The sequence below is a fragment of the Tauraco erythrolophus genome, chromosome 21 (genome assembly GCF_009769465.1).
Source record: "Tauraco erythrolophus isolate bTauEry1 chromosome 21, bTauEry1.pri, whole genome shotgun sequence".
Taxonomy (NCBI): domain Eukaryota; kingdom Metazoa; phylum Chordata; class Aves; order Musophagiformes; family Musophagidae; genus Tauraco; species Tauraco erythrolophus.
In genome coordinates, this window is record NC_141485.1 from 11,396,358 (window position 1) to 11,517,822 (window position 121,465).

The 121,465-nt window shown below is 55.3% G+C and overlaps 9 protein-coding genes across 13 annotated transcripts in view; 6 read left to right on the forward strand and 3 right to left on the reverse strand.

Annotated features, from left to right (window-relative positions):
• SSC4D (scavenger receptor cysteine rich family member with 4 domains) overlaps positions 1-4,303 on the reverse strand; it is an 11,488-nt gene extending 7,185 nt beyond the window's left edge. Inside the window, exons 1-3 of the mRNA XM_086624792.1 lie at positions 4,189-4,303; positions 1,021-1,056; positions 1-242 (exon numbers count right to left, since the gene is read on the reverse strand). The exon at positions 1-242 is cut by the window's left edge and continues 64 nt beyond it. Of these exons, the coding sequence (XP_086480918.1) occupies positions 1-242; positions 1,021-1,056; positions 4,189-4,303 (393 nt within the window). The remainder of the gene's footprint in view (positions 243-1,020; positions 1,057-4,188) is intronic.
• Positions 4,304-18,064: 13,761 nt separating this feature from the next.
• On the forward strand, positions 18,065-60,583 carry DTX2 (deltex E3 ubiquitin ligase 2). Of its 2 annotated transcripts, XM_086624385.1 has the most exons (10): positions 18,065-18,099; positions 23,751-24,144; positions 29,175-29,760; positions 41,244-41,302; positions 48,651-48,782; positions 57,186-57,256; positions 57,911-58,069; positions 58,156-58,317; positions 59,025-59,114; positions 59,966-60,583. In XM_086624385.1, exons 2-10 carry the CDS (start codon positions 23,838-23,840, stop codon positions 60,188-60,190), a joined length of 1,791 nt encoding a protein of 596 aa, XP_086480511.1. In that variant the 5' UTR covers positions 18,065-18,099; positions 23,751-23,837; the 3' UTR covers positions 60,191-60,583. The 2 variants fall into 2 exon arrangements, with proteins under 2 accessions (XP_086480511.1, XP_086480512.1); XM_086624386.1 differs by lacking the exon at positions 48,651-48,782.
• A 3,146-nt stretch (positions 60,584-63,729) lies between these two features.
• Positions 63,730-65,268, forward strand: LOC147527295 (uroplakin-3b-like). Its single transcript, XM_086624896.1, has 5 exons — positions 63,730-64,048; positions 64,145-64,364; positions 64,464-64,540; positions 64,727-64,847; positions 65,085-65,268. The coding sequence occupies exons 1-5, from the start codon at positions 63,730-63,732 to the stop codon at positions 65,266-65,268; spliced, it is 921 nt and encodes a 306-aa protein (XP_086481022.1).
• A 524-nt stretch (positions 65,269-65,792) lies between these two features.
• LOC104380456 (uroplakin-3b-like protein 1) lies at positions 65,793-67,608 on the forward strand. Its single transcript, XM_086624829.1, has 6 exons — positions 65,793-65,838; positions 66,267-66,413; positions 66,523-66,760; positions 66,841-66,917; positions 67,239-67,368; positions 67,503-67,608. Exons 1-6 carry the CDS (start codon positions 65,793-65,795, stop codon positions 67,606-67,608), a joined length of 744 nt encoding a protein of 247 aa, XP_086480955.1.
• Positions 67,609-70,008: 2,400 nt separating this feature from the next.
• Positions 70,009-79,509, forward strand: LOC104372141 (ras GTPase-activating protein 4). Its single transcript, XM_086624514.1, has 20 exons — positions 70,009-70,073; positions 73,941-73,997; positions 74,465-74,578; positions 74,915-74,976; positions 75,095-75,227; positions 75,540-75,621; positions 75,775-75,906; positions 75,987-76,078; positions 76,314-76,437; positions 76,540-76,693; positions 77,029-77,093; positions 77,324-77,436; positions 77,507-77,693; positions 77,922-78,059; positions 78,167-78,478; positions 78,556-78,693; positions 78,771-78,906; positions 78,989-79,109; positions 79,192-79,247; positions 79,388-79,509. Exons 1-20 carry the CDS (start codon positions 70,009-70,011, stop codon positions 79,507-79,509), a joined length of 2,403 nt encoding a protein of 800 aa, XP_086480640.1.
• Positions 79,510-81,957: 2,448 nt separating this feature from the next.
• POLR2J (RNA polymerase II subunit J) lies at positions 81,958-83,938 on the forward strand. 2 transcript variants are annotated; one of them, XM_086624561.1, is made up of 4 exons: positions 81,958-82,040; positions 82,222-82,311; positions 82,583-82,757; positions 83,455-83,938. In XM_086624561.1, exons 1-4 carry the CDS (start codon positions 81,988-81,990, stop codon positions 83,488-83,490), a joined length of 354 nt encoding a protein of 117 aa, XP_086480687.1. In that variant the 5' UTR covers positions 81,958-81,987; the 3' UTR covers positions 83,491-83,938. The 2 variants fall into 2 exon arrangements, with proteins under 2 accessions (XP_086480687.1, XP_086480688.1); XM_086624562.1 differs by lacking the exon at positions 82,222-82,311.
• LRWD1 (leucine rich repeats and WD repeat domain containing 1) lies at positions 83,844-98,747 on the reverse strand. Of its 2 annotated transcripts, XM_009989257.2 has the most exons (15): positions 98,046-98,747; positions 95,639-95,873; positions 94,507-94,626; positions 92,887-93,039; positions 92,039-92,179; positions 91,066-91,407; positions 90,321-90,447; positions 89,965-90,074; positions 89,291-89,498; positions 87,702-87,774; positions 87,466-87,606; positions 86,721-86,818; positions 85,942-86,103; positions 85,119-85,243; positions 83,844-84,214 (listed from the first exon to the last, which is right to left on the reverse strand). In XM_009989257.2, the coding sequence occupies exons 1-15, from the start codon at positions 98,123-98,125 to the stop codon at positions 84,074-84,076; spliced, it is 2,256 nt and encodes a 751-aa protein (XP_009987559.1). In that variant the 5' UTR covers positions 98,126-98,747; the 3' UTR covers positions 83,844-84,073. The 2 variants fall into 2 exon arrangements, with proteins under 2 accessions (XP_009987559.1, XP_086480686.1); XM_086624560.1 differs by having other exon boundaries at positions 84,178-85,243.
• A 1,467-nt stretch (positions 98,748-100,214) lies between these two features.
• ALKBH4 (alkB homolog 4, lysine demethylase) lies at positions 100,215-102,925 on the forward strand. Its single transcript, XM_086624697.1, has 3 exons — positions 100,215-100,316; positions 101,034-101,231; positions 101,846-102,925. The coding sequence occupies exons 1-3, from the start codon at positions 100,215-100,217 to the stop codon at positions 102,485-102,487; spliced, it is 942 nt and encodes a 313-aa protein (XP_086480823.1). The 3' UTR covers positions 102,488-102,925.
• Positions 102,926-107,562: 4,637 nt separating this feature from the next.
• On the reverse strand, positions 107,563-119,955 carry ORAI2 (ORAI calcium release-activated calcium modulator 2). 2 transcript variants are annotated; one of them, XM_086624608.1, is made up of 4 exons: positions 119,923-119,955; positions 118,074-118,119; positions 115,582-115,822; positions 107,563-110,178 (listed from the first exon to the last, which is right to left on the reverse strand). In XM_086624608.1, the coding sequence occupies exons 3-4, from the start codon at positions 115,807-115,809 to the stop codon at positions 109,633-109,635; spliced, it is 774 nt and encodes a 257-aa protein (XP_086480734.1). In that variant the 5' UTR covers positions 115,810-115,822; positions 118,074-118,119; positions 119,923-119,955; the 3' UTR covers positions 107,563-109,632. The 2 variants fall into 2 exon arrangements, with proteins under 2 accessions (XP_086480734.1, XP_009976678.1); XM_009978376.2 differs by lacking the exons at positions 118,074-118,119; positions 119,923-119,955 and adding an exon at positions 116,182-116,212.
• Positions 119,956-121,465: the final 1,510 nt, after the last annotated feature.

Below are 121,465 nucleotides of genomic sequence, written 5' to 3' on the forward strand. Positions count from 1 at the left end.
GCACTCGCTCAAGGCTGCCTCCCGGCCCTTGCAGTCCACGTTGTCCAGGAAGATGGGTCCGCTCCCTTGGCCAAAGGTCATGGCGGCCGGGAGCGTGATGGCGTGTCCGCAGCCCAGCTGGCGACACACCACGTTGGCATCCACGATGTCCCAGTCGTCATCGCAGACCGTCCCCCAGGAGCCGTTGTAGTGGATCTCCACTCGCCCCTGGCACCGGCTGGGCCCATTGGCAAGCCGGATTTCTGGAAGGACGAGCAGAGAGAGGTTTCTCAGCAGGCAACGAGCCTGCCCCAGGGCCATGGAGGTGACAAACTCTCAGTGGGTGTCATGGGGAGGGCATGAGGCCTCTCTGTACCACATCTCTGCTCCTTAAAGAAGATGGTGACCCTTCGTGTAGCACAAGGCAGCTGTTGCCTTGCTGCTGCCCACCGATGGTGGGACGTGGGCTTCTCTTCATCTCCTGCACGCAGCGGACGTGCAGACTCAACGTGTCTCAATACACAAATGAGATGTGCCATCACCCCGTCATCTTGCCTACCAATGGTCTGGGCAATAACCCAACGGGAGATGAGGAACGTGGACACATGGCATCACGTGATGACACAGGATGGGCAACAAGTGCCAAGACGCAATTAGCAAATTCTCGTTAGCCTCAACGAACACGTCTGGAGCTGGTCCCACATGGGGGCTGGTGGGATGGAGATGATCTCGTGATGGGGAGCAGGAGTGGGAGCACCCTGGGCTGCCATGTCAAGGGAGTGACTCGATTGGCATCATGAATGGCACCGGGGCTCAGCGGAAGGTGGCAAAATTCCCCTCTCGGGATAATAAGCGGAATAGGGATAATAAAGCATCTCTATTTCCTTTCTCTAAAAGAAGTTTAGTTTTTTGTTGCCATTTTTTGTTCCAAACGAATGTGCTTCTTTTTTGAAATTCCTCAAACCCCCTTTTTACCAAAAAAATGCATTTTTCAACTGCAAAACTTTCTAGAGAAAAGCGACTTTAAGAGAAGAATCTCACCTGGGAATGACACCAGCACGGGCTCCGAGGTGGTGCCTGCGAGGGAGGAGACAAAGGATCAGCTCTCCCTGGCACCCTGGCAGCGAGCAGAGGAGAGCTGCAGCTCAGGGGCTGAGGGCAGCGGGGATGCAGGTGGGCATGGCGGGGACCAGCAGGACCCAGCAGCCCCCCAGACCCTTCCCTTTTTTTTAAAGACCTCAGATTTGTATGGGAAAAAAATAAACGCTTTAACCCAGGGCATCGTTTCGCCTGCTTCACAAGTGGGGAAACTGAGGCAGCAGTGTGTGGTGTGAGTGACTGTGGCTCCGGGGTGGGACCGCGCTTGGGGACCTTCGTGTCTGTCCCTGGCTCCATCGCTGATGTGCTCTGGGGTCCGGGCAGCTCCTGCCCCCTCCTGCCCTGTGCCCGTTTGCCCACCGAAAACTCAGGGGGGGAGACAGGAAGGAGGGAAACCCATCCTGCCTGGCACGGGAGACCTGCTGGAGATCTCCTGATGGACAATGCAGTGCGGCGCATCCCTCTGTGCAGTCCAATTGATTTTTAATTTTTTTTCCAACAAAATTTGCTTTTTGCACACTCTGTGTTTATACGCACATACCGACAGAGCCGTTGTCAGGGTGCAGCACCCGCCAGGATGGAAAGCGGCAGAACCAAGGTGGGCACTGCCACATGCCACCGGGCAGGAGAACCCTCCAGATGCGGGCAGAGCCACGGGGCCACACCTGCTCTGCAGCCCCCAGCCCATAAAACACCAGTGGATCCAGCAGCACCCGACTGGTGTGGAGGGACGCAGGTGTGGGTGGCACCATCAACTGCTCCAGGAGAAGAGGTGCATCAAAAACCTCTTAAATTTCTGGGAGGGAGCGGAGCAGAGCCCGGAGCAGAGCTGTGGCCACGGCTCCTCAGCCAGGAACCAGAGCCTGGGAGATGCTGCCAAGGGCTTGACACAGGGTTTGCAGCAGCCATGTCCTCCTGCGGGCAGGAGCTCGGTGGAGCAGAGCGAGTGCTGGGAGAGGAGGGACGACTCCGTCGGCGTCTTCTGCATTAAACAAACCCGGGTAGCAGTGGGGGTAAGTCCAGGGAAGAGCTGCTGGTCTCCTGCTGCCCCAGGGCTGGTGTAAGCCAGGGGTGTCAGAAAATTGGGATGGAGTCCCTCGCTGCCAGCCAGCCCTGGAGGGGCAGCAGCAGGTTCTGCCTTATGCAGATGGTCCCCCGGGGGTTCCTGCCTCGGGGCTCAGCTGCCCGGCCACCTTAATTCCCATTTAATCCTCAACCTTCTCCGACCGCTTGAACAAGCGGCATTTGGAGGGAGCTGAACACTTCCAGGAGGGAACTGAGTGCTCCCTTCTCCAGCTGCTGAGCCTGCTCCCGCCGGTGACACCTTCCAAGCAAACAAAATCCCGTCATGCTAATTATGGCAGCCGAGGGCTGATCAATGCCTGTGGTGGCTCGTGGCCTCTTTTTCTACCCCTGGCTCGCACCAATCTCATCCTGCTTCATGCTCAGCCTATGAGCAACGACACGAAGGTCAATTCCTGCCGCTCGGAGGCAGATGTCACCGCCATGAGAAGCAGTGTGATGCTGGAGGGGATGGTCGGGCAGATGAACTCACCTTCCTTTTGCCTCACTGGGACATGGCCTGGGAGACCATTAAGTCAGCTACAGCTTTACCTTGACTTGGGTCAAGGAAAGACCTAGAAGCCCCAAGAAAAAGAGCAAAGCAACTGTCTGGCTCCTAATGATGACTGAGCACCCAGGAGCTGGGACTGGGGGTGAGATGTCACCCATAACTGGGGTGAAAAACAGTGGCTGGGGAGCTCCAGCCATGGCCTGGTACTTCTGCCCATCCCAGCTAGAGCCTGGTGGGCTGGAAAGTGATGCTGTCACTCTGGCAAAACCCAGGGATTCAACAGGCGAGACCATGGGGAGACAGAGGGCAGGTCGCTGATGGAGAGGACGGGGAGGACGTGGCAGCCCCGTGGGCTGGATAACGGGAGAAATATAATTCAGATCACCTCCGCACCGAAAATGCGGAGACACGAGGCTTTTTGGGAAGAGCACTCCATCCTGGTTTGTATTGATTTTTAACACCTAGTCCACTCTGGTGCCAGAGAAGCGGTGGATGAAAGGGCTATCGTTAAATATTCAATATTCATCTCCCTTTAAGTCAAAATCAAAGCTCTGAGATACTCATTTGAGAGTGTCCTCCAGCAAAGTCAAGAGAGACCCGAAAAAAATTACGCCTGGCGTGTCTCCATTAATGAGGAACGAGTGTTTTTTGAGATGTGATGGAGCCCTCTGGGTTTCTCTGATCCAGCTCCACAAAGCCCAAAGAAAAGAGGGGAGTAGCCCAGAGCGAACACCCTGCCTGGCACCGCACAAACCACCCCACGGGAGGACGAGTCACCCTTCGTTAGCGATGCAGCTGTGCCCGGCAACGAAGAGGACCTGGAGAGCCTGGCGGTGCAGGGGACGGCGGCAGAGCCACCGGGGTTCCCCCAGGGTCCCCACACCCGGCCGTGGGTGCTGGTACCAGCAGCTGGAGGGGGCTGGAAGCTCCAGCTGAGGGGGTGGGAATGGTAAAACCTGATTTAATCCGATTACGGTGCTGACTACACCTTAATTGTACACAGGCTGAAAGAGTTGGGGCTGTTCAGCCTGGAGAAGAGGAGGCTCCGGGGTGACCTTATAGCGGTCTTCCAGTACCTCAAGGGGGCCTACAAGAAAGATGGGGAGAGGCTGTTCAGGAGGGCCTGTTGTGATAGGACAAGGGGTAATGGTTTTAAAATAGAGGGAGGTAGATTCAGGTTGGATATTAGGAAAAAATTTTTTACCATGAGAGTTGTAGAACACTGGAACAGGTTGCCCAGAGAGGTGGTGGATGCTCCATCCCTGGAGACGTTCAAGGCCCGGTTGGATGAGGCCCTGAGCAACCTGATCTAGTTGGAGATATCCCTGTTCCTTGCAGGGAGGTTGGACTAGATGACCTTTGAAGGTCCCTTCCAGCCCTAACGATTCTATGATTCTATGATTCTATTAATTACCCGCGTCCTGGCTGGCTTTGTTGAGGGTCTCCATGAAGAGCATCTCCTGCCCACAAGTCGGAGGTCAGGAGGGAGATCGTGTGCCTAAAATTACCACCTCCCGCCACACCATACGCGAGCTTACCGGTGGGGCCGAGGAGGAGGAGGAGGAACGTGGCTGGCACCAGGGAGAGAGGCAGCGCCCCGATGTCTGGCCTTCCCGTGCCGTGCCGGCTGGCCGGATGGGGACCGAGTGTCATGGCTGCGCCGCAGTCCTTCTGCAGACGGGTGGTCTGGAGGAGGTTGTCCCTGAAACCTGCAGAGAGCGGCGTTAGTGTGGTGGCCAGAGAGCCTTTGCCCCACCGAGGGCCATGCAGGACCTGCAGAAACAAGTCCCTCCTTGGTACTTGCTGGAGCGGTGACCAGGAGTGACACGAAAAACAATTCAGGTTGGGTCTATGTGGCTCCAGGGCCACATTCCACCCGTGGGACAAAACTGGAAGCAGTGAGAACCTCATGGCTGGGCTGCTCTACAGGCAGAAGATGGACCTCAGACCCACCAGGACACCTCAGTGCTGAGCCTCAGGGCTCTCACCCAGAGTCTTCAGCCCCCAAAATGTTTAGGGAACCGTCCTGTTGGCATCCAGCTGGAGCTCGTCCTTCTGTTTCTTTGACATGAGGTTACAAGCAAACCCCACGGCACATACATACCTCATACCGCACATGGGTAAACTGAGTCACAGATTAAATCCAGGCAGAACTGGCAAGGAGCTCCCCATCCACAGAAGCCTGAAAGGCACCTCCTAAACCGCAGAACGAACCCAGTGCTCCATTGAGTCATGTCACACAACCCCCTTCGGAAAGGGATGGTGCTTCCCTTTGCCCCCAACCAGGCTGCCCGCTCTGTGTTCCCCCCGCCGCAAGGCTGCTCCGGCCCTGCCAGTGACAAACACTCCTCTAAAGCCCAGCCTGGACACAGCCATGGCCAACCCTCTGCTTTGCCTTGGCTTCTCCCTCCAGTGCTCTCCTCCAGTGGGCTCCTAGAGAACATGCCCACCTCCTCCTGCGTGCAGAGGGGATCTGCTCTGCAGGGGACACAGCCTCCCCGCTTCCAGGGACCCTTCCTGGCACCCAGCCCGTGCTGGGGGCCCCATGGGGTCCCACCAGGCAGCACGTGGTCATACGTGGCACTTGAGCTACCTAAACACCCCATCCAGTGCCTTGCACCCATCATTCTTCACCACCCAGTGGTGAATTGATGAACCCAGGAGCTCTCCTGGGTATGGCTATCACCCAGCTGGCTGGAATTGGTAATTATCTAATTAAGGTTTAGGCCCTGCCTACAAAAGGCGGGCCATTTCCTCCCAGCTGTGGGAGATGCAATGATATCCTTGGAGCTGCAGCCCAGACTGGTGAGCAACATCCTGGGCAGCTCTAATCCCTGGCCACCCATGTCCCCCAAGACCTCCATGCTAACCACCCAGCGTGAGGCCTCCCTGCCTCAGCTGGCACCTTCCCGGGGGCTTTACTCCAAGGTGCCCATTGTCTCCGCTCTTCGTCATGCCGGGGGAAAAAGCAGGGAAAAGCATTTCTGTGGGAAGACAGAAATTTCTGGGGTCTGACAGGACAACCTCATTCACCTGGGGGATGGAGACGCAAACTCCACGGGGCCGAGATGGAAACAAAGAGAGCGTCAGGCAGAGAATGAGGATGAGATGAAATATGGCCAGCAGCCATTTCCCCTTCATTTACTGCTCCCTTCAGAAACTCCTGCCCAAGTGCTGGATTTCCAGTGCTGTTTCGCTCCGTGCCCTGTCGGGGAGTGGGATGGGGCTGATCCTGCTCTCCGTGACGCCTCTGGGAACCCCGAGCAGCACCCGGGCAGCACCAGCAGCCGGCCCGGCAGCAGCGCCGGTGGAGGACTGCCATCGTGAGGATGTTTTCACACACTGGCTCTAAAGCCGGGCTGTCAATCTCGGCTAAGCGGAGCCCTAAAATTAGTCCTGCCAGCCTACACGAGGCACTGTGTCTCCTGAGGGGATGGACACTTGCTGCTGCTGCTTGAGGCATCTCCTGATGGTCAAGAACTTGAAAAAGGAGGTTGAAATCTGCCGTATCAGTGACCAAACCCCCCTCCTCTGTGGAAACCCCTCATCCAGCCTTTTGCTGCTCCTGGTTTTCCGATGTGGAGGCATGGGGTTGGGAAGAGCTCTCAGTTGGGACCATGTGCCATGGCCATCCAGCCAAGGTCCCTCAAGACCATAGGCTGGGTGCACTCCCAAGCCTCCGGACCGAACCTTTGGTTTTGTTGCCTGCACCGGCGAGAGATGATGGCAGCTGGAAGCTTTCTGTGTGTACCGCCAAGGAATGATGGCAGTGCAGTGCTGGGGTGCAGGATGGAGCCACCACGGATGGGGTACGGCCCCGTCACACCTCCCCACCCTCACCGCTCGGCTCCTGCGGACTGAGCCTCGGGATCAGCCCCGCCAGCAGACGGACGGCTCAGTGCCGGGGGATGAAAATCGATCTGCTCCGTAAGGTGGTGGTTTTCAATACTCCATTCATCCCTCCTGCCGCACCGAATAATGTCGCCTTTTGTCCTGCCGGCCCTCCCCGCTCTCCGGTGGGGCAGGGCTGACAGACAGCCCCTCTGCCGCCCGGCCCCGGCCGAGCCCCCGCCTCACCGCCTGCTCTCAGGGACCTTGTCATCTCCGGCCACTTTTGTGCCAGAGCCAGCAGTTCCTGGTCCCTGGCAGGGTGGCAGCCGGTGTTAACCACTGCAATGCTGCACCATGGCCGGCCCCAAAACAGTAAATCACGATTTTCTTTCTCTATCTGTGCTTTTCCACCTGCATCTCTGTCCTCATCCCAACGCTCGGGGTTCGGCTGCAAACTGACCCCCCTTTCCTTGCACCCAGGAGTGGTGGGTTAAGAATACCTATGGATTAACAACTGCTTCTAAACTGTAATAAGCCGTTCTGGCACGCTGGCGAAGCCGAGCATCCCTCTCAGAGGGTCACTGAACATGTGTTTCTGGAAGTGCCTTCAAACTAAGGTTGTCCAAGCTGTCAGGTGTCTTGTAAGACAAAGCCCAAGCACGCTCCCAGTGGAAGGCACAGCGTTCCCCGTACCAGCCCCCATCCCGTATGAGCGCTGGCCACTGCCTCTGATGCAAAACCTACAGGGTAGAAGCAGGGCTGTGGCAGGGGGCATACAAAGCCCCTGCTTTCACCCCAAAATATCACCCACCACAGCAGATAGATACACTGTGCCCTTGGTGAAAACTCCCTCCTCCCACCTGGACACAAGACCTCACATGTCTTTTGGTCCCTCTTGATCCCTTGAGGTCCCTTTTGGTCTCCCTTGGTGCCCTTTGGTCCCCTCTGGTCCTCCTTGGTCCCTTTTGGTCCCCCTTTGTCCTCCTTGATCCCTTTGGGTCCCCTCTTTGTCCCCCTTGGTCCCCTTTGGTCCTCCTTGGTCCCTCTTGGTCCCTTTTGGTCTTCCTTGGCCACGGCTGGACTGACCCCCCTGCTCTCTACCTGTCACTTCTTCTACTTTTCAACTATTCAAGCAACTACACGAGAAATTACAGTCTTTCAGCTGCCACTGCCCTGTCAGATCGTTATTTGTAATTACAAATTACCGACCTAAAAAAAAAAAAAAGCATCATAAATCCACATACCTGTTTGGTATTTTCTTTCCAGTATAAAGATGGGTATATTGAATTCCAGAAATAAATATTCTTTTTTGAAGTGAAGGAAAGAGCTGGCTAATTAGTTTTTTTTTTAAAAAAAAAAAATAATTGTTGAAATGAATATTCCCTCTTATCCCAAGGGAGAGGGGATGGGGATAAGGCAGGGATTTTTTCTTTAGGTGAGATTTTGCTTAGTAAATTTAAAAAAAAAAAATGGAAGAAGGAAGAGAAAAAGGATCTTATCCATCAACCGGACAGCCCCAGCCCATCATCTCTGCACCTCTGGGGCCGGGAGACGGCTGCTGTCAGCCGGGTCTCACCTCTAGACAGCCCCACACCCTGTCCTGGGGCAGATCATCCTGAAAGTAAAGGAGAAAGAGAGGCAGGAGGAGGAGGGAGAAGAAGAAGAAGAAGAGGAAGAAGAAGGAGAGAGGGAGGAAGAGAGGGAAGACTTCTAAGGAGACATGACGGGGAGGGAATGGCTCGGGTTTCAGGAAGGCAGGCAGGGACACATCCTTAAATTGGGTGCTGGCAGAGCTACGCCTCGGGGGAAGGGAGAAGCTATTTCCGAGGATTTGGGCTTTTCAGCTCCATCCCAGAATGCCCACCCGGGGAGGTCGCCAGCAATAACCATCCGGCTGGAAATATCACTGCGACGCCTGAGCCAGCAGCGGGATGCAGCGGGAGGGAACGGTCCCAAGCCCGGTCCAGGGGGCTTGGGGACCGCTTGCCGGGAGGGCACTGCTCCTCCTGCAAACCGTGGTCCTCCCTGTCTCTTCCTGGGCATGAAGTTGCCTTCAGAGGTCCGATTTTGCAGGATTTGTCCTGCCCGGCCATCCAAGGCAGCTCTGCTGAGGACGTCAGAGACCAGCCACGTCCTCGCAATCTCAGCGGGCAGTGAGGGATGCCCGTGCCCCAGTGCTGGAAACCTCCCCATCACCTCATGTGCTACACATTGATGTTGTCTCCTTCAGCTCCTGACTGGGACATCTCCAGTTTAAAAGGAAATGTGTGTTTAACCATTTTTAACCAATTTTAACCATTTCAACCGTCTTCGCAAGTAAGAGCCTGACAACGTGACTCTTGGCTCTCAGCAGCCTTGAAGGCAATGGAAAACGGAGCCCCAGCCGTACTGGGTTCCCCAGTCTTGTGAATTCTTAAGCTCTCTGGCAATTTTAGGATTTTGGCATGCTTTTGGCTTTGAGCAAGTGGATCTTATGACCACAGGATTCCTGCCAGTGCTTTCACCAGAGGCAGAACTTTCCTCCTTGCTCTTGCTGCTGGATTGCTCCTTTGCTCCTACACAAAGTCCAGACCCTTAAACGCCCTCAAACGCCGCGACTTTGTATTTTGGACTCAGCACAAAGCAGGATCTGGCCACGACTGCGGCTACCTGCACAGTTACCCACCGGTGTTACTTTCTTGTAGGGATTCAGTTAAGCAGCAATTAGACATTTCCTTTTTATTTCCCAGCAGCAGCAAAGTTCTCATTAGCCGGCTCGCGAGTGCACGTTTCAAAGGTGCCTTTTAAGTCTGTTTTAGCCTCTTGACAAACTCTCCACTGCCCTGGCCAGCTGCCAGGGCCCGCGGCAGCTGGAAATCCTCACCTCCAGCATCAATCCGTGTCCAGACTTTGAGGACATGCAAGTGCGCAGGGGGAAGGTCCACAGCCCAAAGATGCTCTCCGCCCTGCCCAGGTTTTCTTGGGCCATTTCAGCAGCATCTCAGACGTTTTCCACCTCTACGTTGTTACTGCATGTGCTTTGAGTGGCTCAGCAGTATCAGGCTACGAGCTCACGCTGCTCCGAGCAGGAGAAAACACAGCCAGCCTTATTCGAGGAGCAGCCTCAATGTAAGAAAGGCTAATTATAAAATTCCACAGGGCACCAAGTCTGTTCCCTTGTTCACCAGGGGAAAAAAGCGCTCTTTTTGTCCTTCGTGATGATCCTGCTGCCTCATCACTCAGGTGATGCTCATGGGAGGGTGGCTTCTGGGGGGTCAGGGCTGAGCAGGACCAAGCCCGCGGCCACTCGGCATCTGCCACGGGCCACAGGCAGCATCTGCCACGGCTTCTGCCGCCAGCGGGGTGGATGGCACCTATGGCAGCTGCCAACGGATCTCTTCTACGGCAGGAGCTCAGTCATGGGTGGGAGCTGGGGAAAACTAACAGCTCAAAAATCTGCAGAAAAAAAAAAAAAGAATAAAACAGGCTTCTCTTTTCAATTAGCTGGGAAAATACAGAGAGGAGAGAGAAACTCATTTGTACCTACTGCACCATCGCCAGGAAATAGGTTGGTGCTTTAGAAGAAGGGCCTGGTGCGATATAAAAAAGCCACAGGCTGAAACAAAAAGCATCTTTTCGCTGGTGGACGGAAAGGACGGGGCTGAGCCGTTCCTCAGGACACCAGTTGCTGCTGTGAGCCATTAGCCGGCTCCCAACGAACGGCGGGTTTCCCCTGCTGATTGCTGAGCTAAATCACCGCCTATTTACCCGTTTCTTTCCCCGTGCTTTGGGGAGCACCAGCAGGAAGGATGCAGCGGGATGCAGCCTCCTCTCCTTCCATCCCTTCCTCCACCCCTGCTGCTCCCGGGCACAGGCAGCAGACGAGACCCGGCGACGGGGTCCGGGAGACGAGCTCTGACACCTCACCCAGCCGGTGCCCAGCGCCCTTGGGAGAAGGGAAAGCCGTAAGCGCGGTACGAGAGCATTTCGGTTGCCCTGTCCCAGTGTCAAGCCCTGCCTCGGTGCGGCCAGAGCTGCAGTCCTAACACCCCCTGTGCTATTTGGTAACCCAAGTGCTAATTTTAACCTATTTTCTGGCAGCCGGTAAGCGCCGAAGGAAGGGCAGGAGGAAAGGGCAGCTGGAGCCTCCAGAGATGCTCAGCATTGGCTCCAGCAAGCTGGAGCTCAGGGAGAGGAACCCATCCCCTCCCCAGACAAAATCCCCTTTGTTCCTCCCAGTAATCTGCTTCCTGAGCACCGTGGTGCAGAAACCACCCCAGCCAGGTGAGAAAGAGCAGCCCAAGGACACGGCGCTGACAGGCGGCTCTGCGGGCGGCAGCCGGCCCGTGCCACGGCTCGGGCCGGCATCCAGAGCTGTGGTGGAGCAGCCGTGGTCCGTATGGTGAAAGAGGGGATGGGGAGCGGGACGCTGGGTCCCCTCGGATGGTCACAGCAAAGGTCCTCACTGTGGACTGCTGGCTTTGGAGCACGCCTGTAGCTCCCTCTCTTTTCTGCATCCCCTCTCATGACATTACATCTCTGGGGTAAAACCTCACCCTACGCTGGGTCCCAGCAGCAGGATCCTATGGGACAACAGATGCTTGTATACGACGTGTCCGTGGGGACTAGCACCCGGTGGCTTCTCTGCCCGTGTCTGCCAGCTCCGGGGAACTGCCAAAGCGTTATCGGCGTTAGACGGGACTGCTGCAGCGGTGGCTGAACTGCTCTTAAATACAGGCCAGCTGGCTCGATCCGCGCCGAAGCACGCGGCTGGGAAGCGGTGACCTGCGTGGGGATGGACAGACTGAGGAGACAGGCGGGATGGACGTCGCTTCCCGCTGGCGCAGGAGTCTGCATGGGATGGAGATGCCGTGTCAGAGCTAGATGCTTCTTCCAGGCTGATCTAGAAAAATTCCAGCTTTGAGGTGTGCGGGGGGGTCTGAAGGACCTCCGGAGGAGTGCCTGACATTTCGGGCTGCCACATGGCTGAGCGTGCACTAGGTGGCACAAATTTTCAGGAGGAAAGAAACGCTCCAGGCAGGAGGAGGAGGGTTGAGGTTGGGGTTGGGGTTGAGGTTGGGGTTGGATTGGGGTTGGGGTTGGGATTGGGGTTGGGTTGGGGTTGGGGTTGGGATTGGGGTTGGGTTGGAGTTGGGTCGAGGTTGGGGTTGGAGTTGGGGTTGGGGTTGGGTTGGGATTGGGATTGGGATTGGGATTGGGATTGGGATTGGGATTGGGATTGGGCAGGGAGCGAAGCTCCAGCAGTGCCTGCGACGGGGATCTGCCTGCTGCCAATGGGGCAAAGCACCGGGCAAAGCAGGTGCAAGGCAAAGCAGGGAAAGTTGTGCCCGTAATTAGCACTGATGGTGAGGTGAGGACAGGCTGAGCAGGTGAGTGATGCGGAGGACATGGATTCGGTGGTTTCTTGGCTGGATTTTGTAAAGGCAGGAGGAGGAGAGGGATTTTTTTTTTTCTAACCAGGGTCTGTAGCGACAGGACAAGGGGCAGGGTTTTAAATAGAAAGAGGGTAAATTTGGGTTGGACACAAGGCAGAAATGTTTCACGATGAGGGTGGTGAGACATGGGAACAGGTTGGCCAGAGAAGCTGTGGATGTCCCGTCGCTGGAAGTGTTCAAGGTCAGGTTGGATGGCGCTTGGAGCAGGCTGACCTGGTGGGAGATGTCCCTGCTCAATACCAGGGATTGGTCTAGATGGTCCCTTCCTACCCAAACCACTCATGATTCCATGATTTCCCTGGAGAAGGTGGGCAGTGGGGCACAGGGAGGTCAGCAGAGCTCACAGAGCACCAGCAGGGAGCAGGGACACATCCCCTTCTGCACCCAAATCCTGGGTGTTGGAGAGCGAGGTCACCCGGCAAGAGCGGGATGAGCTGTACCAGATCCCATCTCTGCTCTGTCTAATCGGTCCCTGGCAGGGACCAGCAGCAGCTGCTGCAGAGGAAAATGAAATGAAATTTCCCCCATTATCCTCTGCCTGCAGAGGAATTTCTCCCTAATTCCTGTCACTTCGGGTTAGTCTGCTCAGGGAAATTAATCCGAAACCAAGCGGGCTGTGAATTCAGAATGCCACAGCAATCCCAGCATAGCCTGGACAGACAGTCTTCTAAGTGTTCAGGCTATTCCCAGAGCACGAGGCAATTCCCTGGCAATTTAACACAGCCCGAAGCATCAGGTTTTATGTGCATTAGTGCAGGACCTTGAGCCAAAAACACATGAGATGGAGCAGGCATAGGGAGATTAATTCGACAGCCTTCCAGCCTTGCCGCAAGGCAAAAAAAAAAACAGGGAGAAGACAAATATTTGGCTAGTTACCCTGGTGTGTGGATGGCTCAGGCGGGAGATGATCCCGTGTTGGAGGACTCGCTGCTCTGCATGCTGGTTTGGGGAGGAGGTTGGTTCAGTGTGTGAGCATGGGAAATGAAGGATCCAGCTGAAAATCCCTGCCCCGTCCCTGGCAGTGTTCAAGGCCAGGTTGGATGGGGCTTTGAGCAACCTGGTGTAGTGGAGGGTGTCCCTGCCCATGGCAGGGGGGTTGGAACTAGATGATCTTTGAGGTCCCTTCCAAACCAAAACCGTTCTGTGCTTCTATGATTCTATGAAAAAAAGCTTAAGGGACTGTGTTAGACCCTGTGGGTCGTTAGGGTAAGAATCGTATCAAATATCATATGGAATGTTTTTGCAGGCAGTGAGGACTATGAGGTCTGCAGCCCTGTAAGTAGTAAATGGAGTCCATAGGGAGAGCTGGACCCTGAGGTTCATCTTTCAAGCATCCAGCATCTTCGCAGCCACGCTCACACAAAATAGTTGAAGGTATTTGTGCAGCGGGTCTGATGGTCTCGGCTGTTTGTCAAGCCCAGGATTCATGTTGTACGTGGTGCCTCGGCTCTGCTAACCCCTTCCGGGGTGTTGGACCATCCTGGCATACAGCTGCGGCTCGAGCAAGTGAGGGGGAGGTAGGAGAGAGGATGACTGAGTCCAGGGAAGCGCTTGTGTTGCTGAGATGAGACACCTTAGCCAGCTACCATGCCTTGCAGAGCCTTCCACGGACCCTGGTGCAAGATGTCCTACCAGATCAGCTCATGAATCCTGGCTCGAAAATAAATATTAAAGAATAAAATAATAATATACTACTACTAATACTGATACTACTACTACTACTACTAAATAATCCAATAGCTCAGCCAAGGCACTTCTAGATTCTTCCCACAGCTTAGCCATCTGGTTGAGGGTGGTTGAGGTTGAGGCTGGTTTAGTCCCGTCACACGGCCCTTCCCTTCTCCCAGTAGCACCCAGTTCACCTCTGCTCTTCCGTAGATCTGTGACACCCTTTGGACCCTGCGGCATCGCCCAAAGCCCTTGACCAGCTTCCCTCAGCAGCCAGGACTCCTCACTCCTCACCCACAGCATCTCTTCCTCTCCCAGCCGTGCAGTGTAGCTCTGCCAGCCTCAAAATAATCTATTCTTCCTCATCCTCCTTTCTCCTTGGAAACCTTTCCTATGTAGGATCAGAGCATATCGAATGCCTGACCACCTGCGCAGCCACACGGACCGGAATCTGCTCCCAGCATGGCTTTACAAAACTTACCTACCTATTTTTCAGGCTTGTGTGGATCGAGGTAGAAAGGAAAAAAATCTCCGCATTGCTCTTCGGTTCCTTATTCCAGGCGCAGGAGACAGGGATTCTAAGCACCTGAGTTGTAAATGTGAAACTTATTGCTTAAACAGACACATTACGAGCAGGCTATTGATCACGTTTGGCAATTATTAGTGCTTTGCGAGTGTTTTGAACTCAAGTGTGTGACAGTCTCATCCATCCTGGAACAGGGAAATCCCTGGGTGTTTGCAGAGGAGGCTGAGCCGCAGGGACATACAGCTCCGGAGGATTTTTCCGCAGCTGAACTGGTTCTGTGCTCAGGGCTATACATTTTCTGTAAGCAGAGAACTGACCCTATAGAAGCTCTGTAGAGGTGAGTCCCCTGTGTTTGACCCAGCAAGCAGAGTTTTACAGTATCCCTCCACGCCTACGCTGCAAGGCAGTTCCATGCGGTATTTTTGCTGTAATTATTGAGTCCAAGCACACTGTACTTTATTTTTATGAGCCCTTTGGAGCACCTCTGGAGTGGGTGTATCACGGGCACACGAATTAGTGCTGCTGGGTGTAAAGTCTGGGGGACAAAGTCGTTTGATAAGGAGGAGTGGAGGTTTGCAATGTCTCGGTGGTGATTTCGACTTCTGCTGCTGAAGCAGCCGTCAAGGGAAAAACCCAGGTGGGGTCTGGCCTGCCCCTATCGCAGCGTCCAGCAGCGATACCCGGCTCTGCGAGGTGTTCCCGAGCGAACGGAACCTCCACATGAACACAGATGCCTTGCGAGGGGTCTGACAGGGATGAAGAAGGTGGCTGGAGGGAAGCAGTGCTCCACCGTTAGAGGTATCTGCTGCGTTACGCCCCGCGAGCCTCATCCCGTGCTCAAACAACGAACCAACAGCAAAGGGGTATCAGCAGTGATCTCCAGGGGGCTGTTTCTGATTGACATGGGCGTAAATGAAACAGAAAATATCTTTCCTCAAGGCCGTAGCTGAGCAGCTGATCAACCCCTGGCTGACTCTGGCTCCGGGTGGTCATGGTGTCCCTGGGACTCACACACCGCCTTCAATGGGATGAGTCAGTGTCTAGAAAGTGGCTCCTGCAGACGACATCCAGAAGCATTAAGCTTTGTTAGAGGCTGCACCTCCAAAGAGATGTAGATGTCATGGGCTCTGCTGAACCACTGGCACAGAGGTAACAACACCAGGAGCGTAAGTACGTCTAGAGTTTCTCCAAAAGGAGCAAATGTCATATCCTGGAGCCAAAATATTGCAGAAGGAAGATCTTCTTTGGTGGCAGGAGGAAGGAAACCTACAGGAAAAAAGAGGAAACCCACAGCTGGTGCTCTGCTCTGGAGGGGGATGCACGGGGCTCCTCGCTCTGCTCTGCCCTGCTCCGTACAAAAGCCTGGCAGAGGAGGGGTGCGAGGGACGCAGGAGGAAGCCAAGGCAGGAGCAGAGCGAGCAGAAGAAGGAGCAGAGCAAGGAGCGGAGCCACCCAGGGCATGGGGCAGAGCAGCGGCTGGGTATTGATCCCTGAGCATTGGCATCAACACCTCTCTCGTGAGGTATGACTGAAAAAAAACGGATGTTTTAACAAAAGGCATCAAAATAAAAAGATGTCCGAAGCTGCAAAGCAAGGAAGGGCAAGGCCACGTTAGTGCCCGCTCTCTCCTCCTCACCCTGCGTCTGCCCTGCACGCAGAGAGACAGCCGCCTCCCTGCACTGCTGCCCGGTGCCAGACCTCGGAAAGGCACAAACCTTCCCTCCCTTTGCTGCTCGCCTTTCCAGAAAAAAATGTTCTAAAAGTCCTCTAACCCAGCGGGTGATCGCCTCTTTCTCCACCTGCCAGCCCTGCCCCCCTGGCACGCAGGGTCCCGGCGGCTGCCCTGGGTTGAAGGGGGACACAGGAGCAACGGGCCCCCGTGCGTGTGCCCGCGGGCGCTGGGCGATGGACCCCACGGCAGCTGGACAGCACAGCCCGCGGGGAGTGGGGGGCTCGGGCCCCTCATCTGGGCACGGGGTGACACTGTGCCCGCGGTGCCAGCAGCAGAGCGGCTGTGCCACCCCGGCACCCCCCGGGCACGCGTGGCGTGTGAGGGGCACGGCTGGCACGGCTCTGCCCCAGCTCCTGAGGGCGGCGGGGGGGCTCACCGTCTCACACGTACGTCTGCTCTCACACACGCTTGCACGCTTGTCAACACGCACGATCGGTGACACACATACAGGGTCTCACACTCAGAAAAGTGTCACGCACACAGCATCACACGCGTACTCACACATGGCATCGCTTGCATGTGCAGCATGGCACACAGTGTGGCACACACATGGTGTCACACACACACGGTGTGGCACTCACATGGTGTCACACACACATGGTGTGGCACTCACATGGTGTCACACACGGTGTGGCACTCACACGGTGTCACACACACGGTGTGGCACACACACGTGTCACACACGGTGTGGCACTCACACGGTGTCACACACACGGTGTTACACACACGGTGTGGCACTCACACGGTGTCACACACACGGTGTGGCACACACACGGTGTCACACACGGTGTGGCACTCACACGGTGTCACACACACGGTGTCACACACACGGTGTGGCACTCACACGGTGTCACACACACGGTGTGGCACTCACATGATGTCGCACACACAGTATGGCACTCACACGGTGTCACACACACACGGTGTGGCACTCACACGGTGTCACACACAATCACACTCGCACAGAGTATCTCACACGTACAGTGACACACACAGGACGGCACACGTGCTCACACTCGCACACAGAGTATCGCACACACAGTATCTCGCACACGCAGTATCACTCGCACACTCAGTATGACACACGCTCACACTCACAGTATCACACTCAGACCCAGTATCACAGACACACACACCCAGTACCACACTCACTCGTACAGTTTCACACACAGCTCATGTCACACACCCCCAGTATCACACCCCCTCGTATCACACACACCCGGTATTACACCCCAGTGTCACACACACTCCCAGTGTCACCTACACCCCCCGTATCACACACTCCCAGTATCACACCCCAGTGTCACACCCCCCCCCAGTGTCAGACCCCAGTGTCACACCCCCCCCCGTATCACACCCACCCATATCACACACCCCCTGTATCACACACCCCCAGTGTCACGCTCCCCGTATCACACACTCCCAGTGTCACCTACACCCCCCGTATCACACACTCCCAGTATCACACCCCAGTGCCACACATATCCCTAGTATCACACACCCCCCGTATCACACCCCCTCTGTGTCACACCCCAGTGTCACACACACTCCCAGTATCACACCCCAGTGTCGCACACCCCCCCAGTGTCACACCCCCGCCCATATCACACACCCTCTGTATCACACACCCCCAGTGTCACACTCCCTGTATCACACACTCCCAGTATCACACCCCAGTGTCACACACACCCCCAGTATCACACCCCAGTGTCACACTCCCCCGTATCACAGACTCCCAGTACCACACCCAGTGTCACACACACACCCGTGTCACACACACAGTCACACACACTCCCAGTATCACACCCCAATGTCACACACCCCCCCAGTGTCACACCCCAGTGTCACACTCCCTGTATCACACACTCCCAGTATCACACCCCAGTGTCACACACACCCCCAGTATCACACCCCAGTGTCACACTCCCCCGTATCACAGACTCCCAGTACCACACCCAGTGTCACACACACCCCCGTGTCACACACACAGTGTCACACACACCCCCAGTATCACACCCCAGTGTCACACCCCCCCCAGTGTCACACCCCAGTGTCACACTCGCCCCCACTGTCACTCACACGCACCCCCCCCCGTACCGCCCCCGCCCCGCCCCTCCCAGCCCCGCCCCCCCGGCGCGCGCCGGCCCCGCCCCCCGCACTACAACCCCCAGGCGGCCGCGCGGGCGCATGCGCGGTACGTTTCGCCGCCGCCGGCCGGGAAGCGGCAGCCCCGCAGCCGCCGCCGCCGGGACTCGGGGTGAGGGGCGCGGCGGGGCCGGGCGGGCTGGGCAGCGCGGGGGCGGGCAGCCCCTTCTCTGTGGCGGGGAGGGTCTGGGCCGTCCGTGAGGGGCCTCGCCGGGGCCGCCCCGGGCCCAGCCTTCCCCTGCCCGGGCCGCTCCAGCCCGCTCGGAGCGGCGGAGCAGGCGGGGGGCGGCCGGCCGGGAGCCGGGCCTTTCTCTGCGGGCCCAGGGGGCCGTTCCCCCCGCCTCGGCCTGGGGAACAAGGGCGCGGTTCCCCTCGCACCGGGCCCCGGCCCTTCCTTCGCCCCCGGGGGGGTCGGTGCCTCCCGGGTAACTCCCCCCCCCGCCCTGCGCCGTGCACCTGTGGAGCCCGGGGGACCCGTGAGAGGGTCTTACCCCGGGTAAGCGGGTGCTGAAGGCAGGAGGCGGCTGCGGTGTGTCCGTGGGTGCTGCCGGGATCCCCCAGGGTCGGCTGGAGCTGCCGGGGGTGCGGAGCGGCCGGGCGGGCCCGGAGTCACCGGCTGCCCTGGGCAGGACTTGGCTCGGCCCTTCCCGGCAGTCCGGCTAAGAGCAGGGGAAGAGCCCCCCTGGCGCTACTGGAAGCTGTCGGAGCCCTCCGGATCTCGGAAAGCGTCTCCCCACAAATCAATAACCCGCCTCGGTGCCCGGCAGGACCCCGGGGCGAGCGAGCGCAGGGTGGGCGCGCTGCGGTCCGTGTTGGGGTGTACTTGCCCTCGCTGCCTCCGCTTCCCTGGTCCTTCATGCCTGAAACGAGCCCCGTGCCCAGCTGGTGGGCAAACACCTGCTTCTGCGTCGTTTTCCCCTCCGAAGGGGACTCCCCGTGAGCTTGTTTTGAACGGATGAGTCCAGGTTTGGAGCGGTTGGGTTTTTATTTCTTGTGTTCTTTTGGCTGTCAACCCAGCCACCTTGCACCCTGGCGGTGGGCAAAGGCTGGAAGAAGGCAGCACTGTGTCGGGGCAGATCGGTCTGTGCAGTTGGAGTTGTTAATCCGACCTCCTCTCTGCCTCCTTGCTCTGTTCCTGCCCCGGGGTGGCTGCTAGCTGGGTGCTGGTCGGTGCTGGGTGCTGTGCACAGAGAGGTGTGTTTAGGTGTGAGTTACCTGGTATGGTTGGAGTTACCTAGCAAGAGCTTCAAACCCTGTTGCACTGCTGGGTTTCATAGCTCGGGTTGCGCTGGGCCCGGACTGGATGATGGGCAGGGGGCTGTGGGGGCCCTGGCTGGGTGGTTTGGGGTCAGGGTGGCACAGGGCACCTGTGATGCTGCTCTGGTCGCACACCCTGCGCAGGGTCATGGGCTTATTACAGCCCTGCTGCCGCCCTGTGCTTTGTGTGCTCTCCTAATCCGCCTGTAATCTTTTCCCATGGGCTCTTTGTAGCCTTTCCAGTCCCATCTCTCCTGTGGTATTAGTGGTGCTACAGATCCCTCCTGGGCACCCTCTTTTCTCAGCAACCTGCTGAAAAGTCTCTGTTTCACCAGTCTGGTGACTTTTTTTTTTTTTTTTTTTGATGCAGCCCAGTTCAAGAATTCCTGAAACCTTTTCTTTTCCAGGTACAAGCTAACATGTCATTTAAACTTTTCTCAGCACTGGCAATTTCAGTTCAGAAACTTAAAAAGGGACTTGGCGTTTTTAAAAATCATCTTGGATCCATGAATTTTAAGATCCTGCATTTAAAGCAAAAGAAAATTCTGCTTTCTGGAAGCAGAACAGGTTTGAGAATTAAACATGGCTTTCAAATGCTTTAATTCCCACCTGCCCCTCCCCAGCTTTCTCACCAGGATTTGCTGGAGCTTGAGGAGCCGGGAGTGAATCTGCTGGGAAGCACAACCGAAATGCACCCAGTTGTTTTCCTGTCCAAATCCCAGATTAAAGCCATGTGGGCAAATGTTGCTGAAGGTTATGCTGGGGCGTAAAGTTCCAACCAAACAAATCCAAACTCAGGATCTGAGCCCAAGTTACAAATTACCTCCTGAGTGGAGGGTAGTTGGATGGAATATTTAAGTTTTGCACTTCAAGTAGTCAGGGTTTTGTTTTTATTTGGAGCAAGGTGGCCCATAGGATTTCTAATTGGAGACAGGACTGAACAGTTTGCTGAATAAACATAGCTTTTAGGTTTTCCAGGCACTTGTAAAGCTCAAGATGAAGTGCTATAGTCCATGGGATTTTAGCCAAGACTTGTATCCGCTCTCTTGGAGCTGCCGATCTCCCCAGGACAGAGCCAGAGTGGAGGAGCTGGTCCAGCTGAGCAGCTGCTCGTGTCCGTAACGCGATGCTGGTGAAGGAGGACGTGGAACACATCCCAGGGCACAGGCAGCCAGCTCCATCCAGCTCTGCTGGCTGCCCCTCTCTGCCCTGGTGTAACACATGCAGCAGCCCTGGGTGGAGGCTGAAAACTGTACAAGCAGCTGAACTTCTCAGCTTTTAATATTTGTGTGCTGCTGAATTCACGGAGAGGGAAAGGAACTGCAACTTCAGGCCTTTTCTTTCTCTCGTTTGCCTTAACTCAGCCGCTTGTGTAATTCTGGTTTACTAGAGTTCTCCCGCATTCCTCGCTTCCCGATCCGTGTGAGCAGCTGCTGGCTGGAGCAGCGTTCAGCGGTGAGAACTGGCAGGAGGCTGAAATAAGCCCCCGGCTCCTCCTTTGGACCAGCGGTCCCGGTGCAGGAAATATTTTTCCATTCTGGTGGGGAAGTGAATGTCGGAGCACGCGGCACTCGCGTGCCGCCGGTCCGGGTACCTTTGCTTGCGTGTGGGCCGGGATTCAACCGTCACTGCCGAGCGATAGGCTTTTGTCACCCAGCTGGTCTTGGGCGGTGCCACAGCAAGTGCGAGGTGGTACGTGAAGGAGGCGGCTTTGCTGCTGCCAGAGCCTCTTTTTTCCATTTCCTGCTGTATTTCAGAAAGGAAGGAAAAGGAATCGCCAGCTCCCTCCAAACAGCCTCTCTCTGCTCTCCTGCTGGCTGTAGGATGTGCAGATGAGTATTTAGTAACAACAGCTTTTGAGGGAAAAAAGGTGTTGGTTCTCTGTTTGGGCTTCAGAGCATCTGATGCAGGTGGGCAGGACAGAAGACGCTGCAGCTCTGCCTTGGCTCACGCTGGTGCAGGCGGAGCATGGACGTGCTGGCGGTCCCTGAGGAGGAGGAGGTGTGTTGGTGTGAAACCTGCCGTAAAAAGAGCTGGCAGAGGCAGGCATCAGGTTTGGTACCTCAAGTTTGAATTTGCTGGTTTGAGCAGCAAAATAACCTCACTTGGTGCATTAGAGGAGAGCGAATCACGCCGAAAAGATCGGTTGCAGAGACCGGGGTCTCCTGCTGGTGATCTGGAGCGGTTTGTCACCAGCACCAGTTGAGCTGGGGGTGTTCTGCAAAAATCTCAGAGCAGCTCATAAACAAATTCACACTGAATTCCTGGACAAAGTGTCGCTTTCCTCTTATAAATGCCGACGCGTAGGTGTGTCTGTTCTTCGCTTGCTTTTTTGCTATTTCTTTTTTTAAGCTTTGCAAGCCACACAAGCGTGATGGATGGGACGCTCCACGGAGCGTGGGATCTTCCCCCATCCGGCAGGGATGTCATTCTCTGTGCAGATGGCATCCTCCAGTGGAAGCCACCCACTTGCTGCTCTGCCTCTTGGAAGAGATGAACTTTTCCACTTGACGGGAAGGAAGCTCATAGCTCCCTGCTGGGAGTTAAGCGAGCAATCGACGGGAGACCTTCGGAGGGAGAAGGCGACTTTATTTTAAAACAAAATTAATTTTGCTCATTCACAGTCGCACCCACCTGCTCACGAGCACCAACACGGGGATCTCCAAGTGGTTGTCCAGCGTTTGGGCACCAAGACATGTGTGTCCAGGTGGTGTGGACAGGATTCCTTGCAATGACACAGAAGATGGGGGAATGCTGAGTATCAGACCTCAAGTGTCTCTTGGACAGCTTGAGGACCATGTGATGGCTTTGGGTCTGCTTTTTTACATCCCTTGGGGGCTGAGTGGTGACCTTTTGTCTCTGCATCCTGTCTGGGGGAGTGTTAGGATTTACTCACTGGCCTTTGTGTCTTTATTTGGACGTCCTGAGGCTCCTACCCCGTTCTCTGTTCTTCCCTAAATCCTCTCTTAATGGCTTGAGTCTTTGTTGGTGCAGATTGTTCCTTGTGTCAAGGTGTTCCTTGTTTTCCAACCTGAGAAGCTGCAGCTAGGTGTGCTGCGATCTCGAGGACCTAAATTGCTGCCTTAGAACAGGCTGTTCATTACATCCTGTGTTCCTCCTGGTGCTTCTGTGCTCCTTCCCAGCCCTTTGCTCAGACCACGTGCAATGTGTGTGTTACTGTGACTTGCAGACTGTGCATGAAGGATTGTCGTCTGGCTTTGTGTGTGTGTACAGCGCTGCACAGGAGGAGGCACGGGACTGATCCTGGATCAAAGCTGAGTGGTCAGAAGCCTGGATGGAGCTGACAGTGTAGCCCTGGCACTCAGATCAGTGAGCAGAGTTTGGGAACCACTGGTGTAACCAAGTCATTCATGTGCACAAGTGCTTGGGGAGCTCTGGCTCATGTCGGGGTGGTCAGCGCGTAGCCCTGCCAGGAGCGGTGCTGAGCACAGGGGAGGAGGGGTGCAGGGTGGCCGCTTGCCTTGGCTCGCTGCTGGCTAGTGAGCATCTGAACTCCGGTCAGGGCTTACGGATCTGCGTAATGCAGGTCAGCAGTGGCCCTGGGCTGGTTTAGTGCAGATCTGCAGTGACTCGGGTGATGTTTGGTGCCGCAAACCGTAGGAAGCAGAGTCTCCTCAAAGAGTTTTTGCTCTAAATTGGCAAGAAAGTTGCTAGCGTTGGCAGGGAGTTGGGTGGTGGTGTTACTGGTGAAACTGTTAGCACCCGAGAAGAAAATTCATCTGCACAAAGCAGATAAACAGGCACTCCTTTATTGCAGCATGGGGCACACGGGGGGATAGCTCTGTCCAAGCGTGTCCACCCCAGCATCAAAGTCCATAGGTTTTTGTACAATTGTTTTGTTGAGTCATTGTTACATCAGTTCTTTTACATAAAATTGCATATTATTCTTTAATTCACTTTAAAGCGATTGGTTCTACTAGCCGTATTACCTTATCAGTATTCTTATTCTATAACAATCATTGGTTAATTCTACTTAATTTTACTAATTAGAACTCTTGATATTCAAATCAAGATGGGAAGGGGCAAGGGGTTTCCAAGCAGCATAACTAGTGTCCATGTTCTCCTCAACTTCTTAAAAAAAACACAGAAAAAAGCACTAGCTGGGTGAGGAGGTGTCCATGGTTCCTTGGTTTAAAATAATCCAGAGAAAGATCCAGTAATTTCCTAGTGAGGTCTCTATAGTCACTCTTAACAATCCTAACTTACACATTTTACTTTTCAGTTTTCTATCTAACTTTTTTCTACTTGATTAAATCTTGATTATTTTGTCAAAGTTTTTTAACAGAGGCACCTCATGTACCCTTGGCCAGAGGGTTTTCAGGCCAGTCCACTGCTCTGTAGTCTCCTAAACGTGTAGCAAGCACCTTCTGGGAAAGGCTGAGTGTGTTTCCCTCTCTTGAATGACTTGTGGGGTATGGATGGAGGGTTGGGGGGGATTTGGGCGTCATTCTCAGATTCGTGTGCTCTCTTTGTTTCTTCCTGCAGGTCCCCCAGAAGAAAATGGTGTAAGGGCAGCCAGTGCAGCTGCCACTTCCAATTGCAGCGTGCCCAGTCCTCAGGAAGAACAGGAACATGGCAACAGCTCAGGGAGCAGGAAGCAGTTCAGCCGGGCCATCCGGACTCCCCGGTTCTGCCCCGGGGCACAGCAGCAACTCCCCGGCAGTGGCAGTGTGGGAATGGCAGGATGAATTCGGCAGGTGGAGGCCGTATGGAGGGAATGTCTGCAGCTACATTGAGCAGGTTTTTCAGGCCTCTCAGCAGAAGGGCCGGCGGTCAGGGTCTGGGCTTGTCAGCAGCATCCCTTTGGGACATGCGGATCCTGTCTTGGCCCCCTATGTCATCGACATCCCGAGCTTGACGCAGTTCCGGCAGGATACAGGTAAGGGAGCTTCCCTGCCCGTGCTGGGGTTTTGATGAGGCTTCTTGCGTGCTTGGAGATATGTGGGACCTCGTTCTGCACAGGACAGCCCTACAAAGCTCTGCTGGGCAGATCTTTGATGGATGGCGTGTCCACTTCTCTCCTGATGCCCAGCATATTAGCTAGTGAGCAAACCAGTGGTGGTTGGTGTGACTCCACGGGGCCAGGCGCAGGCAGGCGTTGCTGATCTCTTAAGGAGCCTCATCACGGGACCTCTGGAGCTTGTGAGCCAGAGCCCTCGGAGCTGCAAACTTTCTGCCTGCCCCCGCTCACATCCATTCAAGACCACTCGCATAAGAAGGCCTTTTTATGATTGAGACCCTCCCGCTTGAATCCCTTGTTTCCTCTGACCTGAGTGCCAGCTGCTTTACCTTGGCACGCGCCCTGCGCAGGCTGCTTTGGCCCTGCAGAACACTGTAGTGCTGCAGCGGAACGTTCCCCGCACCCGTGCTATGTGAGGCTGGTTTGCTTCCTCCCAGGGAGCACGGGCGGGCTGGTCTAAATAGCAGGATTGCGACCTGATTTTCATTCTCATCTCGATTCTCTTGGGGTCACTGAGGTTGGCGGCTCAGGAGTTGCTGAGATGACTCCTACCCTCTTTTGCTCCAGATGTGCCAAGCAGCTGTAGCTTAGAAAGAGGGCAGGGGTGGAATGCATGCTCTTCATCTCTGGAAAATCCAGGGAGATCCCAAATTATACACCCTGAATGAATGGCTGCTTTGGAAAATTCTCCGTGCATGAGGTTCTCCTTTGCCAACGTTTTTCTCATCACCCCAGGACACAGCCACGCATCACCTCAAGCTTTAGAGATGTGCAGTGCTCTGGTTTCTTGCCAACTGAAGCAATAAGAGAGCAATATCTTGAATCAACTGCGTGATCGGGCAATTCCTACAGGAAAGGGAAGTGGTTAGAGCAAATGCGAGCGGTCATCACAGCTGCATCCGTGTTTTTATTCTGACTTGGTGACCTTAGGATTAGTTTTAGTGTCCTGGGTGAGGAGGTTTCTTAGCTGGATGCCTTGGCAGGTCTGGCTCAGCGTGGCCTATCTGATCACCTGGAAGCCCTGCTGAGGCTGTGGCTTCAAGCAACACATCGTGGGCCACCAGAGCTGGCACCAGCAGCTGTTTCTTTCTTGTTTTCTTCGCGTTGAACTTGTGAAGGAACCTTCCAGCTCCTGTCCTTTCAGCCAGTGCTCCAACACATGGGCAGCAGTCCTGGGCTGTCCCTTGTCAGGCAACGTCCCAGTTTGGTGAGGGTGAGCAGAGTGCTTGTGGGAGACTGAAAGATGCGTCCCAGTGTCCTTTCTCCACAAGCAGAGCTGTCTCTCCACAAAGGTCTTGTATCCCTTTAGACGGTTGTGAAGGATCTCAGAACACCTAGCAAGTATTGTCCATCGCTGGGTGGTTTGGAGTTGGTCGTTTCTGGGGACCAGCCCAATACCATTTTGGAAATGACGTCAGCTGACATGATCTCGTCTTTCCTTGGCCGAGATCTGTGGTTGAGCCGTTAATAACGAACAGGCTGATTCCACTTCCCAGCTGTCCCGCTGCCTTTCTCACCGAGTCGGAGGGATGCCAATCAGGCTGTGAGCTTCCCTTGGCGAGTGCCTGTGTGCTCTGCAACGTGCCTATTGGAAACGTTCTCATATCCCCTTTCCATGGCCCAGTTTTAGGCACAGCTTTTTCCTCTGCTGGGCTCTGCCTTAAACGTGAACCCTCCTGCATGAGCAGCCAGCCGACCTTTGTCACGTGCTGGAGAAAAGGGATCTCTGCAGGAAACATCCCCATGAAAAATCTTTAACCAGAGCAAAAATAGGCTGTTGTACTCTGCTCATTAGCTATTAGACAGACAAATAGGCTCTTCAAAGGAAGCCAGGGAGAATAACAGGAAGGCAGTGTTACTGGGACCAGCATCCCCACCGATGGGCAGTGACAGCTGTGCGGGGGCATCCTGCAGGCAGGATTAGCTGTGGGCTTCAGCTGCTGGTCAAGGCACATTAGCTGGGAGTGAACGCAAGGGAGCAGCAGGAGTTGTCCCACCCGCCCCAGCTGTTTGCCCACCCTGGGGAGGAATGCCAGTTTCCCTGCCAGCCTGGGGGAAGGGGGACGTTTTCCAAGTGCCTGGCTTTGGTCTTGCTGTTGACTCCTAAAAGCTCTTCTCCCTGCTGCTGTTTGAGGGTGTTAAAACCACGGGTTGCTTGCAAGCTCCTCAAGTCCTCTCTGCTGCTTTTAGCTTCTGACCTGCCGATGGGGCAGGGGCAGGCTTGCCAGTCTCCTCTGAGATGCATCCCACTGGGCTTTCTGATGCCTCCCTTTACCCATGGTAGTCACCTTTCTGCTGGGAGCAGGTTCCCTGCACTCAACTCTAAATGTAGTTCCTTTCTCACCATCCTACTTCCAGCCCAGTCTCCCTCTGCTCAAGGGGTCAGCCCTGATGTTGCCCACCTGTTGAGGCCGTGGGTTTGTGCTTCTCAAACTTGGCAGGACTTGCTGGATAGGAGCAGTCATTGCTAGAGTTTGCTTTTGGCTGTTTCATCTGCTTTCCCATGTAAGATGTCAATTCCTGATTGAGGAAGGTTAGCTTGGTTCTGCTGACACCTTCTGCTCTGACTTCTGCCAGAGGAAGGTCTTGTCCCACAGGAATCCCTGGGCTTCATGGTTGAGCTATTGGGGTTTAACTGCAGTTCTTATGGGGAGGTCGCTGTGTTTCACTGGCTGCTCGGAGCTTTTTAGGTGTGCCGCTGAGACGTCGTCTGTTGGATGATGTCTCGCTCTACAATAAGCAGAACGCTTGGTCCTGCTCTGGCTGCTGAAGCACCAGACTGGGAGTAAGTGCTGGACCTTTCCTGGCTGGTCATCCCCTGCGTGGGTTGAGGTGAGCCATTCCAGTCCCTGGTGCCTTCAGCTCCCCAGCAGAAATGTGAGTCCTGCTTTGTTCTGCCTTGGAGAGAGCCTCAGCCTTTCTGTCAGCTCTGGAGCTCAGGTCTGTCTTTCCTGATTTGGCTTCTGCAATGACATGTGGGACACACCTGCACTGCAGCACAGGGTCTCGTTATGGTCTGACCACCAAAGCGCTGAGCAGAAACCACCAGCACCATTTCCAAGGAAGCCCGGGAGCACAATGAGAGCAGAGATGTGACTTTCATGCGGTCGAGCAGAATTTCTAGCAGTGAGGAGCCAATTAATGCCTTTATGGTTTGAGTAAAGTCCTAGTAGTTTCTGCAATATCCCAGTATGGTGGGGTAGAAAGGACAGCAGCGTGAGGTGGAGCTACTCGAGGCAGCATTCCACCAGCCAGAGCCTGGACACGGGTAGCAGTTGGGTTTCGGTGGTGTGGAGTCCCCCATGGGCTGTCCTCCCTCTTCCTTGGCATGTGCTTGTTGGGCATAAAGCTTGGATTGCCCATCCCCCACGGAGCCACCAGCAATATCCTGGGGCAGTTCTCCACAGGCTTTAGGTGCAGATACTGTTTTTACCCGTGGTCCTGGAGCTTAGCATCATAACTCTCATGACCTCTTATGAGGCTTTATTTTTATTTTTTTTTCCTCTTGGTGCTGTTCTTCTCTGAACTCCTCCTGTGCCGTCACGACTCGCTGCATCCCTGTTCTCCCCCACATGCCTGCATCCCCAGGCTTGCTTGCCCCACGGCATTTCCCGCTCCTCTTTCGCAGTGCGGAGTGCTGCTGAGGATTTTCCCAGCAGCAGCAGTTCTGACCCTGCTGCAGGAACCTGTTTTTGCAGAGGTTGCAGAGCTTCTCTCCTGTTGGGTGGCTTACCTCCCTCTCATTAGGCTTTTTCTCCTTTTTAAAGAAAGGAATAAAGTAACACAGAGTGAAGTCATCCCAGCAAGCCAGACTTCCAGGGGTTTGGAGCTCCTGCTGTCGAGTGGCCGTACGAGAGCGCCGTGCCTGCTCCCATTTCTCCTCCTCTGCCCGAACAGCTGCTCTCTCCAGTTTCCACATCACTTCGTCGGCCTCTTCTCTCTAGCCTTGCGCTATCGCCCAGCAGTCAGGAGCTTGGAGAGGCTGGCCCTGTCCATCCTCTCCAAAGTTCTTGTCTTTGTGGGACTTCCCCCGCTCCCCCAGGAGCAGGATTGCCCACACCCTTGTGTAGCGCGGCGGGTGTTTGGCCCTTCACGCGCTCCTGCAGAGCGCTTCCCGATGGCGTCGTGTCTCTATAGCTACTCTGTTGTCAAGGCCGTGGGAGTTGGGTTTTTTTAACCAGATCTGTGCCTCAGCCTGGTTTTGAATTTTCTTACCTTTTTTTTTTTTTTAAATTTCTTTAACGACAGGGGGGCCTATGTGATGGCTCTGCCTTTGTGCTTGGGTGTGTCTGTCTCTGCATCCTCTCTCCCTCCCTCCTTTCCCACCCTCCTCCCAGCAGCTTTTGAACCTGCTGCCAGCCCGCAGTCAGACTTGGCAAAGGGACAGGGATCTCGGGGGTATTGCGTTTCTCTCGGCTTCGTGAGCAAACCCAGCCCTGTCGGCAAGAGAGGGTCTGTTGGCGTTGGTGGAGGTGAGGAAGGCCACTGTAGCGTAGCGAGCACACGGACTCTGCAGGATGCTAGGGATAGAATCCAAGTTTATTTTTCCTTTACCAAATTTATAGCATACAGAGCCCCTTTCCAGGCTCCAATTGATGGTAGAATCATGTATTCCTGTATTTTTAAGTCTTGCACAGCAGTCCAAGCATGTACACGGCCCCCTTTTTATGCCAGGTGTTCTTCTCACGGGATGTGCACGGCCTTGATGCCGACCTTGCTGCTCGTTTCTTCATCTCTGGAACGTCTCGATATTATTGCAGGGCTCAGAGATGAACAACAGCCATGAGAACTCTGTCTTTTCACAGAGCTCAGAATCCTCTTCTCTGTCCACAGGCCTCCTCCATCTAGACACTGTGGATCTGTACAGAAACGAGTCCTTGAGACCAGATCCCCCTTACTTCTCTGCTCACAAAATGATTTTATTGTTCTTTTTCCCTCTCCCCACGCAGGGACGATGCGGGCCGTCCGCAGGCACCTCTTCCCTGGGGACTCTGCTGCCGGACAGGGCATCGTCTGGGAGTGGCAGAACGACGAAGGCGGGTGGTCCCCCTATGAGATGAACGTCTGCGTGTTCCTGGAGCAAGCCCGTGCCACGAACCACCAGCGAGTGGATCTCGGACCCTTGGGTTACAACTATGAAGTTGACTTCGTGGCTCAAGTCCAGACCAACAAGACCACAAAGTTCCGCCGCGGCGTTCAGAGGCGCTTGGACGCCCCATACCCGGTGACAGCCTCTGCGCCGCCCCTTCACATGGGGGTGGCTTGTTCTTGCCAGCAGTGTGGGCTAAACAGTGGGACTGGTCCCATCACCACACGCTACCGCCACTCCATGATAAACTTTCCCAGCTCTTCCACTGCTCATCAGATTTCCGGCAGGACAGCGTCAGTAAGTTCTTCCGGTGTCGGCTTTGTGCCCTATAACAAACCAGCTTTGTCTGGAGCAAGGTCAGCACCGAGACTCAATGCACAGAGCACCTGGGCTTTGCCTCAAGCTGGGGACCCCAGCACAGGACTGGCTGCATCTAACGGAGTCAGGTACAGACCTCGTTCCCCTTTCAATACCACACAGGTGTCCGAGAGACCTGCTGCGCTCAGCTCTTCGTTGTCTAGGAGCCAGTCTGTCCCAGAGGACTTCACAAGGGTCTTCTCCCTGGACAGGGAGGTGTTTGTGTCCCAACACCCCATGAGGACCAGTGCTGGTGAACGTGAGGCTGCTGCTCTCTGTAGAGGGCTTCATGCACTCGGTCCTCCTGGTCTGCCGGGTGGTCACCATGGCTGGGCTTCTTCTGAGAGGGTGATGGCCGCCAACTGAACTCCCTCTCGAGCAGCAGCCCGACTGGCTGGCCGTGCCCTTCTCCGGAGCACCCTTCTCTGGGGCGCCCTTCTCCCACTCCCGCCACTTCCCGCTCTCCCGGCCGGTTTATCGGGGCGGGCAGGGCTGCGGCCGTGTGTCCCGGAGAGCTGCCGCTCCGGGGGCAGGGGGGGATGTCCCTGCACTCCCGTGACGCTTCTCGGCTCCTGCAGGAACAGCCCGTGCACTGGGATGTGCTGCTCCAGGTGGGGTGAGCCAGCTCTGGCACGGCTCCCCTGGCCAAACATGCCAGGAACGCGGAGCAGGGCGCCGTGCTCCATCCTGGGCTCTCCCTTTCGGGGGGGAGTGTGGGGCTCACCGTGCGGCAGAGGCCTGGAGAGTTCCCTGGTAAAATCGGGAAGTCTGTGTCGGACGGCCAGGCGAACAAGCAGAAAAAAACAACCCTAAGACATAGATTTGATCACGGATTTTTTTTTTAAACCCGTTGTGAAGTTAGAAAACCAAATCAGTAATTTGCTTTCCCCTTCCTTGGGTACCTCGAACCGTATGGATCCCTCCCTGTGGGAATCCACAGGCTGCCACTGACAGTCCAGGTGGTGTCCAGCTATTCCTTGGGCTAAATGCTGATGCAGAGCGAAGATGCCTCTGGATATGGCGGCAGAGGTTCGTTTTGGACGCGCTGTGGGGCTTCACTCTTGCAATGCTGGAGGACTGGAAGTGCACGCGGGACTGCACGTGACAGCATCCAGCTAACCATCACCTCGTGAGGGTTGTTTGCCATGTCCTTTCCCTTCATCTGGCTTCAGGGACCCTCTCCTGGTGGGGTGCTGGGGTGGGCTCTGGCTCTCTGGAGGGAGCTGGTTGCTTTGCAGGAAGGGCAGGCTGTTGTTGCGGTGCTCGTTGAGGTCCAGCATTCTTCCGTTCTTTGAGCTGGCACCCCTCAAACCCTCCAGCTGGTACGGACGGGTCACCCGTGCTGGCTGCTCGCCCCGTTTCTCTGTAGCTCCTTGTTGACTGGAACCGGTGTGTGCCTTGCAGCACGGGGTTGCCCTTCCTGTCGGTGAGCGGCTGGAGCCGAAGGAGGGCTGTGTTGGCACTGTGCCGGCGTGGGAGGGAAGGGAAGGGCTACGCTTCTCTTCAGGCCTTTGGGCCGCTGCCAGCTAAACGAGCCGCAGAGTCTCGTGGGTGACAGCTCCGTCCCTCCCCACGCCGTGGGCTGCTGGGCCGAGCAGTGGCTGGTCATCCCCCACGGGCTGGAGCAGGGCTGCGGCACTGGGCTCTGGCACTGGGCTCCGGCGGGGATTCTGGGGCTGGGGGAGATCAGTATCACCCTTGTGAAGTGGGCACTTCCACCCACTTCCCTCTGCCTTCTTGCAGGATGGCCTCTGAGGAGCCTGGACACCCAAACCAAGCCAGATGGCCACTAATCGGCTTTCAGGGTCTTCACTCTTTCTGTGCCAAGCCCTTGCTAGCGGAGGTCTCTGTGGCCTGGCTGTGATAATGCTTGCACCGAGCATCTGCCAGCACTAAACCGAGGACCAAGCCAGGGCTGCCTGACTGCTCCCTCTTTGTAAACAGCTGGAAGCGTACAGAGGGATGTATGCATTTCACATAAACAATCCAGGTGCTGAGCCACCAACTGAGCACCCGAGAAACTAAAGAGGGACTTTCCAGGGCTGATTTACCCGTCCGAGCTACCCCGAGTAAATACCGAGAAAGAGATCTGGAAGGGTGTTGAAAGCACATTCTGCTACTTACGTGAGGCACAGGGGTCTGAGGTTTGTTTTGAATCTCGTCTGTGTTTAAGCAAGACAGTGAATCTTGAGATACTTTCCTTAGTGTGGTATCAGGACTTTCCCTCTTCGAGGTCATCTGAATGAAATGACTTCCCACATCCTCTTCATCTTTCTCACGGTCTTTTTCTGGTGCTTTCTTTGCACCTGGTGATTTTTTTTTTTTTTGTGGTGTCTTAAGCATCCGTGATACTTCTCTGTTCAAATAGGGCTGAGCACCAGAGCTCAGTACTGTCGCTGTCGTACCGAGGACGGAGAGAAGAACGACACAGAATTCAGGTCCAGGAGAAAATGTCAAAATGCCAACCCTTAATTAATTACAAATCTGTATATATAACATGGTTCACAAGGATGGCCAAGGCAATTGGTCGCTTGACCATCCACCTCCCAGAATGATTGGCTAAATGCTACAACACCCATTTCAAAACAACTTTCCCAGTGTGCCATAAACAAGACTGCATAACAAGCTACAGGTGCAAGATAAAGTCTTAGTTTACAAAAACCTCAAACTGTTTCTCAGCCAGCCTGCATGGGAAAAAGAACTTTCACAGGGTGCTGCAGTAGTTGGAAAATTTCTGCTTCTAGCTTTTTAGTATCCACACAGCACTGCTGCGGGAGCCTCAGTAAGGCTCTTGCTGTCTCCTGAAGCAGCTGTCAAATTCCCCCTCTCGCAGGAGCCGCTGGTCGGTGCGTGGGGCTGCCTGGAGCCTCTGTCCTTCCCCGCAGCCTCAGCGTGATTTGCAAAGTGATTCTTTGGTGGGTTGACCCTGGCTGGCCACCAGGTGCCCACCAAAGCTGCTCTATCGCTCCCCTCCTCAGCTGGGCAGGGGAGAGAAAATACAATGAAAGGCTTGTGGGTCGAGAGGAGGACAGGGAGAGATCACTCACCAGGTACCGTCATGGGCAAAACGGGAGACTGGGGGAGATGAGTTTAATTTATTACCAGTCAAATCGGAGTAGGATAATGAGAAATAAAACAAACTCTTAAAAGCACCTTCCCCCCACCCCTCCCTTCTTCCTGGGCTCAGCTTTGCTTCTCATTTCTCTACCTCCTCCTCCCCAGTGGTACAGGGGGATGGGTAATGGGGGTTGTGGTCAGTTCATCACATATTGGTTTTGCTGCTCCTCCATCCTCAGGAGGAGGACTCCTTACACTCTTTTCCCCTGCTCCAGTGTGAGTCTCTCCAATGGGAGACAGTCCTCCACGAACTTTTCTAGTGTGGGTCCTTCCCATGGGCTGCAGCACTTCACAAAACGCTCCAGCGTGGGTCCCTCGGTGGGATGCAGTCCTTCAGGAACAGGCTGCTCCAGTGTGGGTCCCCTGTGGGGTCACAAGTCCTGCCAGTAAACCCGCTCCAGGTTGGGTTCCTCTCTCCATGGGACTACAGGTCCTGCCAGGAGCCTGCTCCAGTGTGGGCTTCCCACAGGGTCACAGCCTCCTTTGGGCACATCCACCTGCTCCAGCGTGGGGTTCTCCAGGGGCTGCAGGTGCATGTCTGCACTGCTGTTAACCTCCTCCATAGGCTGCAGGGGCACAACCTGCCTCACTGTGATAGTCTTCACCACGAGCTGCAGGGGAAACCTCAGCTTAGGCACCTGGAACACCTCCTCCTCTCCCTCCTTCTTCACTGACCTTGGTGTCTGCAGAGTTGTTTCTCTCATTCTTACTCCTCTCTCTGCTGCAATTGCCCTTGTGCAAGTATTCCCCCTGCTTCTTGACAATGTTGTCCCAGAGGTGCTACCACCATTACTGACGGGCTTGTCCTTGGCCAGCGGTGGGTCCGTATTGGAGCCGGCTGGCATTGGCTTTATCAGACATGAGGGAAGCTTCTAGCAGCTTCTCACAGAAGTCACCCCTGTAGCCCCCCTGCTACCAAAGCCTTGCCACGTGAACCCAGTACACCCTCAGGGTGGGAATTGCTGATAAAAACAAAGAACCACATGGTGCAGCTATTGCCCCCTGTGCCTGGCTGGAGCCCATCAGGGTCTGTGTGTGTGTGTCCTACTGCTGGGGAGACGCTGTCTTCGAAGGAAAGAGGAAGGGAGAGGGATATTAGAGAGGGATGACATGGCCCTTGCCACGAGTGGAGCCCATGGCCTGGGGGGTGCTGGCTGGGAGGAGAGGGACGGCCGGGAGATCTGTGGGTGCCCAGCCAGGACGCTGTTGTGACCAGCTCTTGGTGCCTGGTTAAACCCTCTGACAGGCATTTTACCAGGGACAGCAGAACTTGCCACCCAGGGAATGCAGCAGCTCTTTGAAGGCTTGGAAGGGAGCATGTAAGTGCTGGCAGATGTGTGCGACAGGTACCCTCTGTGCAAACCCTGCACCCTCAGCCCTGAGCCCTGCTCCCCGCTCTCCTGCCTGCGGCTGTCTGTCCTGGCTGGGCTGCCCGGGCTTGCTGTGGCAAGCACGATGTGAACCCTTGGCAGAACCCAAGCCTGGCCCAGGCATGAGGATGCTGCTGGTACTGGGCTTGTCGGGGAGATACTTTTTTTCAGGCAGGACGTTAGGAGCTGTCTTTATCTCTACAACTTTCTGTTCATTAAGACCAATGTTTTCTGCTAGATTTGTTGTGGAAGCCTCTATTTTCCATACCCTTGTGGATCGCAGCTCCAGCCCGTGGCTGTGCGCTGAGCCCGGAGGGAGGCAGAGCTGGGGGCTCTCCCAAACACACCCCAGAGAAGGGCACAACACTGGTGTGCGTTGCTGGCTCTTCGTGGATGATGGACGATGTCTGGATCTCCAGTCCTCTGGGATTAATTTTGCCAGGGGTAGTCTCCTTCCTCCCTGCCAGACAGACAAATGCACGCAGGGAGGGGTGATCTCCGTCTTCCAGTGTAGTGCTGTATGTGAAAGGGACTTTTTCAGCACCAGCTGACAGCTCGAGGTGGCTTTTCCCCTGGCACCCTGAGCTGGGTTTCATTCGGAAATGCTGCTGGCTTGGTATAATTGCTCCTGGCTGGGGTTACAGTCTCGGGCTCCTGAAACCCACGTTCCAGCAGAAAATACTCTAATTTCTGGGAATTAGGGGAAACCTGAGGAGCAAGCTCTAACAATGTGTTTCATTTAATTCCTAAGCCCAGAGCGTTCCTGCGTTGTTTTATCCCCCGAATTCCCCGTCTTTCCCCCTTGGCCAGATGTGCCGTGGTGGTTCGTTCCCCTTCCCTTGCAGGTGCTGCACCGGCTGCTTCTCCTGCTGCATCACCCAACAGTGAAAGCAAGGTGCTAATTAACTTGCACTAATGAGCCTGCCAAGAATTTCTGTCTGCATCCAGCATTGCTCATTCCTCTTAGCTGTGATGTGCCGTTCCTGTGCTGGCCCGTGCTCGGAGGCTGGAGGAAAGGGAGCAGTGGGCCACAGTGGATCCTCTGGTGTCTGATAAAGGTTGTGTTGTGTCCGCCCCGCAGCCTCTGGCTCCAGCCCTGGCAGATTACTTGCTTTTACGAAACGGCCTGTCTCCACAAAGCTTGCAGGGATGACCCAGCTCGAGCTGAGCTGCCCCTGGCAGAAAGGCTCAAAAGCTCTTAGGGAGAGACTGGAAGACGGCGCGGTTGCGTACGCCCGGTTTCTTTAGGAAATGCGGCTAAAAATGGCAGCGCTGAAGCGAGCGTCTCTCCTGCGGGGCTGAGGAAAGAGGAGCAGCTCATCCTGGCAAGCTGCCTGACTCCCTGTGTGGTTGTGACGGTTATTTCTAATAGGCAGGCAGGCAGGAAGAGCCCCCGGTACGGGCTGTCCGTGGCACGGGCATGCCTGGGCTTTCGTAGCGTTGGTGGTGATTAAATACATTTCCTGCTGCTGCGGGGCTGGGGAGCGGATGCCGGGGTGAGAGAGGGTGGAGCTCGGGCACTTCAAAAGGCAGGTTTAATTTCCCCATGCTCTCAAGAGAGTCAAAATCGCTGGAAAACCCAGTGACGAGTGCCAAGGCTTAGACAGGTGCTTCTATCTTTGGCGCTGACGCGTTAAATACAGGTGGGCAAGTTATTTTGCTGCTTGGTGCATTAGTTTCCTCCCACCACGAATGAATCCGGCCGCTCTCGCAGACGGCGCTGAAATCCGCAGGCGGAGCGTGCCACGGCAAGGGCCGTGCCCTCACATCAGCGCCGTTCACCGGCTCCGTGGAGCAGGGCTCAGCGCCCCCGGCTCCCAGCCGCCTCCTGGCGTGATCCTTCCCACCCCGACGGGACAGCGTCTGTCCCCGTTCCCCCTGCGCTGGCTGGCACAGAGAAGGGCACTGCAGAAACGCGCCGAGCAGCGCCCTGCTTAAAACATGAGCAAGCAAAGCTGCAGGAAGCAATTTTCGGCGGGATTTATTAATTAGTGCCCGGCCAGGCAAATCCCCGCGGTGGCTCCGCTGGCCCCTCTGAGCTGGTGCAGCTTCGGGTGCTGGTCTGGGTTGTGCCTACAAAGGCAAGCAGCTGCGGGGAGGGTTTTGTTTAAAAGTGTGGGGAACGGGGTTCTTGGGGCCGGGGGAAGGATGCTTGCGGTACAGTGGTGTCCTAAGAAGGGTCTGGCGCTGCGATCCCAAATCTCCCACAGGGAATGACCCACGGTTGGTGCTTTGTAGGATCAGGAGGGACCAGGACCTGGGCAGGGCCTTTCCTTTTCTCTCTCTCTTTTGCATCTTTCAGCTTTGCCCGCAGGCACACCACGAGCTCCCCGGGTGCTGAGGAAGGGCTCTGCGCGGTGCTGGTTCCATGGGCCCGTTCTGACTTGTCCTGCAGCCCTTTGTTAGCTGGCGTGGTTCGTTGCTGGGCACACTTCCCGAGTGGGAGCAGGGGAATCTCCTCTGCTTGGTGCCAGGAGCAAAACCATGGATCCACGTGGCTGCGTGTAGCACACCAAAAGGTCCTCCTTCAGAAGGATTTGGTTTGGGTTTTGGCATCTTCCTGAGAAGAAAGGTAGGGGAGAAACTGCTGTATGGTCATGAGTGTCGTGGTACGCTCAGTTAGCCCTGGGTAGGGGGTTAGACCTTTGGGTGTTGTGGTAGCCCTTGGTGTTAACGTGAGGCAGGGCTGGATGCAGCCCTGGTCTCGGAGAAGTGTTGGCCATTGTCCAGAGGGCTACAAAGACGCCGTGATACAGGGATATGTGGCCTGCTGGCTGGCGAGCAGGGAGAGAAGGAAGAAAGGGCTGTATCGGGTGGAGAGGGTGAGTTGCTACAGAGTTCCCCACTTCTGCTCAGTTAGGATATTGTGTACGTGCAGCTTAGGTGATGTTCAGCTGGAACCTGGGCGCCCAGCGTTTCAAATGGCAGCAGCAGCACACGCCACGCTTCCTCTCTGGTCTCGTGCTTTGCTCTCTCACTGGTGTTGCAGTATTTTGAAATTCCAGAGGAGTTTTGTTGTGCTGAAATATCAGTCCACCCTGTCTGCCACCCGTAGCAGACCACCTGGGAACCAGTGATGGGAAATATTATCAGGATCTTGTTGCTGAATCTTTGAGGACACAGTCTTATTTTGCATCCCTTTCTTCACAACCTGATGGCCCCTGTTGCACTCAAGTCACCTCCAGCATATAGAGCAGCAGGAGCTGCAGGGAATGACAGGACCAAACTGGACCAGAGATGAGGAATCGGAACCAGGAAACGTTCAGAGAATCCAGGCATCGACTTGCAGGTGTTGCAAGTGCAGCCTGAACATTTGGCTAAGAGCCAAAGGTGCTGATGGGTTGGAAATCTCATCCATGGGCAGCAGAGGCAGCAGGAGCAGGTGTCTTGGTGGATCCCTCATCTCTCCACACTGCAGGGCTTGCTCTTGCACTGATGCTCTCCACATCTCCCTTAGCCGAGACCCCACCAGCCTGCCTGCGTTGCATTTCCTCCTAGCTGAGCCCAGCTTGAGCAGGTATCAGGACCTCACCCCAGCCTTGCTCCAGCTCTCCCCCAGGAAGTCAGCACTGGTATGGTGAGGCTGGAGGAGCTCCAGTCTGAGCTCATGGACTGAATACGTCTGTTCGTGCTGCTGGCGAGCCTGCCCTCAGAGTCGAGGCGCAGCCCGTGTTATACTACAGTAGTATGTGTATTATGTGTATGCAATATGCTTCCTTCCCCTTCCTGCTCCAAAAAACCCCACTTCAGACCCAGGGCAGGCTCTGAGTAGCGTCTCTGCGCCTTTTTTGGCGTGGCGACACTTCCTCCCACGCACTGTGGCTGCAAATCTCCGCCGGCAGCGCTGCGGCGAGGTACCTCGAAGCACTGCGGCTTTCCCTTGGTTTCACCAGCCTCAGGCCTGGCCTTTCCGCAGCTGGAGAAGAAGCGGCAGCGCGCAGCAGCGCGGCCGGCACGCTGGCGCGGTGTCGAGCGGATGGGTCGGCACGTCCTGCGACGCCGTTCGCCGGGGTGCCGCTCACCGAGCGGGCGTGTGTTCAGCGCGTGTGGAGGAAGCAGCGTCTGGTTTCTCCACCATCCCTTCAGTTGGCTCAGAGCCTCCAGCAGCCGACGCTGAGGCGCTGTGCCTGTGCACCCGGAGCGCAGCTGAGCAGCGATGGTTTCCCGGCCGACGGACAGTAATTTCTCTGCAGCGCACTCGCAGCTTCCAAAACTCGATTGCTTGCAAATGCATCCATCGCGTATCCATTTCCCTCCGCAAATCTTGAGGGCCCTTCTCGCTCCACAGAAGCTCCAGCTCCTGGGTGACTTGGACTTGAGCCTCGCAATGCAGGAAGGAAGAGTGAAGAATTCTTCTGGTCTTCCAGTACCTCAAGGGGGCCTACAAGAAAGATGGGGAGAGGCTGTTCAGGAGGGCCTGTTGTGATAGGACAAGGGGTAATGGTTTTAAAATAGAGGGAGGTAGATTCAGATTGGATATTAGGAAAAAATTGTTTACCGTGAGAGTTGTAGAACACTGGAACAGGTTGCCCAGAGAGGTGGTGGATGCTCCATCCCTGGAGACGTTCAAGGCCAGGTTGGATGAGGCCCTGAGCAACCTGATCTAGTTGGAGATATCCCTGTTCCTTGCAGGGGGGTTGGACTAGATGACCTTTGAAGGTCCCTTCCAGCCCTAACCATTCTATGATTCTATGATTCTATGAATTCCTCTGCAGCTCTTCTTGAAGCGTGGTTCCCAGTGACCCCCTTCCCCGAGCAGCTCTGGGTTTGCTTTCTCCAACCTCAGGTGTGATGACCTCGTGCTCCAGCCCTTTGGGAGGATCCCCCACTGCCCATCTGCTCTCCTGGTGGAGCAGAAGGTTCAGCTTTGTGCTCTGTGGTATTTTTACCTTCCGTGGGGAAGTGAAAGCACCCAGGGTGGCTGCCGCGCTTCATGGCGTGACGACGAAGCACAAACTCTTCAGTGTCAGTCACGTGTAGGGTGACAGATCGGCGTGGAGGGGATGCCCAGGGACCGTGTTGTCTTCTTGGCTGCTCAGTTGGAGGGGGAAGGAGGAGAGGTCCAGCGCCTCTTGGATTTTTGGGAGCAGGTCTCTCAAGTTCCTTTTCATTATCTGGTCCTCAAATACCCTCCTTGTCTGCACTGGAGAGGGAGCAGCCCGGCTACCAGCCATCGTCTGACGAGGAGCAGAAATGAAGCAACGGGATGAGATAGAGGAGGCGGGAACTATCTGAGGAAGAGCTGGGACGAAGAGGCTGAATCAGAAAAGGAAAAAAAAAGTCATAAAGAGGAGTCACAGCATCTGATTCAGAGCGCTTTGAAATCGTGGAGAGGATTTCCACTGTGTCCGGTGGGTTCGACTTGGGCTGTAGCGAGAACGATCTGTTGCATCATTTGAAGACATTGCAAAACTGGCGGCAGTGGCAGGGAAAATACAATCTTTCAGAGACAGAAGGGAAACCTCTGCGGTCTGGAGAGCTTTTTAAGGGTCTGGAAGAGCTGGGCTCAATTGGCCGGGCTGTCAGTGCAGCACCAAGCCCTGGCTCCTGCCCAGGGAGCTCAGCACAGGCGCGGGAACCCATTAGAAACTGCAGCAGGTAGGAGAGGAGGGAGGTGGGCACACGTCCCTGTGGAGAGGGTGGAAGACAGCCACGTGTTGCTCACAAATCTTTTCGGCTCTGGTCATTGTTTTGGAAACGGGGACAAAGATTTTAGCAAGGCTGAGGGGAGGGACTGCTGTCGGTGGTGCTGTTTTGGGCACAGTGGCAGCTTTTGCATCCCAGCTGGAGAGAATCAGGTTCCCTCCCTAGCTAGTGGATGGCACTTGGGCACTTAGCCTGCTCTGTGAATTCCTAAGCAGCTGGCCAGGTTTGGTATAATTTTGTCTCTATTGGGGGGTTCTTTGAGATGATTGTCTGAATACGCAGTGTATTAACTGCAGCACATGAGCCTGATCCATCACGGGCACAGGTGCCACCTGAGACACAGTCTGTGAGTGGCTTCTCTGTGCCAGCATGTTGGATTTCCAATGTTCTTGCGTTGCTTATTGAGCTTGCTTTCTCCTCTAGCGACCCCCTCCTCAGCTTTCACACTGCTGCTCACCCTTTCCTCCCTGCCTCCTGCCGTCGGCTCAACGTGTGACCCTGGCTGCCCACGTATCCCAAACTAGCTTGAGGTGCAGCTGCCAGAGCTGAAAAACATGGCCAGAACAAGTAGGTTAGGAACCTAAAGGGGATGTTTGGTGTCCCAGTTCTCTTGATTTCCAAAGGAAGGTGAGCGCCCAGTTCTAAGTCTCCTTCAGCCTTTCCTCCCTTGTTCCCACGGCTTGCAGTAACTCCATAGACACACAAGGAGAGTCAAGACTTGATTCTGTTCAGCCCAAGGCTGCAGCTGCATGTGCTCAAGTGCTTCTTTTGGCCTTTCTGTGCCTCAGTTTCCCCATCTGGAAAGCAGTGAGGGGTGACAACGCTCACTTCCTTTGATCTGTACAGCTGCAGCTTCTCATACAGCGTGGGGGTTCACGCTTTGGTAAGCAGTGTTTCTCCGGCTGGAGACCAAGTCACCTGGGAGGTGTAAGATGAACTTTGCTGCATCCCAGCAGTTCCTGGCTGTGTGCTCATGCCATGGACCTGCTGGTCCAGCAACCTGTCCTAGCACAGGTCGGCTGCTCATGGGAAGCTTGTGGTGGAGCAGCAAGAGTGGGAATACCCTGTGGGATCAGAGCTGGGGATTGACAACAGGGTCCAGCCACAGACCCCAGCAAGAGAATGGGATGAGCTGGGGCCCAGCATCCAGCCAGGAGGAGGCAGGTACCTACAGCATAGGTCTGAGATCTACCTTGGAGATAAACAAACCTGCTAGATAGCTCTGGTGAGGACTGGGCTCCTTAAATGTAGCTGCTGGACCAGTGGGCAAAGGGTTCGTGGGTGGGGGTCCCAGGTGGGGCTCGTCTCAGCAGTTAATCCCTGTTAATATGTCAGGGCCCTGGCCCTCAGGAGGGAGCAATGTCCTGCTGAGTTGTCTCTCTTTTGTTAGTGTTGATCTGTGCTGTTGAACTGGGTCCCTTTTTCTTTTCTCTCTGCAGCGCCCCGAACCTGCCGGTCAATATGCCCAAACCCAGCAAGGTGAACCAGGCCCTAGCAGGTAAGGACCCCGCTCCGTCCCTATGGTTATGTCGGTGAGTGGTTTACCTCCCCGTGGCACGCACTTTCCTTTGATAGTTTTTCAGGAAGGATCTGAAGTGTTCACTGGTATTTAGGGGTTTAGCCCCAAAGACTTTTCAGAAAAGCGAAGAGGGCAAATTTGGGGGAGAATGGGGTGATCAAACTGTAGTAACTGGGGTTTTTTATCAGTGCGGGTCCTGAGGCTCTCAAAATGAGTGGGTTTATTTGAGGGTTGGGTATTCATCTTCTCCTGTAGATGTGGGGGAGCACACAGCTCAAGCTCAGTGCTGGCTGTTACTTGCTCCTTGTTTCTTAAAGTCAAGGGGGAAGAGTGGTGTGAGGTGGTGAGGGGTTTTTAATGTGATGATTTTTTTTTTTTAATGTCATTTTATTACAAAAGCTCAGGTGGTCTTTAGCTTAAAAAGTGATTGTGATGCCTTGCCTTGAGGAAAGGAGGGAACAGAAGTTCAATCAGACATTCCTCCTGTGGCAGCAGAACACAAGTTTGCTTGTTATCATCCCAACCTGTGAATACAACACTAAATATACCCGAGCAGTGTGCCTGGGAGGGATGGAAGTGCCAGTTTTCAGCGCTCCTTTTCAGAGTAGATTTGCCTGTTGGCCATGAAATGACGTTGCCTTGAAAACGACCACTGGTGCTCGCAGCTTTCAGGGGAAGCGTTTCCACGCCAAAAACCAGCGGTGCGTTTGCTTTGGCTCAGCCAGTGCCAAACCGTGGGGCCCTGGTGTGGTGGTGCTGGGGAGGTGGGCGTGCTGCCGAGCGCGGATGTCTTCGTACCGACACCGACTATGCACTTGAAATTGTGTGGTAACCCAGGAGTAGATGAGTGGAAAAGACCTGATGTGTGGTATTTTCTGCTTTTTTCTGTACCCATTTCAGACACTGCAGAGTATCTGTTAACCCCCTCCTTCCTCTGGCTCTTGTCCATGCATGGTCTGGTGAGGTTCTTGGCTCCTTGGACACCAAACTTTGCTCCTGAGCAAGCAGAGACAGCTAGGTTCTTGCTCTTAGAGAAAACGGTTGCCACCTACTTTCGGGAAAGCTGATGGTGCTTGGTCTCCTCACAAGTGTCAGGCTTCACCCTGCCTAAAAACGACCCCCGGGATTGATGTTTCCAGTTGTCTGATGTTACCACCATTGTGAAAACTGTGCCTTGCATCTCTCTGTAGCCAAACGGGCACTGTGTAAAGACTGAGTGTCCTCGGACAGCGTGCAGCCCGTTAGCACACCAGGCTTTGTGGCAATGAGGTGTAAAGTCAAGCTCAGACCTCGTCTAGGTGAGCACAAAGAACTCCCCTTGCTTATAAAATCTTTGAATTTCATCCCCTGGCTATTAGCACTGCCTGTCTAATTAGCTACTTAACCATGTAAAGGTAAATACAGCACAGGACTGAAAACCCTGGTGAACCTCGGCTGTGTTCATGTTGGTAACTGTGGTCTTGTTCTCTGTGTGCAAGTCATCTGCTGTTAGTTTGGAAGAGGTGAAGACGCGTGGTCCGCTTACACCTTGTCGTGCCACATTGAGCTATAACAGGCTGCAGGAGAGCTCAGCAGCATACGCCCTTTACCACCAGTTAATAAAGGAGAAGATTAAGTGTGTAATGGATATCCCTGTTGTTGGAGGCTAGGGGTGCAAAAGGGGAATACTAATTAATGTTAATAATTTTTAGCTCTCCACGAGGCAGCTGGCCAGAGGTGCGCTGAGTTGCAGGAGAGCGCGGAGCTGCACGGGCTGGGCTGAGTGTGATCAGCGCAGAAGCAGCTCCCCGGGGCCGGAGTCTGCTTCGGATCCACGTCTTGGTAGGGCACAGCTCTGAGCGGCGCTGTGCTGCCTTCTGCCGAGCGCACAGACCTCAGCGCTGCAAGGGAGGAGAAGAATCCGGGTTTGAGTCTGTCCTTCAAATCCCATGGAAGCAGAGGAAGGATCTGGACAAGTTAATTAGCAAGCGAAAGAGATAAATCTCCGGGAACGTTTCTGGTGAAAAGCAAGCAGCGGAGTTCTGGCAAAAAGGCCGGATTTTATTGCAGCGTTAATTGGCTGGGTCTCTAGGGACACCTTCTTCCCCTCTATGCTCTGCTCTCTGTTTCCACAACCTCTTCTGGGAAGTGGTATTTTGTCGTATTTAAAATCCTGCAGATGGGGTTTGAATTCCTTATTATTGAGGTTGTTCTCTAACACCTGGGCTGGGCCCCTTTTTGTTCCCCTGGTCCCTGCTGCACGGCTGCTTCCTGCAGCAGCAGTGGTGGAGAGGCTGGGGACCCAAGGGCTCTGTGGGGACACGGGGGGAGAGGACAGTCTCAGATGTGAACCGAAGGTTTTGTTCCGGGAAATGGGTCCAGAAGTCTCGCAACACTTGGTCTCCATCCCGAGGTGCCTCTTAGCAGCTTTGGCTCTGGTTTGAAGCAGGAGAGAGAAAATCTGAGTGTTGCGGGTGAGGAACCGTGCAGGTGCAGTTCTTGGATGCAGAGGGAATGTCTGATGGATAAATGGGAGACGGGGGATCCAGCGGGTCCGAATGAGAAGTTGGGATCATGTGCGTGATGGGCGCCTGGGGATTTGAGTGAGGGATTTGTGACACTGTCAACCCTGCGTCTTCTATAAAAGCACCACTTGAGATCCCAGAAATCATGAAGCTGACTTTAAACATGTTTTGTATAAAAAAAAAAAGTAATTCTTTTTCCTGCTTTCTGCTAATTTAATACTTCAAGATGCGTGTGGAAACTTGTCTGCTAAGCTTTTTCTTTCCCCCCAAGTACTTGGTTAGTAAGGTGAAATGCCACAACAGAGGTCTAAGCAAACTGTTGAACCACGGTGTTGGTGTTTAAGGGTCAGCTGGACTAACATCTCTTGGGAATAATGGAGTTTAGCTGGTGTGCCTTGGGGCTGGGGGGTGGGCTAGGCGGTCATACAAAGACTCTTTTAATACTGTTCTGAAGATGAAGGCTGGAAATGAGGTTTTTGTTAAATGAAGCTGAGTGTTTCTCATTTGCATGTTTCCTGGAGCTGGGGCATTTGGGAATGTACTAACCATAATACTTTTGCTGGTGGATGTAATTGTGCAAATTAGCGATGTTTTTCTGAGATCTCACATTATTCGAAGGTAAGATCTGCCCTTTCTCCTCTACCTGCTTAAATCCAGGACCAAAGACATAACAGTCTGAGGTCTGTGCAAATGCAGATCAGCAGCCAGAGCCGGTGTCTGGAGGGGCACGTTGGGCTGGGTACGTGAGCAAGTGTGTGGTCAGTGCACGTTACGTGAGAATGGGAAAAACACCCTTACATCAGCTTCTGCACAGGATATTACAAAAGTCCCGTGTTTACATGGCAGGCTGAGAAAAGCTGGTGGATGTTGTGTGCTCCAGTGGAAATAACTTTACCCTGAGGAGTCAGTGACGTCATACCTCTGGCCAAATGGATGCTTTGAGCAAGAGAAGGCAGCTCTCTGAGCGCGCTTATGGCACCCGTTTGTAGGATCGGATCAGGTGCCCAAGGATGCTTTGCAAGGCTTTCTGTCTCTTCCCTCCTGCAGCCCTTGCAGGGAAGAAACCCAGTGGTCAATGCAAAGTGTGAACATATTAAATAATATTTTTCAAGCTCCTGGGAGCAGCAGAAACTCTTGCAGACATGCTTGGATGTCTAAAGCGGTCTTGGTCTGGGCAAGCTTGTCTTGTTATGGCTTGGCCTTTGCGTATTCAGGTGAGAATTCATCCAGGTCCAGGGCCAAATGTGCTCCAGACATAACTCCACGGATGCTGATAATGAGTTCTGAATTGAAACTGCTGTGTCCACAGGTCAGAATTGGAGAATCGATCTGCGGGTGTGATGTGTGTCCGGGTCTTGTTTTGGCATTTTGTGTGAACACACAGTCCCACGTAAGGCTTGGATCGGAGGAGATCCCTTACTGGGGACTCTTGTCACGAAACCTGTGGGAGGATTGTTAGATGCTGAGACTTCCAGTATTAGAGCTCCAGAGGAGACATAGCTGCTGGGTTTTGAGATGAGCCAGAGAGCAGTGTAACACCAGAACAGCCCCTTGTTGAATGCTCTTGTGACTCGAACCTGTTCGAAGACTGTTCATCATGTGTCTCTCCAAAGGCAGCAGGAGGTAAAAGTGGAAAATGACCTTTTCTTGTCTGGTTTGAGATTGTCCATGGGAGAACATTAGGTTGGGGGTAATTCTCCTGGTGTCACGTTTGTCCTGTGCTCTGTGTCTGCGTGGAGTTGTAGATGCATTTGCAGCTCATAAAACCAAAGTGAGAAAGTTCCTGGAATAAATGTTTATTTTGTTTGTGATGATTCATGATGCTGGCAGGCGGTTTTGGAGGTGTTATTCCAGGTGTGAGAGGGGCTGTGTTAGGAGTAACTGAGCTCAGCTGAGGTTCTGTGGCTTGTGCTCTTTGCTTGGTCTGGTTTTTGAAGGCAACATGAAGAGCCTGAAGTTGGTTGTTCAGCCTCTGCTTCTGTCATGGTCTTTTTTTTCTTCTTTTTTTTTTTTTTTCAAGTGGGCTCTGCATGTTAATGTGAGCAAGACGGTATTGATCTCTCAAGAAGAAAGCATTAATTTTGCATTTGCCTATCAGTCCGCTGTGTGTGGGCGCTGATAATCCCTGTCAGTCTCTGCACTTGCTTTTCAAATGCCAGTCTCTGCCACCAGTGTGATTGCATCCCTTAGAAGCAGGTTTTTTTTTGGGAGACAACTTTTACCGCTTTCTTTTCTGCACCAGTTGTTGGGAATTGTATTTTGCAGCCTCACAGGGGTCAGGCTGTCTCGGATGGTCTCTCCCTGCCGTGGGGAGGTCCTGCATCTTGCCTGTTTTTAGGGAACATTGTTCCTCCAGGCTCTCTAATTGGCTGGAGTTGATACTTGTGCTTCTGGGAATACCTCCAACTGTCCTTTAACCTGCGGAAAGGGGGAATTATAGAATCATAGAATCATAGAATGGTTAGGGCTGGAAGGGACCTTCAAAGGTCATCTAGTCCAACCCCCCTGCAAGGAACAGGGATATCTCCAACTAGATCAGGTTGCTCAGGGCCTTGTCCAACCTGGCCTTGAACGTCTCCAGGGATGGAGCATCCACCACCTCTCTGGGCAACCTGTTCCAGTGTTCTACCACTCTCACGGTAAAAAATTTTTTCCTAATATCCAAAATATATAATATATATATATATAATATATATATATAATAATAATATATATATATATAATATATGTATATAATTTTTTCCTAATATCTGCCTGGTGTGGGTGCAGGCAGCAGCTTTGGTGCTGTTGCTGGGCTTCAGGTGCTCAGTTGTACTCACTCATTCAAGAAACAGGTAGCTTTTGCTAGGGGAACATTTTAAGCTCTTGCTTAAGGTGCCCTGGGAGTAGTGCTGGCTTAGACTGGGCTGGAGAGCACGCAATAGTCTTGCCGTCTTTAGTTCAAGACTTAGAGGAAGTTGTTTTGGTTGTGAAATACCTGGATGCAATGCTGAGTTAAAGGTCTGCTGGCTTGTACCGACGCCAGGGGCTCTCCTGGCCTGGGGACAGCCTGGCGCCATCAGTGGGGTGACGGGTCCTAACGCAGTGCCTGCTTGCTTTGAAGATCCTCCTCTGTCCCTGCAGCTCCTGGGATCTGGGGGGGCTGCTCCTGGTGGTACCTAACGAGGGTGAGCCACGGCTGCCTGGTTCGCTGCTGCCTGTTTCCGTGTGGAAGCGCGTGGTTTCACCGTGCGTTGGGCAGCCTGGTCTTGTGGCCAGAGCCTCTCTGCCAAAGGTTCTTGGGTAACCCTGGGGAAATGACTCCATCCCTCTGTGCCACTCTCCCTGGCCTGTGAAACCCCTCCTGGCTGTCTTTTGCTCCTTAGATGATGAAGTTTTAGTAAAAGCATCCAACGTTGTGTATCAAGAAAGGAACTGGAACAGGTTCTGGAGTATTTATTGTACTTGGACCTTACGTGAAGGAGGTGTGAAACGCAGCCGGTGCCGTGTAGGAGTAGTCCTGCTCGCGGGGCATTGGCACGGGCTTTGCACAGGGGATTGCTGGTCACGAGGTGCCGGTTTTTGACTGGTTCATATTTGAGGCAGAAAATAGTCTTACCACTTGCACACGAAGCTGATGGCTGCTTCCCGTCATGACTCGGTTCTCAGTCCTCTGTGGACAAGGTGCCTCACTTTTTGTCCTGAACAAACGTGCTCCTACATCTTCCTTTCCCAACCCAGCTGAACAGAGGCTCGAGAAAAGAAAATCCTTAGAAGTCTCAGCTTCGGCTGTGAATTGCTGTGCAGGATGCCGGCAGGAATTTCCATAGTGTTAGGATGTGGGTTTGCGTGGTCTACGGTCAGGGGTAACTTTTTGGGGAAACGCTGGCTTCCAGGTTGTCTGCTGTTGGTTTGTGACCGTGAGCGTTTTTTCTTTCAGTTCTGGCGATGGCTGTTGCAGGTGGGAAGTAATTTCTTGGGAAAGCCAAGGCAGGTGTTTTCTTGAATGCAAGTTTAACAGCAAAACGCTGCCTTAGAGATGTTGTGACTTGTAACTGGCCTGTATTTCACAGGCAAGCATCATGTTAGATCGGCGTGGTCAGTCCTGTAGCTCTCTGCGTGCCAATCTTACCTTCAGGGAATGGCTGTCCTTTTTGACGATTCATGAATTTAACAAGCTGCATCTCATGAATCCAGCTGGCTGGGATGGGGGAGGGTGAGAACTGCATTGTGGCTGGGGGTGCCAGGAAAGACTGGAGTGCCATGGAGGTGAGAGGGTTGGGGCAGGGGACTGACTGGGGCAGCTCCGGCCCACGGTCAGCCGGGCTCTGCCGCAGGCTCTGGAGGCAGTTAAGCTGTGCCCCGGGGATCAGATGGGTGCGATGCCTCTGAAACACGTAGCTTTAGAAGGAGTGGCTGAGCAGGACCTTGAGGGGTTACAGGTGATGCCCCCAGGGCTGCTGCCAGGGCTTCAGAGAGCAGGAGGACTTTGCACCGCAGCAGACGCAAAACGTCTGAGGAGCCCTAAAGCCAAGGCAGAGAGGAAGGTCCCGGTCATGCACCAGCTCAGAGGGTCACGGGCGAGATTTGTGCCCGTGTTTCCCTGCTTTAATTTGCTGCCTGGGCTCCTCCCTCGAAAGCCTCTGGATCCTGTCCTTGTGCTGACTCCATCCCTGTTGCCTCTCAGATGTTTTGTGTCCTCTGGAATCAAGGGCTTGGGTTTTGTTTTGGTTTGTTTTTTTTTTTTTTTTAATTTTCTTTGAAAGATTGAAGTGTTTTTTTTCTTTAATGAATGTGTTTCCCCGTTGTTTCCCTCCTGCATGTGGATCTTGTACCCGCTGTAGGCATGACGGCTATTCTGATGTCAGCCGCTGGACTCCCCGTGCACCTCATCTGTGTGCCGCAAGCTGCCAGCACCCATAAAGCCACTAAAAAACACAGCTCAGTTAAGGAGGGGAGGAAAGTGTCCAAGAAAGGTAGTTCCTGATCAAACTCTGATATTTGCTTCCATCTCCTTCTCTTTATCTCTCTGCGCTTGTTCTGCCTCCCTCCTTTCCTCTTGTCTCTCCCCCACCCTTTTGGCTCTTCTGATTTGACTGACAATGTTCGTCCTACCAAGGGGAGAAGCAGGGCACATCTCCTGGCTGGCACGGTCTCTGACAGGCTGTAAAATTAGATGATAGAGTTGACCCTGTCCTGTGGAAGCTCTACTCGTTTTCATCAGTCATTAAAGCTGGAGCAGCCCCGTCATTCTCTGCATGTTGGAGACTTCTGCAGCCTCCCCCATGGTCCTTCTACACCCTTGTAGGGAACCCTGTATGTCCACATACCATGACCTTCTCCAGCTCATTGATGGGACAAGTCTGGGAGCTGAGGGACCCTCAAAGAGAGTGTTTAATCCGTATGTGCTCTCAAGAGAAGGTTTGCTTGTGAGCCATGATTGTCACAGTTGAGTCACGAGGTGAGAAGGATCTTCCAGACAAGCAAGCCTCTGAGTCTTATAGGGCTTTCAAGGTCAACTTGCAGAGGATTTGTTCTCTCCACCTCTGTCTGGGGTGGGAGTGGAGTGGAGCTCTCTCTGGTGGACATGCCCTGGCAGGAAGGGCTGGGTTACTGGTTACTCCAGCTCTCCTGCCGAGCTGAACCACCTCCAGCACGGGGCCTTTGTTTCTCCTCTTCATATCTCACTGGTGTTCCACACCCTTGCCCTTGCAGAGTCAGTGAGGTCCTGGTTGAGAGCCTGGGTCCCACCCGTGTGTAGCAGCCCTGGGACTCTGCAGGGTAGGTGTGAATCCAACCTGGTGTAGCTGTAGGGGTGGTTTGCCAGCCCTGGTACAGGTGTCCTGGGGTGGTCAACCACCACCAAACCTTAGGTGCTTCCCCCTTCAGATGGGTGAAGGTGAGGACTAGAGGTGAGTGGTTGTTCCACGTGGGGAGGCTTGTGTTTTAAGAAAGAGGGAAGAGTCCTGAGGTCAAAGGGAAGAGGCATCTGACTGCCTGGGGGTTTGCTGGTGCCAGTGTTTCTCTCTTTGGAGTCCATGTACCCAGTGAGGAGGCTTGATGGGGAAGTGAGGTCCAAACCCATCCAAAGGAGGCAGGAAGGGTGGTAGAAGGAAAATAAAAATTAAACACGGAGGGAGATATCTTGTGGAATTGCATTATGGAGGGAGCTGGGAGGAGGAGATGCAAACGACGAGAAGGAGGGAGAGAGCAAATGTGGAGTAGGATGTGTGATAGAGGGGGAGGAGAAAGCAGGGGCAGCAGGAGAAGTGGCGAATAGCAGGAGGAGCAGAGGAAAATTGGAGGTGATGGAGAAGAGCTGAGCAGAGGTGGGTGGCAGAGGGGCTGGATGAGGATCTGGTTCCGCGGAGCCAGCTGGCAAGGCTGATGGGGTGACACCGGCACCTGATGCTTCATCCCGGCACGGGCAGCGTCCGTGCAGCCCTCCAGCCGCGGGTACGGGCTGGGTGGTGGGGACGCCCTGGAAACGGTGCCGAAACGGAGCTGCGGAGCGGCCAGGCCCTCCCGCAGAGGCATTGCCTTGCCCCTGTCGCTGGAGGAGCTCCAAAAAGGGAGAGCCAGGCCTGCCATCAGTCACCTGCTGCTGGTTAGCGACGTGAAACCAGCCGGATGTAGGGCAAGATGTGGCCACAAACACACAGCCCCCCTCCTCTGCGCTTCCCCCACCCCGCAGGGCAGCCGGCTGCCGGCACCTCCTGGCTGGGGTCAGTTGGTAGCAGCGTTCTCGCAGCATCCAGCCCCTCCCCAGCATGGAGGAGGTGCGGGTGCGAGCGGCCAGGATGCATGCGAGGGTGGGATGTTGGCAGGTGGATGCGTCTTGCAGCTTCTGAGCAGGGTGGGGAGAGCAGCAACACAGAGCGTGAAACGGGGCGGGTGGGGAGGACAGGCCACGGGCTGGGGGCGAGAGCAGCACACACCGCGTTGGGGATCTGCCGGAGGAGCAGAGGGGTGGCGTAGCTGTGCCAGGTGTTACAGACCCCATCGGCGACACCGCGTGAGATGGCAGCTCCTTGGTGCTGGCTGCAGCACCCAGGAGCACACCCGTGTTGTGTGACGGGGCTGCTGAGCGGCACCTTGGCCGAAGGCGCCCCGGGGGTGCTGGGGTAGGGCCAGCGCCAGCCTCGCTTCCCTGGGGGTGTTGGGGCAGGTGGCCCAGCCCCAGGGCTGTGCCTGGTGCCAGCCCAGAGAGCTGGATTGCCACTGCCCTGCCAGGTCACCTGTGCTGCCTGCTGGGGCCAGGGCACCCTCCAGCCTGGGAAGCAGAGACCAGAGAGGGGACAGCAGTAGGAGGGATGGGACAGTGCCTGGGGAGGGGGCACCAACCAGCCCCTGCTCCAAAATGGCACAGTAAGGTTTGTCCCAGCTGTCCTTGTCCTGCTCGGATGTGCTGCAGAGGAGACGCTTTGCCAGTTGTGCCCTTTCCAGCGCTGGCCAGTGAGAAAGGGTGACTTCCTCTGGTGTAGTACACTTTAGGAAGCAAGATCCCTGTTGCTGGAGGCAGGAGGCTGGTCCTGCAGAGTGCATGACTCCTGGGGCGAAGAGGGTGCTGAGCCCCTCCTAGGAACAAGCTGTGGTTGTACAACACCCTTCCTGGCTTAGGAGCTGTTCTGCAGTGACAGTAGCAGTCCCGACTTTCAGCCAGACTGTTCTTGTTCCATTTACAGATCCTGAAGCTGCCAACAGGCAGCAGTGGGCCTGCTTGGTGCCCTGAATTTCATCATGTGCCCTTTCCCCTCTTGCACTCCTCCAGGTTTTTCCGTCACGGAGAGCTCTATTGAGAGCTGTGCACAGGATCAGGCCCATCGCTGAGCTGCCTACAACCGGCTGGTGCCGAAGTAGGTGGTGGTGGGTGTGGCGTACCCCGCCGAGCCCCCTCTCACCTGCCCCTGCTGCTGCAATCCCTGGCCGCACGCAGGGCGAGGCGGCATCCATGGAATTGCAGCCAGCTTGGTGGATCACTGGGTTGCGTTAAACGAAGGCACTAATTAGTCTGGACTCGTTATCGCTGTTGCCGTTCTGGTGGTGATGTCTCCGGTGCAGGCGAGCGCTGCGCCGTGGGTGCTGCAGGTCTCGGGAAAGCCGGAGTCTCCAGTACGGCCCTGTGCTGTCGGTGCTGGCACGTGGCTTGGCAGCATCTGCCATCCCGACGGATCCACGCTGCCTTCCCGCCAGCCAGCACGGTGCTGCCTGTGCTTCCTCGGGCTCCTGCAGCTGCTGCCTCGTGCCGACGCTGCTGGCTGCGCAGGCTGAGACCCTGCCGGCCGGGAGAGAGGTGAGCGGCTCGTCCGGCTCTCTGCGAGCGCTGCTGTGCTGCTTGGCTGCGGAGCCGGCCGCCGCAGGGCTGCCCTGCCTTCCCAGGGCCCGTGGGGGGACCGAAGGGAGAAGGTGTTGGTTTGGATCTGATGTGCCACTTGTCACCCTCTCGGCTGATGGGATTGCTGTCCACTTGTTCCCCGGCTGGGAGGTTTCCCTGCACGTCCTCTCGGGGTGGGCAGATGAGTGCGCTCGTTCTTCCGTGCCAAGCCGGATGGGATGTGGCTAGGTGAGGGGCGTGATCCCAGCTGACTCTGGTTGCTCTCTGTATGTCCTGCCCATCCGCAGCTGGGGCTGCAGACCGTGCCGGTGCTTCTGGGATGGGTGGGAGTGGGGAGCCCCTCGGAGTTGGGGGAGCTCACTGTTCCCATGGGGGACCATCTGCTGAAGGAGACAGGGATGCTCTGGGTTGTGGTCAGAGCAGCCTGGTTGTCTGGTTAGCCTGCTGAAACGCTAAATGTGGAGAAACCTGGTTTTAACACCAAATCTCCTCTTGCTTTCCTGATCTCTGACAGCCTCTTGGTCGTGGAGGCCAGTAGGTCTGGCCTTTGGAAGCCCAGGGAACAGAGCGCAGAGGTGATCAGAGCTGGGTGACTGCCTGTGGCAATAACTAGAAACAACCTGTGTCAAAGGTATCAAAAGAAGAGTCTGCTGCTAACCATATGGCTCGTTTTGGGATACAGAAGGAGGATGCTCCTGCTGCAAGCATTTGGTTACCGAGCGAGGATTCAAAACACATCTGCTGAATGTTGCCCATGGAAAGCCCTTGCTTCAGCAAGGAACTTATTATCTACAGGAAGGAAGGGGAAGCATTAAAAAAATCGTTATTCCTCTTTTTGTGAAGGAAAGAATGGTAAGCATTCCTTCACATCCCGGATAAATCAATGGCTCAGCGTCAGGGCAGCTGGTGATAAACAGGATCGGTCGATTCTGCTATTGCCTTTTCAATCTGCTGTTGAATCCTGAAAACTGTGGGGACTGAACAGGCTTTGATGATCCCAGGGGATGGCTAGAACAAAGACTTGGAGGCAAACACTTGTATGGAGCAAACGGTGCAGTGAGGAAGTGATTCATGTGCTGAAGCATACGTGGCTCGTGCCGTGGCGGGCGCCGTGCCTCCCAGCCTTGTTCTGGCTGCCCCTCTGTGCTGCTGGGGTGTGGGCTGCCCAAGGAAGAGCCTCTCTTCAGAGGCAAGGAGGGCTGTGTGGGCTTTACTACCCGTGCTGAAACCAAGTTCTCAGCATCGGAAGGCTTCCTTGGGACTGCACGTTCAAGCACTTGCAGCTGGGGATGGATTTTCTACAGCATCTGGGCTCCCCAGCCCTTTCTCTCTCTGGACAGCCTTGGTGGGTCTAAATGCATCAGAATGGCAAGACAGCAAAGTGAGAGGAACAGATCAGAGGTGCTGCAATGCAAATCCATCAGGTCTGGGTTTCCTAAGGATGGCCAAGGGCTGTGTCACCCTCTTCTGCCTGTCTGATTGCCCCCAGCTCTGTCCTAATGCCAGCTGGTGAGCTGGTGTGATGCCGTTTGCTTTGCCCGAAATTCCTGCTGTATCCCACAGACTCTGCAAGGGCTTTCTTGTCCTTGCTCTTACCCAGCTCTGTATGGAGACTTTTGTCTCCTTTCATTGATTTGATTCGAATGAGCTTGGCCAGTTCTTGGACAAGTCATCTCTTTGTTTCTCTGAGCTGCTCCAGAGGAAGGAAAATCAACAGCAAGAGAAACGCACAGCAGGGGCTGCAGAGAAGGAGCATCCTCTGCTGTCCTGAGCAAGGTGAAATGCTCTGAAGCTGCTCAGATCTGCTGTGCAGGTGGCAGCAGGTGAGCTGGGGCGTTCTGCCAAGGACCGGGCAGGCGTTCCTGCTGCTGTAACACACCCTCTCCGCTTGCTTCCCTCGCTGTCGTCACCACCTTGTCTAAGCATCTTTTTGGCGTCGCTTTCTCCAGCCCGTAGCCAGAGGAGACGAGAAGAAAGGTCACTTCTAAAGGAGCCACATGGAAGACACAGTCTAGGAGGACTTGGAGATCCGTCTGGCAGGCAGCATGGGGTCCTCAGGAATCAGGACCGTGGTGGTCATCATGATTGGCCCTCATGGAAGTGGATGGAGTTATGGTGGGTAGCAGCTAGCCTTGCTCACACAGTCCTCTCCAAAACCTGCAGAGATGAAGAAGCTGAAGCCTCCATCTCCCGTGGGACTGTGAAGGTTTGCGGTTGCAAGCCAGAGCCTGGTTCCGGCTGCCGTGCATGGGAAGTGCCACCCCGTGTTTGCCAGCCTGGAGTGGGGACATCACAGAGCACAGAGCTGGGAGGACGTCAGGCATGGTGGCTCTGACAATGAGCTGGGACAGTTCAGACAGATCCCATCCTCTTGTGACTTGTTCCTGGCTGGCAGCTCTCGATCTGCTGTGTACAAACAAGGTCCCAGTGCAGAGGGTTCCTGGACACGTTTCTCTCCTTTGGGAAAGGCAAGGCAAGGAGCTGAATTCCCTGGGAGGTCTGGTGATGGGGCCTTGAAGCAGCTCCTGGCAGGGCTGAGCTCTTGGCCTGAGAGCTGGGAGGCTGGGGCTTGCCCAGGCTCTTGTTTGTCTCCTCCTCTTCTTGTGGCAGTTCTTGGAAATGCTTTTCCATGGGATTTTGGCAGGTCCCTGAAGTGGAAAACACCTGCTTCCGTGTTGCTCTTTGGCTTAATGCTTATTTTGTCCTGTTACCTTCCTGGCTAAGGGTCTCCAGAGGGTGATCCTCGCAGCCCTGCTCTGCCTAAGCTGTCAGGCATCTCTTCTCCTCCCCGGCACTGGCACTCAGAGGGAGCATCCCTTCACCTCCTGAGCTCCTTTTCTTCCTCTGTGTACTCAATCATCCCTTCCTCCTGCTACCACTGCCATAAATCATGGAATCATATAATGGCATAGGCTGGAAGGGACCTTAGAGATCATCTAATCCAACCTCCCTGTCATGGGCAGGGACACCTCTCAACTAGATCAGGCTACTCAAGCCTGAAATTCTGTGTGTCGGGATGGCCAAGAATCCCTTTCTGAAAATAACTCGTCTTAATGACTGTGTCTTCGTTTAGGAGAGTCTGACTCCTGGCCCATCCGCCTTCCTTAGCTAAATGACTTTCCACCCACGTTCTCTCTCTGCCTCGCTCTCTTCTGTTGCCCCGAGCTAGCTTGTCTGCAGTGAGAGGGCATCTCTTCCCTGGTTGCATCTCTGCCAGCTGTCTGTGCTGCTGGGCCACCTGGTGCTCTTTCAGGGTGCCCCCATGGCACTAGCAGCTTGCCAAGCTGGCGTTCCTGGGGCCGAGGGGCTCCTACATGAGACAGCACCTGTGCCAGCCTGGTCTGTGCCTGTTTAACGACACCTGTGGCATGTGCGCGATCCTGCCCTTCTGCTGCACCACGTTTGCTTCTACCATGAAAAGTGGTTATCCAGAAAGAAGCACCCACCCCTTCCTGCTGGTGACAGATGTTGCTTTTTTGGGGTGGCGGAACAGCTCGGTGCTGGCTCCGGTGTGGCTCTCTCTCAATGCACAGCTTTTTCAACCACAGAGGCAATGCTTGCGAACCCTCTGTCTTCCCTGAAAGCACCAAAGTGGGTGGGGGGGAGCTGGAGATGCAGGTACACCCACAGCTCTGATGCCCAGCTGTTGCACGTGCTGATGCTACATGTGCCCGTCTGGGAGCGTGGAGTTTGGAGTAACAGTACTCCCTGTGCTAAAGCAGTCGGTGTCCTACAGTGGCTTAGAAACGAGCTTGAGAGCAAAGCTCTTTGGGACAACGTTGGGGTACAGCTCCCTCGTGAGGCCCTGGCGTGTCGGGCATGGATGCTTCTGGCCTGCCTGGCTGCTGCTAGCCTGTCCTTTGCTCCCTGCTCCTCCATCCCAGCCCTGGTCAGCGGGATGGGGAATGGAGAAGGAAGAGCTACGTCTTTGGCAGCCTGTTCATCACGGCACTGCTTTCCCCCGATCTCCCCCAGAAGTAGACTGGGGAAGGAAGGGCCAGGTTCCCCCCAGCCAAGTTGCAGGTCTCTTTCTTGCCTCCTGCCAGGTGGGGCCATAACATCACTTGTGCAAATGTCTCCTTTCCTAGGCTGGTGGAAGAGCCTGGCAGCCTCTGTGACGGGCATGATGGTGGGTAGGGAGCTCATCTCCTCCCACCTGGGGCTGGGTGCCCTGCGGAGGTGTGCGATGTTCCCTGGCTTAAGCCAAGGCTCGCTGGGCGGCTCCAGAAGGATGGGCTGGAGTTGAGGTGACTGCTGATGCTGTTGGTGGTACCCTGCTCCGGGTGATGTTTGTCACTTAATCCTGTAACTCCTCTGAGGGAACCAGGCTGCCGGTGCTGGTGGGCTGTTCACGTGCCCATGGATGGGGACCAGGGACTATGGTTAGAAAAATGGGAAGATATCAGTGTCACTTGTGGCAAATAGGGCACCTGTTAGACCCTGTGGCTTGCACTGTGTCTTGCTGGATACGAGTATGTGGAAGCTCGAGAGAAAGGCCGCTGTTACGTGCGAAGGGTGTGAGGCTCATCTGGTGTGCTCGAAACAGGGCCTGAGGCGTGGTGTATTGCTGGGTCTCCTTGCCAGGTGCCAGCTGGGGCCATGGGAATGCCTGTTCTCCTTTGATATCACAGGTGATGTAATCCTCTGTCCCACTGAGACCGTAGCGTCCTTGGGCTGAGGTTGATCCTAGCTGGCCTCTGGTGTGCACGCAGAAAGTCCAGCTGGGACCTGGCTGGCGTCGCTTGGGGTACGCGGGGAGAACTGGAGCAGAGCACGGGGTGTACGGCGCGGGGCACCAACATCTGCCGGCGGGTTCTCCCATCTGCGGCACTCACGTCCTAGGGGCTGCTGTTCTGGATAGCAAAGCCTTTGCGGGGCTTGTAGGGATCAGTTGAAGGAGCCTCTTCTCCCCCTCTAACCCCAACCTTTCTCGTTGGCGTCCTGGCCAGTGACCTGCTTGTCTCCTTTCTCTCTAGCTCACCCTGCACGTGCCCGTCATATCTCACGGCGTGTGTGATTTATTCTCCTCTCTCTCCTTGTGCAGCGACACCAATGGAGCCCGAAGCAGTGGTGAAGAAGTACCTGGAAGAGCTGAAGGGCATTCCTGCCGACGAGGTGAGAGGACAGTGAAGCAACTCCAGCTTGCCTGGCGGCCTGTTCACTGGGCTGCTGTGAAAGCCATGGCAATGCCTGAGGACCATCCTTCTGTGGGCATCCCGTGTGGTAGATGCTGCTGCTTGCAGTGGCACCGTTGACACTAGATAGAGAGGCCTCAGCACTGCCTGAAGCCCACACATGGTAACTGGTGACTTGTCCTTGTCAGAGGACTGTGACCAACAAAGCACGGTGTGGGTCGAATAGCTAAGCCTGGTAGTGACCCCCCCCTGTTTCCCTTGGAGCTGTCTGCAGGGCTGGGTGGAGGAAAGGGTTTGGCTTTGGTGTCTCCTCTCAGTGCTCATAAAGGTCAAAACTACAGGGCTCAAAACCCTGCACTGGAGCTGCTCTGTAGAGGAACAGGACGTAACCATACTCAGTTTCCCGTCTGAGCCACAGCAGCTCTCTTCCTGTGCCGACCAGGAGGGGGTGGACTGGGGTGACACCACCCAGAAAAGGAAACCTGTCTCTCTGGCTTAAATGTCAAAGGGAGGAAGGATTAAAGTTGAAGGCAAATCTTCCTGAAGCATCTCCTTGATCGCTTCCTGGAGGGGTCAGTCATGCCGATCGGCCTGTGCTCGCACTACACAGTGCTTTTCTCCTTTCTGACTCCAGGACTGTATCATCTGCATGGAGAAGCTGTCCTCCCCTTCAGGGTACAGCGACGCGTGCGAGGGCAGCACCATCAAGCCAGAGACGGTTGGTCGTCTGACCATCTGCCAGCACTCCTTCCACATGCTCTGTGTGCTGGCCATGTACTCCAATGGGAACAAGGTATGGAGCTGGCCCGTCGCCACCCGGTCCCTGTGCCTGGGTGACTCGGCCAAGGAGCTCTGATGCCTGCTGCTCTCTCCCTGCAGGATGGCAGTTTGCAGTGCCCCTCCTGTAAAACCATCTACGGAGAGAAAACCGGTACCCAGCCCAAAGGGAGCATGGAGGTCTCCACTTTCCCCCAGTCCCTGCCTGGCCACAAGGACTGTGGGATGATCCAGATAGTGTATCACATCAGTGGAGGCATTCAGGTGAGTGCCCGGCACGCTCACAGGAACGGCTGCTGCCTCATAGCACGAGCTGTGAGAGCCTCCCGGAGAAGTACTGGGACCCAGTACGGCACCTGCTGGCAGCCCAGCGCTGAACAGCACAGGGTGCCTGGAGGCAGCAGCTGCACTGGCTGTTCTTCAGCATATGGATGACTTGAGTCTCCTCTGTGAAAGACCTTTTCCCACTTTGCGAGTGGCCCCGGGGTCTACAGCAGCCTGTCACCTACAGTGAAGACTGATGCCCGTGTGAAGGCGAGAGGAGACTCAGCCCATGCTCACGAGGTGGGAGAGTTTCCAACGTCTGGCTTTGCAACCCACATTGGAGGTGTTGGTGGTTGCAGTGAGCTTGCAAAGGCAAGAGCTGGGTGGTCTTTTTAGGGTGTCATCAGACGACATGGAAAAAGCTATGGTTTGGGGCTGTCTCCCACCAGAACTAAGTAATCTGAAGAGCCAGCTTTGTATCCCAGCATGAGATGGCTCTTGGAGGACCCATAATACTCACGTGTCCCATAAGAACAAGTCAGACACTTCATACTCGTGATCAGCAATACTTTGCTCTTTTTACATGGAAGAGTTGGTTTGAGATGGGCCTATGTCAAATCCTCTTGCTGATCCTAAATCCTGCTGCTGAGGGGTTGTCCAACTCATATGAGGATGGATGTGTCCACACCAAATCTTATCTATTGCAGGGCCCTGAGCACCCCAACCCTGGGATGCCTTACACAGCAAGAGGCTTTCCTCGCTATTGTTATCTTCCAGACAACGAGAAGGGCAGGAAGGTAAAGTATCACACCCTGCTGGCGTGCCCCTTCCCAGGCTGGCCCTTGGCCCTGTGTCGGTGGATTGGCACAACAGGGTTGCTTTTGGGAACTGGCCCTGTGATGCTAACCAGCTGTTCTTGGTGGCTGTCCATGCTGTTCCTTACATGGATCTGGAACCTCTCTGCCTGTGAAGATCTTTGCTGCTTCTTCACAGCTTTGACTGTGAAGACTTGTTCTCCTTCATCCCTTTACTAAACCAAATCCCATCCCGTGTTTTGGGAAGGTGCTCCTGGCCTGTTCCGGGCTGTGTGGGTACGAGGGTTTGCTCTGAGAACCGCTGAGCTTGGAAATGGCCTTCCCGTCCTGTTTCCTCTGGGTGGGTGTGTTTGTCTCAACTCGTGCTGGTATTTGTCACGTCCTGGAAGACCAGCATGTGCAGGGAATGGTCCTTCCCGTTAGGGAAGGCCCCCTTTTTTCCCGTGGGCCCTTTTCCAGGCCCTTCTCCCGCTGCTTCCCGTTACTCCCGGATGGTTTATCGGGGCGGGTGGGGCTGCGGCTGCGTGTCCCGGAGAGCTGCCCCTCTGGGGGTAGGGGGATGTCCCTGCGCTCCTGCAGCGCTTCCCGGCTCCGGCAGGAACAGCCCGTGCACTGGGATGTGCCGCTCCAGGGGTTGGGTGCCGGCTCTGGCACGGCTCCTCCAGGTACTTCTTCCCATTAGGGTCACTGCATGGGTAACTGGGAGGTGAGGGAGATCCCTTCCAGTGCTGGGATCTTTGGTTTCCTTCTGCCACAGCAGAGATTTTGGCTGTCAAGCTTCTGGCAAGCTGCTGGCATGGTTCAGTCTTTGGTTCTTCTCCTTCCGCCTCCAGGTGCTGAAGCTCCTGAGAGTGGCCTGGAAGAGACGCCTGATTTTCACAGTGGGCACCTCCAACACCACTGGCGAGAGCAACACGGTGGTGTGGAACGAGATCCACCACAAGACGGAGCCGGACACAAACCTGAGCGGCCACGGCTACCCCGACCCCAACTACCTGGACAACGTGCTGGCGGAGCTGGCGGCGCAGGGCGTCACCGAGGAGTGCCTGAGACAGTGAGCCGGGGCGGGGGCCGGCTGGGCCGTGCACGTGTCGGGGACCCATCTTGTGCACCTCACTCCTGTTGCCTTAAGTTTCCGTGTCTGACTGCCCGTCACACTGAGCAATAACACTGCACTGCGGGAGCCCTGCCCGCTCCCTACAGCCTCTTTTTTTGGGAGGGAAGGATATTTTTGTAGAAACCGCGGGATTCATGGAGTGGTCCTGAGGTGACAGACCCCTTGTGAAGGCAGAGCCTTGCCCTGGTAGTGCTTGGGGACAGGATGGGGAGAGGCCACCTGGAAAGCAAACGAGGGTCTCCCCTGGCACACCGTGCTTCCCCGTGCCTGGGGCACCTCTGGCAGCGAAACCTCCTCCCTCCTGCCCCTGCATCTCTGCTTCGTCCTAATAAACACTTTGTTTCCACCATGAGTACCTGATTTGCCTTCAAGCTACCTGGTGGCTTGGGGTTTCCTCCTCCCTTGGTGGCCTTCTCCAGGGGACCAGCCTGCTCCACGGAGCTGGGGACACTCAATCCAGCCAGGAGGAGGGAGAGCTTGGCTCTGGAGAGGCAGGAATCGCTGCAGGGGCAGGACATGGGGTCCTGTGGTCAGGGGTTGCAGGTTGTTGGTGCTTCACCCCCCAGAGCCTGGTGGTCTGTGACTGCAGAGCCGGCAGATGGGACACAGCAGTGTCTGTTCCAGGGGAGGTCGAAGCCCCCTGCTCATCCTATTGTCCCGAAGCCCTTTGGGCAGGACCTGCCCCTCTTTTTCCCCTTTCTTGGGTGAAATGGCAGCAGTTTGCAGCTGTTTGTGGCAGGTGAAGCCTGTGCAGGGAGGAGATTGTTCAACAGCTTTGTGCTGCTGCAGGGAGGGCTGGTGCCACCAGCCAGTGACCAGCCACCCCCCTCCCGCCTCTGCTGCCAGCTGGAGGGTGAGCAGTGCAGCGTGACACAAGGCTGCTGGCAAAGATGCTCTCCGGACAGGAGCGTGGTCCTGTACCATGAGTTCTGCCTGTTCAGAGTGCTGGCACCCTGTGAAGGGGGCATTGCCCCAGTCCTGGTGGCCTTGCTCTATGTTGTCCCTAGATTTCTTGTCACCTGGCAGCTGAAGCCTTTAAGAGCTGTTTCTGGCCCCCTGGCCCTAGCTGCAAGTCCCAGGAACTCTGCACATGTTGAATCCCTTTGGACACATCAGAGGCCCTGGTGCTATCTGCCATCTCCCTTCCTTCCCCAGGGATCCAGGATGTGACTGTGCTTAGTGGTAGCTTCTGGCTCAGGAACCTCCTGGGACCAGCATGTCCTGGACCAGCAGAGAGAGACAAATTTCTTTCTGTTACGCTAATATGAAAATGAAAGGTTTTTCAGAACCGTCAAGGCTGGAGCTTTCCCCAGTGTCCATCTTGTGCTCGCGGCCTCCTGGTTCCCTCTGCGGCAGGTTCTAGGGATGAAGCCCTCAAACACCCAGCCCAGTCTGGGGATGCTGCAAACTGGGGGTCCTTGGGAGGAGCAGGTCTGTGTCTGTGCATTGCTGAGCAATACAGAACCGGGCGGTGTCCGCTCCTCCCCCAGCATGGTTGCAAAAAGTTTCAAGTTTAAACCTCACTTTTCCAACCCCGGATCATGTCCTCCCAGCAATCAAAACAGGGAATTGAAGCGAAAAATGAGCAGGGTTCACCCAGCCCTGTACAAAGCAAGAATTTCCTGCTGTGCGTGGCCCGAGGCATCTTCGGCAGTGGATGCTCCTGTGTGTGAATCAGCTGGAGCCTCCCCGCGCCGGGGCTGGTCCGGGGCCCTGCGCCGCGGTGGCATGAGCTGGCCGGGCACAGCCCTGGCTGTCACGTCCTCCGGGATGAGGACATGAGGCATCTCCTAAAATCCTCGCTGTGTCGGTGCTGAGCCCTCAGGTGGCTTAGTGCCCGCGGTGGGGGGATGCAGCAGTCCCAGGTACTCTGGGCCATGCTTCCAAGTGGGTCCCCTCCATCCTGGTCCGTCTCCAGGGCATGGAAGGAGCAAAGGCATGACCTGGATGCCGTGGCCCTGGTTGGAGCTGGGAGAGGACAGAGCCCTAAATGAGCACTTAGAATGTTACCAGGCAGGTCTGACCGAAAGCCTGGGGTCCCCCTGGCCCTGGCTGCAGCCCTGCGGCGGTGGTTTCTCCCTTGGCCCCGTGGCACTGGCTCACTCGCAGCAGGGTGGTTATTATTAGCCGAGCCTTGACCCCACAGGTATGCCGGCCTCGTGGCCCGGAGCGGCCACCAGCAGCTGAAACTGTGACTCAGGGTCCCCCTGCGTCACCGGCCTCCCTCACTGGGGAGTGCCAAGGAGGGGTCTGGGGTGGCGGAGGGGGGGAGCATGTCTGCAGGGGTGACTGGTGCTGGTGGGGACCCTGGGGCAGGTATTGCTGGGCAGGAGGAGGAGGAGGAGGCAGGGGCTGGAGGAAGAAGGAGGAGGAATGGATGGATGGAGGCTGCAGCTGCCCCTGGTTTTCCCCTCTGCAGCTGGAGTGTGTAATCTTTGAGTGCCCCATTTCCACTTAATCCGAAGGCACGGTCTGGCCCTTTCGGGAAGGGGGGGGGGGGGGGGAGAAAAATCCCCTCCCACGCAGGAGCTGGCAGCCACAGCCCTTGGCAAACACTGAAGGAGTCCTCAAACCCCTCTGCCTGGAGAGCAGCTGGGGGGGCCAGTGGGAGGGGCCCCCTTCCTGGATCACTGTCCCTGTCTCAAGGGCTTGGGGACCCTTTCCCCAGGGAGAGGGGACCATGTCCTGTCCCCGCTGCCAGCGAGGGGGCAGGATGGCTGGGGACATGTCAGCACAGGGTGGCCCTGGAGCTTGGGTGCCTCCGCACCCCCAAGTGCTGGGTGGGACTGTTCGCCCTGAACACTTGGGGTTTTGGGTGTGCCAGCTCTAGAGCGCTGCTCTGCCCTCGGGCCAAGGCTGGCTGTGCCCAAAACCAGCCTGGCATGGGCCCACTCCTCACCCTGGCTCTGTGGGCTGTGTGGGCACAGGACACCCGCAGGAGTCAGGTCCCGGCGGGGTAGATGGGGGTGCAGAATAGCTCGCCTGACTGCCCCCGTAGCCCCGACAAAACCTCCGACTCCTGCTGACTAGTCCTTGAATGTGCCTTCTGTGTGCCTCAGTTTCCCCTTTCCCATCACAGGCTTGTGCCCTGCCTCCTCGCAGCGCACTCTGGCGCCTCAGCTCCGGTGTCCAGTGGGGAATTTGGGTCCAATGGATGACCTGGGAGGTGCAGTGGCCCCTTTGCCCGCAGGGTCTTGCCAGGCCGGCAGAGCCAGTGCAGGAATGCAGGGCTGGGAGGGTCCAGCACCTCGGGACAGGCGGTCCTCGCTGCGGGGGCTCACGGGGTGGTTCGTCCCCTCGGCAGTGGGACGGGGTGAGCGGAGCAGGGCAGCACGTCCAGCCCCGCTGGGACAACGCCATGGAGCTGCCGTGGGTGCTACTGGTGCTGGCTGGGACGGGCGCAGCCGCGGGCCTGGGTGACTGCCCTGGGGGGGATGGGGGCTCAAAGGGGCTGCGAGGTGTTTGTACCAGGGAGGAGTTATGGGGCTGGGCATGGCTGGGGGTCTCTACACTGGTGCCATACTCTGGTGCTGGCACTGCCAGTATCCAGTGAGCTGTGCTGGCACTGGTGTTCATGGACCCTGCGTGGATGCAGGCTGGGGTCAGGCACTTGCCGAGCGTCCCCCCCGCTCACCGCCTGCCCCCCCAGCCCTGCTGCCCTACGTGCCCTGCGTGCCTGCCGCGGCACTGCCGGGGAAGCTCACCGCCACCACCTTCGCACTGGAGAGGCCCTGCTGCGTCTTCGACCGGCACGCCAACGCCTCCGACGCCGTCTGGCTGGTGGTGGCTTTCGCCAACGGTGAGCTCCCACTGCTCCGGCACGCGCTCCCCGCCACGGTGGGGGGATGTGGGGGACCTTCGCTGCAGCCGCTCACCCGCAGTCCGTGCCACGCAGCCTCGGCCGCCTTCAGAAACCCCCCGTCCCGGGCCGACGTGCCCCGCTACGAGCAGCTGCCCACCACCCACTCCTACATGACGCTGGAGACGGCGGCAGCCGCGTACACCTGCTCGGCACTGAGCCCAGCCGTCCTGCGGGTCGGGGGTGACACGGCATGCGGGGGCCAGGGTGGACGGGACCCCTGCAACGGACCCCTGCCCTTCCCAGGGCCCTACAGGTGAGGCCGGCGGGACGGACCCCCCGGGTCCCAGTGGCGATAATTCCCCATCCAGGGCATGCTCGTGCCGCTGGCGTCACCGCCGTCCCCATCCCGCAGGGTGAAGTTCCTGGTGATGGGCTGCCACGGCCCCAAAGCAGAGACGAGGTGGTCGGACCCCATCCTGCTGCGGAGAGGTACTGGTAGTGCTGCCGGCCCCCCACAATCCCCGCGCCTGCACATGGCACAGCGGCAACCCTATGCCATCACCCCAAAACCCAGAGGGGAGAAGCAACCCCCGGTCTCCCCCCACCGCCCTATCCCTCCTCCTTCCATCACACCTTCCCGTGTCCCCCCATATCCCAGATCCCATCTCCTTCCAGCTGGCAGCCCAAGCACCATCGATCCTGCGCCCACCCGCCGCAGCAGCCATGTGGTCGTCATCACCTCCGTCCTCGCCAGCCTGGGGGCCGCGCTGGCCGCGGCAGTGCTGGGCGCCGTGGGGTACGGGGGCTGCGCGGGGATGCGCTCGGGGGGGCCGCAGGGGCCGTGGGAAAACACCCCTGCCTCGACCCCCCCCAGCAAAGAGCTGGAGCGAAGGAGACATCGTTAAGATTTGGAAAGGGTTTTTTGTCTCAAATCGGGGGTTTGTCGTAATTTGGGCCCCTCGGCAGGGGGGGCGGGGGGGCCGGCAGAGCCCTGCGGACCCCACTTGACGCCTCTGCTTGTCTCTCCCTGCAGCGCCGAGGTCTGGGGGTCCCTGTGCCGCCAGGATTCGGGGACCAGCGCCTTCGCCCACCGCTCCTACAGGACACACCACGTCCCCCCGGCCCTGCCACAGCCTGTGCCCCCCGGCTGTCGGTGCAGCCCCCCAGGGCTGGGCTGCTTCGGCCCCCGGCCCCCCGCTCCCTGTCCCACCAAGTAAACTCTCACTTTACACCTTTCACCGCCTCCTCCTTGCCTGGCCGCAGCACGATGCCCCCCCCAACCCGTCACCCTGCTGGCACACCACCTTGGTGCTGTCTGTTCACCAGGCCCCTGCTGTCGGCCACGCAGGGCTGGAGCAGTGGAGGATGGGGGCACCAGATCCCCCGAAAACCACCCTGGGCCTCAGCTTGGTGCCACTCAGTGTCAGGAGGGCATATGTTGGCACTGGTGGGGTCTATGGGGAGCCCTGAGGTGGGCATCACACTGGGGTGGCTCGCTCTGCCCCACTGCTTGGGTGAGGGCTGTTGCCCTCCCGTGCCACGAGCGTGGCAGTTCTCAGCACGCCTTGCCAGCGGGCACTCGGGCATAGCAAATGCTCCCCAGGGAAACGAGCCCAACCTGTTTGCCGCGGGGCCGTGGCCGGCGCAGGAATGTGGGCGGTTGGCGGCTGCAGGTGGGTCCCACGGGGACACGGAGCCTGGCCGCCCGCACTCCCGCCCTCGGCACCCAGGCGCCCGCACGATGCTCCTGCCGCTCCTGCTGCTCCTGGCCACAGCCCATGGCCTGGGTGAGTCTGCCAACACCACTGGGGTGGGCTGGGGGTCCCCTGCTTGCTGGGGTTCCCTGTGCATGGGCACTGGGACCCTCCCCAGAACCTGGATGTGGAGGGCAGCTGATGCCCCCCTATTCTGGGTGCCACCTCTGGTGTCCCTAGTGTCACCTGCCTGGGTCTGCTGGCACAGCGCGGGGTCCTCCAGGGGTCTTGCAGGGGTGTCCCTCCCCGGGTGGTGGCACAGGGGGGTCTTCGCTTCCTCTTTTCATGAAACACGTTGTGTCTCAGCCCAAAACGGTGCGGGAAGGGAGCGGTGGCCTCGCCGCCGTAATCACAGGGGTCGGCTCCCTCATGTCCCCATCCCCATCCCGGTACCACTGGCCGGGGGCTGCAGCAGGGGGTCCGCACCCTCCGCTGCACCCCCCCTTGGCTTCTCCCTGCAGAGAACATCACGTACAGACCCAGACTGGCCAGGTGGGCCCTGGGGGGCCTGACGACCACCTCCACCTTTGTGCTGGAGCAGCCCCGCTGCATCTTCACCGAGGTGCAGGATAGTGCCGTCATCTGGCTGGTGGTGGCCGTCCCTGATGGTAGGTGGGCTGCGGCGAGACCCTCGGGGAGCAGCCCCAGGCAGGGTGTGCGCAGGGCTCCCCGTGTCCCCCCTGGAGTCCCTCGTCACCCCCGTTCCTGTCCCCGCAGCCGTAACCAACTTCAACAACAGCGTGGGGCCAGGGACCCCCAAACGGGCCTTTCAGGGCTTCCCCACAAATGCCAGCGCCTACATGACCCTCAACACCACCCGCCTCAACTACCCCTGCCCCACAGTCGACCCCTCCGGGGACATCACGGTGCTGCGCGTCGGCAGCGAGACCAGCTGTGCCAAGGATGAGTCGAGACCCACCTGCAACGGCCCGCTGCCCGGCCCCGGGCCATACCGGTGAGCCTGTTCGTGACTCCCAGCCCTGCTGGCAGCCCCCTGGCTCGGGGCAGCGTGGCCAACCTCCCCTCCCACCCCAGGGTGAAGTTCCTCGCCCTGGAGGGCTCTGAGCCCGTGGCCCAGACAGACTGGTCGGAGCCCATCACCCTGAGGACAGGTACCGCTGCTGGGGGCCTTGACCTGTCCCCCGGACCCGTCCCACAGCTCTCGGGGTGGGGGGTCCCAGGGTGGTCCCGGGGGGCTGCGTGCTGAGCACCAGTGGCTCAGGGTGCAGTGCTGGGGAAACTGAGGCAGGGTGGTGCTGCAGGTCCTGCTGGGGTACCATGGCATCGTGTGATGGTGCATTGTGTTTGCACGCTGTGTTTGCATGGTGCGATGGCACACTGCGGTTGCCCACAAACACACCGTGCCCCAGCTGGGCTCCCCGCGCTGCCCTGGGGTGCACGTCCGGCTCCCTCCCCTCCCGCTCTCTCTCCAGCCCAGTCACCCAACAGCATCACTGCGACAGATGGCAGGCACAGCGCCGGCATGATCGCCCTCACCACCATCCTCTCCATCCTCTTTGCCATCCTGCTGGCCGGCCTGGTGGCCATGCTGATCTTCTGGGGGTGAGTGCCACCCCGGTGTCCCACCGCACCACCCAGGAGCTGTGACGGGTGCTGGCAGGGGGGATTGGTGCCAGGGGATGACACTGGCACCCTGTGTCCCCCACCCTGGTCCCTCACCCCACCTTCCCCCCCAGCTCAGATGCCTGCGGTGGCAGCAGCACCTTCAGCAAGCCGGAGGCGGTGACGGTGCAGCGGTACAACACCCACCACGTCTACGACCAGCCGGCCGCCCGGCTCTGAGCCCCCACCGCAGCCCCACGCTGCCTCCCCGCCACCCCAGCACCTCCTCGCCCGCTCCCGCCCCGGCTGCTGCTGTCCCACGCGCCCCCGGGTGCCCCGGCGATCGCACCACCGGTGTCGGTGACACGGTGCCCACCGCTGCAGGGGCAAGGCCAGAGCTGCCCCGTGGACCAGTGATGGAGTGGGAGATTAAAGGCCTTTCCGCGTGCTTCACTCCGCCTCCTCTTTGTGACCCCCCGGGAATGGCACCCGCCAAAACCTTGCTGCCCTCCACAGCCCCCCAGGAAAGCCCCATGGCCCCGGCCCCAGCCCCCACACAGGGCTCTGAGCCCCGTTCCTGGGTGGGGGAGAGGTGCTGCCCAGGGCAGGATGCAGACAGGGATGCTCTGGAGTGGGAGAAGCATTTTCACACCCGGCTTGGGGCACGTGGTGCCACCTGCACCTGCTTTGAATGGGGAAAGGTCCCCCAGGGCATGAGGCAGAGAGGGGACCTTGACCCCAACAGCCACGGCACTGGGGTGAGGGGCACAGAAATGCCCCCGGGAGTGGGCAGGAGGGTATAGGGGGGTGTTTCTCCCCGTTCCCCTTCATTCTACGGCGATTTCTCCCTGCCCCAAACCCAGAGGAGGGTCTCACCCACCCAGAGTTGGCCCAATCCTTCCCGGGTGCTGCTGACGTTCCCCTGCCAGCCACGAGATGGCAAGAGCGGACAGACAGCCCAGGGCCCGATCCTGCACCGGGTGTGGGTCCCTGATCCTGCACCGGGTGTGGGTCCCTGATCCTGCTCCAGGTGTGGGTCCCCTGATCCCGCACCGGGTGTGGGTCCCTGATCCTGCTCCAGGTGTGGGTCCCTGATCCCGCACCGGATGTGGGTCCCTGATCCTGCTCCGGTGTGTGGGTTCCTGATCCTGCACTGGGAGATGTGGGGGCCTGATACTGCACTGGGGGCGAGGGGGCTATGCCGGGCCTGATCCTGTACTACGGCCTGTGGGAGACCTGATCCAGCATTCCTGATCCTGTACTAGGATGTGGGTCCCTGATGCTGTATGGGGATTTGGGGCCTGATCCTGCACGGGGGTCATGAGTGCCCCGATCCTGCCGTTTGGACAGGATGAGACATCCCCGGTACTGAAGTGAAGGCCAGAGAGCACTGCAGGGTGCTGTGCCCCTCTGAGTGGAGTCAGGGCAGGTAGGCACATACGTTTATACATCATATACATATAGTAAACCCCGTGTTTTTTTCTGTAGGCGCCGTGCAAAGGTCAGCACCACATTTGCACCTGATCCACGGTCACAGCGCCCTTACCGGGATGTCCTTACGCTGCCTGGGAGGGGTGTTAGCCACCTGCCCCCCCACGCTGCCGCTGCTGCGAGCTGGCCTCCGTGGAGCCCAGCCAAGGAAAACCAAGCAAATCCGGCGATTAACCGCAGCAGAGACCAGCCCGGGCACGGCGAAGGGACGGTTTCATCCGGCAAACGCGGGTCCTCTCCGTCCTACCCCGTCCCCGAATGGGAAACACCCGTTTCAGCCCTAAAGTGGCTTCAAGTGCCTGGGGGGGAAGTTGTCCCCCCCCCGTCACTCCAGCGCTGCTGGAGGTGGGACACGCGGCCCCAACTGCGTGCACGGCTGGAGCTGGCACATGGGCAACCGGCAGTGACTGCGCCTTGTCCCCCTGTCCCCTGTGCGGGGGAGGCAGAGGGGCAGCGTGTCCCCACAGTGCCCCCAGTGTGTCCCCAGCGTGTTCCCAGTGTGTCTCCAGCATGTCCCCACAGTGTCCCCGCGGCGGCGGAGTGCAAATGCCAAGGACCAGCGGTGCCTGCCACGGCCCTGAGCGCCAGCTTTGGGTGCCAGGCGAGTCCTCGAGCCGAGGCAGGTCTCGCAGGAGGGGTGCCCTGTCCCCCCCTCCCTGAATTAGGGTGCCGAGTGCCCCCGAAATGCCACTAGTCCCTCCGGGGGTGCTGCAGCCGGGGGGTGCGGTGCTTAATTTAAAAAAAAGGGGTACAAAAACTAAGCGAAAGTTAAAGTTAAAGTGGGCCCCGCCCACTCCCGCCTCGGCCCCGCCCACAACCACCTCGGCCCCGCCCACACCCGCCCCGGCCCCGCCCACAACCCCTCGGTCCCGCCCACACCCGCCCCGGCCCCGCCCACCCACCCCGCCGTCCACACCCGCCCCGGCCCCGCCCCCGCCCTCCGGGCTCCGCCCCCAGCCGACAGCAGACACAATCACCCAATCACCAGCGGGGAAGGCCGTCCGGCCCCGCCCTTCGTCCCGCCCCGCGCGCTGATTGGCGTCCGGTGGCGCCGGCCCGCACATGGGCGCGGGGCCGCGGGTTCGAGGCTCCGCTCGGCTCCGTTCGGCTCCGTTCCGCCCCGCCGCTGCCCGCCGCTGCCCGCCCGCCATGGCCCGGCGGAGCGCGCTCTCCATCCGCATCGTGGAGGGCAGGAACCTGCCCGCTAAGGACATGTGAGTGCCTCCGGGGGGGCGGGAGGGGTTGGGGGGGGGACACTCCGGGAGGGAGCCCCCTGCCCCAGGGGTGCTGCGGGGTTCCCCCCTCAACAGGTCCCTGTGCTTTGGGGCCGCCCCTTCCCCAGTGCCTTTGGGGTGTCCCCCCCCTGCTTTTGGGGTTTGGGGTCCCCTCAGCAGTGCCTGTGCTTTGGGGGGCCCCTCCAGCACGGCTTTGGGTGCCCCCAGCAGTGCTCAGTGCTTTGGTATCCCCCTGCCTGGGGACACCCCCTGCGATGGTCTGAGGTTGCCTCCCAGGGGCACCCTCCCCAGCAGTGCCCCCACTTTGTGGGGCACCCCCTGTGCTGCCATGGGTTGGGGCTGCCCCCCCACGCCCCACCCCACCCCCCCACCTGCAGCTGGCCCTGGACAAGCAGCAGGACCCCCGGTAGAGCCGTCCCCCAAAAAGGAGCAGGGGGGAGCGCCTGGTGCCCTGGTCGCTGTCACTGCTCTGTCCCCAGCCCTGGCTGGATGCCCACCTGGCTGCAGTCCAGGAGGTGGGTCTGCTGGCAGCCCCTCGGCTCGGGCTTTCCCTCCTCGGCAGCCCCCCAAGGGCTGCCCACGTGTCCTGGCATGATCCTCATCACTCTGATCCTTACGGGGTGGGATGTGGGGACCACGTTGGAGTGGGACAAGGGAACGGCATTGGGGTGGCCCCCCCTGCCGCTGAGGCAGCGGGAGGCTGTTGAGAGTGCTCGGCAGCCGGGCAGGGTCAGGGCTGCCAGAAAACCAGGAAAAATCCCTGCAGCCGTCATGGAAAAAGAGGATAAACAAGGAAAGAAATATGACTTTTTTTTTTCTTTTTTAAATCCTGTGTGTCAGAGCCTGATTTTTAAATCCCTGCTGGCATAAGTCCCTGCTGGGAGCTTGAACCAGCACAATCAGGCCCTGGTTTTTGGGAAGCCCTGGTTTTTTGGGAAGCCCTGATTTTTAGGAGAGCGTGGTCCACTGTGCAGCAGTGCCTTGAGCGGAGCTTTCCAGCCCAGAGGCTTTGGGCCACGGCTTTGGGCAGGGAGAGCGCCGGGAGAAACCTGAGCGCCGGATCCGGCACGCTCACCCGCCGCCGCCTGACCTTGGCCATGTCTGGCCGCCGTCCCCCTCCCCTGCGGACAGGAGCTTACAAGATCCCGCTCCTCTGCTCTGCCCTGGCACAGCCTTTGGCATCGCCACCGGCCCCCCCGGCGGGAAATCCATCTGTGGGGTGTCAGTGGCAGCCCCAGTCTTGCAAGCACTGGGGTGATGGGGGTCCCCCCAAACCCCTGTGGAACCCCCCAGCTCCTGCAAGATTCAGCACAGGGAACAGCAGGAACAGGATTTGGCCAACGTTGCTGTGATTTGTGACCCCCCCCCCCTCGGTGCCACCCTGCTCCAAGGAGCAGTGCCACCAGCAGCCCTTCCTCTCCCACAGCAGCTGCAGCATGATTCCCCCGGGATTCAGCCCAGGCCACTGCTGTGCCTGGGGGTCTCCCACCTCCTCCCAGTGCAGAACAGCCACTGCTTGGTTTTGCCTTCCAAGCAAGTGCCTGCCCAGCACGGGGCTTGGCACTGGACAGCCACAAAACCATGAAATTGCCCGTAAAGAGGCAGGAAACCCGCTCCCGCTTTCGCCTTCCGGCAAGTCGTTGCCTAACGCAGGGGCCAGAAACTGGGCAGCTCCGGCTCGGCCCCAGCTGGGCTCTGCTGCCATCGCCCCCCGGGACGTGGTGCGAGCATGAGCCACCTCCCAGCCGAGCGCTGCAAAATCCTCCTCTGCATCTTCAGTGCAGGAAAGCACGGAAAACCGTCCGTTTTATTTATTTCTTTTATTTTATTGCCCCTCCTCTAAGGGCTGGACAAAGCGGGTGAAATTCTGATTGCCAAGCTGGGCGGCTCAGCCCTGCCTGCCAGGATGGATGGCTGCGGGCAGCACGCATGTTTGTTCCCCCCCGCCACCGAATTTATACTGTGCCATCAATCTTTAAAGCTTCAGTCTTCGTTTCCTCTTTTCAAAGCCCAACCTTCCCCTTTCCCAGCTCCTTCCCCTGCACCAAACTCCCAGCCTCGCCTGCCCACGGCTGCCCGTGCCAGCGTGGAGGTGCCAGGGCGGCTGGCCCAAGCCTGCCGTGCTCTGTGTAGGCGTCAGCGGGGTGCCTGGCGCCTGCTGAGAGCCTGCAAACCTCATCAGGCTCTTCCCCTGGCACCTCCCGGGCACTGGTTAGAGTCCAGGGACAGCGACGCTGCACAGGCGATGTCATCCGGTGCGGTGCTGGGTTCCCCACCTGCCTTTGGAGCAGGGATTTAGCCCCCGCTGATGTGGCATCCACAGCAGCTCGGGCACCTCTGCAGCCGCTCCAGCAGCCCGCAGAGGATGGATTTTGGCTGCCTTATGTTTTTAATCCCTGGATCAAGCGATGGTCCAGCCCTGCAAGGGCGGCTTCCTGGCACCCTGGATCCCAGGGCACGCGGAGCAGCCCACGCACTTGAAACGTCCTCATGTTGGGGACGAGGTTTTCCTGCTGCCGGCGTCGAGGCGGCTCCCGTGCGAAGCCTGTGCCGCGTTGCCAGGCACGGCTCAGGTGGGCAGATGTTCCCTTTCCGCCTGCCTGCTCTGCGGTTTGCAGAAGGTGGGAAATGTCAGCAATGGGCTCTGCTTAAAGGTGCTTCATCCCCCGCTCTCTATAGAACCCGCTCAGGGGTGGCTGGAGATGGGAGCGGGCACAAAGCAGCTCCTGGCAACCTGCCCATGCTGCTACCAGCCCCAAACGATCGGGATGCATCGGGATGGGGATGCCAGCATGGTGCCCGGGATGCACAGCCCAGAGGAACCCCTCCTGCTGCAGCTGTGTTTTGGAGGGCAGGGAGCACCCCAAACCCTTTTAATCCCCCCCAGCAGCTGGGCTTGGCCTCCCTGGTTTCGAGATGGGGAAATCGCTCCGTGCGTGGGGTCCCCGAACCCCGACCCGTGCGCTCCCCCGGCTTCGCCTGGATGCGCACGGCTGGCTGGCGCGCACCGCCGGGACTGGTGTTAATGAGTAACCGTGCTCGGAGCCGGCTGCTCTGGGACAACCCTTCCACCCTCTTGGCCTGCACCTGGGTGCTGCTGCTCCTCTGCCTCTGGCCAGAGCCCCCACCTCTGCCTGCAGCTGAGCTGCCTCGTTTCTGATGAACTGGGGCAATAAACTGTAAAATAGTGACTTTGATTTATTTATTTTTGGCACAGGAGCGGTGCCTCAGGTGGTCCCTGGGGAGGAAGAGGGGTCAGAGCATCGTGGCAGCTGCCAACAGCCCGTGGGTGCCATGGGACACGCTGCCTGCTCCTCACACCCTCTGCGCCACTGGGGGTGCCCCTGGGGATGTCCCCATCCCTATGGAGGTGTCGGGGTTCCGGGTGCACCTTGGGGCTGGAGGAGGCTGCTGCGGCCGTGCTCCCAGGGCGTGCAATGGGGCTGCAGGTTCCTGGAGACATTTTGGGGAAAGGACGGGGCTTGTTTGTTCTTCACCTTCCTATTAGGAAGAGGAAAGCCACTGTCAGCTGCCAGCGGACGTGGTGGCTGGACGCAGTCAGGGATGTGTTTCCCTGGGTTGGGAGCTAAGCCAGGGTTGTCACGTGCCCGTGGCCATGGCCAAATCCACCTCCTGAAGCCTTTGGCTTCCAGGGGTGCCTCTGTACCCCAGCACCCTGTAGCCCTGGGGTGTCCCTACGACGGGTGCTGGGAGGTTCCCCCTCTGTGGGGAGGTTTGCAGGGCCCAAGGCTTTGGTTGTCCATGACCATGAGCTACGTGGGGTTGGGCTGGTGGGGCCGGGGCTGCGGCTGGTGGTGCTGACAGAGCCGTGCTGTGTCCTTCTAGCACGGGGAGCAGCGACCCGTACTGCATTGTGAAGGTCGACGATGAGGCCATCATCAGGTGAGTGCCTCTGTGTCCCTGTCTGGGCCCCAGACCTGCTGGCACACCTGGCTCCTGCCAGGTTCCTCCATCTGCCCTGCTACAGGCACAAAATAATAATGATAATAATAGCAATAATATATTATAATTATTATATTATAATCATTATATTATAATCATTAGCCTATATTTAATAATAATTATTGTTATTATTATTCCCTGCTTTGCACTGAGCCACTCCTCCAGACACGGGCTCTGATATCCAACAGCTCATGGCCACCCTGTGCCCTGCAAGCCATCCTCCAATGCTTGCCAGCCCAGGGCCACAGGACAGGATGGGGACAGGACCCATCCCCTGTCCCAGCTGAGGGTTCGGAGCTGTGGGTGCTGCCCTCAGCCACGTGTCACCGAAAGCTGGGAAGCTCCCAGGGCTGGGGGGGGCGAGAAGTGCCCCATCCCCTTCGTCACTGGTGCCGTCTGCCCCACAGGACTGCCACAGTGTGGAAGACGCTGTCCCCGTTCTGGGGGGAGGAATACCAGGTGCTCCTCCAGCCCACCTTTCACAGCATCTCCATCTACGTCATGGATGAGGACGCGCTCAGGTACGGGCAGGTCGGCTGCGGGGCAGTGGGGGCTTGGCGTGGGGACACGAAGGTTGGTGGCTTTGTGCTCAACCCTGTTGTAGACACCAGAGAATCCACACCTCGCCCTGCTGGCTTGGGCTTTGGGACACAAACAGATGAAGTTATTTCCCGAGGTTATTTTCCAGCTGGCCCAAAGGGTGGCTGATGTGCTCCATGGGGACAGACACAGTGTGGTGACCCCAGCCCTGGGCGCCTCTTTTCCCCCTGGAAACGGGTGTGGGGGGGTGTCCCACCTGGGGCCCAGTGGAGACAGTGGGCTCCCATCCCACGCCGTGTCCTGCTTTTGTTTTCCAGCCGCGATGACATTATCGGGAAGGTGTGCATCACCCGGGACATGCTGGTGGAGCACCCCAAGGGTAGGGAGACGGGTGGCCGAGAGGGTCCCAACGGGGACCCATCTCCTGCCCCTGCGACGAGCTAGTCCTGAGGGTCCCCCAGTGACCCCCCCCGTGAGGGTGCACCCTTTTCCCGCAGGCTACAGCGGCTGGGTGAGCCTCAGCGAGGTGGACCCCGACGAGGAGGTGCAGGGGGAGATCCACCTGCGCGTGGAGGTCCTGGGGAGCCAGGGCAGCCGGCGGCTGCTGTGCTGCACCGTGCTGGAGGCCAGGTGAGGAGGGGACGGGGGGTGGCAGGGGGCTGTCTGTGCTGCTGGGATGTGTATGGTGAGTCCCGGCTGCCCTGTGACTCAGTTTCCCCATTGCATCAGGATCTTCTCAGTTACCCACCCTTGGGTGCAGAGCGTCCTGACCATCACCACCCAGCAGCTGACGGGGGTCCTGGGGCGGGGTCCACCTCATCTGCTGCTGGTCTTTAGGTTGTGCATCTTCAGATGCTGGGCAACTGAGGAGGAGAGTGGGTGCCGCAGGTGCCCGTAGGTATTTTGGGAGGATACTGGCAATATTCCCCCTCTTCTTGGCAGGGATTTGGCCAGGAAGGACCGGAACGGCGCCTCCGACCCTTTTGTCCGCGTGCGCTACAACGGGAAGGCGCAAGAGAGCACCGTGAGTCCGACCTCAGTCTATCATGATCCCCAACCCACCAGCAGTCCAGGTGAAATCATCCCACTGGGAAGCCTGGACGTCGGCCATGAGCTGTCCCTGTCCCCTGTCCCCCGCAGCTGGTGTCGCTGGGGAGTGAAGCCGTTGCCTTTGCAGGTGGTCAAGAAATCCTGCTACCCCCGTTGGAACGAGACCTTCGAGTTCGAGCTGGCCGAGCCCGCCGGGGAGAAGCTGTGCGTGGAGGTGTGGGACTGGGACCTCGTTGGCAGGAATGACTTCCTGGGCAAGGTGAGCCCCTGAACCCCATCACTGCTGCCAGGGAACCTGCCCAGCTGCCCCCCTGACCCCCTCCTGCCTTCCCCTCCCAGGTGGTGTTCGGTGTCCAGGGGCTGGAGGCGGCTGGGCAGGAGGAGGGCTGGTTCAGGCTGCGGCCGGACAAGTCCAAGCCAAGGGAGGACGAGTGAGTCTCAGCAGGGGGGTGTTGGGGTGTGCTGGGGGTCCCAGTGCCCACAGGGGCGTTGGGGAGGGAGTTATTCCTGAGGCAGCTCCTGGAAATGCCCTTGGCTGGTGGTGGGGAGCAAGTGCAGGGCAGCCCCACTTGTCTGCCCAGGCTTTCCCGGGCTGTCGGGCCACCTCCTGCTTGGTGGAGTGCTCATCCATCCCTCCATCCCTCCACCCACCCTGTGCTCCTGCAGGCACCGGGGCAGCCTGGGCTCGCTGCAGCTGCAGGTCAGGCTGCGGGACGAGACGGTGCTGCCCCCTCACTGCTACCAGCCCCTGGTCCAGCTCCTGTGCCAGGAGGTGAAGTCGGGGCATCAGGTAGGGAGTCCATGCCCTGCTGGGGCACCCACCTTCCTCCAGCTCTCTGCCAGGGCGTGCATCTCCCTCGAGCCATCACGTCGTGGTGCCTCTCCCCACCAGGACGGCCAAGTGCACCTGGTCACCCTCCTGGATGAAACCACCACGGCCGAGTGCCGGCAAGAGGTCGCCATCAACTTGGTCAAACTCTTCCTGGGCCAAGGGCTGGTCAAGGAGTTCCTGGACCTGCTCTTTGAGCTGGAGCTGGCCAAGCCCTGTAAGGCTGGAGCAGGGAGTGGAGCTGGAGGCATCCAGCCATCTTCTGGGGCTGCAAAACCTCCAGGACCTCGTGTGGTGATTTTTTGGGGATGACGGTTGAGGTTCACTGTGCTCTGGGTGGGAACCTGTTGGGTTCATCCCAAGCAACTCATGGGCTGAGGTTGGCTGAGGTTGGTGGAGGAGCAGGTGGCTTGACATTAGGAAATCCTCATAAGGTTCATGGAAATGCCAAGGCTGGAGGGCACAGCCCCTGTCAATACCCCCATGATTGCAGCTGCCCGGTGGGTGACCTGTGGCCATCACCCAGGCCACAGACCATCTCCTGTTTTGCAGGCGAGCCCAACACTTTGTTCCGGAGCAACTCCCTGGCCTCAAAGTCGATGGAGTCCTTCCTCAAGGTGCCATGCTGCCCAAAACCTGCTCTTCCCAGGTCACCCTGGCTCTGGGCTGTCCCCAGAGGACACTGGGGAGGAGCACTGGGAGGGTGGTGAGGCTGTGTCTTTCCCTGGGGCTGGGAAGTTGGAGAAGATCCCCTGGGTGACCCTTATCAGGGAGTCTGGGGGTGTCAGGTGCCAAACCTGTGGCCACGGCCAACACCACCACAGTCCCCTGCGTGGTCCCTGGGCAGGTGACGGGGATGCCGTACCTGCACGCTGTCCTGGGACCCACCATCACCCGTGTGTTCGAGGAGAAGAAGTACGTGGAGCTGGACCCCGGCAAGGTGGAGATCAAAGACGTCGGGTAAGGGGCACATGGAGCCGCGGGGTGTGGGGGACCCCGACCGTGGGGCTGATGGTGACGGTGCCTGCAGGTGCTCAGGGCTGCACCGGGTGCAGACGGAGGGCGAGGTGATCGAGCAGAGCCGCCAGCACCTCCAGTCCTACCTGGGCGAGCTGCTGGACACCATCACCAAGTCAGCCCCGGCGTGTCCCCCCGTCATCCGTGCTGCTTTCCGGCAGCTCTTCCGGCGCGTCGGGGAGCGCTTCCCTCAGCACCAGGTGGGGCTGCGGCAGGGGATGGACCGGGGCGTCAAACAGGGACATCCCCAGGAGACAGGGTGGGACAGGGTGCACCAGGTGTGGTCCTCAGCTTTGGTTGATGGGGTCCCCTCTTGGGCATGGGGGCAGCCCCCCAGGGACAGGGCGCAGGGGACAGCGGAGGTGTCTGGAGATGTCCCATGTTGGGACAGACCCTCACACGTCTCCCCCCGCCCCGGCTGGCTGCAGCATGCCAAGTTCGTGGCCGTCACCAGCTTCCTCTGCCTCCGCTTCTTCTCACCGGCCGTCATGACCCCCAAGCTCTTCCACCTGCGGGAGACGCACGCCGATGCGCGCACCAGCCGCACGCTGCTGCTCCTGGCCAAGGTGGAGTGGGGGGCACCCCGGGCTGGGGGGTTGGGGTGCCTGGCTGCTTCCCATCGGGGAGGGCTGGGTCTGCCACCGGTGACGCTGCCATCCCCGGGGGTCTCCAGGCTGTGCAGATGGTGGGCAACATGGAGCCGGCGGTGGGGCGCACCAAGGAGGCCTGGCTGGCCCCGCTGCTGCCCGCCCTGCAGTGCGGCATCGCCCAGATGAGGGACTTCATCACCCGGCTGGTGGGGACGGAGGAGGAGGAAGAGGAAGGTGAGGGGTGGCCACCGGGCTCCCCCACTGCAGTGGTGAAGGAGGGGCCGCTCTTCGTCCATAAGACACGGGGCAAGGGGCAGCTGCTGCCCGCCGCCAAGAAGCTCCACTTCTGCCTCACCGGGGAGGCCCTCCGCTTCGGCAAGAGCCCCGGCGCCGAGGTACGGGGGCACTGCGGGTGCTGGGGGGGGCGACGGGGTGGGTGGCACTGACCCCCCGCGCGCCTGTACCCCGCTAGCCTGGCGGCGCCATCGCCCTGGCCGACGTCCTGGCTGCCGAGAAGGTGGAGGAGAAGAGCTTCGGGAGCTGCCACGTCATGCAGGTGGTCTACGTGGGGCCGGGTGGGCAGCAGGAGACAGCCTACCTCCAGTGCAAGGTGGGACGGGGACGGGACATGCGCCCCGAGGGGCATCACAGCCCGGGACCCCCCTCACCGCCCCCGACCCCCCCCAGTGCGTCAACGAGCTGAACCAGTGGCTGTCGGCGCTGCGCAAGGTGTGCGGCAACAACCCCCGCGTGCTCCGTGCCTACCACCCCGGCGTCTTCCGTGGGGACAAGTGGAGCTGCTGCCACCAGAGGGAGAGGACAGGTAGTGAGGGTGGGCAGCCGGGACCCCCCCGCGGGGGTGCTGGTGGGGTCCCCCCCGCCATCGTCAGCCCACTGTGCCGCAGGGCCGGGCTGTGACCGGACGCGCCGTGGCGTCATGCTGCAGGACTGGAGCGACCCCCTGGACCCCGCGGTGGAGGCTCAGCGCCTCTTCCAGCACCTCCACGGCCTCCGGGACACCCTCAGGTGAGCCCCTGCCCCGGGGGGTCCCCCCTGCACCCCCTTCCTCCTGCCAAGGGCTCGTCCCTCTCCTCCCCGCTCTCCCCAGGGAGAAGTACTGGGAGCTGCTGGAGACGGATGCCCAAAACAGCCCCCGGGGTGAAGGTGGGTGCAGGGAGATTTTGGGGACCTCATCGGAGATGCTCGGGATGGGACGTGTCCCTGGGTTCGGGGGGGGCTGTGGTAGTTGTGGGTGCCCCCCCCAGGGGGTGTGGGATCTCACTGCTGCTCCCCTCCCCCCGCAGGTGCCCCCCTGCCCGAGGGGCTGAGGCGGCTCTGGGGGGTGCTGGGGGAGCTGGAGGGCTGTCACCGCCTGGCACAGCCCCCGGTCCCCCCGCCCCCTGCCCTGCTGCAGCTGCAGGCATGAGGGTCCCGTGCCCACCCCAGGTCGGGGTCCGCGGCAGCAGCAATAAAGGCACTTTGTACCCTGCAGCCCTCTCCTGTCCGTCTCTGGTGGGGACGCTGCTGGCCACGGGGCTGCTGGTCAAAGCTCTGCTGGTGGCACTGGTGGTGCTGCTGGTGGCGGCGGCACTGGTGGCATCGCCGCTGGCCCTGCTGGTGCCATCTCTAGTGGCCCTACTGGTGGCGGTGGTGGCATCACCAGTGGTTCTGCTGCTGGCCTGGTTAAAACACTGCCAATGGCTCTGCCGGTGGTGGCACTGGTGAACAACGCTGCTGGCCCTACTGCTGCCATTTCTGGTGGCTGCAGCGGTGGTGTCTCTGGTGGTTCTGCAGGGGACATGGCTGATGAGGTCACTGGTGGTGGTGTTCCTCATGGCAACGCTGATGACATCACCAGTGGCCATGCTAGTGTCCTTTCTGGTGGCACCATTAGGGCACAGATAGTGAAAACGCCAGCAGTTTTCCTACTGATGCCCCCGCAATGATGTAACATGGTGTAACCGGTGCCACCGCTGCTGGTGCTGCCACTGGTGACATATCCAAGGGCCCTGCCGGTGCCACTCCTGGTGGTGACGTCACTGTGGTGAAACATCTGAGGGCCTTGCCAGGGCCGCTCCTGGTGGTGACATCATTGGTGACATATCCAAGGGTCCGGCTGGTGCCACTCCTGGTGGTGACATCACTGTCATGACATATTTGAGGGCCCTGCCGGTGCTGCTCCTGGTTGTGATGTCACTGGTGACATATCTGAAGGCCCTGCTTGTGCCGCTCCTGGTGGTGATGTCACCGTGGTGACATATCTGAGGCCCTGCCAGAAACACTCCTGGTGATGATGTCACTGGTGACATATCTGAGGGCCCTGCTAGTGCCGTTCCTGTTTGTGACGTCACTGGTGACATATCTGGGTGCCCTGCTGGTCGCGACGTCACTGTGGTGACATATCTGATGGCCCTTCCAGTGTCTCTCCTGGTGGTGACATCACTGTCGTGACATCTCTGAGGGCCCTGCTGCTACCATTCCTGGTGGTGACATCACTGGTGACATTTATGAGGGCCCTCTTGGTCCCAGTCCTGGTGGTGACCTCACTGTGGTGACATATCGGAGGGCCCTGCTGGTCCCACTCCTGGTTGTGACATCACCGGCGACATACCTGAAGGCCCTACCCGCGCTGGTCCTGGTGGTGACGTCACTGGTGACATATCTGAGGGCCCTGCTGGTCCCATTCCTGGTTGTGACGTCACAGTTGACATATCTAAGGGCCCTGCTGGTGCCACTCCTGGTGGTGACGTCACTGGTGACATATCTGAGGGCCATGCTGGCACCAGTTCTGTTGGTGACGTTACTGGTGACATATCTGAGTGCTCTGCTGGTCCCGCTCCTGATGGTGATGTCACTGGTGACGTATCTGAGGGCCCTGCCAGTGAAACTCCTTGTGGTGATGTCACTGGTGACATCACTGGTGACATACCTGAGTGCCCTGCTGGTGCTGTTCCTGGTTGTGACGTCACTGGTGACGCATCTGAGGGCACCAACGGTGCCTCTCCTGGTGGTGACATCACTGGTGACATACCTGAGTGCCCTGCTGGTGCTGTTCCTGGTTGTGACGTCATTAGTGATGTATATGAGGACACTGCTGGTGCCACTCATGGTGGTGACATATCTGAGGGCCCTACTGGTCCCACTCCTGGTGGTGATGTCACTGTGGTGACATATTTGAGGGTTCTGCTGCTTCCTATCCTAGTGGTGACATGAATGGTGACATATCGGAGGGCCCTGCTGGTCCCACTCCTGGTTGTGACATCACCGGCGACATAACTGAAGGCCCTACCCGCGCTGGTCCTGGTGGTGACGTCACTGGTGACATATCTGAGTGCTCTGCTGGTCCTGCTCCTGATGGTGATGTCACTGGTGACGTATCTGAGGGCCCTGCCAGTGCCACTCCTGGTGGTGATGTCACTGTGGTGACATATGTGAGGGCCCCGCAGGTGCCACTCCTTGTGGTGACGTCACTGGTGACATAGCTGAAGGGCCCTGCCTGTGCCTCTCTTGGTGGTGACGTCACTGTGGTGACATAGGTGAGGGCCTGCTGGTCCCATTCCTCGTGGTGACATCACTGGTGACATTTCTGAGGACCCTGGTGGCACCACTCCTGATGGTGACATCACCGTGGTGGTGACATATCTGAGGGCCCCGCAGGTGCCGCTCCTGGTGGTGACGTCACTGGCGACGTATCTGAGGGTCCTACCGGTACCCCTCACGGCGGTGACGTCAGTGTTGCTTCCGCTGTCGCCATCGCGGCGGCGGCGCCCCTCACGCCATCACCGCTGACGTCACCACGCCCGCGCCGAGCCCTCCCGCCCGCCTGGGGGCGCCGTGACGCGTCAGCGGGCGGAAGTGACGCGTCGGGCGCCATAGCAACGGCGGAGCGGGCGAGGGCGGCGGGATGAACGCGCCGCCGGCCTTCGAGTCGTTCCTGCTCTTCGAGGGCGAGAAGAAGTGAGCGGCGGCGGGGCGGGGAGGCGGGAACCGGCCCTCGAACGATCGTCCTCGGACATGGCGGCGGCGGGGGAGGCCCGGGCTCCCCGTACGGGGAGCCCGGGCCTCCCCCGCCGCCGCCATGTCCCCGGGGAGCTGTTCCCTGAGGCGCCGCGGTAACGCGCGGGCTGTCCCCTCTCAGGATCGCCATCAACAAGGACACCAAGGTGCCCAACGCCTGCTTGTTCACCATCAACAAGGAGGACCACACGCTGGGGAACATCATCAAGTCGTGAGCTAATGGCGGGGGAGGGATGTGTGTGTGAATTTTGGGGCGGTTTAGGGCTTTTTGTGTTTTCCTCAGTTTGGGCGCGCTGTGTGGTGAAAGCGAAGCGAGTCTGCTCTGAAAAGCGAGGCACAAAGACATTAATACCATGCTGGTTCAAAGCGTGTTGGGAAAGGCCATCCCAAACATGGATTTTTGATTTATTTTATATTTTTTTAACGTAAAAGCGTTGGATTTTGGTGCCGCGGGCTCAGTCGCTGCTGCTTCTCTCCTGCAGGCAGTTGCTGAAAGACCCCCAGGTGCTGTTTGCGGGGTACAAGGTCCCGCACCCGCTGGAGCACAAGATCATCATCCGCGTCCAGACCACGGCCGATTACAGCCCCCAGGAGGCCTTCACCAACGCCATCACGGATCTCATCAGCGAGCTCTCCCTCCTGGAGGAGAGGTTCAGGGTCAGCCCCTTGCTTTGGTTTTCTTTGAGCTATTTGAGCTTCTTGCATTTAAAAATGAAGCCCAGGGGAGGGGTAGTGCCAGGGCTGCTCTTTTAGGGCAGTAGTTTCTGCAAATCCGTGCGCAGCGTCGCGTTACGGCCCCTGTGCAGCGCCGTGCAGCCTGGCTGCCTGGGAGGATTTTTGAGATGCCCAGCGAGGGTTCAGTGGGTGCTCTCTAACTCCCCAGATGGCCACCATCGGTTTGCTCACGGTCCTATCAGCGTAGAAAACAGTTTTCTGTTTTTCTTTTTTTCACTTCTCCTGCTAAAACTCTGGGACAGTGTTTTTTTGGTGGTTTGTTTTTTTTTTTAATCACTTCTCATTGCTTCTGCTCAGCTGTCTACTTTTATTTATTTAGCCCCTGATTTTTGAGACTTAACCTGCCCAAAAGGTTATTCCGACAAAAGTGGGGGCACTGTGAATAGGATACTCCCGGTGTGTTCTCTGAAGTGCTGGCTAAAGTTAACAGTGCACCCATTTTGTAAACATGTTTTGGTTTTAATTAAAGTATTATTTTTCTGGGAGGTGTGGAGATTTCCACTGATGGTTTGTGGTTCTCCTTGTGTGTCATGGAAGACTGTTGTGAACGTTTACACTAACCTTCTCCAGCTCTGTACCAGTTCCTGTCTTAGCCTGTGTGTTTTTGTTTGCTTTCCAGGTTGCTATTAAAGACAAACAAGAAGGAATCGAGTAAAATCACCCCATCTGAGGCAGAACCATGTGTCCATTAGCTGAGTGCCATGTTTAAGCCTCCAGTCATGGCAAAGATGTTCCTCCTTGTCCCACTGAAGCTCTATTTTTGACAGCAGCAGCAGTGTTATTTTGCACTGTTGGTTTTGTGTACCAGACAGGCACTTTGCCAAGAGGGTCAATGTCTCGTTTGATTTGATGGATAAGTCATTAAAATGCTTTCTGCTTTTCTGGTTGGAGCCTTAAGACAGATCTTTGTACCGGGCTGCTGGCAGGTTCACTCTGAGTGTCACTTCCAGAATGAGACGCTGCTGCATGGTAGTGGCTTTCTCTTTCAAAAAGCTGGGCACTGCCAACTGAACGGGTATTTTGTTTTATTAAGTGTTGTTTCTATAAAACAAATGCACAAGTTGTGAAAACTTACAGTAAAATAAACCAGATGTTTACAATGACTGGATGAGTTTAACAAACTTTTTTTTTTTTCCTCTTGCACGTAACAGCTGGTCTAGAAAACATCGTGGTTACATGGGTAACAGTCACTAATACTGCACTATTTCAAAACAGGGCAATGAAACTATTACAAAGAACTATGACTTCTTCCAAATGGCTGTGATGTTCACACTAGTTAGAACAACAAGGTAAGTGAAAGTGGGGTCTGACACCACGTTGTTTACTAGGACTTCAGCCAGCTGCTCCCCGTTCGGTCGAAGCTCTGGCCACTTGAGAATCTACGAGAAGAACAGAGTCTCTGGGTAGGAAGAGGATGGTGTTGCCTCTGAAAGTGGGGGTGATTAATTACTGCAAGGCCTGGGGTGATTGATTACTGCAAGGCCAGGTTTGATGATTGGGTTTCTGTGGACTCCTCTTCCCTACCGACCTGGGGAAGCTGAATAAAACGGCCCTTCCCCTTCCTGTGGGAACTGGTGCAGCTTTATGATGCTCCTCAAGGGCCAGGGTTTAAGGCAGAGGGGCTCGACCAGAAAGGAACAGTGAGCACAGCCAGAACTGACTGTTGACTTGGGAAATATCCTTGTAAAAAAGTGTATGGAACACTAGGTCACACTGTCCCTGTATGATGACAGCTCACGACCACGCTCAGGAGCAACAGCCTCTGAGTGTGTGTGCCTTGGTCATGCACGGGAACAGTGACTGCCCAGAAGAGGGCTGTCTCCGGTGGCCAGGGAAATAGGAAGCAAAAGAAAAGGGTGGTATGAACATGCAGAAGCAGTGTGCCCGTTCCTGTGTGCAGTTCTGCCAGGGGGCAGCCCTCTGGCTTCCCTCTTCTTGGGCCATCAGGGAAATGGTGTTTGTGAGCTTGGCTTGTCAGGCTCTCCAGTTTAACCACTGATTTTCCACCGAGGGCTGTTCTGCTAGGAGACGTTTCCCAGCTGCAGACCGCAGGAGCAAAGACTTCCTTTTACAGCTCCTGATTCCTGCCACAGTTGTGTCTGTGTGAGATTGGAAAGATGGCCCTGGCCATGCTTGGGAGGTGACGGCTTTCAGTGGTTTGGGAGTGTCAGGCAGAGCAAACACCAGGCAGGTTCGGGTGTAAATCTGCTCAGCAGCCTCGGGACAGCTGCACTGGGGAGGAAGGGAGGCCCAGCTCAGCCCCAGAGGGTTAACAGGACCTACCTGTGTGGGAGGGATCCTCCTGTCTGAGCGTCTTCCCTTTGCAGAGCTCCATGCTGTGGTGTAGGCTGAGAGGTTGTACATCCACACACTTCCCTTCTCATCGCCACAGAACACATAGTCTTTTGCTGTAAGACCAAAAGAAGAAGCTGGGAAATGAGTGTGGATCTGAGCATCCACTCATCTATAAACCAGAGCTCAAGAGAGTGCTGTGGGATCCCAGGGAAGGGTGTCTTACTGCAGCAAAATTCTGTTTCCAGCACAAATACATTAACCTACCTTGCTCTGAAAAAAGTAAATTCATGGAAAGATACATCAGCAATCTTAGGCTAGTACAGAAAAGCTAGCGATAATGTTTTGGCATTTCTTCTGACTCCCTCAGACTTGTCAGAAAGTGGCAGTCAGATCAGGTTTGTTTATTCCTTGTCTTTAAAGCCAGCTGCCCTGCGTGTGGAATTCCTACCCCTGCTTCAGATGCAGTAAGCATTCCAATGGCTCTGGAACAGCTCCAGGGCCAAGCCCTCAGCTCTGTGTGCCCTGCGGTCGGTGTAAGGCCGTGAGTCTGGGCTCTTCCCCCGTGGCACGGCAGGCAGTACAGCTGCACTCGTGTGTCACTTGTACCATGTACATCCAGCTGCTGCAGGGCTACTGCTGCACGGGAGCCGCAGTGCAGGGCACCGAGGGCTCCGGCTCTTGCAGAGGGGAGACCAGGCACGCTCCGATGGGCACTGAGAGCCAGGCCTCTCCCTCGGACCGCGGGCTCCTCCGACGGGTGAGGGGGCGGCGCGCACAACCGTTCAATCGCTTGCCCTGAGGTGCTGCCTACCTGGGCAGGTGCTGAGCGTCAGGTAGGACAGGTCTGTCGTGGACCACTCCAGCTCTGCTAGAATGACTGCGGACACCGTTCGCGGGCATCCCTTCCCCTTTGCGTCAAAGGACCGGCTCCAGCTCCACACGTATATGCATCCTGGTTTGGAGCTCTTGGACACTAGGGAAGAAAGATGGGAGAGGCTGTGTCAGAGGCTGCTGAGATGTGAAAGGTCTCAAGAGAAAGGCTGCCCTCTGGTGAGGGTGGTCCATCCAGAAGGCAGCTTTTAAGATGCGGGACTTGATACCAGCAGCAACTGTTCCCACCTCCTTTACCTTATTTCAGGACAATTGGAGGCTGCAGGGGTGTTTTCAGTCCTGTGCTTATGCTCCTGAATGGTAGAACAAGCATAAGCTATTCTGAAAGACCCAGCCCGTGCTTTAACCACTCTCCCAGATGTGGGAACTTCCAGTTCCTCTGAAAAAAAAATACTGCTGCCACCAGCCCTTAAGCAGAACGGAGCTCTCCTCCCCTCTCACTTTGGCACTCTCGGCCAAGCGTGCTCTCAGGGATGGGTCCGTCTGCTTCCCAGTCCCACCCAGACGGGTTTGTACCTCTGGCCCACGTTTTAGGCAAAGATAAGTGACTCTGGGAGACAACTCCATTCTGTGTGGCCCCCAAAAATCTAAAGAGGTAGTCACAGCCCATTCAGTCCCTCCGCTCACGCTGGCTTCAGCTTCTCCCATGCTGAGGTGCCTGCCTGTTTCTCTGGATTGGGCTACTGTGTTTATATTCACCAATGACATCGTCGTTCAGAAAAGCCAAACCGTCAACGCTGTGAAATGTTGTCATGGCTCCATCCTCGTCAGGAAACTGGAATACGACTTCAAAAGGCCTAGAGTAGGGGGAAGGGTGAAGACAGTCAAGTCCCGAGTCAAGCAAGGGCACCCGAGTACCGAACCCAGAAGGAAATTCAGGTGTTTGTTAGTGAGTCTCTTGCCAAACTCGATGAATTCCCACTTGAACTTACACTTTTTTTTCCCACTCGAGCTGACGCTGGGTTTATTCATACAGCAGACACCCGTCTGCTTAAGAGAGACAGGATCAGTGTATGCCAGCAGGACACGACTTCACTTGCTTCTTTCTGGTAATTTTTTTCTGTGCTCCCACAGAGTGCCAGTTTCCTGGGTAACCTCACGTTCCAGAAGCAGGACAGGCCTTGCTGTGAGACTGGAACGCGACCCAAGAATTTTCGCCCCCTTACACTACCTCAGGACGATCCGTTCTGGGGTGTTGTGTTACACTCGGTCGGCCTGCCGTCACGGCGGCCTGGAGCATGGGTGCAAGCTCAGGGCTGCTAACTGTGAACGCTCCTCTAGCATTGTTTTTTTCTTGGCACTACAGGAAGGGGAGTATGTTTCACGTTTGGCAGGACATGCTGTTTTTCTTGCTCAGACCTCCTCAGTTAGAAATAAAGCCTTCGCTAGGACTACCTCTTCTTGTTATCAAAGCAAATTCATGCCCTAAACTTTTGTTTCTCACCTGCTTTTTTGTTCCTTATCCAGTTTTATGTTCCAGGCAAAGCAGCCGCCTTCGCAGCCAGCCAGCAGGTACTGATCTGGGCAGGTGGGGACCAGGGCAATCCGTAAGGGAACAGAGAGTGCTTCCAGCACCAGCAGCTGGCTAAAAAAAAAAGAAAATAGAACACAGTTAAGTGGTGCTGCAATGTGATAGTTACAGGGTCCTGGACTGGCCACATCTGGTTTTTGAACCTTTACCTTGCTTTGAAATTGTAGTCATGGTCTGGAATCCCAATATCCCAGAGTGCAATTCGCTTGTCATAGGATGCAGCTGTGGGACACAGAAGAGAAGCAGGTAGTGACACCGCTGCTCATCTGGCTCTTCTCGTGCTAGCTGGCAATTCTACCCGTGTCACAGGCTCTAACGCTGTCAGCCTGTGGCGTCAGAGAGCGGCTGTCACCAAGGCTCCTGGCTCAACACCACTTCACAGACATTGTCAAACACGCATGGTCAGCAATTTGCATTCTGATCTTGTGCTCCGAGAGGAGCACATGGAAGAAAGTTTGTTTCCTGGTCACCAATTGGTGCCCCTTTGAGCTCACGTTTCTGGTCCTGGGTTTTAGTGGAATCTAAAACACGAGCTCCAACCTCTACTCTCAGGCAGATGCCACTTTATTCCACATATCCATGGCTTACTGTGTTCACATTCACAGCAGCTCCCACTGGGAAAGTCAGGCACTGACGTAAAGTGGGAAAGACGCTTAATGGCTTTGTCACCAAGCTGATACACTGACAGCAGAAGCAATCCTAACAGATTCCTCAGAGTAACCTGGATCCTAATCAGATGGCACCCCTCAAACTCAGACTAAATGAGTTAGTGTCCCCAAACAGGCATGCAAAGACTCTCACTTTATTATATTATAAATTCTTCTATGCAAGATAATGAGCCTTGCTGTCCACAGCTGTGCTATCAACCTCCTTATCCCTCTAGGCTTCTGCTTTTTTGCGCTCTTGAGCTGCTTCTTGAAAACTATCCACTACAGATAGCTGTGTGTTAAAAACAACTTCGCTTTTAATGGTTCATGTAGCACCCTAACCACTCCAAGATGTGGGCAATTGTAGGCAAGGGAAACAACGCGCTGTGGGGTGCAGGTGTGGTCGAACAGCTCCGTAACAGCTTATTTTACAGGCCTGACAATGCAGCTGCAATCTGTAATATGATGGTTCATCTCCCACCAGTCCGTAAGCCTCAGCCTCTGCGGGCCCTACTGTGGCAAAGCTCTCTTCTACATCAGGACCTGAATAAAAATTTCTGATGAGGCACAGAACTAAAAAAAAAAATAAATTGTTTCATTTATTCAAAAGCAATTAAGCGCACAGTTTTGCTCGTTGGAAAAAATGAAATCCAACAGCCCATGACATGCTGCATCGCCCCTGCTGCCGTGCTTGGTAAGAGCCCTGCCAGCTGCCAGCACACTGCCTGGCCCCCAGCGAGCTGCTCCAGCTATCCTTCTCCTTACTCATCGCCCCGGAACGGATCCTCTGCTGGGCTTGTTGTGGCTAATGCGTGCGTGACAGCCACCCTGAGAGCTACCGAGAGAGGAAGAGGAGCTGCTGCACTTCAGCTGAAAAGTCAAGCTCCGAGGCCAAAACGATGTGTACCTTCTGCAGATTACTGCTGTGTGAGACTAACAACACTCTCTCTGTAACGCTCGTCTGTGCTTTTTGTCTGTGCGTGCAGTCCCTGCCGGCACCCGCTGGCACTGGTGACAACTGCCCTTGTTAAGGAAGCTCAGCCTGTTCTACAGCAGGTACCAACTACAGCGGTTCTGGACCAGAGACTTACTGAAGAGGTGAGTTTCTCGAGCTGGGCTGAAGCAGACAGTAGCGATGGGCTTTTTATGAGCCTTTATCTCTCCGTAGCAGAAGTCAGCTGCCACGTGGATCAGCTTGACGATCCCTCTCCTCCCAGCAGCTGCCAAGATATTATGAGATTTTTTCCGACTGTCGCTGATGACCATTGTGAGGGTTGTCCATGCAACACTGAAAAACTCCTAGGACACAAAGAAACCAAGACCAGTTGAAAAACAGCAGCAGGATGGCTGTTAGCTCAGAGATAAGACAACCACCACGAGAGCTATTCAGGTGAAACAACACGACTATTCGAGCCAGAGCACGGAATCTCAAAACAACCCTCAGAAGAACACAAACTATCACACCAGGAAGTTTGCTCCTCCATGCTGTCAGGCTGTCTTAGCGGCCTGGATACACACACGTGTGCCTGTGTGAGGAGAAGACAGGCAGACTAATCTTTAAAACTAATGAAAAAATAAACCCAAACTAGGCTGAATGGATAAGCAAGAAATGTTCACCATATATCTTCATCCTTTTAAGACCTGTCCACGCTACTCTTGAAACCCTTTCAGAGCTCTCTGCAGTATATATGACGTATGCACATATGTAATTACGACGGGTTACGGGATTTCCATTCGATGCTCACCCCTCCCACTTGCAACCTACCTCTGTAGCCACCTTGTACTTTTTCAGCACCGTCCCTGTCTCACAATCAATCAGGCAGACGGATTCCCCTCCACATGTTGCCACGGTTCTGGAGGAGCTCACGATGGGATCTGAAAGATGAAAAGAAGAGGTGAGAAGCTCCCAGGCTCACAGATAAAACATGCAGACTGCAGCTTATCACTGCCTGGTGCTCTCCCAGTCTCCTGTTTTCAAAGCCAAAGCAGCAGTATGTAGGCAAGTCTCTTCCTGGCAACGGAGACTACAGCTTGAAGGAGCAGGGGTCTAACACATGGAGTCCACTGGGATTCCAGAGCCGGGTGGTTCTGGGAATCCTGCAAACCTCTTTAAGAGCTCACCTTTCCTGGCTCCACAGTCTAGCAACGGCTCGAAGACACAGGACCAGAGCTGCGTTTTAAAATCCTCGCGGCTGTTGCCTTTACTGTGACACTGAAGAAAATGCAATGGCTCTGCACTGACATCCTCCTACAATAAACCATCCACATTTAGAAAATTCATTCCCCTGACAGTGGTTTGCCTGTGCTGGCCTTGACAGAACCCTCTACTGAACACAGCAATCTGAGTTAAACTCAAGTATTTGTCAGCCCTTCTGTGCTACAGAGAACAGGAGAGACTGAAGTGCCACCAATGCTCAAGACTCCTAAACCAGCAGGTAACTGTTAGAAAAGTCGTGCCCAGCAGACCCCAGCCGTGAACCCCATTTCCTGCTGCGGAGAAATGTGAAAAACCCTTTAGATTCCCAACTGGTCTGAGCTGAAGGGAAAAAACCTTTCCCCATGCAGCCATCAGTTTGACCTGAGAGCAAGTCATGCCAGTCCCATTTCTAAGAACCGGCTTTCAGTGCACCACCTCAGAGCGTGGGTCCATCCATCCCCTGCAGGGGATTCACTGTCTCCAGGGGTGGCCTTCCCTGATGCCTCTGAGAGATTTAAAACAACAAAAAAAGAAACAAAACAAAAAACCGTAACTCACAATACATCTGGCCCAGTTACAAGCTCCAAGCTCTCTGATGAAATCTGAACGCGGCTCCTCCCACTAAACCAAGAGATCAAAAGCCAGTCCCACAGGGGCTGATGAACATACCTTGCCCTTGGAGTTCTTCACTGGAGTCAAGCTAACCACCCCGTTGTCCTGCTCCTGGCTTTTCTGTTCTCCTGTCAGCTGGCTGGATCTTCTGTTGCTTTGCCCCTTGGGAAACTGCTCTCCATTCTTATGTGTCCCTTCAGCTCCCTGCTCAGGGGCTGCCTCTTTGCCTGGCTGGTTCGATGTTCTTGGTTTATCAGGGGCTGGGTCATCCTGCACATGACTGGACTTTCTGGGATTAACTACAGTCTCCTCCTCAGTGTTTGCCTGGGACTTGGCTCTCTTGTTTCCAGAGCCTGATTTTGAACTGTTTCTTTTCCTCTTGCCGGGCGTTACTGTGACCTGTAAGGCATGCTGTCAGTTTTGGCAGAAGGTTTCTAGTTTCTCCGAGATGTGCAGATGATTTGTAAGACAGAGATGTTACTTATTCAAATGTAAGTACCCTCCCACGGTTACGGACTGGGCTCCAAGAATCAGACAGCCCAGAGCTACAGAGTTCCTAGGGGCAGAAGCTAACGAAAATCACACAACCAGCCCCATTTTCATCTCCCTTCCCTTGTCCCAGTTACTTGCCATTTACATGATGTGGAAAAGCAAATCTGGCCCATGGACTGAGGGGGTTCAGTCTGCAGCCACTTCGAAGAGGCCAAGGACCATCACAGTCTGGCCATGAGTCAGCCCAGTTCTCCCATTAAAAATATCCCTTCCTCAAAGGAGAGCTGGAGTCCGTAGGACTATACTCGTTAAATCTTTTGGGTTTCCTATCAGAATGGAAGCTCTCTCCTCTTGGAGAGCAACTCAACCTTCGGACTGCTGGGAAAGCTCGGATGTGGCCGCAAAGAACAAGTCTCAGGTGCTGAATACAGGCTCAGCCTGAGACTGCACCTACAGTTACCAAAGGGTCGTAAATGTAAACTGACAGGTGCTACTGAGTTTGTAAGAAATTGTTAGTGCAACTGGAAAAATCACCTACCTGACCCACGTTCTCTGCAGCTTCTCTGGGGCTTTCTGTGCTTTCTTCCTCGTCCTCATCCATCTTTTCCTCTGGTTCAGAATCTGTGTTTAAGTCCAAACCCAGTGAATATGCCAGAAACTCTTCTGCAATCATTTTCACCTTAGCAGCAAATATGTGGATATGTAAAAGAAAAAAAAAAAAAAAGACAAAAAGCAACAGCAGTCAAACTCTGACGTGTAATGACAAGAGCTGCTGTGCTGAGTTTTTAGTAGCTGCTTCCACTATTCTACACCAACTTCACAAGTGATGGAGGAGTTCTCAGCTGACAGCCTGGCAGGCCAAGTCCTCTGCTGACATTACACGGCCCAAGATCTTCACTCTGTCATGGGAATCCAGGGTACACATTTGCAAACACAACAGCCCAGCCATGAAACAACACAAAGGAGAGATGAAAGCCTCAAGTGTACCTATGCACATACAATTAGAACATATGTTACAAACTAAACGGTATCCTTCCCCACTGGAGTAACTACAGTTCTGTCATATCCTTTACTCCTTTTGTACAGCTTCCATCAAGAATAAAGGTTGCCATTAGAGTTATTTGCAAATAACTAAGTACTAAGCATACTGCAGTCTTGTTCATTAGTACAAGTATCATGATTGCTTATGAATTAAAAAAACATGTTTAATGACAGTCATTGCAACTTGGTGCACATTTAGTCCTGGTGCTTCTGTAATTGCTTAACAAAGCGGTGAAGAAAACCAGAGAAAGTGATAGCACTGGTCTGCAAGAGCCCTCATACCCTGGACCCAAATCCACAGAGCATTTTAATCAAATCCCTTCCGAGCAGTGACGCGTAACCTACCCGCCAGCGGGTGAATTCACTGAGTGAGCTGGGTCCATAGACTACATTGGTTTGCACTGACTTCAGGAACTTTTTCGTGATGGACTTCACTTGCTCAGCTGTGTGTTTCTCAGGAAGTTGGTCACGGAAGAATTTTTCCCAGTGAGCAGTAACCTAGGCAGAAAGACTGGGTTTATTCAACAGAATACTACAGAAAACCAGAGCAGGAAAGCACAAGAGTACTTGTGAAAGCATTTAAGAAGTTGCCAACCCTAAGGCTCTGCTATGACGGCACAGCTTCCATTTATTTTATAAGTGTTCAAACCATGACCTCAGCTGACAAGAAACCCAATTCCTCTGAATCAAGCTTAAGTCAGTGTGGCTAAGCAGATACTGTCAACATGGACCCAAAGCAAGGGCTGATTTCATGCCTCTGTACCCATAGCAAATGGTCTTGAGGAGTCTTACATTGTGCCCTACTAACAGGGAGTATCTGACAGGTAACTAATTTATCATAACACGCACAGCATAACAGGGATGTCTGAGTTTTCTTGTAGTTCAAATGCATGTGTGAGCAGGACTGGTGCACGTCATGCCCATTTATACAGATATTTTGACTCCAAAAGGCTTCTGAACTATGGGCACAACCATGCAGGTGCTCACCTGTCAGTACAGTGTCCCACATGAGGGTTTCTGGTGGGTAGTAACACCCCCATGAGCATTTGGGCCCATTTTACATTTAGACACAGCAATAAGAACTAGGCAGCCAGGTACAAGGCAATAACATCAGGGAAAAGTATCTGGGGCACAGAATCCAGTACAAAATGAACAGCACGGGGAAGCGTTTGGTGTCCCATTAAACAGCCAACCATGTCCAGTTGCCTGGAGGATAAGAGGCTGAGCAACTCTCACCAAGACCCTTTGAGGTACAAGGTATTACAAAGATAACACTTGGCACAAAAAGCCACCCCACTCTTCAGTATTTGATCTCTTCACCGCTGCTACACAGAAGGAATTAACAAGATCAACTAACTAGAATACAAATAGTAAGAGCATACTGCACCAAAAACCTCCCTTTTTCATAATAAAACAATAATTTTGCTCAGGATCACAACATGCTTTGCGGGGAGAATCTGTCAGGAACTAAACTACTGTGTAAATGAAAGTACAGTTCCAAACATGCATGGCTGAAGAAGAAAGAACAAATCCTTGTTCCTGGTGTATGCTGGAAAAAGCAAGGTTATCCTCAGCCTGGTTTTGTGCTCCCCATTCCTGGGGCCAGGACAGTAACGGGAATTAGATGGGGAAGGCGTGTGTGGCTGTTAGTCAGCACCAGGCTTCTCTCATTTTTAAATCATGATAGGAGTGACCTGAGAAAGGAGTGGGTCAGACACAGCCCTTGCTGGCCCTGCTCCTGGTTTAAACTGAAGGCACGAGCTGGCTGCACAGGGCAGGCAGAGCGAACCAAGCAGTGACCAGAGAAAGCAGCAGTGAGACATTTGCCACGTGGCCCACACTGCAGGCTGGGCTCAGATTGGACCAGAATTACAGTGAACTGTTTGATGCTCTGTCACTAAACTGAGCACAGGATTCAGTCACTTCCCAGGTGTTGAGAGATTGAGAAAACACCACACATCTCACCTTGCTGGTGAGCTTACGACTATTGACACGCCTCACGTGGTTGGCCAATTTGGTTATATCCTTGCCGTTGAGCAGCCGAAGATTTTGCAAAAGAAACATTACTTTGTAGTCATCATTGAGCTGGAAAGAGAAGACATCAGAGTTACAAAAATTGTAGGCATAGCACTTCCTTTCGCTCTAGCCCTTTACTCAAATACAGTCAAGGACGAGAAGAATGTATTTAGTGAGGAGGAGCCATTTCATAAAACTTCCTCGGCATTCCCAACTTGGATATCACCTTTTGGTCGTAAATTAACGTTCTCCTAGGAGCTGGGACCTTGAAGTGCAGAGACCAGCCGTGCCTCGCACTCGTGCAGTACTGACATGCGACAGAAGTGGGAGCGCTGTAACCGGGCCCACCCGCTCGGCCGGAGTGCCACGCTGAGGACCGTGCACATCCTCCAGCTCTGCGCCAGCATCTAGCACAGAGCAAGGCCCGCCCTGCCCGCAGCGAACGAACACCAGCAGGGCTTCTCTGGGTCAGGGGTGTTCTAGGTCAAACCAGTTCCCCGATCCAGTTACTGTACTGCCACGTGCCTGCTTCTGCCAGCGCCCAACAGCAAATACGCACCTGGGGACGGCGATGGCGGCTGATGTCAGTTTAAAGCACAAGAAAAATTACTGTCTCAGATGCTTAAACTGTACAGTCAGCAGAGCCCCCTGGGAGAGGTCAGAAAACCTCAACTAGACTAATCTCCCAGTTTAATCCCTCATCGGAGGACCGAGGTCACTCTTCCAGAGCACGAGAGGCACTCAAACTAACACACGAGATGGGCATTTCCACACAGTCATTACTGTATTTCACACAAGCATGAGCAGGAAGCATCCTGCCTGATCAGCTGCCTCCAACGGGACTCTGGCCTGGAGAATCAGGAGTTCAAGATACCCCAATTTTAACATCTGAGTGCTTTTGGGCAAGTCACTTCTGCAGACTGGGAAACAGTGGCACAAACTGGTGAAGGGGCGCAAAAAGACTGGCTGCTTTCTCAGCTGCCCGAGCGCTTGCTGACCAAAACCAAAACATAAGAACTAGGCATGACGGCTGCACGGTTCCCCTCTAACGCTTGGTTTGGAAGGATGGGAGGCAACTCACTGTCAAGTATACATTGTTCTCGTAGGTTAGCTCCTCGAGCAGAGGGAACTGTTTCAGAGCAGTTACATCTTCCAGTTTGTTGTTGTTGCAGTTTAGGACACGCAGATTAGGCAGGGTTAGACTGTTGGGAAATTTGTCCAGTAAATTATCAGACAGATCTAGTTTCTGCAGATGCCTCAGACGGGAAAACAAACGTGGGTCTAAGTCTCCGGTCTTCAGTTGCAGCTTGGACAGGCTGAAAACAAAAGAGAACATGAACTGTCTGCAGTTCGTTGGCAAAACAAGTGCTGACTTTCACAGGATAAAGCTCCCACCTGGTGGCACCTCTCAGTCCAGCACAACTCACTGGGTGAAGCTTCCCAAACCTGATTTTTCTTGTCTGCAGCATTCTGGGCTGCAAGCACGCATACATGGCAAAGGTGCTGTGTCTGAGCGAACAGACACCATCAGAGACTCGAGGCTCTCAAAGTACTTGCAGTACAATCAGCCTGCAATCCAGATAAACCTCCTCTGGGTAACAGAGGTGAGCAGCGCATCGCCAGAAAGTTCTTGTTCGTAGAAAAAATTACTAAGAATTACCTCTAAGAATTTTGGTATTTTATTCCTTTGCAATGTTTTTACATTATTCCTATTACATTAGGAATAAACCAAAACAAGCTGTGGCAGCACAAGACGCCTATTCGCTACGCCGCCAGCCTGCCCTGTCCACAGCATGCACTAGGTTCATCGTCTCACTCCTTTTTCAGAAATCACCGTCTCACAACTGGTGTAAGCAATGTAAGTCCACAGTGAGCCCAAAACGCCAGCCCTGTCCTCCCCCTCCCTTCACGCTGACACTTGTACTCACACAACGATGTGGCAAATTGGATCAGTTTGCTGATGTGGCTCTAAACTTTTCTTCTCTGTACTAGAAGTTAAGTTCAAGCCAAGTACAGAGTAGGTCCCCAAAATATTTGGCTGTTTTCAAAGAACTAACTTCACAAAAAACTGTTTTTTTTCATTTCTTTTACAGTGACTTTTGCTGCAAAAACTTCCAATTACAAACATGGAAATCTACCTAACAAAATCCCAAGGCTGCCACCAAAACAGAGGCATTCTGTCCTGAAAGAGGAAGTGGTACAATATTTGTGAAGGGGACAAAAAATACCCCTCCTCTGTAAAAAAGTGAAAACTGCATAGTATAAGCAGAGTCATTCGGATTTGACTCAATCACTTAGTCGAGCTCCAAAGGGAGCTTCTAGTCCTGACGGCCAGTATCTCTTAAGGACACAGCCTGAGTTCCTTGAACAAACAGAAACTTCGTCTCTAACGATCCATAAAAAAAGGCCTTCTAAATTTAACTGGTGTGAATAAACAAGGTACATAAAATTAGGAAGCAAGACCTCTTCCTCACTTGCCACCTCAGAGACCGAACCAGCCAAAGTATCTAAGAAAGGTTGTCGAGAATTGGGCTGGCTGCAAAGCGGAGCGTGACTACTGGGTCACTTTGGGAAGAAGCAGCACAGTGTTCCCCAAACGGACTTTCTGAAACAACAACCCTTCAAACTCACGGTGCAAAGCTGCATGGAAAACACCCCGCTCCAGAAATTCACTGCTTTAAACATCACTTTGTTACCCAGATTACTGCAGCCCATACTCCTCAAACAAACTTTTTGAGTTTCTCTCTAAAAACAACTACTGTAGCACAAGACAAACTAAAAGAAATAACTTTAAAGAGAATATATGAAACCTAAAACTATTCCATCAGAAACAAAACCAACAAAGGCGCCAGCCAGCTGGGTCACTCGGATTGACCAGCTCTGGAACAGCGAAATTCCACCGTACTAAACATTTGGAAAGACGCACGTTTTCAACGACCTCTGTTAAGGATCTGAGCAACAAAACTGCTCTTGGCAGTTTCTAAGCATGTCAGAGTTTATTCTCCCTCTCCGCAATGTTCGAGGTAGTAAAGTAATTGGATTTAGGGGAGATGGAAAGCGATGGAGGGAGAGGGAAAGGGAGGGAAAATAACACCAAGAATATTTTTAAAACCCTCTAAAATCCAGGACAGAAGAGATTCTCTTATTCCCAGTAATCAATTGCCAGCAAAGACAGAGGTGTGTTGGGGGCATGGAGTGTATCTTCATGTCAGAAACCAGGACCAGACTTAAGCAGCTTTACAGAAAGAAGATGGCAGCGTACACACCATATAAAGGGTAGAAAGAGGTGGCACCTGCTGGCAACCCATCTAGTGAAGGCAGTCCCACTAGTGCTCCCTGATCCCACATCCAGAATGCCATCTCCCGTGCCCTGCTTTGCAACCGTCTACTCTTTTTCCAGTAAAAACACTTAGGAGAAGCAAGACCAAAGAAAAGGACCGCCCAGGCTGAATTCAGCTGGAATTTTCCGTGGGCTTGTCTGCACTTACTTCAGCGTCTCGATCTTTCGGAGCCTTGTAGATCTTGGAACAGCTCTTTCCAAAAGAAGTTCTGTAGTAATTTTTGACATTTTTGACCTCCACCCTTCTGCTGGAATCACTAATCAGTCAGCTGTAGGATCTGTTCTTGTACCTTCCTGGTGAAACAAACAGGAATAAGAGAAAGTCCTTTCAGCCGACTTCAGAAGGGAAAAAAAAGAAGTTATGAGGTTAGCTACGGATTCTGCTGCTGCGTTTGAAGTCATCTTTTCACACGGCTGAAATGACAATACCAGAGACTTATTACGCCAACCCAACCTGTCTTCAAAACAATGGTGACACCTCCCTTGGCTACTAAAGCGACAGACTTGCTGAGGATGAAAGCTGTCTGGGGGGTGATGGCACTCGGGGCTCGGCCAGTCTCGCAGTGACCTGTTTGTACCCCTCCTGAGCAACAGGGCTCTGCTCCAAGAACTCCGACACGCTTTCAAACAAACAGTAACAGTAAGAATAAATACACCTGTTGAGAACATCTTCCTCCCAAGAAATGACACACTGCACTCACTGGCCTGACAAAATGGATAGACTCATGGCTGACAACTTCTAAATTCCCTAAAATTTTGGAAAACTGAATTAATTACCAAAAATGTAAATATCCACCAATGAGTAATATCATTTCTTCACCAAGGGAAAAAACCAACAGCGTTGTCTATGTTATTGGTAATTAACAGATGTTTTTTGCATTGCTGTGGACAGGATCGTACACACGCGGATACACGGATGTTTAGAACAGCAGCACTGATGGGGCCAAAGCAGCTTCATGAAATTACTGCTTCGTGGCTCAGCGCTCCTTCCAACACTGATGCCCAGAGAGGGAAACAAAAGAGCAAACAGCCCCAAGGCCAGGCTCACTACTGCCTTTTTGGGCTAGTCTCACCGCTGCCTGACACCACTCCGGTAGATGGCCAGGAACAGGTGAGGCACTGAGCTGTCCTGCGGCTCGACTCCGGCACCACGACGTGCCTACGGCACCGGGAGCGGGGCTGGATGTGCAACGGGCCATCGCTCTGTCGACACCTGTAAGGTCGGTCAGCCCTTCCCGTGTGGAATGCCTCAAACCAGCACAAAAAGCACTGAGCCTGAAACCAGTCTGACCACCAGTTCAGGATTTGATGCTGGAAGCGACACAGCTCTCACTGAAAGCCAGACCGCCCCACCAGGCCCTCACCCGCCCAACCAACCGCGCCTCCCCAAGCTCTAGGATCCGTAAGGAAAATCGGACGCCGATGGCTGCGGATGCCCCATCGCCCTCTTTTCGCCCAGGCCGACAGCTCGGGCACGGCCGTGGCACCGCGGGAGCTGCGGGGAAGGCCCCGGCACAGCCGCCCCGCCGCGGGCGATGCTGCAGAAGGCACGTTCGCTCCCGGCGGGGCCTGCCGAGCCCCGTAACCCACCTCACGGGCACGGGCACCAGAAGCGGCCGCCGGCCCCCGCTGCCGCCGGAGCGGGGTGCTCGGGCAGAGCCCGACCCGCCTCCGCCGACCGCTGCTCGGCTCCGCGGCGCTGCCACCGCGCGCTGGGGATGACAGCAGCGCAGCCGGCCTGTCAGCCCACCCAGGGGCGGCTTCCCGGGTGCGGGGCGGCCCCGGCGGCCTCTCGGACCGCGGCGGCCCACAGCCGTGCCCGGGCCGCGGAGAACCGGCCGTTGGGTACCGGCGGTACCGGCTTCCTCGCGAGGCGGCCAGGTGCTGCTCGGGGCCGCGGTCGCCGCCTCACGCTGCCCCCGCGCGGCGCCGGCTGCCCCGAGCCCGGAGGCCGCGGCGAGGGCCGGCGCCGACCGCGGCCTGAGGCGCCGCCGCGGGGGTGTGCGTTGGGCGGCGAGACTACAACTCCCAGCAGCCCCCGCGGCGCCATCACGCCCCGCGCCGCTGTTCGGCGCCGCGGGGGCTGCTGGGAGAGCGAGTCCGTGCTTCTCCCCCGCTCCCTCTCGCCCGCCCGCCCGGCGGCGCGGCCTGCGCCGAGCCCGCGTGCCCCGCGACCGCCCCGGCCCCCGCCGCGCCGCGCTCCCCTCACTGGAAGCGGGCCGGGCCGCGGCGGCGGGAGGGGAGGAGGAAGAGGAGACGGGGAGGGAGGGGGAGAGGAGGGTGGGGGGGGTGAGCCGTATCCTCAAGGCAGGCGGGGATGGAGGCGGCGGGCGCAGGCGGAGGGCCGGGCTGCGGCTGCACGGGGATCCGCTCCTGCCTGCTCTGCGAGGGGCCCGCGCAGGCCGCTCCGCCCCCGCAGGTACCGGGGAGGGGGCGGCGGGGCGGGGCCGGCGGCGGGGCGGGGCCGGCGGGGGAGGGGGGATGGGGGGACTGCCGTGCTCCCCCCAGGGCGGGCGGGGGGAATGGCGCAGGGTGGGAGGGGGTGCGGGACCCCCTGCCCTCACGCCCGGCTCCCCGCGGGCTGCGGGACCCCGAGCGGGAGCCCGGGCCGGGGGCAAAGCGGAGCCCTGGGCCGCCCCGGGGGTCTCCACCGGGATAACGCCGCCCGCGCACGCAGCGGCCGCCAAAGCCCAGGCGGACCCTGCCGGGCTCCGTGCGTCAGGAAAGGCGAGTTTGCTCCGGCGTGGCCCCTTGGCGAGTTGGGCCGACTGCCCGCGTTCAGCATTTATGGTGCAGAGATGTAGCTTGTCACCATTGTCACTGCAGCCGGCCCCAGGAACACCGGCCGTTACTCTCCTTCCGCTGCTGGCACTGAAGATCATCTCTTCTCCCCCGGCTTTGCAGGTTAAAGGCACTACTGGGAAGGAAAGCGGCTTCCAGCAAGCCGCACAGTAATGCTGGAGCTGTACAAAGAGCAGGGAGGAGTTGTTCCCCAAAAGCAGCTGTGAAATTTCTCATGTCTACAAACACTTGTCACGCTGCAGCATCAAGGCTGCAGGGTTAAATCGTGGAAATACCTTATCTCGGTAAGTTCTTCCCCCCACTGCTTTTTTATTCTCCATTGTTGTTTCCACAGGGAGAAGATAATTTCACTTACTGTCCAGCAACAGGCCTAGCTAAAGGAAATGAGCACTCGGAATTCGCTGGCTGGGCATTTCCATTTCCAGGGGTGTTTCTGACGGAGGAGTTCATTAGCGAAGATGAAGAATCTGAGATAGTTGAACTGATGGATCAAGATGACTGGAAACCATCACAGTCTGGCCGAAAGAAACAGGTTTGTCTTTAGAAGCATATTTGTTCCTAGATCCCCTGGAAAAGGAAAGCTGTTTTCAGTTAAAACCCAAAATATTTACATGTTTCATTAAATATTTTCTTTTGAAAGCTTTTCTTGAAATTATTTGCAAGAATTACTTGTACTTAAAGTCAACTTCTTGCAAAAATAAGATAGTTACAACAAACTAGTTGATGGTGCATGTTCAGGCACTAAAAGCTCACGCAAACTCCAAGTGAAAGAAGTGAGCCTTTTGGTTTGTTTTTACTTTGCAGGTGAGAAATCTCATTCTGGAGAGACTAATGTTGCATCACTGAGTCCTTTTGCAACTTGGTGACCAGGTCACTGGAAGACGTGAGAACAGAACTCAAAAAGTCTTGACCATAGAATCATAGAACGGTTTGGGTGGGAAGGGACCTTAAAGATCGTCTAGTTCCAACCCCCCTGCCACGGCCAGGGACACCCTCCCCTAGATCAGGTCGCTTAAAGCCTCATCCAGCCTGGCTGGATCACTTCCAGGGATGGGGCAGCCACGACTTACGACAGCCTCTCCAGAAAACACTTATTCTGGACTTTTCCTTAACACTAGCTTTTTCCCCACTCTTCTTTTCCAACAGGACTATGGACCCAAAGTGAACTTCAAGAAACAAAAGCTGAAAGCTGACGGCTTTACCGGTTTGCCAAGTTTTAGTAAAAAGATTGTGGCACAAATGAGAGCCTGCTCTGTGCTTGGGGGTTTCTTACCTGTTGAACAGTGCAATCTGGACTACATGCCAGAAAGAGGTTCTGCCATCGACCCACATTTTGATGACTGGTGGCTCTGGGGAGAGCGTCTGGTTAGCTTAAACTTGCTCTCAAAAACCGTGCTGTCCATGTCTTGTGATTCAGAGGACAGTATCCAATTATTTCCCACTTTCAGTAAAGAAAATGGGGAATTAAGTCCCCCTGGATCTTTCACGCAGACGTCAGTGTGCAAAAATTCAGGCGAAGAGGGAATCGGCTGCATTTTATCCCGAAGGCTTGTTCCAAGTGGAGAGGTGACTGTTGCCATTCGCTTACCCCGGCGGTCTCTGGTGGTGCTGTACGGTGACGCGCGGTACAAGTGGAAACACGCCATTCACCGCAGGCACATAGAGCAGCGCCGCGTCTGTGTCACGTTCAGGGAGCTGTCTGCGGAGTTCAGCGCCGGAGGAAGGCATGAGGAACTGGGGAAAGAACTGCTAGGAATAGCTCTTTCGTTTAAAGGAAGGCCAGTGTGATCAGCAAGAGGGAGCCAGAATTGCATTTTGTTAGGAAACTTGAAAAATAAAAGTACAGAATTTATACAACTGTTTATTTCTGACGTGTGTGCAAGGAGGCAGGTGCGTACAGAGATAAGCTCATCAAATGGAAATGTAACAAACAGAAATAAGAGAGTCCAAGGAAGGGGTGGGCTGCTTGTTTCTTCAAAGACCCTCCTGGGCAATGGGAGCTTTCAGGCGAAAGTCAAAATGAGCTGTTGTACTCATTAGCTGTATTGTAACAAAATGCAAAAAGCAAACAGCCAGTTCTTAAATACTCACATTAAACCAAGAAAGAAACTTAGAATCATTAAACTGAGATGAGTACAGATCCAGCCCAAGCCTTGCAGCAGATTTTAACCTTTCCTAGCCCATACTTGGTTCTGTCATACTGCTTGTAGTGCTGCACTGTGCCGTAGGGACACAACCATCTTCTCACCCACTTCAGATAGGTCCTTTAGAGATCAGCTCTCCAGGGGAGAAGGGAAAGCAATCATCTCTCCACAGATCGCACAACACACTGAGAACTAATTAAAGTAATTATCCTTTGCTGAAGTTTCATGCTCTAACAGTGAGGATTAATCATAAATAAATCATAAATACTGTGTGTGACCTGTATCTTCTGGGACCCAACAGCAGCGTTCGCAGAGGGCCAACTCTTCTGCAGAGACCGCTTGGACGGAGTTCAGGCCAAAGATTTGCACAGACTGTGTTATTTTCTGATCATTTGTCATCTCTGAACCCCGCTGTCAACTCTCAGCAGCAAGAGTCTGGTTTTGGGAATAAGCTGGGCAACAGACTGCAACACTGGCGGCTCTCATTTTTTTTCTTGGCACCTCCAGCAGTCAGGTTTGAATCATGCCTTGTACCTAAGATTCAAGTAGTCATTGGTAGCAGAAGCTGATCTGCGGCCATCTGTCTGCTCTGAACAAACTTCTGTGCTCTTGAAAATGAAGCTGTGCCGTGGAAGAACTGTGATCTTTTAATAACCGCAGCCATGTCATCAAAACCAGTCAGCACAGTCACACCTATGGCAGCAAAACACCACTTGCCAGCGCTGCCTGGTTTTGGTTGGTGAGGACAGGGGAGACGTTTATAGACGGGATCTCAGCGTCCCTGCACAGCTGTGGTCTGTGTTCTAGAGGTACTGCCTTGGCACAACGCGCAGGTTTTGGTGTGCAGTAATGTCCTCGTGCCACAGACACTGCCCAGGTTTTGGTGTGCAGTAACGTCCTTGTGCCACAGACACTGCCCAGGTTTTGGTGTAATGTACTCGTGCCACAGACACTGCCCTCCGCTTCAGGCACTGCGAGGGAGAGAGCTCTTCACCCAACAAAGCAGTTGCTAGAAATCAGGATATTTTTTTCATCAGTTTAAGCTAACAGATACAACTGCAGTCCTTTGTGGCTGCAATGAACCAGTTTCGGTTTAGCCCAGTATTTAAGCAGTTGTGGACATCCAGGACAGGAATTATCCTGTGGTAATTCCAACAGGGACCCGTGAGCAGGGCTCCCGTGGGCAGTCCAAAACCCCAAACCTCCATCCAGACCAGCTGGTGAGCGTCACAGAAACCTGTCACTGCAAACATGGCCAGCGAACATGCAACAGGCAGGTCACGCTCGCTCACAGTGAGCTTTATCCCAGGAAATTTCTCATAGGCTGTAACTTTTCCAGCTCACTCCCAAAAGCAGGGCCTCGTGCTCTCAAAATAGTGGTTCCTAACCTTTTTCCGGCAGACTGGTGGGATCAGCACCGTGCTGCTGGTGTCCACAGGGCTCGGCAGCCGTCGAGAGCGTGACGTCCCCACGCCAGCACCCTTGGAGCAGAGGACCTTCAGCCAGGGAGGAAGACACGGCTGGCAGCCTGCTGGAGCTCAGCACAAAGCCACGCTATGGGAAGAAAGCCAGGGCAGGCTTCCGTGGGTCAAGCAAGTGTTGAGCCCATGTCCTCATCATCCCTTCAGTACTGAGCCTCTCCAGCGATCCGCCCTGTGCTCAGCAAACCGCGGCAGTCGAGTACTTCCATCGATGTTTGGCCCATATTTCCAGTGCTCCCTTTCAGATTCCTGTCCTGCCCTCAGCCGGCTAAAACACTTCCTGCACGCGTACCTGCTGTTTCGCTCTCTCCGCAGTGAAAGCAGATGATGGCTTCTGATGAATCACAGTGCCACAATTACAAGATACACAATATTAGTTCTTTTTGTGCTCTGCGTTTGTTAGCTGAATTTTTCTGTCTCGATCGAACTATTCGGGAAGCTGCCGTTGTTGCCAGAAAATTCCAGCTCTTCCTAGTTGATATCTTGAATTTGAAAAAATGCAAATAGTTAAACACTGAGCTAAAACCTGAGGGCTTTGTCTACATCTTTTTGAAGTCCAAAACTTAATCTAGTCACTACGCAGTCATTGCTGTGTCTATCTTTTGACATTTTTCACCTGTTAAACAGCCTCTTGGGCACCACGTTAGATCAAAACGCAACTACACAGCCATCGGTTCTGTACGACTTTCTAAAACTTTATGTACATTCTCTCCTACAAAGCCAGAATCGCAGCACTGCAGAACATTAACAACTGGTTTGGACTGTCAAGTACCATCGAAATCTGAGAAAAGTATAAAGAGGTCTTAATCTTAATTAATTAGCTCTTAAAAGTAATTTTGGTCACTGTGCTAGTATTATTAATGTAAGATAAACTTTAATGGTCTTCATGTTGTAGGAATTCCTATCGCAGCTCTTTACCTCCTTAACCAAATTAGCACTTGTAAAACATGCTAAGAACCAGACCCTCCTTAAAAGGAAACACATCTAATTGTTATCTACTTGTGTGTTTTAGAGGGAGAAGGATAATATCTGACCGAGGTTTTTTTAAAAAAGGGCAAAACCAAGTTAACCCAGAGAGGATGCTGGAGGACATGAGCTGCCTTTCAAAAAAAATCAGTCTGAAATCAGCAAGAAGAGTAAAACTTAGCAAGTTTATCCAGTTTCTCTCACACAGCTGGACAATAACTGAGACACATATGTTGTTCTACATTAAATATTGTTCATGCAGAGATAAAACAAGAATCGGCAAAGCTAAAATACAGAGGTGTTTTTTTTTTTCTCCTCCTAGCACTTAGCACTCATGGTTGTTACAGCCCTGGGCTGCAACAAGCTCCCAGTCGTACACACAGGTATTCACGGGAACGCTTTCCAAATTCAGCACGTTGGAAACCACGTTGTTTGAAATGGGTACAGAGGACACCGCCTGCGAGAAGTTAATCAGAAAATAACCACGCTGGCCCAGTTGTGCCGGGGTCTGAATTTGAGGTTGTGGCTCAGGGGGGTGTTATCGAGGCAGCTGCCTTAAAAATAGACACAAAAGATTTAGAAGATTACGAAGCTGCAGCAGCAGGGAAACTCGAAGGCCTTTTGTTCGTTTGCTTTAAGGCAGGGAAAGCAGAGAAAGGACATTATGAAATCCCAGGTGAAGCCAGGGAAAGGCAAGAGGAGAACATGGAGTGCGAGCAACCAGTCCTACAACTGGTCGGGCATCCTGCACCTCTGTCCCCGAGCCCAGCGCAGATGTCCCTGTGGCAAACTGGGATTGCCCGTCCTAGAGTCCCAGTGCCAGGGAACCGAAGGATGTTCGCTCTGTGCCTGCACCTGCCCCACCAGCTCTCCATAAACACTTCCACATATTTGAGTGCTTACCGCAGAGCACGCTCTGCCCAGTGCTCCCGCCCCGTATCGCTTTCATCCGTCACGTGAGTCAGGCCCAGACGGTCAAATCCAACATCTACTCCATCTCCCCTGGTCATAAAGCCTCCCCGAGAATCACGTATCCACCGAAACAACGCGGCGGCAGCTACCAGAGCCAAACCTGCCCCGGGGCGACGTTAAAAATATGGAGCTCGCAGAGTAAGAGCTGCCACTAACCACAGCAAAGGGAGAACCCGACACCGCTCCAGCTCCGACAGCTCCCTCTGGCTCGTGTTCATGCCCGGTCTTGACTCGTGCTAACAAGGCAAGGAGAGACAGGAGTCACCTTCTAAACCAAGGCAGGTGCCCGAGGACGATACGGAGCAGGGCCGTATCCCTGTCCTTGACAGCTCCTGCCCTGCTTCAGAAAGTCCCTCCAGCGCTGGAGCACGCAGAGGTATTTTTCTGCCTGGCAAAAACCATCCACAAAAATCTAGAAGGAGGACTCAGGACTTCGGAGCGAGATCGTGGCTGTTCCCTGCAGCAAGCCAAGGCGATCTCCACTGCATAAACCAGAGAAATGGCCCAAACAAGGCAACAACTGGTCCGGAGAGTCACAGCCCAAAAGGGAGCTGGGATTAGGGCAACAGCCACCCCAAACTACAGCACCCCGGGGCCCAAGGCTGGTGCAGAAAGCTAACAAAGATACCAGGGCAGATCCTGCTGACAGCCACGGGGCACCAGAAGAACAGAGGATCTTCTGGCGCTGTAGCACAGAAGCACCCGTCGGGACATGTACAACGTCCCTGCTCCTTTACGGATGAATCTACCGTGGCCGATACCTCAAGCAGTCTTTGCACAACACAAGTCTGGACCAAACAGCGGTGAAAACACCAACAAGTTGGAGGAAGAGAGGCAGGAGTAAGAAAAGCAAATGCTGCTGTTGGGAAAGAAGGAGGAGAGGAGTTACAGCACGAAGGTGATGGGTAACCTAGAGAGATCCCAGGTGCCAAAGAGCAAAAATACTCCCGTGGGCTCCTCATGGAAGGGAGAACTCGGTGCCCAGAGAGACACAAGAAACAAAGCTGTGAGCAAAGATGGGAAAGCACGTGATTATTCCGTTTTAAACCCTCGGGACACCATCTCAAACCGCACCTCAGGCTCCCCGCTGCAGCAAGGCGATCCCACTCCAGTCACAGACTCGCTGCCCTGAGACTTATCTCAAATTCAATCCCACCAAAGCCTCACCAAGTTATTCTACAAAAATCAAAGCACAGTTTCTGCTGCATTTCTCCATTTGCTGAAGTTTATTATATTTGCAAAGAATTAAAGGAACAATTTGGCTGTTTCCAAATGAGGTGCCACTGTGAAAGTTGTTTTTTTTTTGAAATTGCAAAAATGGCTCAATACTTTCCTCAACTACCTCTTGAGCTCCACAGCACACAGAGTCCTGTTATTACTGATGTTAAAGGAGAGCGCAAAGCACAGACAGGAGATTCATCCTGTCTGGTCTGGCTCTGGCCTCACAGTAGAAATGTTGTTGGTGGAAGAGCCTACATGTGCAATACTTGGCAGAAAACTCAACTCTGATTTTGTCCTATAAACCTTTAATTTTTATTATGGTAAAAAGAGGAGGGAGAGAGGAGCAGACTCCAGGGGAGACTGTATGAATTTCACGACCGCCCACTTTCTGGAGGACGCTCCTTATTTTTGTAAGGACAGACGAGTCTCATGTAGCACACAGAGACTATGTTCTGTGCTGCACATCAGCCAATATGGTACGTGCCAGCTGCGGCAAGAACGACAGACGAAAGCCATGGATACAGTGCTAAGCAACTTGTTCAGCAACGCTCAAACTCACATGTAAACAAGAGAGATGAGAGTTGGGTTCCCAAGGCCCTCGCCAAAGACGAACACAGGGATAGTCTCCCCCTGCTGCACTGGGATTTGCGTGTACTCTCCATTCTGGGAAGCTGACATGTAATACACTGCCATTAGATTTCTCATATCCCAGTGGAACAAGGGACCAGAGTTAAATAGAACATTACAAACATCCTTAATGGTTTCAGAAACCTACAAGGTCTGGGAGACTCTGAAATGGCAACGCTGGAGTGCAGAGCAGGAAATCGGCACAGGATCAGGGCCAGGAAAACATACTTAGGCTGCTTTCAGCCCTGCGTGGCAGAAAGCCTTACTTTCCCTCAAAAGAGCTGATGATTGCAAAACGCTCTTTTCCCTCCACAGAGTTACCATAAACCATCAAATCATTTTTACAGAAGTTTTCCCCCAAAAAAAGATGCTATAGAATGTACAAGCTTCCCTTGCTAAGCAATAACAGACGTGCAAGTGTCATTTTCTCGGCTGCTGGAAAAAAAGAAGAGTCAGGTCAGATGAAACACGATAGCTCTTCAATGGCTCACAGCTCTGCTGCCGCATCCAGCTCCGTTGGACTCGCTGGTACAGCTCCGGGTTCCACCAGAGGAGTTGCCTGCCTTGGTGGAAGGAGAAACCAGGCAAAAGGCATGGCAGCAGTACATAAATGAAGGCGACGCAGCGAAAGATCTCTACAATACGCTACATGCTGACACGTCTTACCTCCTTGAAACTCACTTTTCTAGTCCTTGAAAGTTTTGTCTCATTAAATTCCCTGTCACTGTTCTAAGAATGTCCTTGTTAAAACTAAACCACCTGTGAGCCTTGCCTGGGCACTCTTGCCTCTTATTGGGAAAAACCAGATGATGTTGGCATTCGTTCAATCTAAAGTGACAGATGCTGCTGAAGAAAGTAAGACAGAACTTCCCAGCCTCCTCCAACTCGAAATTCTACCTCCTCAGCTGTAAAAATATAGTAAGCAATAGCAAGAAAAGAACATGAAAAGCTAAGGCTGGTTTCTTTCTGGTTATGTATTTACGGAACACTTGCTTTGGAACAAAGGTGATCGCCACTCACAGTTTCTATTGTGCTTTCCTGGATGTCCTCAAGTCAGCTGCAGATACCCTCGTGAACCAGCTCAGCTCTAGAAATGAGTGGCCAGTTCATCGCTGCTGCACTGACAGCTGGGGAGTTCTGACACAGGAGACAGGTCCTACACACACACACACTGGCTTTCTGGACAGCTGATGCACTTTTACTTTTGGCAAAAGAATATCGCATTTGTAAAAAATACACATTTTTGGCTACCTGAACCAATGTTAAGGTAGGTACAGGTTTGACCTTGAACTCCATGGCAGTGTCAACTAAAGTACGCAAGTGTGTAGGACCAGAAACAGGCCAGAGACCCCAGCATCTGAAACAGCACTGGAACCCACAGCTATGTACGGCAGGCAATTAGCGTTTACACAGTTAAGCCTCAAGACAATCCGTCGCTGGCGCGTCTCACCAACTCGCAGAGCAGGTATTTTGCTCCCAGCCTCAGCTGAGCGCGTCGCTGGGAGCAGCCTCTGCCTCTCCGTCACACCACCTGCATGCCTCTGTCGTGCCCGTCTAACTGCACTTTCAGTTTGTGAAGCTCTTCGATCTCTCGGTTGTGCCGCTCCGTTTTGTGCCGCACCAAAGAGCGGTAGAAGTGAATGGTGAAGACGACAAAAATGAGACCCACTGGGACCATGATGATGGTGGAGACCAGCGCCGACTGCCAACCCGCGTGGCCGCTGGGCTTCTCGACGTTGGCGGTCTCATTTTTCAGGATGGAGCCCACGGGCAGAAATTTGATCCAGCACAGAAGCACCACTTCCGCAAGGAAAAGGAGGATCCCCAAGACGGTGGAGAAGCCCCACGCCAGCTCGATGTAGGGATGCATGCGCTCGTGCGGGGACTCGCTGATGGAGTTCAGGTTGTGGATGTTGCTCACCGCTTCCACGTTAGGCAGAATGCAGGTGCTGATGAGAAGGGCAAAGAGATGGACGGCCACGAGCACCGTGGTGCAGGCACTGAACGCGATCAGCAGCATCTGGGGGTACTTGTACTGCACCTCCAGCTGCACCTCCACCATGGCAACCTGGGGGGGAGGAACAAAGAGCTTGTCAGCAGCTGCTAGTTTTCCACTTTGCAACACTCTCATCCAGAAAAGCATCTTTATTCAGGAAGAGCACCCAAGGTCAAGTACACACTCAAGTGCTTTTTAGAACAGCAGCCTAGATGGATCATTCCCATTTCCCACGAAGATGGACACGCAGGCTGCAGCGTGGCCTTTCTGGAGGCTCACGTGCCCATTCCTGCGCTCCAGTTTTCCGAAATAACCGATCTCTCCCTGCAACCACAAGCCATGCGACCTGCATCAAACCAAACACGCAACGGAAGGAACTCATTAGACAACAAGCGGCGCCGGGAGGCAGCTGCCAGCCTGCTGCCCGCCCACCCGCCCCTCACACCTTCTCCTTCCGCCCACCGCTGGCGGCTGCGGCGCAGGAAGTTTCACCTTCAGGCATGTAAAGAAAAGCAAGAGCGAGCAGCCCTCCCGGCCAGCAAGGTTCCACGCCCCCTCCTTGGGAAGCATGCAGGCTGCTTGACAGTTTAAGTTAGTCCGTCGCCAAAATCACCGCCTTCTATTCTCAGAACGTTGTACGTTTGTTTTTATTACAAATACGCCCAGATACAAGTTATTTATATCCTCAAATTTCTCCCTTGAGAGCTAATAACTTACCGATACGCTCAGCAGAAGTGGACTGCTGCTGCCTTACGGGTGTGTTCCACAACCCAGAAGCAGGCTGTTTTCTCAAAACAACAGCTATCATCTAGCAAGTCTCCAAAGCTGTTTATTTTAGTTATTTATTTTTTAAAATCAAATTATGCTTAACAAGCAGAATAAGCGCAAGAGAGCAGGGCGCTCTTCTGACATCAGAAGTGGAGTTCTAGTACAGGTCTGTCAACTGGTTTAGAATAAGAATTTGTAAAATTACTTGACCTACCTGTGAAGTAAAATAGTACTTCAGGTGGTGTCCCCCCGAAAGGGCTGCAGAAACCTGGTGCTAAGAGAAGCTACAAAACCAGCGGACAGGACCATCAAACATTCCTCTCTAGTGGCTTGCTGGGATCTGCAGCTGCGCGTCAGGATTTGCACAGATACCACCCAGCCTGGCAGCAGGCAAAACCTCCGGTGAGCCCGGGCGGCCGGCCGCTCCGGCGCCTTGCCGGATGCGTTAGGGAAAGGAGCCGATGCTCGGATGCCTGCCTCGGGGCAGTGTCTCTCAAGACCATCACGAGACAGCAAAGTCCAAACAAGAAGCTCGATTCTGGGGGTTAGATGGATTTTGCAGAACAGACTCATCATTACTTTATCCAGACTTCACACGAGACCACCACGGAGCAGCCATTCCAGGCCCTGCATGAAAACCTGCACCATTCACTCCGGCATTACCTGTTAATAATGCTATTTAGGCACTGGCAGATTAGGGGTACGCTCATGCACTCCCTGTTGGTGGCCCTGAAGAGGATTACAGGGGATGGAAGCAAGTGCCTATGTTGGCATGAGTGCTGCCTGACCTGCGTTTGCTTTGAAACCATCAGCAGCCTGAACGACGGGATCACAGTCCAGTCTGAACACGTTTAGTAGCAACCAAGATACAACATATGTGTTTGGGGTGGCAAATGGTCCATCTCTGCAAGTCCAGATTTTACACCTACATCAACTATTTAGAATATTAGAGACACCAAAAATATCATGACCGTTCTTGGACGTTCCCAGCCTTTTGTTCCAATTATGAGCACGTAGGTTTTTTAATTTATGTTTTTTTTTAAAAAAAAGGTTCCTGTTTGCAGTTTATAGTAATTCTTGTTGTACAGCAGAGAAACAATAACACAGGATTGGCTTCACCATCTGTTGCAAGGTCAATTGAATGAAAAGACATTACACCTTGCCTTGCATACGTTCTCTTTGCTGTCCGCCTTACATTGATTTGAGAAGGAGGAATCAGACCTATTCCCTGCTGTGCTGCTCTGTACAAGGAATTTGTACAGTGCTGTGGTTGTCGGTCACACCCTATCAGCCAGGAAAAGCTGAGCTTGTGTCGTTCATTACTGGGTGCTGTAACACCCAGAAACATAGTATTCTGCAGGCTGAATAAGAATTGTACCTGCATGTTCAATTTACAGCTTTATATTAAAGCTGAAAGCCTGGCTGATGTCGACATATCAATTTCGACTTGTTACCCTTCGCATGAGCCGTACTTTCCAGCTAATTGGATGTTTCCTCCCAGACTAACCTATTCCCCAGGGCTAGCTTCAGCTGTGCAATGTGATAAATTTTTAACACTGACTGATGGCTCAGTAAGTGGTATTTCAGGGAAAACCATCAACAATCCAGAGAGCACAGAAAAGCAGTTCATTTAACCCGAACAAGGGCTGGAAAGGTGAGTGAGCTCTTATCGCTTCAGCTGCACGGACTGTCACATCAGCCTCTGACCGGGATAAGAGAAAGAGGACAAGCTGACACAACCCATTTAAAAATCATTACATATGCTGCTTAGTCTGTAAAACTATTAATATGTCATGTTTGATACAATTATACTCTTCTGTGATAACCATCTCTTCCCAGAAGCCCAGGTGCCAAGGGCTTGACTTTGCAAGGCACTGAGCACGCTGCCGAGCCGCAGAAAATTGCAGCACAGGCTTAATTTTAAGCTTGAGAACCACCCTGCTGAACTCCATGCTCACAGGTTTGCTGGACGACCACGTGCTCGGAACATTTTAGAATTAAACTGCAATTAAATCATGTGCGATTATGGTCTTTGGTGGTTTTTTTTCAGACCAGTATAGCCCACATTGCCCCCAACAAAGAAGATGCTCATCTTGAGAAATTTAGACCAGGGTAGATGGTATCAGGCAAAAGGATGACAAATGGCTTAACATAAACCATGTTACATTCACACAGATGGCTTGGCAGCCTCTAAAAACCATCACTCCAGTAGATCTGTTGGATATATGTATTTTTTTTTTTTAAATCAAATACATATCCTGTAGCAAGTGGATTGATTAGCAGTAATAGCTCTAATATCCATCAGGAAAATTATTAAGGAGGTTTCCTAAGCTCCCTCTGAATGTCCTTCACCTTCAGTCTCCCTGGGGCAAATGCAGTAGCCCTCCAGCCCACCTCCAAACAGACGCGGCGCTGGAAAGGATCCACATCCTCCTGATCTGCCCAGCACTGCCAAGAAATACCAGAGAGCATCGAGCAACGACGAAGGTTCGCGTTATTCTGCAGCCTGTCCAGAAGGAGCTGGATCGAAGCCACCGCCTGTTGATTAAATCTCCATCAGCTCCTAATAATTTTCAGCCAATATGGAACCAGCTTGAATCAAACAGACTGACAGGGAAGTAAATAAAGCAATAGCCAAGCCCTGTATGACATTTGTTTACATAGTTAATGCACACAGGGCTTCAGGGAAACTATTTAACTCTGAATAACTTCTCTACTTTCATCAACAGCCAAATAGATGTTCTTATTAGAGAGTAAACATCCGTGTACCAAATACCTGTGTGCCAAATTACCAGCCGAGAAATATCCTGGTAGGAGCGGAGACCTCAGCTTTCACTGGAAGGTCCAGTACGATCAGCTGGGAAAGAGCTTGCTAATAAAGAGAATTCCCTATTGCAAAAATTTTTATTTCTGACAATTACTGATTTCAGATGTGCTTACTACGTTAAGCTGGTGATTATAATTAACACGACTTATACCTACATGTCTATTTGACTCACGTTTTAAACAGGTTAAAGAGAACAGAAGTCAAATGGTTAATTTGGAGTGTTTGCCAAGGACTTTCAGCAACTTTCTGTTGTTTGAGTTGAGAAGGCATGCTTTGTTCTCAGATACGTGGTTCCACCCTGCGGTGTGGGTGGGCTGCAAGACCCCCCCCTTCCTCCCCACCACATCCCAGTGATGCCAGTGGCAGCACGCCCCAGCACAGGCACCTGCTTGTGCAACCATGCTGCCTAGATAGATAGTTCACAACAACACAAAACGTTAATTTAATAATCACATTAAAGAGAACAGTCACAACTGACTAACACAGAACTCGGGTAACCCAGAGGCACGAAGGGGAAGCACACGAGTGGCTTTTAGAGTAAGAAAGCTTCCGAGTGAGAGAGATGTACAGGAGAGCGCTCAACTTTCTCAAAACGAGGAGGTACCTTCTGCCATTTCAGCACAGAAGCTTGGTTACAAACCAACACATGCTGCGTGAAGAGTTTTCAGGAGCATCGCTTGCACGCAGCCAGTGAGCGGAGCGGAACCGCAAACCGACCCAGCACCCTGTGCCCCCTGCACCTGCTGCCACCCAACTCCCCCCCCGCGTTTTCCAACTTCACGTTGGGCGACCAACTTTGTCATCCCAGACTGCTGTAATGTTACAGATAATTCATGTTCTGGAGGATTGGGGGAGGAAAAAAGCAGTGGAAGAAGCTAAGATAAAACAAGGAAAGCTATCCAGACAGCTCCTGAGATCTGTCTTCCCCCTCCCCAGCTTCTGAGCTGCAGGATGCAACGTCTTCACACGACGTCCCGCTCGCCCAGGCGAGCCTCTGCCTCTGCGCATTCAGCCGACAGCCCTCAAGAACCACCAGACCTGCCCATTTCCTGAGCAGAAAACCTCCCCCAAAACAGGTTTCAATTCTCACTCTCGATAGGCAAGAACCGGAGTGAGAACACAGCACGGCCAAAGCTCGGGCAGGTCTGAGTGCTGGACCACTCACTGTCTCCATCTTGGTTATCTGCTCGCTCTCTGACATGGTTCTGACCCACGCAGAGAGCTTCCAGGTAACACCCAAGTGCTGCAGGGAGGAAAGCAAGTACCAGGGATTACTCCCAAGAGGCAGCACTGACAAAAATACACCAGGTTTGGCTCCCTCCAGGCTGCAGAGTGCTCTGACACCAGGTCCGAGGCTGGGGAGCCTCTCCTCACACCTCAGCGTATAACACCATCTCCTCGCTCACGCTACGCAAACTTCGCTCCGGCAGACCGTGACCTGACCTGCACCTCATTTTAGACACCCCGACCCGAAAACACACATGCAGAAGGTAAGATAACGTTCAGGACCACAGCAGCCACAGGGGCCTGGAGGAGCTCCACGTCCGAGCGCAACCTCACGCGAAGGCAGCCAGCGACGGCGGGCCTGGGGGCCAACGGAGAGCCCAGGTCCCGTACGGTGGAGCACGTAAAACCCCTCGCAGGGAGGGGATTAGTGTTTTTGAAGGGCTGACTTGGGAGCGCGTGGGTTGCCTGTTAGGCAGCTCTGAGAGAGTCAGCCTCAAATTTGTCAGCAGAAGCCTCCAGGCAGATGTCTCCTGCTTCTTCAGAAAACAACAGCATGTCCTGCTTCCTCACAGGAGGAAAACACCAATTAATAGATTATTTTAGAGAACCAAAAGCTTCACGATCCAGAAAGCATTGCTACAAAGCACACGTACCATTGCAAATCCCGAGAGCAGAGCAGAGGTTCTGCTGGAAGCTTTCAGTTTGGCTCGGCTCAGGTACAGTTTTCTCCACGAAAGGGCTTGAACGGAGTGATGGTTTGATGTGACCAGTTCCAGATAGCTGCGCCGCACCCAGTCCCGATAATCCATGCCTTTTGTGCCAGGTTCAGAGCAGCAAGCGGGAGTGGAAGGATCCACCGGAACGTTTAACTCAGAACTCATGATGAGAGGAATGCTGAGGGAACAAAATAGTTATGTTCAAAAGGAGGGAGCAGGCGTGACAAGCTTCAACCACTGGAAAAGTTTAAACAAAAAGCTGCCCTGGGTCAGTAGAAAAATGATGGACCAAATACCATCATGTTTGCAAGGCACAGAACAGAGGAAGGAGCATCCATAATTGCTAAAAACAACCATGAGAACTAGGAAACATTACACAAGCAAACCCGGGAACTGCTCCAGCAGGAATAGAGGAAGGCTGCACCGCATCTAGCTTTTTATTTCAAAGCTGGCATCTCAATTTTCCCCTTTAATTCCTCTTTGCTAATAAAAAACGCGTGTTACATAGACACTTTGGAATTAGGGCCCCCATCTTACCATTTTCTTTCAAGCTGACAGTTAATTTCACCGTGCATCACGGGCTGGCTCCAAATGCATCTCCTTAGAGTACCAAAGTAATGACAGGAGCATGTTCAGGGAGTCACTTTTTGCTCTTTCTTTGGAAACTAGTCTTTTTTCCAGTTAAACCATTGCTCATCATAACTCAGTTCAGACGGGCACAGTTCTTCCCCGAGACTTCCCCAACAGTCACAGAGCCGAACGCTGCGTGGGCTTAGCAAATGAACTTCCCACTGCAGAAGCGTGGGAAGTTACATTTCTTGAACTGCTCACACTCCGCTTATCAGCCACATCTGACCGAGAATCCTGGTCCCTTACTTGCACCGGCGCCTCCTAGCACGGGGAAAGGAAAAGGCAATTCCCAGGGCAAAAGCGAGCTGCCTTCCAGGTAGTTTCAGCATCTTCAGGTTCAAGAGATTACACTGAAAGATGTAAGAAAGCAGCAAGACTGTTTCAGGGGGTGGATGCCACAGCTGTCAGCAGAGACCAGCGCGAGGTCCCAACCACCCCAACGCAGCCAGGCTGCTGCCGAACGGCTCCGGCAACCTTCCTGAGCATCCACAGACACAGAACAGAATTCACGAAACGTTTTGAGCAAAAATCCCTCAACTTAAACAAAATCTGAAACTAGAGGTTTAACTCAGCTTCCCAAAGAACAGAAATCACAATTCTCGGGTTAATCCCCACGCTCACCACTCTGCCACCGACCACCACGGCGATGGCAGGTGGCACCAGAGCTGCACCGCCCTGACCCTTCTGGCTATAAATACCGACCAGCTCCTAGGAGGAGACACACGCCCTCAATCACACACGGCGTGGTACTAATTAGTGCCAGCGCCACACCTCAAGGTCACGGGTACCTTGCTCTTCGCTTGAGAGGAGCCCCAGCCCTGCCCGCATCCCCCGCCCCGCTCGACCCAGCTCTTCCACGTGGAGACAGCTGATAAACTCACATCTGCTGACAGATTTGAGGAAGTGGCCACCATAAAAAGGACATCAACTGCCCACAACTCCAAATGTTATTACTAAAAAGGAACAAAACTGTTGCAGGAGCAGTCCCAGATCAGACTGCAGTAGCCAATAAAAGCATTGGAGGTTGTAAGATCGTCTGTCCCTCCCAAGCACGGCGGGCTTTCAGATTCCTGACCCCTCAGGCACAATAAGGATGGCAGGAAGAGCACAAGACGATTTCTTCTGGGCAGTTTTGACAAGGCCATTGTAACAGCCCCTGGAAGGCTCCAGGATGGCTCCTGAACTGCTCAGGAGTTTTCAAATTATGAAAAAGAAAACAAAAAAGCATAAAAGAACTTTCATACAACAAGAAGAGCAAGAACAGAATAACAGGGACAAACCTCCTGTTTGCTCTGTGTTCCCACAAAAGGCAAGAATCACCTATTTTACAGAAGAAGAAGAAAAATTAATCTCTCCCCAAGCATCCGGGAGGATCAGAGCAGAGACATTCTGCGAGCAGCAAAATTACAGAGCTGCTTCCTGTGATAACATCCTGTGTGGATTCCGCAATGTATAGCGTGGGGTGAACTCATGAGCTTTGTCCCTGGTTGGGACACTGATGGCCTCCACCCTGCCATTTATTTTCACAAAACGCACAGGAACTTTGTATGTAGGAAACTTCAACCCCTGGGACAAATTCCATCGAAAAGACAAATTAATTCAGAGGTTACAGAGGGAGAGCAAGAGTACCCGTAATCACATCTGCTTCTTTCCTTAGAAAAATAAGCTAAAATACCACTGGGATGAATTTTCACTCTGGAGCAGCTCAAGAGATGTTCTCAAATAAGTAAACAACTTCAGAATAAAATCCATAAATGCACATGTAGCCCAAACAGGCAGCAAGAGGAGAGCAAACTCACCGTGCTGGCCACAGGCATGGAGAGATAGGGTGGAGGGCTCCGAGGGCTGAAACACAAGACCAAAGCAGCACTTTACATGCCGGCACCTTACGCAGTTTTACTCTGGAAATACTTTTTGGCCAGTCATCTGCACCAGGGGAGAGTTATTCTGGATATTCCATGTTCCTGCCTTGCAACCTTAAAGGTTTAGGACACTTGCTCTTACGGAAATAACTGTCCTTCAGGGTTTTAGCGCACAGGGCAGTTGAGTTTGGGATGGAGAATCGGGACTTCCCCAGGAGACCTCTGCCTCAGCCTGGCAGCCAGCTCTGGCCAAGTCCATCCCGGCGGTGCCTTTCCTTGCACCACCGAGGCACTCGACCCCGCTTCATTTCACGCCGCTGAGGACAGAAAGCGCCCTGCGACTGCTGCCTCATCTCGATCTTGTTCACCCGTCCAGCGCTGCCCTTCAGAGCAGCGGGCAAAGCCTTCGCCGTGCCTCCTGCCCCAGCCGCCCCTGGGCAGTCGCAGGAGCATGTGCAGGGATTTCTTTACAGCAGGGAATTTCTTTACAGCAGGGAAGGAAGCGGATGCTGCCGGGGCTGAGATACGCAGATTCCCCTCCCGCCGCCGGCATGCCCTGAACCATCTCCCGCAGAACGCTGCCTCAGCACCGCCGTCAGCTTCCCTGCCTGGCTTTGGGGTGCCGCCCTCCCCCTCAGCCCCAGGTTTCTGCCTCATATCCTGAGATTAATCAGCAGATTTGTTCCAGCACCTTTCTCCCTGTATAGCATCGTTGGAGAGCCCCCACACCGTGGCAAAGCCTAACCCTGGGCCCCACTGCTCTTCCTTCTTCTCCGGCTCTGGGCTCCCCATGCAGAGGCTCTCTTTGCCATGGGGAACCCCTTCCCATGTTCTCCTCTGGCTTGGGATCCCCTCCCAGCAGCACCCCTGGGATGTCACACCGCCCAGGCAGGCTGTGAACTCCCCACAGCTGTGACCCCTCTTCCAGCAGCGCACTTCAAGCAGGGGATCCCCTGCCAAGCAGGATGTGACCCCCCGGCCGCACCACGGCAGCTGGGATCCCTCTGCAGGGACCGTCTGAGCAGGGGATTTCTCCTCCTCCTTCCCAGCTGCTCTCAGCACACCCCAGGCAGGATGTGACCCCACACAGCAAGGGTCTCACCTCCAACAGCACCCTCAGACGGGGGATCCCCCAGGATGCGACCCCCTCACAGCTAGGATCCTGCCCTCCGAAGGCACCCTCAGACAGGGGACCTTCCCCAGGCAGGATGGGACCCGCTCCCTCCCTACAGCTGGGATTCCCCCTTCCAACAGCACCCTGGATCAGGGGCTTCCCTGCATCATAGGCAGGAGGTGTCTCCCCTACAGCACCCCCAGCGAGAGGATCCCTTCGTCCGGATGTGACCCCGAGAGCTGGCCTGCTCTGTGCATCCCAAGGGAGCTCCAAATCACCGCCGGGCAGGATGGGACCCCCTTCTCTGTCCTCAGCGGACCCCTCCCACGCACTCACACCACCCATGGCACGGGATTCTCCTCACGTGGGCAGGAGGAGGCTCGTACCGCCCCCCCCCCCCACTACCCGGGAGGGAAAGCCCCATCCGGGCACGATAAGACCAACTCTCCCCCCCGGCACCCCGGCAGGATGAGACCCCCTCCTCCCGCAGCACGCCGGGCAGGACATACTCCCCGCCACCCCAAACACCCCGGTGGGGCTGAAGCCCGCTACCCCAGAGCGCAGGACCCGCCACCCCGGTCAGGATGAGACCCTCCCTGCCCCCCGAGCCCCGAGCCCCCCCGGGCGGGATGCAGCCCCCCCCCGGGGCGGCTGGGGCGGGCCCTGGCTCACCGCGCTGGCTGCCCAGGGGCCGGGTCGGGTCGGGTCGGGTCGGGCGCGTCGCCCCGGGAGCGCCCGTCGCCGCCGGCTGCCGAAGAGCCGGAGCCGCCTCCGCCGCTGCCACGGCAACGCCGGGCACCCGCCACGTGACCGCAGGAAGTGGGGGGGCGGGGCCGCCCCGCCCGCCGCACGTGACCGCCGCCTCATTGGGCCGTTGGGCCGCCAGGCCCCGCCCCTCGGCCCCGCCGTGCAGCGCCGGGCCCCGCGGCCTGCGGAGCCGCCCCGAGGGTTTTACCGAGCGGGGGAACGCGCTTGGCGGGCACAGAGGACGGGCATCCCGAGCTGTCCCGGCACCTCTGCGGCCGCGGAGCCCTTCCAGCAGCGGGCCGGGGCCCGGGGGGGCACAGCCCGCGGAGCTCCCCGTGTGAACATGCATCTGTAGGCAAAAATATCCGGTCTGCGGCTCCCCAAATCCACGGCTGGGGTGAAAACCCCCCGCGGATAAAAACATGGCTGGGCCTGGCCCTCGCGTCTCTCCATCTTGCCCCAGAGAAGGCGGCGGTGCAGCGGGATGCGAACGTGCTTTTATTACAATTATTAATCACAGCAGAAAGTCGCCGCTTACACAAGCCAAAAGGCAGGGCCGCCTCCCGCCCCGCCGCGCCGCGGCATCCTCCGGCGCAGGCACCGGGGCTCCCTGCGGCACCCAGGGCAGCCAAGCCAGGCTGCCGCCTCCCGCACTGCTCCTCCATTGCCTCGGCGGGAAACCCTCTATCAACTCATGAGAAGAGCAAGGACAGGGTAGACTCACGGGAAAGAGAGGGAGTTCCTTCCCGGAACACAGATCGAGAAAACGCGGAAAGGCGGCACGACAGGTCAGCTGTATCACACGGTAATCCCATCTTCCTGAATTCCCTTCTGCCGGGGGAGGGAAAAGACAAAGGGAAACAATTCCTAAAAACTTCAATTAAAGAGACAAATACATTTCTTATCCTGAGTGTGCTTTTCACCTCTGAGATCACGAACACCTCTGCCCGGTTCCAGCACTAACGCTGCCATCTCTAGAGGTCCCACGCTTCCCAAATGGAACAGCAGCAAACTTCAGCCCCTGGAGATCAGTCCCCGGCAGGGAAGGGAGAGAGGCTCCTCTAGAAAGCAATCCAGAGCACCAATTTCACGTAAGCAGGTCAAACTCCTTGGCAGTTTAAAGCCTTTACATTATTACTGCTTTTTTTAGTGCCACATTTGGAACAGGAAACAATTGTAGAATTGTTCCTCATTTTACTACACATGGGAGCACTTCCCTTTTCCTACTCCAGGAACAATGTTTTCCCCATTCTGAGGTCACGGAGTGCTTGCGTTTTGTCTTAACGAAGAAACACCTCGTCAAATGCTCACTCTCCAGTGCCTTTGTGTTCTGGAAGACGTAGTACTGGCACGAACAACCACAACGTGGCACAGTGTTTTTCAGAATTCACAGCATCACCTGCCAAACACCGCTCCGACTGCTGCATCCAGCCACCCAGCAAGGCTGTAAGGCAGACACCACCTTCAG

Bases quoted from the DNA above. Each gene is read 5' to 3' on its own strand.
- ORAI2 (XM_086624608.1), bottom strand. From the start codon at position 115,809: ATGAGTTCTGAGTTAAACGTTCCGGTGGATCCTTCCACTCCCGCTTGC. The intron at 110,179-115,581 runs GTACGTGTGCTT...CCTCCCCCCCAG, and splicing joins TGCTCTCGGGATTTGCAATG to GTTGCCATGGTGGAGGTGCA.
- ALKBH4 (XM_086624697.1), top strand. From the start codon at position 100,215: ATGGAGGCGGCGGGCGCAGGCGGAGGGCCGGGCTGCGGCTGCACGGGG. The intron at 100,317-101,033 runs GTACCGGGGAGG...TTGTTTCCACAG, and splicing joins AGGCCGCTCCGCCCCCGCAG to GGAGAAGATAATTTCACTTA. The intron at 101,232-101,845 runs GTTTGTCTTTAG...CTTTTCCAACAG, and splicing joins AGTCTGGCCGAAAGAAACAG to GACTATGGACCCAAAGTGAA.
- LOC104372141 (XM_086624514.1), top strand. From the start codon at position 70,009: ATGGCCCGGCGGAGCGCGCTCTCCATCCGCATCGTGGAGGGCAGGAAC. The intron at 70,074-73,940 runs GTGAGTGCCTCC...GTGTCCTTCTAG, and splicing joins AACCTGCCCGCTAAGGACAT to CACGGGGAGCAGCGACCCGT. The intron at 79,248-79,387 runs GTGGGTGCAGGG...CTCCCCCCGCAG, and splicing joins AAACAGCCCCCGGGGTGAAG to GTGCCCCCCTGCCCGAGGGG.
- DTX2 (XM_086624385.1), top strand. From the start codon at position 23,838: ATGGCAACAGCTCAGGGAGCAGGAAGCAGTTCAGCCGGGCCATCCGGA. The intron at 57,257-57,910 runs GTGAGAGGACAG...TTCTGACTCCAG, and splicing joins AGGGCATTCCTGCCGACGAG to GACTGTATCATCTGCATGGA. The intron at 58,318-59,024 runs GTGAGTGCCCGG...TATCTATTGCAG, and splicing joins ACATCAGTGGAGGCATTCAG to GGCCCTGAGCACCCCAACCC.
- LOC147527295 (XM_086624896.1), top strand. From the start codon at position 63,730: ATGGGGCTGGGCATGGCTGGGGGTCTCTACACTGGTGCCATACTCTGG. The intron at 64,541-64,726 runs GTACTGGTAGTG...ATCTCCTTCCAG, and splicing joins CCCCATCCTGCTGCGGAGAG to CTGGCAGCCCAAGCACCATC. The intron at 64,848-65,084 runs GTACGGGGGCTG...CTCTCCCTGCAG, and splicing joins GCAGTGCTGGGCGCCGTGGG to CGCCGAGGTCTGGGGGTCCC.
- LRWD1 (XM_086624560.1), bottom strand. From the start codon at position 98,125: ATGTCAAAAATTACTACAGAACTTCTTTTGGAAAGAGCTGTTCCAAGA. The intron at 93,040-94,506 runs GTGAGATGTGTG...CTTTCTGCCTAG, and splicing joins GTCGTAAGCTCACCAGCAAG to GTTACTGCTCACTGGGAAAA. The intron at 86,819-87,465 runs GTGAGAAACAAA...CCCCTACTCTAG, and splicing joins GATAAGGAACAAAAAAGCAG to GCCTTTTGAAGTCGTATTCC.
- LOC104380456 (XM_086624829.1), top strand. From the start codon at position 65,793: ATGCTCCTGCCGCTCCTGCTGCTCCTGGCCACAGCCCATGGCCTGG. The intron at 65,839-66,266 runs GTGAGTCTGCCA...TTCTCCCTGCAG, and splicing joins GGCCACAGCCCATGGCCTGG to AGAACATCACGTACAGACCC. The intron at 66,761-66,840 runs GTGAGCCTGTTC...CTCCCACCCCAG, and splicing joins CCCGGCCCCGGGCCATACCG to GGTGAAGTTCCTCGCCCTGG.
- POLR2J (XM_086624561.1), top strand. From the start codon at position 81,988: ATGAACGCGCCGCCGGCCTTCGAGTCGTTCCTGCTCTTCGAGGGCGAG. The intron at 82,041-82,221 runs GTGAGCGGCGGC...GTCCCCTCTCAG, and splicing joins CTCTTCGAGGGCGAGAAGAA to GATCGCCATCAACAAGGACA. The intron at 82,758-83,454 runs GTCAGCCCCTTG...TTTGCTTTCCAG, and splicing joins TCCTGGAGGAGAGGTTCAGG to GTTGCTATTAAAGACAAACA.